Here is a 142,060-nt window from a genome sequence, read left to right as displayed (position 1 = left end):
CTGTGAGAAAAGAAGCCTTCACATTTTGATTAAGGGTGGCACATTTTGCTCTCACTGAACTTCATGTTTGGACAAACATGATATAACCCGTAGGCCCTATCATGTGACTGGCTGCTGTATTCAGAGAAGATGAGCATCATTACAGGAAAATCACACCATGTTTTTGAAGAGGTGTTAAACTTGTCATTGCGTAATGGCTGCCCTAAAGGGAAGTCAAAATCAAACGCAATTATATCAAATGTGTTCACTCAGTCCTTTGAATAACAGACCGAATGAGTTCTGAGAGTCTGAACAGTTAAATTAATTATGTTTCAATGTTACATGTTTTCTTTTCTAGAGTTTCCTGCCCAATGAGGATCATAAATTGTCTGAAGGGAATGTGAAAGTTTTGATGGATTTTGGAGACTCCATCATATGTACATGCAAGACTCTGGCATAAAGGCCTCCTGCATAAGGTATAATAACATGTTACAACGTTGCACTTTAATTATGTAACCATGCTACATTACAATGAAATATACTATGTTACAAGTCTAAAGAATTAAAAATAATTATGTAAAGTTGTGTTTTTAATATAAAGCATTGGTTAGAGGACGGCAAGTTGGTGCAACAGGTAGTGTTGCTGTCACACAGCTCTAGGGACCTCTGTAAATATGCAGAGAGTGTAAATATAATTATAAAGAGGTTTTGGCAAGGCCTTTTTTTTTTTATAGTGCACCTTTTATGCGCAATAGCAATAAAAATGCTTAACAAAAGAGTACAAAAATATTACTGTAGAATAATTAAAATTTGATAAGATAGTTAAAATATTTTTAAAACTATTCATTTATTCATTCATTATCTGTAAGCCTTATCCAGTTCAGGGTTGCGGTGGGTCCAGAGCCTACCTGGAATCATTGGGTGCAAGGTGGGAATATACCCTGGAGGGTGCGCCAGTCCTTCACAGGGTCACACACACACACACACATACACACATATTCACATCTACGGACACTTTTGAGTCGCCAATCCACCTACCAACGTGTGTTTTTGGACTGTGGGAGGAAAACGGAGCACCATGCTGCCTTTATATAAGTTTTGTTTTGTTTTTTAAGCCCACCTAGCTCAGTGTGCCCTCTGGATATTTCTTTTTTTATTATTATAGATTGTATAGGGCTTTTTCAAAACAATTTCCATGGTTTTCTCAAAAGACAATTTCTTTCAGCTTAACATCAACATTCAGAAAACAGGATGTGCAGTGCCAGGACACTTTATTCAGATTCTCAGATAAAAATCACTTTCATACAATTTGTTAATATGTAAGGAATGAATAAATGGAAAATAATTGTTTATAGTTGTTAACATAGGGTTTCTCATCCACTGGGTCATATACTACAAGAAGGCCATGAAGTACATGAACACGAATAAATGGTCAATAGTTGGCCACTACTTGCATTTTGTATTAAAAATTGATGAAATAATAGTAATAATAATAATGAGAGCAGCACAGTTGCTCAGCAGGTAGTGTCACTGCCACAATGTTCTAGGGTTCAAACCTTGCTTCTGGATTTTGACTGTGAGGACTTGGTGTGTTCATCCTGTGTCTGTATGGGTGTCCTCCTTGTGTTTTGGTTTCCTCCCACCATATCGGAGATACTGAATTTGGGGTTTTCATTAATTGTCAGTTATAAACATCAAATTAAAAGAAATAAAAACACTTGAAATATATCAGTCTGTGTGTAATGAATGAGTATAATACAAGTTTCACTTTTTGAATGGAATTACTAAAATAAATCAACCTTTTTATGATATTATAATTTTATGACCAGCACCTGTAGTGTCCATAGATATGAATGTATGAGTGTTTTGTGCCCTGCTATAGACTAGTGTTTGTTCCAGGGTGTGTTCCTGCTTCACACACAGTGATTTTTGGATAGGTTCCAGACCCACCCCAACCCAGAATGGGGAAAAGTTGTTGCATAAATTGAATGAATATATAGATTGAACTGATTATTTATATCAAACTTTATTAATACAAACCCTGCTGCAAAGGCACACATGTAAGGTTAATACATTCCCAAAAATGCAAAAAAATCAAAAAAGTTTGATATCTAAACACTTGTTCTCTGGTAAGCTTTAATGTGCTATACTGTAATGATGCAGAGATTGGACTTGAGTTGGAAATACAGAACATCTCTAAAATAGAGAGAAATTTAGATATTTAAAACTACACACTTCTATGTTTTGCTCTTACATTTTACATCTTAAAACTCTACATTATGTTCCTGTTCATTTTTCCTCTTTGTCATGGTAATCATATCTGTCTAGTACTCTGAATTCTGTATGCAGTGCAGTATGTTTTAAGTGTTAGTGCTAGTTATGTGTTTGAGTACAACATGCTTGTTATGTATTTATTAATGTGTGTATATATTTAAACAACATTTAATAAACACTGATACATTTATTTGTTCAAGAATTGATCCCAAGAATTGTAAATGTACAAAAAACAAAAACAAAATTCCCAATTTTCAGTGACAGTTAATCTAAGAAGATAATAACTGCTTTATGCTAAAAACAGTATACTCAAAGCCCAGGCCATGATGAAGCACAGTACAGGATTAAGACACTATTACAGAAGCTTATCAAATGTTATGAATGTGCCATACTCTCCGCTTGTATGTATTATAACTTTTAGATTGAATTTACAATAGTGCACTCTCTACAAACTCTGCACTGAGGGAAATAAACAGCTAAATAGTTGTGTCCCTGTTAGAGAAGGCTATAAGAAGTATAGACTAATGGCATTTTAAGCAGCTCTGTGGAGCACTGTGGAAGATGTTTTGCAATATAAATTACTGTGCAGAAGGGACCCAAGATAATTATATATATTTAAACTAATGTGTTCTCAGTAACTGTGGTGCTTGTATAAAGTTATATATAATCACAGTAAATACAAAAAATAATAATATAAAACAAATACAAAATATACATTTTTTCTATAAAGTAGTAGGTGAGAATGAGTTTGAAGAACAATGTTTTGTTCATATTCTCCTTGATTGCATGAATTTGTTAAATCAACAGCACACATTATTTAAAATCATTATTTATTAACTGGTAAATCTAGGCATTGGATGATAACCTCAAATAATACGGAGTGCCACGAGGAGAGATTTGGAGAAAGTAAAACCAACACATTCACACACACAATATCACACTTACTAGAATTCATTCATTATCGGTAACCGCTTATCCAATTCAGGGTCGCGGTGGGTCCAGAGCCTACCTGGAATCATTGGGCGCAAGGCAGGGAATACACCCTGGAGGGGCCGCCAGTCCTTCACAGGGCAACACAGACACACAATCACACCTACGGACAATTTGGAGTCACCAATCCACCTACCAAGTGTGTTTTTGGACCGTGGGAGGAAACCGGAGCACCCGGAGGAAACCCACGCGGAAACGGGGAGAACACACCAACTCCTCACAGACAGTCACCCGGAGCGGGAATCGAACCCACAACCTCCAGGTCACTGGAGCTGTGTGACTGCGACACTACCTGCTGTGCCACCGTGCCGCCCACTTACTAGAATAATGTTATTTATTTATTTATTTATTTTTCTAATATTGGGCGTTATTTGTTGTTTGTTTGTTTTTTTTAGCAAATAAACATTTACTGCTCAAATTATTAGCTTTTCATCATCATTATCATCATCATCATTATCTTTTCTGCTTGTCCATTTTAGGGTCACGGCAGCAACAGGGCGAGCAAGGAAGGTTTTAGGTTGATTTGAGTTGTACAGACCAACAACATTCACCTTTTTATTTCCAGCTCCTCTGCCTCCCTCTTCAGTTCAGAGTTTAGCAGCTGGGTTCCAACCCCTCCCTTGCTTATGCCCACCCCTCTGCAACCTGTCCCTGATAAAAGCTGCTGCAGGAGATTATGCTTCCCACTTCAGCTTTCTCCACAAGGTCAACTAACTCTGAGAGCATGGCTAATATTTCCAAAAGGGGCACAAGGGCCCAGATCACCTTGACACCCCAAGAACGAGGGACTTGGGGCAACAAACTGGAGTTCATTCTTACTGTAGCAGGGGCCATTGTAGGACTGGGAAATGTTTGGAGATTCCCATATCTCTGCTACAAAAATGGAGGCGGTAAGAGATGCCACTTATTCAAGTTGATATGTTAATCTGTGTTGTATGGAGGATTAGAGTACTACAATAACACAATACCAAGGAGATTAGAACAAAAATGGTTGAAGGTAGGTTTAGACATGAACTGAGTAATTGAAGAATAAGTTGAACTTATTGAGCTCTCAATGTAACTCAACAAATACACACAGTAATGTGTTTTCAAACATGCAATAATGTTCATATAACCCTACAATATACATCCACTTGCTAACTTTATTTATTCTGTTCTTATTTTAATTATTTCCTTAGTTGAATGGTTTATTTTGATGCATGTACCAAGACAATTTCCCTCCTTAAAGAAATTCTAGTTTTGATTATTAAGCTTGATTTACTCTTCTGTACAAAAAAGAATCAAAGCTAAGAACCATGGAGATATTATAGCCAGTAACATTATTTCTTCCTGAAAAACAGAGGAACAAACTTCTATCACTGGTAAGTTTTCAGTTTCCTAGAGGTGCTTCTTAATATTTGATAATTACATGGTTTGCTGAAGACTTCCAAAGTCCTGTAGATGAACAGGAACATTTTCCAAAGACGATGCCAACTATGCCATTACAATAGAGAAAAATAATGGTTTCACATGCATTTACACTAGATATGTTTACTTTTCTTGCTCACATGGACGTAGTTAGTCATGTATAGTAATACATAGCAAAACGAAGACTCCTTAGTAATATCATAAGAAAGCATTCAGGATTGACTCAGCTTAATAAAAAAAAAAATCACCATACCTTTAGAGTAACGTTATTATTAAACATTCCAGATATTGTTGATCAGTGATCAGTAAAAATGATGGTTCCTCTGTTTCTGGTGGGTAAAAAGTTATAGCTTATAATATCTTCAAGGTTCTTAATTTCGATTCATTTTGGAAAACTTAAAGTTAAATAAGTGTATTTTTTAATATTTCTCTATTAAGTAAATTCACTTACTAAACTTATCTCGATTCTCCTGCATGTGAGAATTGGTGAGGATCAGCAAATCACACACTGAAACCTGCCCCACTGTCACTGATTAATACAAAAGCCCAGTCCCAAATGGAGCCCTTAGGCTTACAACCCTCCTCACAGTCTATACTTCATGTTAAAAAAAATAGAGCAAATAACCTCAAATGTGCCTAAAATACACAGGGGCATTTGAGACAGACCAGTGAATTTGGCAGATTCTACCAGGGCCTAGTTGAATTTGTGTTGGTAAATGAGTAAATCTGAATCTACAGCAGTTTAGTTCAGATTAAAAACATTATGCATCTCAGTGACAAAATCAGTTAATTAAAAATGCATTCATTGTCACAAATTAATGCATATTTTTCTGCCATGTTGGTCAGACATCCATAAACCAAGCTGTCCATTTTTATTGTTCCTTACCTGTACCTCAAATAATGTTTGGTAATAGGGCTCTGTTAATCCTGCATCCCTGCAGACATGAGCAATGGCACACACAGAGGGTGGTTCATTGTGTTTAATGTTAACTCTCTCCCTGATGTTAACTTTCACGCTACTCCATTATATATATATATATATATATATATATATATATATATTTAAAAAATCATGTTAAGGACAATGTACATGTGCTAATGTTCTCTTTTAGTTTTATCTATCTATCTATCTATCTATCTATCTATCTATCTATGTCTGTCTGTCTGTCTATATTTATTTATTTATTATTTTCACCGTGGATATATCTGTTCAGCTTAGACAAGAGACACAGTAGAACACTTTTGGTGCTAACCATCGCAAAGAAGACAATTCTGTTAAACTGGAAATCAAGAAGGAATATTACTGTCAAGCAATGGTAAAGTTTACTAATAGAACATCTATCAATGGAAAGAATTTCAGCATTTAACAAAAACAATGTTCAGCACTTAACAAACTGTTAGATCAGTCATCAGTTTGATAAGATCAGTCTTTCCAAGTAACAGTACCAACAGGAAATATTATCCATATTACTATTTTATTCATCTTATTTGTCTACCTGAACATTCCAGATTAATACATTACCACATGCACCCCCCCCCACGCACACACAATTATTTCACATTTTGTTGATTTTGTGATTGTTACCCCACTATTATCTGAATATCCGATAAATATATTTGTGTCCTCCCCTTCCATGAGGAATACAGTTTAAAAAAATTATATTACCACTAATAAAGACTGGTCCTCTAAATACTGAAGTGTTCGTGGAAAAAAAAAAGAAACACATTTCATAACTGTCAGGAAAAAACATTCTAACTCCCATTTTTCATTTATTTATTTATTTATTTATTTATTTATTGGTATAATTAGAAAATATAATTTGTCCTTGTGTGAATATTTTAAGATGTGAACCAATAAAAATAAATTTTATCTTTGCATATATTAAAATCTCTATCCTTTAATGTTTTTTATTTTAATTATAATGACATTTTTTTTACATTTCTATTTATGCACTCTAAACAGGAGCATTTTTCATCCCCTACATTCTTTATCTCATGACATGTGGGATTCCTTTGTTTATTCTGGAGATTTCACTGGGGCAGTACACAAGTCAAGGAGGAATCACCTGCTGGACAAAGATCTGTCCTCTGTTTGAAGTTGAGTTAAACTACAGATTGTCTTATGATTGCATTCTATGTGCATGAATAAATAATTTACTAATAGACCTGTCACACTGAATCAACAAAGACTAGCAATCTGAAACTCTACTGCTCAAGTATGTATGCCTTACATTGAAGTCGAGGCTTATATTTGGATTTTAGAGAGAGACATACATTGCAGTCAGCTTGACACCTTTCTCCAGGAAGTCCTTGGTTTTCAGTAAAACCAAGACAGGCATCTATCTGCACATGCGACAACCATGTGGCCTTGTAGACACAAAGCACATGTGGTCTCCTATTGAAAATCAGACAATGGGTAGAATGGATCCATGCAAGAATGGATAAAAGTTCCACACAATAAAACTTAAACAATTAATATTCTCAGTTCCCAAAGAATATAAAAGTGTAATCAAAATAACAGGTAATTTGTATGTGTTGCAGATACCAGATTACCCAGTAATACCGGCCTTATGTTTTTACAGGCTTGTGTGTAGGATTGATTAGTTCTTACTCACCACTGTATATTAAAGCGCATAAATAAATGTACACACATGCATGCAAACACAGACCTAAATAAATATTCCATTATTGCATTATAGACAAATACACCTAACTGTTAGCTTTCATTTTCCTTTTTTTTTTTTTTTTTTGGACAGGATTGGGATATGCCAGTCAGATCATCATTGTCTATGGAAGCATCACCTACATTGTGATCATGGTCTGGGCCTTTCTTTACCTCTTGTCAGCCTTCAGTCTGGAACTACCCTGGGCAAGTTGTACCAATGAGTGGAATACAGGTACTGCATGATTATTAATAACAGTAAGAAAATGAAACAAAGAAACAGCTTAATAGTTGCTACCCTTAGCTGGAAGGAGGGGCAGATACGCCACAGCTCCTAAATAGAAAATGTGGACATAACAGCAAATGTTTTTTAACATAATGAACTATATTTTTACTGAAGATAGAAATATGGTAATATAATGAAGAGGAGACTGTGTTTTAGACCTCTCAGACCGATAATTTTCTTTCACTTCGGATCTCATTCAATCTAATTTATGAAGAATTAAAAACAGTACAACATTTATACTGTAAAAAAGTATTTTACAAATACAAAGATAAATTCTGCTTTGCTGCTGTTCAGCAAAGCATGAACTTGTATTGCATAATTCAATTTCAGAAATTTGGCAATACTAGATGTAATGCATATGAGCAGGAAATGCTGCGTAAAGTGCACAACTGCACCCAACTCTCCCCGAAATAAATTCCTCTGCACCCCTAAGGTTTGCATATGTTTATTATTCTAGAAAGAATAATTGTACCCACACACTTTTGCCCAGGCACACACAAAGGTCAGTTACTGGCTACACAACTACTCCAGACCCATCTCGATCCTGAACAGGATGAAGCAGTTTCAGAAAATTAATGAAAGAATTACAATCGCTTTCGTTTCAATCTCTAAAAAGTACATGCTGTTGCCAGCAAATACTCATATAAACATGCTTATATCTTAAATATAAGATATCTTATATATAGTGTGTATCTTACCCTCCAGGAATTCTCCTGATTATATCCATGCTATATTCATATATTATAAAACCATAAATTGCTGTTGTCATTACAGTCAGATTAAATGCAATTCACTTTTAAACATGATCCTCAATTTTCTCTCCAATTTTAAGTTATTGCCAGTTCCCATCCATTTGTTAGGCCTCCTCTAGTCTTGCATTGCCAGACTTTCTAGAGAGAATCTGGTACCTTTTACAAATAAATGTGGCCAAGAATTGCCTACTACAGGCAGGAAATGCAAAAGGACCAATCACAAGTCTGCTATTTTGGCATGTCATGTAGGAGGCTGAGAGCCAATCAGAATACAACTGGCAGATTCCTGACAGTGAGGAAAACACACTGTAAGTATCAGACACTCTGTCAACTTGTGGGCAGAGCATCTTTGGCTGAGACTAGATTCCCCCAGGTACATTATGCTAGCAAATGGGACAGCAAAAGTAATCACATGCATTTCTAAATACATGTATATTGTTCATCTACCAGCACAACAACAATGCTTAGCATGCTTGGAGGAGAATGCAATCTTGCTCAATTCTGATATGTTAGCTTACAAATGCCTGCATTGGCCAGGGCTGGTTGGCAGGGCCATCCTATCTACTGAGACAAGAGGATGTCTGTGTACATAAAATATCCTGAAATAAGGTCAGAACCATGCTTGTTCTATGTCATTTTGTCTGCCTATTGGTCTGTACTTTAGATGCTTGCATAGTGTATGGTGGAAATAACTCTACTGTGAACTGGACATCTCTCAATGCCTCTTCATCTGTGATGGAGTTCTGGCGGTGAGACAAAGTTTTTATAAAATCAGATGTTATGATCTTTCCTAAACTATTTAAAAATTGTAAATATACACATATATAACAATATTATGTTTTATTCTTATTTGTGTGTGTGTGTTTTTAGTCGCAGAGTATTGCATTTATCCTCTGGGATGGAAAACCTGGGTAGAGTCAGGTGGGATTTGGCATTGATTCTGCTTCTGGTTTGGATTATTATCTACTTCTGCATCTGGAAAGGAGTGAAGTCCACTGGCAAGGTACAAATAGAAGGTATATAACATAATATTAACCAAAATCCAGAAGTAATCTGTGGCATGGTTTTTGTAATTGCAGGCTGCCTACTTCACAGCAACCTTCCCCTATGTGACTCTGCTGGTTCTGCTGCTGCGAGGAGTGACTCTGCCTGGTGCAACTGATGGAATTTATTACTATATGTACCCTAATATTTCACGACTAGCTGATCCTCAGGTACAGAGAACAATGTATTTACACCTGGGCTTTGTTTATTTCAAAACACAAAGCAATAACCATATACATTTAAATTGTATTCAGATTATTATACTGCTCACAGTACATCCAAACACAAGGAAATTAATATGAACAGACATTGCTTATGAAAGTAACTTAAAAGTCAGTGTTGCATATAAGGGATTTGGCTGTTTATAATATATGTTTATAAATTAGCTATGTTCTTCTGTTGTAAGGTTTGGATGGATGCTGGCACTCAGATCTTCTACTCTTATGCTATATGTCTGGGCTATCTCTCTTCTCTCGGCAGCTACAACAGTTATAACAATAACTGCTATAGGTGAGTATGCCTTAACATTCAAGCAAGATTCATAATTCACTGTATATGTTCAGAAAAGAACAACAAACTTTTATATTCACTGTATAATTATATTATTGTCTATGCAAAGATATGTTTGTACTAAGCCTTGGATTTTAAGGAGTTATTTATGTAATGTTATAGTTATGTTTTAGCTCACAATCCAGGCTTTACAGGGTCATTATTCTCCTCCACTGTCGTGTGGCATTTCATTTCTCATATATATGTGTGTGTGTGAGTGTGTGTTTTTGTTATCTTCCTCAAAATCATGAGGAGGCTCCCAGCCAATCCTCATCCAAGGCAGGAGTGATATAGACATTTCCTAATTGGTTCATCATCTCTACAGGGTTATGTAAAGTGTGTGTGTGTGTGTGCGTGCGTGCGTGCGTGCGTGTGTGCGTTTGTTTTAACCTAGCCACACATTCTTAAAACGTGTTTTAGCCTAGCCAAACATTATTAATGCTACTTTCTCATGGAACAGTTGGACACTCAGAATGTTAGGAATATTAAAACAAAGTAATGTAAGGGATGCTGGTTAATATATTAAAATGATCATAATCTTATTTTTTATTTTAAACATAAAATTAATTTGATCAGCAGTGTTCTATTAGAATAGTTTTGAAATGCACATGAACTTAATGTTTTATAAAAGAAGTTGGTAATGCATTCAGGTTTCTGATTGTGTATATTTTTAAATATGAATGTGTTCAAAACATGTTTTAAAAGAAGTGTGTGTGTATTTTTCTTGCAGAGATTCCTTCTTACTGTGCATGTTGAACAGTGGGACGAGTTTTGTGTCTGGGTTCGCCATCTTCTCTGTACTGGGTCACATGGCGAAGGAGCAGGGGGTGGATATCTCTCTAGTGGCAGAGTCTGGTAAGAAAGCCATCCAAAAATACTACTCTCTATAGTCCCCTTTATTTCTCTTCTAAACTATTTATACAATTTCCTTGACATGGTTTTCAATTAATGTATGCAGAGTCACAATCTGTTTTAAAAATAAACTTCCACTAAAGAGATGGTGGCACAGCAGGTAGTGTCGCAGTCACACAGCTCCAGGGGCCTGGAGGTTGTGGGTTTGATTCCCACTCCGGGTGACTGTCTGTGAGGAGTTGGTGTGTTCTCCCCGTGTTCGCATGGGTTTCCTCCTACAGTCCAAAAACACACGTTGGTAGGTGGATTGGAGACTCAAAAGTGTCCGTAGGTGTGAGTGTGTGAGTGAATGTGTGTGTGTCTGTGTTGCCCTGTGAAGGACTTGCGCCCCCTCCAGGGTGTGTTCCTGCCTTGCGCCCAATGATTCCAGGTAGGCTCTGGACCCACCGTGACCATGAACTGGATAAGCGGTTACAGATAATGAATGAATGAATAAAGAGATGGCAGGATGTTAAGTAAGTGCTCTTTAATTCAGATAAATATGGCCTGGTTTACATGTAAAAAAATAAGATAATATTTTTTATAATAATTTTATTAAGATAACTATTATCAACTTGATTAAATATTTGCATAAAGTGCATAATTCTTTGCATTTTGGGTTAAATCAGACCAAGTTATCAATCATTCAAAATATTTAAAAATGCAATTTATAAGTCATAGGGTCAGCCCCTGAAAGTGTAAAGTGTAATTCCCATAATGCACATTATAGTCATGTTTAATTTAAAAAAGGGATCACTTCATGGGGACAGTCAGTGAAGTTGGATATATATGTAGGTACAGGTGTTGTTGGTTACTTCTCCATTGTGTGTAGGTCCAGGGCTGGTGTTTATAGTGTACCCACAGGCGGTTACCCTACTGCCATGGTCTCAGTTCTGGGCTGTGTGCTTCTTCACCATGATCATCCTCCTCGGCTTGGACAGCCAGGTTAGAATAAGCAGTCTAATGCCGCTCTGCTTTTCTTCCTCTTCCTGGTTTCCATGTCGACTGCCCTCTTTCTTGTGTCTTATCAGTTTGTGGGCCTGGAGAGCATCATGACATCAGTGACAGATGTGTTCCCCCATGTCCTGAGGCGTGATTACCACAGAGAACTGCTGCTTTTGGCCCTCTGTTTCTTCTGCTATTTCATGGGCCTGTTTATGGTCACAGAGGTGAATTTATCAGCTTTATTTTTTATTTAGTTCACATTCAGCATGAGGACATGATTCCTTCTAATTATAGTGTTTGAAAAGCACTATATTGTTATCAGTGGTTGCCTCTGTTCAAACTGTGTTTAGAAAGTCTCTGCAGTGAGAGGTGTTCTGTATTTTTCGACTTAATTCAAATTCGTCATCATGATTAAAATGAAATATCTTCATAGACATGAAATGTGGAATGTTCAGAGAACAGCCGGCGATGATATCACAATAGACCACTCAGTCTCACAGACACAGTACACACACACAGCCCTTCCTCTCTCTCCCTCTCACTCCTCACACTTCTCTCTCCCTCTCAGTTCCCACCCTCATCTCACCCTCACCGAACTCTCACCCTTTAACTCCCCATCCCTTTAACTTCTCTACATCCCTCTCAATCCTCACTCTTCCCTCTCTCATACTCCTCTCTCCCTCTCACATTCCTCACTCTTCTTTCTCTCTAACTACTCTCTTTTCTCTCTCACTCACTCCACCTCTTTGCATGCACTATGTTTTTCTTTCATGAAATGCAAATCTAGTTGTTATTTTTGCCTCCTTACATTATATTCACATTTACTAAGTTTACTTTACTAGTTTTCACATATAATACTTCCAGATGATACCAGCATCTAAAACAAATATATTAAATATACGATATCTCTTTAAAATTCTTATTTGGTTCACATTAACTATGTAGAAATAATTCTTTTTGAGATTTTTTTTTGAGTCTCTACAGAGTTGAGTCGGTTTCAGTTGAGTCAGTTCAGCTGACTGGTGCAGCAAACTGCTTGGTTGGAGCTTGGGCCCTGTGATTTCAAATGGGAATTAATTAAAACTCAAAGTCAACCATACTATTTCCTTGTCACTACAAACAATAACACAGAAGAACAGTGGACAATAATGTAAACAGACAATAAATACATAAAAAAAGTCTCTATAAACATTAGAACAAAAAGCACATGGTTGTATACTTGACTCTAGAAGCATACAATATAAAAGTTTACAGCAGCAATAAGTAAACATGTAATTGCTAATTGTTCTTCTCAGCATAAAAGTGAATAAATTGTCATCCATATAAAGTGAGTGCTGCATGTTTCACATGAATAGTATATAAAGTACATTAATTAGTGCTAAAGAAAATATAAATCCAAATTTATTATAATAATATATTTATAATTTATTATAGGTATAGCCTAATTATATATCATGTTATTTCAGGGTGGTCTGTACATCATCCAGCTGTTTGATCACTATGTGTGCAGTGGTGCCACTTTGCTTTTCCTTGCAATCTGCCAGTCTGTGGCTATGGGATGGGTATATGGTGAGCACACAACATCAGATCCATTCTACATTGCAGAAGGACATCAGAGATTATTAAAATTAATAAACACTATACTGGCATACTGGGACACACTACATCTACAGGAGATTTGATGACATCCCATTCTCAATCCATAGTAGAGTTGGTTCCCCTTTGTAGCTGTAACAGCTTCCGCTCTTCTGGGAAGGCTTTCTACAAGATTTTGGAGTGTGTCTGTGGGAATTTTTGCCCACTAATCTAGGAAAGCATTTGTGAGGTTTGACACTGATGATGAATGAGAGGGTGTTGCTCAAATCTCTGTTCTAGTTCATCCCGAAGGTGTCCGGTGGGGTTGAGATCAGTGCTTTGTGTGAGGCCAAATTCTTCCGCACAGAATTCACCCAACCATGCCTTTATGGACTTTGCTTTGTGCCCTGGGCAGTCATGCTGAAAGAGAAAAAGGCCTGCATCAAACTGTTCCAGCAAAACTGGAGGCAAACAATTGTCCAAAATGTCTTGGTATGCTGATGCATTAAGATTTACATTCACTGAAACCAAGGGGCCAAACCAACCCCAGAAAATAACAACTCCATAGCATTATCCCTCCACCAAACTTTACAGTTGGCACAATGCATTCAAGCTATGCATTCCTGGCATTTACTAAATTCAAACTCATCCATCAGAATACCAGATAGAGAAGTGGGATTCGTCACTCCATAGAACATATTGCCACTGCTCCAGAGTCCAACGGCAGCATACTTTACACCACTTCAACTGATGGTTCGCATTATGCTTGGTGATGTATGGCAGTGGTTCCATACATCAACAAAGTTTTCTGCAGTGCCATTCTGCATTGGCAAATTTTATGCACCATGTGCCTTAGCACTCAGTGACCCAGCTCTGTAATTTTATGTGGCCTGCAACGTTGTGGCTGAATTGCTGTGGTTCCTGTATGTTTCTACTTTTCAGTAATACCATTCACAGTTGATCATAGAATATCTAGGAGGGAAGAAATGTCACAAACTGACTTCTTGCAAAAGTGGCTTCCTGTAACAGTACCACTCAGGAATTTATTGAGCTCTTTAGAACAAGCCATTCTTTCACAACTGCTAAGGTAGACTGCATGACTAGATTTTGATTTTATTCAGTGGTAACAATGGGACTGATTGAAACACCTCAGTGAGTAGGAAGTTCATCCAAATTTTGTCTGTAACACATCTTTGTTTGTTCATTTAGATTTACATACATTTTTAATGTTTTCTTCTTTAGTTTTGCATGGGAACTATAATTATAGTAGAGCTATAACTAGTAGTATAACTTCTACTTAACTACAGTAGTTAATAGCAATCTCTGACTGTTCTTTATCTACTGTACAAAAGCACTAGGTGCAAATTCATTTAGCAGATTCCCTGCTGAGGGACCACAAAAATATGGACTACCAAATTCAATAATCTACCCCCAAACTCACCATTTTGCCATTGCCAAGATAGATGTCTTTAACCACTGAAGTCCAGGATTTCCATAAATATTACACATGGGGAAAACATACACTTATCACATATCATCACTGTCCAAAGTAAAACGAACAATGTTGTGTACTACATCATTTGAACACAGCCGCTGTCCTTCATATTGTATGAAAATTTCATGATGAATGGACCAGTAGAAATGCTCAGAAACTACTTGGAATAAAATCTTTTTTATGTTGACTTCCATTAAAATTGAGGGGTTTTTTTTTCTCCTATAAAGCTACTATTTTGGAAATACAAGTATTCTTTGGATAGTGACAATATATAACTGGAAAGACTAGTCACCTCAGAAAATAATAAAATGACAACTTTCAGTACCTTTGCTTTTATCAAAAGCAGCCTACAATCATCTTAAACTAACCAGAAATCAATTGGTCTTAAAATACATAACAAAAAAAAGGAAGCTGACATATGTTTTTTTGCCAAGGTGCTGAACGCTTCTATAAGAACATAGAGGATATGATTGGCTATCGACCTTGGCCTGTGGTCAAATATTGCTGGCTCTATGTCACTCCTTCCGTCTGTCTGGTAAGCATGTTTCACCATCATTCTAAATTACTTTAGAAACTAAAGATTTACCATATGCATTGTTTATTGCTTATACTATGATTGTACCCGTATAATAATGGTGTTTCTTGCAGGGAACATTTATCTTTTCCTTGATTAGATATAGTCCTCTGAAGTTCAACAAGACGTATTTTTATCCATGGTGGGCATACGTGCTTGGCTGGTTCCTGGCTTTGTCCTCTCTCTCCCTAATCCCAATCACAATGATCTACAAGCTTTATAAGGGTAAAGGGACAATTTGGGAGGTAAGGGAAAGTTCTCTTCCAATGGCAACACTTTCATGTCAGCACATGGCTCTTCAGTAAATTATATGCAATTGGTCTAACAACAATCATGTATAATGTTTAAGAGAAAGATGTTATAAAAGCCTGCAAAGTACAAGGTGATGTGTTAATGTATGTGTGGGTATATCCTAGCGTCTCCAGGTTACTTGCAAACCAGCAAATGATCTGCCTCAGCCACTGAGAAATCCAGCAAGACACTGCGCTTTACCACTTTTCGGAGATGGAGAATAGACTTCCAACATCCTCTAGAACTCCATCAGCATTCAGATACTACATTTTTGTTTAAACATTTTTGTTATACACCTGTTATCTCTATTTTTAAAGTCTAGGCACATTTTTCAAAAGTCTCCGGAAATTTAATTTCTTAAAACAAACACAAAAAAGCTTTAAATCTTGTTAAAAAAGGAAGGTTTACAATTATAAACTTTATAGATCTTTAAATTAAAATATTATATATTTGCAGAATTTTAAGTTTTACAATGTGCCTTTTTCTGTAAGTGCCATGGTTTTAGTTCATTTAAATTTTTATATGTTATGTTTCGTATATTTGTGATGTCTAATTACATTTATATGCACCAATCAGCCAAAATATTAAAATGACCTAGTTTCTACACTCACAAACATTGTTTATCGGCTCCACTTAATAAAAAGGTATTATAGGTTCTATGATTATCCTAGTCGGTCTGTTGCTCTACATACTTTGTTAGAGCCATTTCACCCTGTTCCTCGGTGGTCAGGACCCCTACAAGACCACCACAGAGCAGGTATGATTTAGGAAGTGGGTGGTTGTTGCACTGGTTTGAGTGGACAGCAGGGTTTTTTTAAATGCCTCAGTGTCACTGCTGGACAGAGAATAATTTACAGGACAAATATATCCAGCCAATTGTGCCCTAACACAATCGACTAACAAACTTTGCAGCATCTCTTTCTGATTTACATCTAGAAGATGTAAAGATGCTAACAAATATTTATTAGATATGTGCATGTGTGCTTGTGTGTGCTCATGTATCAATATTAAACCTGAGCAGCTGCCAGAAGTTTTAACAAATCATCACAATCCTAAATCTATGCTCAAGTAAGAGTACACTGTATGCCCAAAGGTCTATAGACACTCTATAATTTGTGAATTCAGACACTTTTAGGTGCACACATTGAGGACATATGTTCACTGTTCACACACACTTTCAAGTATAATCTCCTGAAAATAAATCTGATTCTCTGGAGCAGCTGCACAACCTTCAGATCAGCATGCCCAATGTCATAGAGCTATCTAAAGGGGTATATAGCCCTACAGCACTGGGTGTAGAGGCCTATGCTTTGAATATCTGTGTCTGCAAGATACCACCAGAGTGTATATTGCTATGGGTTGATTTTTTTCTCCATTCTTCTTACAGTCTTTTCCAGTTTGGTAACTTTAGTGGATTTCTTAATTATAACTTTGTCACCAATGTGCTTCATCATGAAGATCAAACAATGCTTATTGTGACTGCTGCCAAAACCTGTGGCTCAGGAGTGACTGTTTTTTTTTTTTTTTGGTCCTCATTGGCTACATTTCAGAGGGAAATGCTAGTGGTTAACAAAATAGGTACCGGGCACCAAAAAGTAGGTAGAGCCAAGAGTTGAGTAGAGTATTTACCATGCAATGGAAAAGCACCACAAGTTTCCCCTCAGACCCAAAATAAACTCCACTTGCTCATCACTAAAGAGAACTCTGAACTAGGTCTCTGTCAATACATGCTAGTCAGCAAAATTTAATTAAGCCTTTTGATCTCCTCTGATTATTATAGGCATCTTACTGCGGATTAGGCCTCCAGTCCAAATTCTATCAAAACAAAATATTTGTCGAGACAGAACTTTGCTGCAGTGTTGAACCATTTCCCAACTGAGAAATTAAGCTCTTGGAATTACTAAATACTCTTGTAATAGAAGAATCATCTGTTTGGCCTTCATCTGAATAACATTCTGTCACAAGGTTAAAGTCACCTTGGAGCAGATAATCATCTTGCAAAAAGATTATGAATGTTGCCAGATAAAATGAGTTCATCAGACAAGAATAGAAAAGCTTGAATTTGGGATGTGCTTGGACTTTGAAATTTAGGAAAATGTAAGTTTTTTTTTTTTTTTTGACTCCTACGTTATTTAAATATTTCATACTGTAAAGTGATTGTGTGACTTAGATGTATGTTGGACAGTGTTTAATATCCAGCTCCAAACTCAATCAACAGTGTCTCTCCCTTCAGAAGGTGAGACATCCAGGATAAAACTGAAAGCTAGGAGAGGGAATCAAACACAAGTAGCACTTAATTACTCAGTACTTTCTGCTGGAACTTCCAACAACAGTTAAAATAAAAGTGACAGAATTTGTTATTGACCACATTACTTATAAATATGTCATTTCTATCAGTCATTTTAGAAAATATCAAAACATCATCATCGTTGCTGCTTAATTCATTTCAGGGTCGTGTCAATTTCAAAATATGTTTCATATTTCCCAGTTGGACATTTATATTATGTGTTCTGATTGTTCGATGGCACCGGCGTCTAGCAAGGGTCTGCACTCTAAATCATTCTTGAACATACTTAAAAGTTCAAGTACTGTACATCATTAAAGGAGCAATCTGTAATACTGACACCAAGCGTTTAAAATCGGAACTATAATACAGTTTCAAAACAGTGGAGAGAGCTGTCTGCCTCCTCCCCAGAAGTGAAGCTCGAACAGGTCGCCAGTTTGAGGAAAAACTGAAGGAACAAGCAAGAGACGAGTTTAAGAATTTGGACGGTAATAGCTAAGAATAATGTGTATAAGCAACACATTTACACAGAAAATTGTTCAACGTTTCACTAAAAAATCTGTCTACGCAAAAAAGTGAACATACGGCTGTCATTTCCCTGCGTTTACACGTCTTTTCTGTCCAAATCTACCTGAACTATTTCGACTACACAAGGCTGGTGTTACTTATCTATTTTCCCTTCCACCATAAATGTCGTTAAGGAGGCAGATATTCTCCAGTTTTCGTAGTCAAACATTTTGTTCCACCTTAGATATCCTACATGTGTCGGATTTCGAGACCTAATCAACTCGCCAGGTTGTTGAATTCTCTGTTTCACCTTAAGAGCCGAAGCTAGCACTAGATTTATAAACAAAACTCGTTTTCCAATTTTATCCATTTAAAACCCACGACCGAGTGTACACCATGTCTCTAAAACAGGTCGGTAACGTATTCGCATATTCAGATTTCTTATTTCAATAATTCTCAAACGGTGCATGCAAATTACTTAATACTTGCAAAGTATTGTTTTGGGGATCCAAGACAAGCAACTACAACTCAGTTTATGTCAGACATGTTTGCCATTTAAAAAACACGAAATATATTGTTTTCTATGGGCTGCCGCCATCTCCGCGAGAGCTAAGGGACCGTTTACAAACTACACTGCGCAGTAAAAACGAAGATGACGAACCTCACACATGATGTATACTACATCTCTTACCTTGATAAATTTAACCTCTTATTTTGGCAAATTTAACCCTTACTGGCCCGTGGTGATACATTGTTCATTATAAATTTCAATAGCTTTTGAACCTTTGATGATATTGTTTCAGAACAAGTTGTATTTGATAAAGTGCAACCCACATGACATACTACACCTCTTATTTTGGTCAATTTAACCATTGCTGGCCCGTGGGGATGTGTTTGTGAAAATAAATTTCAATAGCTTTTTAACCTTTTATGATATTGTTTAATGAAATTGCTCAGAAAGAACATGTAGCTGTTTGAATGAAGTAATGGTGGGGAAGGCAATAATTTGAGCAGCTTTTTTAACAGGTTTTAAAATATTTTTATTGACCAACTGTCAATATTTTGCAGAATGTAAGTATCAGTCTACAGTAGACACATCTGACCAACATACTACAGTCTTTAGTTTTTTAAAATATGTCTTTGTTAAATTTTGATGAATTTTTTAAAGTTACAAATCGCTACTGTGAGGTAACCTTATGATATAGGGATCTTAAATCAGTTGTAGTCTACAGAGACATGCCTGACCAATATACTATAACCTTTAGTTTCTTTAAATATATCTTTGTTAAATTATGATTAATTTTTTAAAGTAACAAATAGCTACTGTGAGACATCCGGGTAACATACAGATCTAAAACCAGTTGTAGTCTACAGAGACACGTGGCCAACATACTACAACCTTTGGTTTCTTAAAATATGTCATCATTAAATTTTTAGAGCATTTTTAAAGTTACAAACTGCTACTGTGAGATATCCTTATGATATATGGATCTAATATCGGTTGTAGTCTACAGAGACACATCTGACCAACATACTACAACCTTTAGTGTTTAAAAATATGTCTTAGTTAAATTTTGATAATTTTTTTTAGAGTTACTAATTGCTACTGTGAGACATCCGTATGATATATGGATCTAAAACTGGTTGTAGTCTACAGAGACATGTCTGTCTGACATACTACAACCTTTAGTTTTTAAAATATGTTTTCGTTAAATTTTGATAAGTTTTTTAAAGTTACAAATTGCTACTGTGTGACATCCGTATGATATATTGATCTAAAATCAGTTATACTCTACAGAGACACATCTGACCAACATACTACGTTTAGTTTTTTAAAATATGTCTTTGTTAAAATTTCATTTATTTTTTAAAGGTACAAATAGCTTCTGTGAGACATCCGAAAGATATATGGATCTAAAACTGGTTGTAGTCTACAGAGACATGTCTGGCCAACATACTACAACCTTTAGTTTGGTTAAATATTTTTTGGTTACCTTATTTATAATGTGTCTCTGTAGACTACAACTGATATTACATCTGTATGTTACACGGATGTCTCACTACATCGCACTACATGTATATGTTTACAATGTGTACATTGCTTAAAACGAAATATTCATATGTATAAATAAATAAAATTGAGAAGGTTGTTACGGTTGGCTATTGGTGTGTACCTCCCGTTTGTTGTACGTTATGTTTTGAGTCTTTATATGTATCACTTGCTCGCTGCTCATCTACGTGGATGGTTTACGTTTTTAAAAAGGTTCCGCTCTTTACTGACGATTCCTTAGAGTCTTGGGCGCCCGCTGCAGCCATTCGGGCTATTTTCAGTAAATGTACTCCGCGAAGTGGAAAAATGTTGTATTTTGGTATTTTTTATATAATTTCTGTAGTTTGTCCTCTGATCCTCGACGATTAATAAAATGAAATTTCTGAGATTTTAGGACGTTGCTTGTGAGCAGGGGGAGGGGCGAAACTCGAATATCCAATACCTAACTTTACCGACCTCACTAAAACATCTAAACTACTAGTGAAATTCTTATATTTGCTGTGTAATACCAAACTTGATTTCTCCATTCCATCTTAAATAGGTAAATACGCAAGGCTTTTCAAACACAATTTTACTCCTTAATTTGTTTAAAACACACACACCTTAACTGGATAAGCAGTTACAGATGATGAATCAATGAATGTTCACTTGGTCATTTTAATGGCTAAGAGACAATGTAGACCTGGCCACAAGGTGGACTGTAAAATGACTGGACAGAGGGAGGGATGACAGCTAGGACCTCGAAGGGCGGGATCTAAGAGCTCTGGTCTGGACTGTCCACATCTTTAGCAATGCTGTGAGAGGCAGCAGTGTTTTAGCTATGACTGTTTCCTTAAACTGTGATCACACACCCTGGACATGTTATGACTAAGTACAGTAAATGTCTCACAGAGTGTTCCTCAAAGTTATGAAACTGAACTCCAGACATTGACAATTTGCTGGTCTTTCCATGAAAAAGGACCCACCAAAAACTGACAAAAGGAATTTGCATTCATCATTGTTTCTTCTACAGTTATAAAAATCTAATTTAGTTTTTAATTTTTCATTCTTATTTTTAATTCTGAAGCTAAGCGTCATTTAAGGTGGCATGGTGTGTTTGATGGCAGCAAATCAACTGTTGTTTGTAAGTTGTATCCACTATTTCAATTACCACAGAAACTCGTTTATAACTCGAGATGTTTAGTTTTGTAGCTAGCACTTTCAGTAATAGTTAGACATCTACAGATTTTGGAGATATTTCTACCTCAAGTGATCCGAAACAACAAATGTAAGTTAATGTTACCCATCTATGGAGCAGCCATAAGCAATATCCTCATTTTTATTCTTCTCTCCGTTGTCTAAAAATACTCCAGATTCCTCTGCCATTGGCAGAGAGAGAGAGAGAGAGAGAGAGATATTAGCACACCGGACCGAAACAGTCTGCCTTTTCACTCATTTGCAGACACTGGGGCTTCTACAAAGAATATCTTTGTTGAATTAGAAATCTCTTTTTACAGACACCTGCATTGACTAGCATTGTGCTGAGTGAAGTTGGATCTTGCAGGCTCCTGATTAAATGCCAATATTTAGAAAATTGAACCATGTGATTCAATTGTATACCTGTAATTTAATAGAAAAAAAGGTACTTATAATAAAATTCTAAGTGCCATACCAAAAACATTTTAAACCAAATAAGCTCTGATGCAATGACAAATTACAAACCACATGTTGTTTATTGATAGAAAAGACTGTACAAAACAATAAGAAATCTTGAGGTCAGATATATTTCAATTAGGTACAGTGACCCTGAGTATCTTTATGTCATCAATAGGGCGATCTTGACTGTTAGTCTCCACCATACCAATTCGATTGAGAACACCAATGCCCTGACAAACCCGGCCAAATATACTGTGTTTGCCATCAAGCCACTGTGTGGGCGCCAACGTCAGGAAGAATTGACTCCCATTTGTGTCCGGACCTGCATTAGCCATCGCAAGGATTCCAGCACCTACAGAATAAAATCAAACAAACCCTCAAAAAACTTGAGAAGCTTTTTAAATATTATCGGGCTATTGTAGGCATTTTAAAACTCAGCATACACAGACACCGTCAATGTAGGTAGATAATCTAAAATATTTCTCACCTGTGAATTTAAGTTCTGGGTGAAGCTCATCTTCAAATTGTTTCCCAAAAATTGATGCACCACCACGGCCTGAGAGGGCAGAAAGAAACTGGTTTTCAGTCCACTGAACTGCAAAAACATTAACCCCGAATCTCTAATTGTCCAGAAAAGCAGTCCCTTCTTTTAGTTTACACTGATTGTATGCAAGTAAAATAGGGTTTACAGAATATAAATGCTGAACACACTTGACTGACAGCTTATTGCATGTGCTAGTGTGGTTCTTACTCAAGCCTTACACAACCCTTTATCCAAGAAGTCTACAGAATTGTTACACATGGGAAGATCATTTTCATGTGCATAAATTATTTGTATATTTGTTTTTAAGACCTGCTCTATACTGTGGGGATAACACTACAGGATATAGTAACAAATTACAACACTATTAAACTGTTAAAGTCTTGGCAAGTAAAGACAATAATACAAGATTAATCTTAACCAGCCAGATGCTTTTAAAAGCCTAGACTTTTACCAATGTTCTTACATTCTCTCTCTCTCTCTCTCTCTCTTTAAAACTCAGCACTAAATGAGGAGACTCACCTGTTCCTGTTGGGTCACCCCCTTGGACCATGAAGTCTTTAATGATGCGATGGAACTTGGTGTTGTTGTAATATCCTCGTTTGCCCAACTCTGCAAAGTTCTTGCAGGTTTTAGGCGCATGATTCCAGTACAGCTCCAGCACCAATGTTCCCATACTGAAGACGATAAAAACAGGCAGTTATTTAATGATACAGCCACACATGTTTATGTGAAATATTTTCTGCCATAGTTTTATACAGGCAATGCCTTGTGAAATACATGCAAATGTGGTTCTACAAAAATGTAGATAAATTCATTATATGGGACTGTATTTAGAAGACAGTAAGGGGTTATACATCATTAGATAGTACTAAGGAATGATATATGGAGGCAAATGTATTGCGGTTTATTATGTAAGCATTATACAGCAATATAAAAAAAAAACCCATAATGCCTTGAATTACACTATGGATATTTTCTCTGCAGGATTTAAAACTGGACTACGGAAACCAGATAAACTGGTTAAATAATTTGCTGATTTGCTAATTTGCATGAGCCCTAGACATCTGTGTTGCATATATGAATAACCCATGTACCTGCAAGTTTTATCAGGTTAAATGTTGGCCCCATGTATGGATGTCTTAAATGGTTAGCGATAGGACCAGTAGGGATTTAACAAAAGGCCAATATTGGCAGCCCACATAAGAAATACAGTATGTCTCTAAATTGTGAAAACCCACTATGGGTCCCTAGGAGCTTCATATATAAGGTTAAGTAGTAGCCCACAATTATCCTTTACAGGCAGCGCACCCTGGTCCTACCAAAAGCCCATGTACCAACCCACCTAGACCTTATGTGCACCTTGAGCGCAGCTAGTCCATGTTGAGCACATGGCAGACCAAAACATTGTGCTGGCTGGGGCTAGATTTAATTGGATATTGAAGTGAATGTAATTTTTCAACATTTTTAAATAAAACATACTGTACATTAAGCTCCCTTCATTTTAATTTAATTCTCCTAACAATTTATAAGTTTCATAATTTATTTTAATGATATATTGCTGTAGCTATATCAGCCTCAGTTCTAGTATGCTTTAGTATCCTTATTTCCTTTTAAAGTTGAGAGGATGTTTTAGTTTGTATCTCTACTAATGGGCAAAATTTGAATATATATAGTGTCTCATAAATGGTTTGAGGGCCTCAAATTGTCATGCGAGTGGCAGGGTTTTGTTAGTGTCCAAAATATTTGTTCAATTATAAAGCCAATATATGTGTGATATTTAAGTAGATATGTTTTAAATATCTTATGGCATTTATTGTACATTTTATAGGGTTACAATCTAAGAAGAAAAATAGTTAAATTCTTTCACTTGTTAAGTCATCAAGAGTGAGATGAGAAAATTGTCTATTCTAGAATGTGTTATGAACAACAGAATAACAGGCATAATCATCATGGTGAATGATAAATTTGGAGACAAGATTTCTGTGGATCCAAAAAAAAAAAAAAAAAAAACCCACACTATAACACACACTATACAGTAAGTTGTTTAATTTCTTTACAAATATTTGTCTATTTACATGTTATCCTAGCTCCAAAGCACTATCCTAGCACTGTAGACAGCAAAATTCCAGCATTTTTAATCTCTCATAAGGACATGTCCCATGAAAACGTCGGTGTGTCGTTTTGTACTGACTCTGCAACTGATCCGACGTGAAAGACTTCCTTAACACGTCATGCCAAAAAAAAAAACGGAGGGAAAGAATGAGTACCTGAGAAACTATTATATACTTATGTAAGGTATGTAATGCCCCCAAACTCTGTTAAACACATTGGATGTTGTCATTGCATTCATTTTTGTTGCCCACCCATCCCATCCAAATGCTCCACCAAAGAGGACAGCCTCTGATTAAAAGATTGCGGTGTGAAGTAGACAATTAGCTCCTCTACAATTATTTCACTTCAGCTCTTCTTGAATTTATATATCAACGACTGAAATGGCATAAGAACTCTGGAAAAAAAACAGTGGATTGTCCCTTAAACTGAGAGCAAAGCGCGTTTATGGACGACGTATTGTAGCTAATGTTATCTCAGACAAAACACAGCAGAGTTAAACTCTGGACTTACGTGGTTTCAAGGGAAACCGTTGACGGCTGCCATGAATCTGGCGGTATTCCGGACATAGCTGGTTGTAAATAGCTAAAGAGAGGGTGTATGCGGCTTAATAACCTTTAAAACTACTGCAAAAATGTGATTAGGAACGTGTGCTGCTTCTTCATTGTATGGTTTCGAGGTGAGAAGCTAATAATGATATAGAGTACCATCTAGTGGAGCGGAAGAGCTCAAACATGCAATGCTTCTGTTGTCTTGTTAGAAAAGCCTAAAGAGAAACTACATTAAACAGACACTAACAAGATGACAATCCGTAGATTATTGACATACTGAGATATGACATCCCTACTGTACAGTCCTCTATATTAGGCATAAATTATCCTTCTAAGTCAGGGTACAAATTATACAATGACAAACTTGCATGTTTACTGTAATGTCTGTGATATGTTAATGATAAATCTATTATACCATCTAATGTGTCCACACAACAACCTTTGTAATCAGGGGTCACCAACAATATATTATAGAGCAAAATCACCCAATGTTATTGGTTACTACCATACAAACCTTAGGCCTGTAGCTACCTTTTTTTACATTAAAGGCACAGGCCAATCAAAATCTGTCAGCAGTTTTCTTGCCCTAAAAATTAAATTCATACTATCCATGGGAACCATGTGTTAACTAATTCTGAATAAATGGGAATAATGTCACTGAAAGTCACTGTAGCTTTTGTTCTATATCTCATCCATCATGCTGGGACCAATACACAATCTACAATTTGAAAAAAAAAAAAAAAAAAAAAAAAGTTAGCACCTTAACCAGTGCCTCAGCCTCATACTTCAGGTTTATACATCAATGTACTCACTGCAGTATTATGTATTTACTGTATAACTACCCACAGCAGCACATACCTCTACTGCAGCCACCAGATTATGAATTTGTTTTAGGAATTTGTTCAAATTTTCCCTTCCACCTTAAAATGGCACATACATTGAGTTTGTAGTAGATGTGAAGTTCTGGGTTTTATACATTTCTGCTTATATTGAGCAGAAAACACAGTCCACATAAAATAAATCTAGCTTCTTATTTTAATGTTTTGTTCCTTAAAAGCCGGCGAAGTTCAAAGCGATTAAAAACATCTTTAGCCTGAAACCTGTGTCGCCACTTCAGCATTTAAGATGGAACGGTAAAACGGATGCAACATCTTCATGTGAGTGATTTACTAAATAATGTTACTAACATTACTAAGTAATGTTTTTAAAAAGCTAGCTAGCGACTTACACGTGATGCCTTCGTTTTGGGAAGGGTGGGGGTGGGGGTTGGTCTAAGTGAGAACTCCTGCTGCGTCATATAATACCGCCTTGGAAAGATGCCTAATTAATATGCAATTCAGGCTGTACAATAACGTCGTACAGTCCAAAACAGATCTCAAATATTACCTAATATGTATTTATGGTATTATAGTATACTAAATAAAATGGTATTACAATACTTAGTATTTTATTTTGTATACATTTTATTATAGTGAAATAGCACTAATATTTATTACAAGTGTTATTTTAATAGACCATCTTACTGCATTTACAGGCACATTATATAAAATTATACAATACTGTTGAATTTTATCTCTCTCATTTATATGAGAGAGAGAATTTCACAGCTTAAATGACAAAGCAGAGTGGCTGCAAAGGTCTATTAGACACATTTGCTCATTTTCTTACATTTTTTCTCAATGGTAATCAAATATTAAAATTTAAAGATGCATTAAATCATTCATGGGCAACATGGGTTCGAACCCTCTGTTGGTGTGCTCTCTGGAATGTGGGCTTCAGACCTGCCGAGGCCCTGAATTGGATGGACTATTGCAGACATTAATTCGTTCATTGTCTGTAAGCTTATCTAATTCAGGGTCACGGTGGGTCAAAATCCTACCTGCAATAACTGGGCACACACCCTAGATCGGGCACCAATCCTTCCCAGGAGATTCTATTATATATTAATTATACACACACCCAACTATGGACACTTGAGTAGCCAATTCACCTATTAATGTGTGTTTTTGGACCATGGGAGGAAACCCACGCAGACACAGGGAGAACACAAACTCCTTACAGACAGTCACCCTGAGTAAGGCTCGAACCCTCAACCCCATAGAAGTGTGAATGTGACACTGCATGCCAAAATGATGGGAATGTAGTTAGAAGCCATTTCCACAGTTTAAGAACCTATATATTCCAATTACATACCAGCCTTTTCTGACATATTTCAGCAAATGTCAGACAATGTTAACTATTATTCATTCTAGTATGCTAAAATTTGCATGACCTGTAATTTCTACTTCATTTACATAGATTACAGTAAATAAAGTAAATGACAAATGTGTTTTTTTAAGCATTCAACCCATAGAAATAAATTAAAACATGACATATGAGAAAAGCTCAAAGACACTTTATTGGAAAAACAGGCTGTTACATTCAAGTAAATCAATATGTCATCACGATGACCATTATATTATGACATAAAAAGTCATACAAACATATATGGCTAAAGTCTCAAGGCAAAGAGGAATAGGTCAAAGATGGATTCATGTGTGTAAAAAAAAAATTACAATATTTACTAAGATTAGCAAGGAGGTCAGAATGATGTGCAACTTCCTTGTGATTGGCGGCATTACCAGGCAGTATTAGAGAGTGTAGCAACATCTAAACATGCCTGGTAAGACGCAAATCAGAGGATATTATAAAAAGGTAGAGTGAATAACTCAGAGGGATTTTACTTTGTGGTGAGACTGCAGAAAGGAAAGAAAATAAGAGAATAATTAGATGAAGAAACAAAGTTATTTTAATAGTCAGAGTGTACAATGGCTATAAACAACAAACAAATAGCATGAACATAACGAGTGGATTGCTGGTAGTGGTGAGTGGGGGGGTTGGGGTAAAGTAAAGAAAGGTTTGGTTACACTGGAGTTTAAGAGCAGGCCCTTGGCAAACATTACCTTGAACATGACATGGTCGTTAAATGCTGGTTTGTGTAACACCCAGCTCACAAGGCTTTAAAATGTTCATGTGCTGAATTATTTAGGCTTTGGAACATTTCCATATATAGATATATGTGCAAAAACATTCAAATTTTATTAATATGAATACTGCTTACAGCCTGCCATTTTAAGCACTTTAAATAATGATTAAAAGATGTAACCTTTAACAAATATAAATGTCATCTCTCTACACTGACAGTGATGACTTCCTCTTCCGTCATCGTACACTGAAAAAGAGCGTTAACCCCCCCCACCCCCAAACACACACATCTCCAGTGTCACCAACACAATAAAAGCTACACAGGTAGGGCTGTGGGAACCAATCACAGGTTGACAGAGCACACTGTTAGGGGTGTGTGCATTTGTGTATCTTGGGGAGGGGGTTACACTGACACCACTCAGCATGGCAGTCATTCTACAAGCATCTTAATGTAACTGGGTGTGGTGGGAAAAACTAATGGTTCAATTTGAAACCACTGACAATAGCAGGATGAATGCAGGGGTCAAGAGCAAACCCAGTGTCGTCTCCATTTAACGTATTGTTTTCCTCCTACAAGTTGATACTCAGTTCAGTGCGGCATCTATAAGAGACTTTTTTCTAAATTAGACTTCAGTCTTTAAAATTATTTAAACTGTTTAACATAAGATATCTTTCAAAAAAGATAAATGACTGTTAAAGACTGTCTATATCTACTTCTGGACCATTGCTCTTGGTAAGTTTTTCACCCTTTCCCCAATGTCAAGTGTGACTTTTTAAACTGTTAAATTAATAATATGCTAAAACGTTGGCAATTACTATGTATTGACAGATCACTGACATTCTTATGACGGTTTCCTGCTGAAATAAGAAATTTGTTTCAGAATATAAATGCTGAATGCATCTTTCCATTTGCTGGATTGTTTTGTTGTCCACAGTGCTCCCAGTGTGCATCATTACCAGACAGTGTTAGAACACCAATGATCAGCCCAGCACTGCCGGGTAAGATGTGCCCTGAGAGCAGAAAGTTAACATCACTGCTTAATCATTTAACACCTCTTATCTTACCATGCTTTGCTTAACACTGAGAAAGCTGTTGTATCCAGATGATGCATGATTTAAGACAATGTTTATGTGAACAAACATTTGTATACAGATAGTATTTTTAATGATGCCTGTAGAGGACCATCTGCATCATTACCAGGCAGTATTAGAGAAAGCTATGACATCCAAAACTACCTTGTAAGATGGAGATGACCATCTTAAGTCATTTTTTTGGTGCCATACCACACAAGTTATGATGAGTGTTTAGGAGTTTACTATATGGTAAATCTGCCTAAATCATTTGATGTAAAGAGAACGTAATAGGGAATCAACATGTGTAGGCACCATTTTCTTGCAGAATCCTTCTTGTAGATTACAACCCATAAAAAAATTGAAGGTTACAAACCTGTAACACTTGAAAGATCCTCCAACTGTTATTTATCGTTGCCAAGTTACCCCAGCCTAATTAACACTGAACTGTCTCTGAGGCATTCTTCACTTCAGAAAGATCTCCAGTGATGTGTAAACTCATGAGAGCTAATGTAGTTAGTTGCATTTTCATCAAAACACGCATCACAGCTTTTTCAGTAGACTGTTAAGTGGCAATGAATTTGCTTAGTCATGCTTATCAAAATGGCACCATTGTCACCTACACCTGAGCCCGCATCTGACTGACCTCTAACCTGTATTGCATACTTATCAGACTGGTTACAACTGAAACCAATCTTGTGGAATTTAATTAATGGTCTTAGGAAAAATGCAAATAGACAAAGTCATGTTTCATGACTTTTTTCAAGTAATTTTTACAATACATATTTCTCTCCCTCTCTCATTCCGTCAACATCAAAAGGTATGGTGACAGTTGCTTACATAGTCCCCTTACTAATTATAAAAGTGAAATATGATACAAGTCTGTGCAGTGTTTCTGAAACAAGTTAAACTAATAAGCCCCCCCCCCCAAAAAAAAAAAAAATTTAGAAAAGGGGTTTTGAAATAATTATAAAAGTATTCTTTCATAATAAATATGCATTAAAATGCAGTTTATGTTCACTCTGTTTTCCCTGTTTAATATCTAAACAAATAAGTTCTCATTTTCTTTCTGTTTGTTTTGAACCAACCCAACAGGTTTGTCAGGTCATGTACGTTAATCTGTTAACAGCTAGATTTCCATATCTTAATATATAAAACAAATAATTATAATTATTTCACATAGTACAATTGGATATATCTTCACACTAATTCACAATATGATTTATATAATCTTAATTTTTAGATGATTCTCACTTACAAAAATGTCTTATAAACAATTGTTTAGTTTACAATAATCAAAATATAAAGTAATTAGAAATTGTTATAATTAAGTTACCCCATTGATACTTCTTGTGGTCATTCAGTATTCAGTCGTTAACAAGAGATGCCATTGTGTCGCCGCACAGCTCTGCTTTAGCCAAAGACGCTCACTTCCTGCTCCTTCCATTTGCTGAAGGACAGACTTCTTCTTCCATGTTGGCCAAATGTTCACAAACCAGTTTTAGCAGAATTGCTGATGTTGTGTGGTGAAAGAAAATAATAGAACAATAGAGGTGGAATCTCAGGCACTACAAGAAACACAATCTCCTTAAGCTCCTAAAGCGAAGAAACTGCCTCTACAAAGAAGTCTGGGTTTTCAGGTAAACCTTGTAGCCCTGCCCAGGTATCATTTTCATGATGTGGCCAATCCTTAGGCTCCATGCACACACAGGTGTGTCTCAAGCTCTGTGATTGGTCATGTGACCAGAAAAGGCCAAGGTATATGACATAAGCGTTTAAGAAACCACGCCCACACCAACCCATTCCAGCTCAGGGTCTGTAACCACCTGTATACGAGATGTTCCCATAGGACAAATGAAAAAGAGCTGCTAGCGTAAAAAAAACATTTGCTCTCACAATTCCAAAAATGTGTTTTAATGGGCCAAAAATATAAATAGCATGAACTAAATGATAAGAATATACATTTAATAAATAACACCAAGCACTCACTTATTGAATTTGATTCAGTAAAATCATGGATTTACAATCATCAGTTATCTAAAAACCCACCTTTTAAGCTCATTAGTATGTCTAAATAATATGGCTTATTATTTTGTGACAAGATGGAATACAATGCAAAGAGGACAATTCATGGACTTATGGACCTGCTGATAGGTCTGTGAAGTTCAAAATCATTAATAAAACATTTTGATTTTGATGACACTTCTGAAAGGTTTATGGAATACTGAAATTACAACATTGTGAAATAATACACTATGAGCAGTTGAACCGGTAACATGAGGGTATTGTGATTGAACATAAAAGGAGCATCCACCAAATGCTCAAATCTTTCAAGCAAAAAAATGGGTCATGCCTTTGGGGCAAACTTTTTTGAATTTTGTGAATTGCAGTAGAATACAGAATATTTCTTAGAGAAAAGACTGCAAATAAATTTATCATAAACATAACATATCAGTGGAAAGATATGTGTTTCAGCTTTTTTTTTTAAATGGATGCCGAGTTTTTTGTGCTCAATTCGAAAGGGATTATTCAGACATTTATCAGCTGTAGGCGCACCCCCCCCCCCACAACCACACACACTTTTTTTTGTAGATGAGTCAGACATATGGTATTTAGAGAGACATTATTCTGCCATCAAGACATCTTTTTCTGGGATGTTTAGTTCCCAAATGATTTAACAGTGTAGTTAATAGAAAATAGATATAACACAGTGATAAACATACCATTGCCCCAACTTTTTTAGAGTGTGTGGCAGTAGTGTGATTATATGCAAAAACATGCAAAAACGTTGTTCAGTGAAATTACTATAAATATTTTCTTTGTGTTTTTATCCATTAAATAAAGGTTCAACAGAATTAAAATAACATATTCTTGTTATTTCATTCATTCATTATCTGTAACCGGTTCAGGGTGGCGGTGGATCCAGAGCCTACCTGAAATCACAGGGCACAAGGCAGGAATACACCCAGGAGGGGGAGCCAGTCCTTCAAAGGGCAACACACACACACTTTTGAGTCGCCAATCCACCTACCAACGTGTGTTTTTGGACTCTGGGAAGAAACTGAGAACCCGGAGGAAACCTACACGGACACGGGGAGAACACAATAAAATCTCCTCAAAGACAGTCACCCAGAGCGGGACTTGAACCCACAACTTCCAGGTCCCTGGAGCTGTGTGACTGCAACACTACCTGCTGCACCACCACGCAGCCCATTCTTGTTATTTCCTTTCAAAATATATTTTGCAACAGAAAGGCTGATCTTTCTCGTAGACAAAATACAGTGCCCTGAAAAATGCCAGTCAGAATACACTGTATACATACTAGAAGCTCACTGAATGTACACGCTGCATTCATACAAGTTTAAAGGTGTGCAATGTTATTATATGTTAGAATACATTTATTTACAATGCACATACTTAGCACATCACAGCAGTCTTCAATAATTCTAAATCACTGACCAATTGCATACTTCATTATAAAGATATAGACCAAATATACAGAGCATAATAGATTTTAGCCATTTGCCTTTACCTTAACTATTTATGTTTTTTTTTGTCCATTGTGCATCTCATCAAATGGATGGTATATCATAAAGATATACTTCAAGAAAGCTAATACTGCTTTTAACTCCCAATGGCTAGTTTTGCTCACATGTTTAATTGAGATGTATTGGCTAGAACAATTTATGTTTTATAAATTGAATTGAACATATGAGTTTACTCTGGAACACAATACAGAACTGTAACCCTGGTGACAGTTTGCTTCTTACCCATCCTCAGCTCATGTGGGCTGCTAATGAGCTCCCTGGTGTAATTTTCAGTGGCAAGAGAGAGGTGGGACACTGGGATCAGCTGGCTATCAAAGCATCCTCCAGAGATTTTTTGCAATACAGCAACAACAAAACAAGCTACCACTACCTTTGCCACCACTCAAACCACTTGGTCAGAGAGAGAGAGAGAGAGAGAGAGAGAGAGAGAGAGAGACAGAGAGAGAGAGAGAGAGAGCCAGCCAGCCTATGGTGAGCAATGACCTGAGGGAATACTTTTCTGATGGTGTTGTTGTCAGGGTTCTCTTGTTCACAAACACTCTTTGTCTGTGAGTTTGTTTCATCACTTTCTCCCCTGGGTAGGAGTATGGAAAAATTTATGTGAGATCGGTAGTGAAAATAAGCACCAGCACTGAGAACTAACAGGAAAAATTGTTAGTAACCCTGGCTACAGTAAGGCTGTATTGTACAGCATTGTTAAATTGTTGCTGCTTTATTACTCTCTCTCTCTCTCTTTCTGTGTATGAGTGTATGCGCTGGAGAGATATGGTTTTCAATGTCTAGAGATATTAACTTTTATAAGATTTTTTTCTGAGTCTACATTTCTAAATTGATAGCGGTATATTAGGAACCCCCATTGAGCAGAAACCAGATTTGACACACCCAAGTCAGGCTGAGATTCAATACTGTAGTACACAACAATTGTAAATAATTGTATTCCACAGGTCATTATCGGTTATTTATTCTATTTTTTTATTGCTCCATTTAGCAACATATCACTGAAATTGCAAACAGCTGGCAAGGGAAAAAACTAAGCTCCTCAGTATCCTCACTTAATGACATCCATGTATTTAAAGAAAAATTTAGGAATCCCTCGGATCTGAGGATTAGAGAATAACACTTCTTTCAGTATGTGGTGCTCTAATGATTTATTTGGTGTTTGTCTGTGTACAGTGTACTGTGTGCATGTGTCAGTTTTTAACATTTCACATAAATGATTAGCACATCACTTTCATACAGTCATATGCCTCTAATATATTCAATAAACAAATCCTACAGAGGAAGACATGGAGTTCTTTCAACTTAAACTTATTCAAATATTTATATAAATATTAACGAAACCATTGAGTAAACAATACTGGAATCACCATGGATGCCGTTAGACCTGTTTTAGGGGGGCTACAGTAACCCCCCACCCCTCCCTTTTCATTAGCCTCCAGAGAAGTGTATCTCTGCAGGCCGGAGGCAGCTCCAAGTGGGTGGTACAGCTCCAAGTGATATGGAGCTGTTTTTGAAAGCTTGTGTTGATGAGCAGGGTCTCAGGGTCAATGCGATGTTTGTGGTTAAGCCATGCCCCTCACCCCTGAATTTTTAAGGCATGGAAACTGGACTGTAGCTGGCCCCTCACCTCAATTCTCAAGGCACAGATACTAGACTGCAGGGCACCTTATACACAGTTCAGACAGTGTGTATATTTTCATACTTTTAGAAAGCTAGGCTGTCTGGTTAACTGTGATGTCCTGCTTTTCGTAAAATGCCCTTACCAAAAAAACAAAAAAAACAAAACTAGGATACCTACCAAAATAGATATCCTAGTTATTTTCTGTTTGAGCATTGTTTGGAAATTTAAGAGAATGTCAGTGAGTTCTTTGGGATATTGTGTTAGATTATTGTGTATTTTGTAGTACAGCTATATTCCTGGTGACCATGTAGTAACTGTTTTGTTTTCAGTATTAATATTGTACCTTCTAAACATTAAGTACATTATATAGAGTACATTTTCAGCATTATGTGATTTACAAACTTGTTTGTGGTTGGCTTAATATGTGAAATTCATGCAGCAATTAAAGAGAATAACCATTTAACTGAGACCACATGTACTGAGAATGATAATGTTTGCTTACATATAGGCTACTACTCACTTCCAAACAAGAGACATGACAGTAAATATGGATTCATCAGCACAGCTCAGTGCTGGGGTGCTATATATTCTTCGCCTGGCATTAGGTTCATGTTTCTCTACTCCAGAGAATCCAATTCTATTGTCAGTATTTCTCTACAGGGATTAGAGAGGCAGTGAGTGCACGTCTGCACATCTGTGTTAGTAATGGGTGCAACTTAATGTATAATACATTCATTACAACATTGTCCTCAAATATTTGTACATTTGTATGTATTTCTGAAATAAATGAAACTGAATAAATGAACTATATAAAAATAAATTGATAGCCCTTCGGCGGCATGGTGGTGAGGCAGGTAGTGTTTGCAGTCACACAGCTCCAGGGACCTGGAAGTTGTGGGTTTGAGCCAAATTCCATGTGAATGTCTGTGAGGAGTTGGTAGGTGGATTGGCAACTCAGTGTGAGTAAATGTGTATGTGTGTGTGTCACCCTGTGAGGGACTGGTGTGTTCCTGCATTGCGTCCAGTGATTCCGGTTAGGCTCCGGACTGGACCCACCACGACCCTGAATTGGATAAGCAGTTTCAGACAATGAATGAATGAATGATAGTCTACAAATTCACGTGCACAATCCAGGTAATAATAAAGGGAGGCTTTCTGACAGTCTAAGCCAGTGTTGTCCAATGCAGATCCTAGTCTACCTGTTCAAACAAAATTGATTCAACTAATTTTGTGGGTAGGGTGTTCCAGGACCTGGGTCTGATGCCAAATCAAAGCATGTGTGATTATCTGAACGCAAAGAGTAATACATAATACTCTACAACAAGGACATACTTCTTTAAAGAATCATTTAAAACCATGCAAAGGAACTAGATGAAGTCCAGTGAACTTCTTTGAATGTCTGTTTATACTCTTAGTTTTAAGTTGAGCCAAATTTCCTGAAAGGTTGCACCACTATCTTGGAATTCATTATACCATAACTACATTACAGTGAATTTCCATCTTATTAAGTTCACCTAACTTGTAGCTACAGGCACTGACTATACTGTCATATACACCCACTATGACTGAGTGGTCATGGTAGGTTTGCTGAATATTAGGATTATTTGCAAATTGTTAGCACCATTTCTCCCATGTCCATTAATGGAAAGGAGCTGCTTTAAATGTTTATTTGAATAGTGGGCCATAAGTGTTACTTAAGGGTTTACACATTTAAACTGATTATAATCCAATACTGGGCTGAGTACGAAACAAATAATACAGTCCTATAATTTTGTAATCAAATTACAATAATGATTGCAGACATGAGAGACCTAATGGATTTCATAAGTTTGCAGTTCACCCCATAATCAAATTAGCAATATATATATATATAATTAAAATATCAGGAGTGCTATGTATTTCGTTTTCACTGAACCCTCATATTTTAAACTATATAACTAGTAGAGGGTACCTAGTTCTGTTGGAGATTAACTATGCCCTTTTTTCAAATCACAAAGGCTGCTTTTCCTACATTCGCCTTCCCACAAAACATAGATCGCCCACCTGCTGGTTTCTGCCCACCTGCTGCGTACGCCCGTCCCACTTGCTGGCCTCCAGCCTGCAGAGATATGTAGTTGTGTGAGCCTCCACAAAATTCTTTAATTTTCAACTACGGTTTTTTTCATACTAACAATGTAATAAAACTTGTGCGCACTAGGACCCGGGGGAGCTGCTGCTGTTTGACACCGTTGGCTATTGGTCTGTATTGCTTTATTGACAGCCAACCATCCCGTAACATACGGAATCGTCCCGTATTTGGACACTAAAAGATGCGTTCTATTTAGAACCAAAACCTTCCTTATTTTTGAGGTCACACTGTTATGGTGATGGAAACAGGCAGCTCTTTCTCAACCGGAACGAGAGGCAGATCCTCCATGGCTCCTATACCTTTTCATTCGTCGTTACCTTTATTTAGCCAATCAGCGAGGAAGGTCTAATTGCAGCACCAACTGAGGGCGTTTCTGTGATGCAAAAACGCCCCTTCGGGAACGCCCCTTGCGTGACATCAGGTGTGGGTGGACTTGGGTGTAAAAGGACAGTAATATTGCTGAATGAACAAAGAAAGGTCAGGGGTTTTCATATGGAGAGAGATTAGTCTCAAAATACTTTACAAATGTGTAAATGTTAATCCACAAATTAAACACAAGTCACAAATATGTTCCACTATTCACAAATGAATACATCTCAATCTGTCTCATAGACTGAAATTTGTACAAATAGTTACATTCATAAATACATGTTCTTGTTTTCATAGATATATCATACTTTTATGCGAAAATAAATACATTTGTTTAAATTTACATTGCAAATATTTGTAAAGTCGAAGTCTCGAATTTAAAATTTATTTGTAATTTGTTGAATCTGCATTTGTCGATCAAGTCACTCACAAGTTTTCCGTGACGTGCATTTGTTCATTTCCTCTTGCGGGTTTTTGGATTTTGAGATTTTCCTTTCGCATTTCACCCGCTCCAAATACAAATGCAGCTTGATCCACAAATGTGGCCAGCAGGCGAACAACCCACACACATTGTGGGCGTTCTTGATTTACAGAAACGCTTTTACTTGCAGTTGGGCTCTATTGTGCAATCAGCAGGCAGTGTTACCTGTCCATCATTTAGTGCTGAAGCCAATGGAGTCGCAGTCCCTCCTACGGGGGGGCGCTTAGAGCGAGAAGGCCAGCACGGCAGAACCAGAAATCCTCATTGTGTTTTCATTGGATTAGAATAAAATTGGCTCCTCCTAGTCCAGGGGTCGGCAACCTTTACCACTCAAAGAGCCATTTGGACCCGTTTCACACAGGAAAAAAACACTGGGAGCCACACAACCCTTTTGAAATTCTAAATGAAATAACACTGCATATAACAGGTTTTTTTTTTTTTGCTTTTGTGCTATGTATAAACAAACTACACTGTGTTACACTTATGAAATCAATGAACGACTGCAGAGAAAATGAAATAACTATTCTGCATGCAACAAAACATTTTTAACTCCAAACAAAAGACGTTGTGTTGACGGTTAAATCAATGTCTATTCGAGTTCTTGTAGTAATGGAAAAAAAACGCCGAACTTAAATTATCCACTAGCAGCAAACAAATGCTGTCCTCTCTCTGCGTGCAGTCAGCTGTCAAAAAGTTCAAGAAACCGCACACTGGCGGGTGTCGCACATTGGAAGTTGTGACGTGTATTAAGAGCGACAAAAATATTTTAAATATTAAATATTAAAATATCTTAGATGTTACAAGATCGCCATAACCTTCATAGAATTACATTTTGAAAATGAACGAACTAAGATAAAACTTTTAATTAAATACTCATTAATTTTTTTAAGAGCTGAGCCGCATCAGAGGGATCAAAGAGCCGCGGGTTGCCGACCCCTGTCCTAGTCGAACCCTAACCCTGCTAACCTCCTAGGAACAAAGTGTCTGTGGGCGGAGCTGGGTGTGATCCGACTCCACTCAGTGGTCAGAGCTGAAAACCTGTGAGATACAGCTCTGCTTTTAGTAGAACTAATGTTAGCACCGTGTCCTGGAGAAACTACATTTCATTTTCCATCAACACATCACAGACCAATTACACAAAGCCACATTCGACAATTAAATTTCATATAGATTAACAATAACATCAACAAACAGTTAGAGTGTCAGACAAATATGATATGCAGTTCATGAACATTTTAATTAAGTACATGTAGACTACTTCTGTATTACTTCCCTCCTCTTAGCATGTCTAGTAGGTGCAGGTAAGGGGGTATTCACAGTATCACACCGGCTTCATTGCATTCTATGCATTAAGACACCTGTAGTAATTAAATGAGCTGCTGTAGTTACTTAATGTTGAGCTGCTTCATGCTTCTGACTGGAGCTGCTGCTTTAATGCTCATTTTATGTTGTTGTTTGTTTGTTTTTGAAGGCATGTTTACTTGAGTCATTATTTTTACTCATGTTCAATCGTATTTTCAAAGATCTCTCTGGCCATTTCCCATCCAAGATATTTGGGTCCAGTGTTAGAAGGGATTAAGGCACTGAGGCATGGTTTCTGGAATTCTGGAACAGGATTCTAAACTTTACTACACATAGCTTGCCCAGTGTCTGCTTAAAATAGCAAGGTATGACATTAATCTAACTTAAAATCCAATTTAACTGTGCTCACTGAATCATACTATTGCTTTTCATATTGTTGTTTTACCAAGCAATCATATACATTCAGATTAATCTACTACTACTACTGATAATAAAGCTAAGCCATTCACGTTCCATGCCATAGAGATTCGTCTAATATTTTCAGTATATTTAGGCTTTAAAAGTTAAATTTGCTTGTTTAGGTTTGTACCGGAGTTAATGCTAATGATGTAAAGGACAAGTTATATAATTCGTTAGCCATTGCTAATGCTAGTCATGACAAATGCTAGGATAAGGACGCGCGCAGTTCCCATATCGGACAGCAGGGGGCATCAGGCTGAAGAATCTCTCCAGCGTAGGAAGCAGCTCAGCATCAGACAAGTGTCCTTCAGCTTCGAATAACTGACTCTGATTTTCCGAGGTAGGGACTGGTTTATAGTAAATTTCATCATAGTATTATAATTGGACGAGCGATTATATAAACCCTCTGTTCATCTTTGTCTGTGCTGAAAGGAGCGGGTATGTTCTCATCATTCTTTATAGCAGAACAGACTGTCTCTCGGTGTCCCCCACAAATTTATTAAGCTCATGTTATGTATTTCTCGTTTAGCTGGTTACTAATTTAGCAGTGTTAAACTACTGGATTATTTTATGGCCTGTTTCTGTGTCATAAAATGCCTTGTCACGCGAAACGTATCCCTCAGTCCTCTGCGGATTATAGCGATTTATTACCACGCTGAGACTCAATGGATCAGGCTGTTTCCAGACTAGGGCTGTATGGGCCTCAGTTCTCTCATTCCGTACTTCAGTGCTCATCTTTTTCATTACAATCACGCCTGACAGAAATTCGTTCGCATGTCCGGAGGATTGAATCCTACCATCCATGGGAGAAGAGGTTTTTTCATAGAGCACAACTGGACCAGGAGTACTACAAACAAATCCACTCACTGATGAGACTACGTGGATTAAAACTAGCTACTTGCATGATTCATATGTTCCTAAATGACATAGTGAACATGATACAAACCCCTTCACATAGTGAGAGAGAGAATTTCTGAATCCTCTGAGAGAACTCTCAAGTATAATTTCAGTAAGAGAGAACGGCTCAGAATGCTTTTAAAGAGAAAGAGAAATTACCTTTATGAAAAATTTCAGCGAGAGAACCCTTCAGAATCAATTAACCAAACAGACATATTCAGAATCATTTCAGGAAAGGAAAACCCTTCGGAATCAATTTAGTAAAAGAGAACCCTTCAGAATCATTTCAGGGAGAAAGATCCATTGGGGATTATTTTTTCAAAACGAGAACCATTCAGAAATATTTTGGCAGAACAGAATCATTTTGGGGAGAGAGAACCTTTCAGAATCATTTCAGGAAAAGAAAACCCTTCAGAACAATTTCAGTGAGAGAGGACCCTTAAGATTCCTCTCAGAGAAAGAGAGAAAAATCTTACAGACCTCTTTTAGAGAGAGTGAAATACAGACTGACTCTTTAAAGACCTAAGAGTGACAGTGCTTAATTGAATTAGTGTCCAGACTTAAGCATTGGCTGCAGGTACCAAAATAGCAAACAGCCTGCTCTATGTTTACGAAATGAAATGGTAAATAGTAGAGCTTGACAAACTGATTAAGTTCAATATCTCAGTATTTTCAAAGTATTCCCTGGTTTATACCATTGATACAGTGAAACCATTCTTTATGGGTGCTAATAGTCAATGGTAAAATATATTTTGTCCTACAAATTAGCCATATTTTGTTTTGATTGGATTGGTTTGTACTACTTTCTACTAACCATTGCACGGTAGTGTTAATGTTAAAGGGTGAAAACACATAACTATACTTACTGAATGTTCATGCATTGTAAATGTTTCTTTCAAAATAAATGAATTTGAAAATTGTTGATGACATGAAATTTTTCACATAGGCTGAATATTCTTGGTGATTTTAAAGGTATTGTAAAGAACATGCCTTCAGTTTTCAATCAAAGTATTGACTAAGGCCCTACATGGCTGTGGCTGTACTTAAGTGTTGTCCCACTCAGGGCCTAAAATCCCCAGGAGTGGTGCAGGCACAATTTGGTGTTTTTGCAAATAGTGTATGGTAAATCAGAGAGTATTTATATTGTTTGTTTGTTTTGTAATTGATTTATACTATACAACATTTACACTGTTAGAATGCATTTTACAATGGTGTGTGTGTGTATATATATATATATATATATATATATATATATATATATATATATATACTGTATGTAGGACACTGTAACATTTTAATAAGTGCTTCTGTATAATTTCCCTTTTACCCCTCCTTTCTGTTCCCCTTTTATTCTCTCAGCAATATGTCCATTCTGAAGATCCATGCCCGTGAGATTTTTGACTCCAGAGGGAACCCCACTGTAGAAGTGGACCTTTACACAGAGAAAGGTGTGCAAGTGTTCACGTTAATTCAGAGCTGAAGCAGCATTTTTGTTTTAATTGTATTGTATTTTGGCCAAAGGTGTATGATTTCTTCATTCATATTAATCTCATTTCCTTGGACTAATTGCTTGTATTTTGTAGGCCTGTTTCGGGCTGCAGTTCCTAGTGGAGCATCCACTGGCATCTATGAAGCTTTAGAGCTGAGGGACAATGATAAGTCCCGCTACCTTGGCAAAGGTTTGTAAGAGTACACAGCCACATTTGCTGTAACGAATCAATAACAAAATGCTCAGACAAATTTTTAATAGTGCTGATAATTAAATCAGATACTGGCCGAGTTTGATAATTTGGTATGTTTAGGAATCTGGATTAATATGTTTAATTTATATTCACATCACATTTAGTAACCTTTTTATGCAATGTTTTTTGCATAAACCTGCATTTATAACAATACTTTTTTTGTTTTGGCATTGATATTCAAATTTCTAAAAGAAGCAAGAGAGATCTAACTCATTTAACCAACCATTTTACAGGAACTTCTAACAACTCACATTTACAGAGACTTCCACACAAGCTGAGTGGATGTATTAAAACTTAAATTAAGAACTGTTGATGCAATTACAGCATTTTCTTTTTTTTTTTTTGAAGCCCAGGTGCTGCATCTCTGGTGTAATTTACAGAAAGTCTGATGATTTGATTCTCTGAATCTCAGCGAAACATTTTAAATTTGAAATGTTTTACAATTTGAAAACGGATCATTTTGAAATTTAATTTTAACACTAGAATATTAACAAAACATTGTTTTGTTAATGTACATGTAACATTAAAAGAAAAAATAATTTATTAAAATGCAAATGTACGAATTACACTTATGTTAAGCTTTCTATAAGGTAGGTTAGTTTTAGGAATTAGATAATTCTTTATCATGCTACATATTTGAATATAACATATATATTATTTAGTCCTGTCTTAGAAGTCAGATTCCACCCAATTTCAAAATAAAGTATGAATACCTTGAATCATATGAGTGAAATAAACCAACATACTGCAAGTCATTTTAGCACTTCTTCAGAGTTGGTATTTGGTAGACCTCCTAAATCAGATTTATTAAAGCAGCTATATATTTGTGTATATCTGTGTGCATATCTCTATTTACAGGCACATTTCTTTACAGTGTATTGCAAATTATATTGTTACCGGTCTTTGATTATTATTCCTTGATCCATTTCATGCAGCTCTGGTTGTAATGTATTAACACAGATTTTTATTATTAGATTATTTGGCAATTTAGATATACTGATTATATATTGGGATCAACTTTGTATAACAAAGTAAATTCAATGGGGAGTAATGGAATTTTAACATGGTGAATGAAAAGCAAAATCTGTGGTCTATTTAGAGATGATTAAGTGTACTGGGCATGTTTTAACAATCACAAAGAATTTCCTGCAAGATTTATAGTTTAATATATGGGTACTCATGGTCCAGTATTTAAGTAATCCTTACAGGAGGAATGGGCTTGAATGAGATTGATCCTCCATGAGGAACTAACTAAGCAATTTCAGAAATTCTCTGTTTTATCAGTGTGCAATCACTAACAGAATCATTTGCATTTAAGAGAAAAGGCTCATGTTTGGATGTGCTTGTGACTGCATTTGATCAGTTCACACCTAGACACATGCTTCGCAAAAAAAAAAAAAAAATTACGACAGACCTTCTCTCTTTGTATCTACAAGAAACATTAATCTCTCCCTTAACATGATTATCCCATGCTGTATAATGCTTTTTGTCTATGCATTGTAGGTGTCTCCAAAGCTGTTGAGCATGTCAACCAGACTATTGCACCTGCACTGATTAGCCAGGTATGTACAGTGTTTAGATTTCTTGGGAAAGAAAAGTGCAAAATTAAGTTCATTTTTCACTGTCATGGGAAAAAGCACAATACAAATAAATGTACAGTATTTAATAGCTATATTAACTTCGTCTAGCTTCCTTGATTTTTGGAAAATTTGCCTCCAGTTTTTCTAAACATATTTACGAGGATATTGTTTTCCTCCAAAGTTCAGTTTTGATTGAATTTCCTGCTTCTCATAACCCAAGTAATCACAAACACTTTCACTGATGTTGAGGTTGCCTACAACTCATTTGTTAGATTAGTTTTCTTCTTGGTCTATTTAATAACAGTTAATTATGGCCTGTAATGCTTGGTTGTCTTCTCACAGTAGAAGACGGATAACAAGACACCTGAATAATTTTTCAGATCTGAAGCATGAATTAAACAGTTTTTTAGAGAGATTTAAGCACTGCATATATAACTGTCATTGGTGCACTTTCAAAGCAGAGATGCTCAGACATGGCATTGATTTCTTACATGCTCATGATATGTATTCTAGCATATGTAAAATTCCACATGATGTTTTAGCGAAAAAAAATAAAAGTCTCAATTTTCACTGACCCACCGCAACCCTGAACTGGATAAGCGGTTGCAGATGAATGAATGAATGAATGAATGAATGAATGAATGAATTTTCACTGAAGAGCGTTTCTTTTTTTCCTTTTTTTCTCCTCTAGGAACTCTCTGTAGTTGAACAAGAACTAATTGACCAATTCATGTTGGAACTGGATGGAACAGATAACAAATGTGAGTGAGGTTATAGAGTATGCTCTTGAAACACTTAAACTGTTTGCTCTAAAGATGTTGTATTATCTAATAATTAGTAATTATGTGAAACTGAGTTCTCCTTGCAGTGATCTTAATGAGCATCTAAACAAATCAAACAAAATATGGCCATTTCCGGTGGTATTATAATTATATAGAAAACTATTGCCAGTTGTGTAGGAGTTAAATATAATGCTTACATTTTGTTTATCCTTCCCTTTCACATCTCAGCTAAATTTGGTGCTAATGCCATCCTGGGTGTGTCCCTGGCTGTGTGTAAGGCAGGAGCTGCAGAGAAAGGTGTTCCACTGTATCGCCATATTGCTGACCTTGCAGGAAACCCAGAGGTCATTCTGCCAGTCCCGGTGAGGAGGAGAGAAATCTGATACACTCCTGACTCATATTTTTCCCTGCTTTTTAAAAATAATTGTATGTATTTGTGTGTTCTCCTGCGATGGACTTGTGTTCCCTAAATAGTCCCTAAATATTTGTTTTGCCTGCTTTGTACCTTTAGGCATTTAATGTGATAAATGGTGGCTCCCATGCGGGTAATAAACTAGCTATGCAGGAGTTCATGATCCTGCCTGTGGGAGCCAGCAGTTTTAAGGAGGCCATGCGCATCGGTGCTGAGGTCTACCATAATCTTAAGAATGTCATTAAACAAAAGTATGGCCAAGACGCCACCAATGTTGGGGATGAAGGTGGATTTGCTCCAAACATCCTGGAGAATAAAGAAGGTAATAAGCTGAAAATATAAAATTTGTTGTTGTATTATTGTACATAATGATACATTTTACAGACAATAACTAACATTGTCACTGTCTACCTAAGCCCTTGAGCTACTGAAAACTGCCATCAGCAAAGCAGGATACACAGATGAGATTGTGATTGGCATGGATGTGGCTGCGTCAGAATTCTACCGTGATGGAAAGTATGATCTGGACTTCAAGTCACCTGATGATCCCAGCCGTTACATCAGCTCTGATGAACTTGCTGACCTTTACAAAAGCTTTGTGCAGGAATATCCAGGTATGTCAGCCTTAATGAGGCTTGAACTTTTTTTTTTTTTATCCAAATTCACATGATGTGAAAACAATTTTTTTTTTTTTTTTTGGAATAATTTAACTTTTTTTTGGAAAACAATAACAGCAGTCATCAAATCATTAATAAATAAATAGACATTTAATAATGAGCAATCAAATAATCATAAATCTGTGTCTTTGTACACTAGCTCTAAAATGTTTTATTTGGATTAACATTAGTTAACATGTTGTTTTTAGGGTCTCATGAATCTTGGTGGACTGCTTTTTGAGTAATAGATTTCACCCAAGCTTTCCAGATTAAAAATGGTTCATGGTAAACTTAAGTAGGGTCAGAAAACTAAAGCAAGGATATATGCAGGCCAACATTTTGTAAAAGAGGAATTTTGGGCTGTCTTAATCACAAATTTAAAATTAGAGGTTGACCCATGCATACATTTATGAAAATTAGCCTTGCCAGTTTTTAAATTTTCATCATTGCTAAATTCTGATAAGTAATCATTTGAGCTTTAGTTTTGAATAGGTTTATCTATTAATCAGCCCAGTGTTTAAATGTATTAATTTAAACTTTGTCCCTTGTTTTTTCTTCATCCATTTTTTAAGTGGTGTCAATTGAGGACCCATTTGACCAGGATGACTGGCAGGCTTGGACTAATTTTACTGGCAGTACAGAAATCCAGGTCGTGGGAGATGACCTGACTGTGACCAACCCCAAACGTATTTCCAAAGCTGTGGAGGAGAAGGCCTGCAACTGTCTGCTGCTCAAAGTGAATCAGATTGGTTCTGTGACTGAGTCTTTACAGGCGTGAGTCCAAATATTTGACTACTACTAAGTAGTTTCTAGAAAAATAAATAGCAGCTTTCTGCATTAAATGAATACTATCTCTAGAGACTGCATCACTATTTAGTAGGTGTTGGATATCCTAATAAGCAAATCATATGGATGTCCTTGGCATTCTTGCATAACAGATAGTATTTTGTCATAGTCTGCTATGACATTATTATTACTATTGTTTGGCTAAATACAGAGGCAGCTCTAGTCATTATGAGATAAAAGATATTGATTGTTCATTAAGAAAATTGGTAACACACTGAGAAAGACAGATTATATAAGCTGCCATCTGTAACTGGGTAAAGAATATGAACAAATTCAATGAATATATTGCAAACGTTTGGTATTATGTAAAGGTTGTTGCACCGATACTGGCACTTAAACACAGTATCGGTATCGACTACAGAGCACGCCGATACCATAGGTGTGTTTGAAATGGCCTACTACTCACTATTCCCTACATGTAGTACATGGCACTTTTTGGGACACACACCATGAAACAGATACTGATGCGCATGCATGCTGCTAGATGCAGCTCGAATTTAAGTCAAGCATGTTATAGGTACCATTACAAGCAGGAAGGTATTGAAAGACAGAGTTTATTAAATATGATATAAACACCCTTATTGTTTTTAAGAATTTGCTTACCTTTTTTCAGAATTTACTCTTTTTTACAGATTGTGTTTGGCTTGCTGTTAAAGAAGAATACATATAGGCTAATGCTCATGACTCAGTAGTGCTGCAGTGAAAACATCAGGCAATGTCTGAGACATGAACTGCATGCAGTTAGGTTTAGTATTCAGAGCATGGACAGTGAGTCTGACTATGGCTTAGTGTTCTCCCTGCCGAAAAAGCCAGTCCAGTGTTGATTGTTGTCTTGTCTTGTTCTGTTAGAAGCTGTTTTTGCTGTGTGGATTGTCTCTTTCTCCTGAAATTTTTCCATTTCGCATTCAAAATGTTTGTGGGTGGTATATGACTGGCAAAACAAATGTGGAGAGGGCCAGAGTTTCCACAGGGTGGGACTATCGCCCGTCCCAAGGGTGAAAACGGGATGAGAATAGCACAACACAGTGGGTGTGTGACTTCTGTCTCTGCTCAGGATGCTTTTACTTCTCTTTATGTGTACATAGAAATTTTCATTTTCTGCTGTATTAATGTTTAAAATGTGGAACCTTTCACACAAGGCTTGTTTCAAGAATATAGGTGTCTAGGTGCACACTGAACTTTAGGGTTTCACCACCATTTGTTTTAACCATTACAACACTGGTTACAAGATAAAAATTCTTAACTATGTAAATTTTAACTGTATTTACCTCTAGTTGTAAGATGGCTCAGTCCAATGGCTGGGGTGTGATGGTGAGCCATCGCTCAGGAGAAACAGAAGACACCTTCATTGCTGACCTGGTTGTAGGACTTTGCACCGGACAGGTACAAACTGAGTCCTGTTTTCCCGTTGTCCTGTTTGAGTCTCTAGATTAATTAAATCTAACTTGATTAAAGTTGTAACAATACAACAGCCATTTTACAATACTTTGACAGGTTTTAAATTCTTAGTGACAAGATCACTTGAAAGGAGTCTTATAAATCTAATCATGTTTACTTAACTAATATGGACTGTTTGCCCATTTTAATTAAAGACACAGTTATATTGACAATTGGATGTAAATTAACTTTAAAATTATATTTTATAAACATTTTTTTTCTGTAGAATGCAGTGTACACTTACGTTACACGCTGAAAATATCCTTTGCATAAAATATCCTTATAAACTGAAAAAACCTTTGCATACGACGAATATTTAATATGTCTGTGTTTATTTTTGTTCAATAGATCAAAACTGGAGCACCCTGTCGTTCTGAGCGCCTGGCCAAATACAACCAGATCCTGAGGTGTCTGCATATCACATTACCACAAAAGCTTTGTGAACTTTATGCTTGTAGATAAAATCTGTTGAATTATATCCAAAGTTATACTAAGTATGTTTGTTTATCAAACATTTAGATGAGTGATATCTGTGTATGCATCTAGGTTTTTACACCTAGTTCACAGATGTGCATATCTGAGACACTTGAGCTTCTTTAGTATTATCTCCAAAAAACTTAGACCTTCAAGCCCATTTTTTATGTTGGACCTTAACCTGAATGCCACCATTGAAGTCCAATACAAAATCTTGCTTGATGCTTAAATAAATCCTCCCCATTATCAATAAGATGATTTAAAAATGAAAGAAAAAACTTTGATGGCGTTTAAATGACTCTTAGTCATTTTACTTGGTGTCAAAGGGTACACTCTCATTTCAAACTTTTCTATAAGGTTCAACATGAAGAATGACACTGGACTGAGAAAATGATATTAAACTAACTAATACATTCATTCTTTCTTATATTCTATGCACAGAATTGAAGAGGAGCTTGGCGATAAGGCTCACTTTGCAGGGAAAAACTTCAGAAACCCATTGAACTGAGACTGAGACACTGAATATTCTTGAAGTCCCTGTTACAGCTGTATAATTGATTACATATAGTCAGTAGATTATGTACCTATAGGAAACTATATTCTATGTTCGACAAGTTTGTAAGTTGTCAAAGAAGCAAATGAAACTAGAAAAATAAATAGTATTTATGATTATGGTAAAAGATTTAGTTGTGTAAACTTAATAATTACTGGACATTGTATGTACAGGTGCTGGTAATAAAATTAGAATATCATAAAAAAGTTGATTTCAGTAATTCCATTCAAAATGTGAAACTTATATTAATTCATTACACACAGACTGATATATTTCAAGTGTTTATTTCTTTTAATTTGATGATTATAACTGACAACTAATGAAAACCCCAAATTAAGTATCTCAGAAAATTAGAATATTATGAAAAGGTTCAATATTGAAGACACCTGGTGCCACTCTAATCAGCTAATTAACTCAAAACATCTGCAAAAGCCTTTAAATGGTCTCTCAGTCTAGTTCTGTAGTCTACACAATCATGGGGAAGACTGCTGACTTGACAGTTGTCCAAAAGATGACCACTGACATCTTACACAAGCAGGGCAAGACACAAAAGGTTATTGCTTTATTGCTAAAAAGGCTGGCTGTTCACAGAGCTCTGTGTCCAAGCACATTAATAGAAATGAAGGGAAGGAAAAGATGTGGTAGAAAAAGTGTACAAGCAATAGGGATAACCGCACCCTGGGGAGGATTGTGAAACAAAACCCATTCAAAATGTGGGGAAGATTCACAAAGACTGGACTGCAGCTGGAGTCAGTGCTTCAAAAACCATCACACACAGACATATGCAAGACTTGGGTTTCAGCTGTCGCATTCCTTGTGTCGAGCCACTCTTGAACAAGAGACAGCGTCAGAAGCGTCTTGCTTCCAAAAAGGACTGGACTGCTGCTGAGTGGTCCAAAGTTATGTTCTCTGATTAAAGTAAATTTTGCATTTTCTTTGGAAATCAAGGTCCCAGAGTCTGGAGGAAGACAGGAGAGGCACAGAATCCATGTTGCTTGAGGTTCAGTGTAAAGTTTCCACAGTCAATGATTGCTTGGGGTGCCATGTCATCTGCTGCTGTTGGTCCACTGTGTTTTCTGAGGTCCAAGGTCAACGCAGCCATCTACCAGGAAATTTTAGAGCACTTCATGCTTCCTGCTGCTGATCAACTTTATGGAGATGCAGATTTCATTTTCCAACAGGACTTGGCACCTGCTCACATTGTCAAAGCCACCAGTACCTGATTTAAGGACCATGGTATCCCTGTTCTTAATTGGCCAGCAAACTCGCCTGACCTTAACCCCATAGAAAATCTACAGGGTATTGTGAAGAGGAAGATGCAATATGCCAGACCCAACAATGCAGAAGAGCTGAAGGCCACTATCAGAGCAACCTGGGCTCTCATAACACCTGAGCAGTGCCACAGACTGATTAACTGCATGCCATGCCACATTGCTGCAGTAATTCAGGCAAAAAGAGCCCCAACTAAGTATTGAGTGCTGTACACTCTCATACTTTTCATGTTCATACTCTTCAGTTGGCCAGTATTTCTAAAAATCCTTTTTTTTTTTTTTTTTTTGTATTGGTCTTAAGTAATATTCTAATTTTCTTAGATACTGAATTTAGGATTTTCATTAGTTGTCAGTTATAATCATTAAATTAAAAGAAATAAGCACTTGAACTATATCAGTCTATGTGTAATGATTGAGAATAATATACAAGTTTCACCTTTTGAATGGAATTACTGAAATAAATCAACTTTTTCATGATATTCTTATTTTATGACCACCACTTCTATATAGAGCTAATTCTGTGATATTGAGAATCCTGTGGCTTTGGCAGTGGGTAGTGCTGAATAAAGATTTACCTCAAACTTAGAACAAATGTTTTTTGTTTCCGCTTGTGATTATTGCAACTGGATGTTTCTTACAGGTTTGGTAAGATATATGGGGCATTATTTATTCATTTGAAATATTAATCAATAGAATTTTTTTCAAACTTACTATACAAAATCATTAAAAATAAGCAGCTTAAACTGGATATAATGTAAATATAATTGTAAATAAAGGAAGAAAATTATCAGAAATTTGAATTTCAATTGATCTAGATTATTGACTAAGAGCCTGAAACCAGACACGTTCTGATTTACTGGCCGAATCTTAAAATGGTTTGTTTTTAAACAAGATCTGTTTTACCTACTAATAGAAAAAACATCTGGAAGCAAAAATTAAACAAGAAATTACCTGAAACTAAATCATTGGTGCACTGAAAATTAGAGTCCTGTTGATCTTATCTTTGGCACCTTGACAGAACTGTACGGTAATCTATTACATAATGAGTGTAGGGGCTGTGGAATGGACTCTGGGTTAAACTGTGGGGGAGGGGAGTCCGTGTTTAGTATGGCTGTGATGTACAAGTGAGCTGTAGTGTACATTTGAAGTGCTCTAAATAAGTGCGCTGGGATAAGACGGTTAACGTTGCGGTATTTACAGAGCAGTGGGAAAGCTCGTGTCTGCAAATGTGTGGCTGTAATATAGACCGTCGCTTTAACAGTTAAACACACCTCGCCCCCTCAGTAATCTGTCTGTCCTGATTCTCTGTGGCTGTAAGGACGGACAGACGTACTCGGGATGATTGCATTAGCGACGGCAGTGGCGGACATGCTCAGTGTTGCTTATGGAAGAGGATCTCGGTCTCTGTGGGCTGTGCGTGAAGACTGAGGTCATCGGCTGAGCTCGGAAAAAATACTCCGCGTAGCCTCCATTTTGAGGAGTATGAAATAGGAGGAATAGCATAGTTTTGAGCCTCTGCAGAACCAAACAAACTGTAAACACAACCAGAGCCACCGCTATGGACGACTTGTTTAGTCCTCGAAGGTTTGTTCGCTTTCTTTCTCTTCACCCCGGTTTGATATTTTGAAATTTGCTTTACTGTTTTGTCGCCAGACGCCGTCGGTACTTGTTCGCCCGTGAATATAGAGACGGTTATGAACTTGACAGCTTTCCTCGCTCGGCTACCCACAGAGACGAAGGCTAACGTCCGTAGCTCACTGACAACAGCGAAAAATGGGCTGATATAAATGATCATTTAATTATGTGCTGCTTATTTTAGCGAACATTAAGCCTACAAGTTAAGTTAGTTGGTGTGTTAACAGACTAATTATTCCCGAGGGAGGAAATCTCTCCGCACCGGTTATTATTAATCCGTGGCGTTAGCAAACACCGGTTACATTTAGCACCGCGAATTCGTGCATGTCCATTTAGTATGTTAAAGTACGAAAATTGTTGTTGTGTTGCACTGTGCTCACATCTGCAGAAGCGAGTGGTTTGTAAGTTGAAGAGATCCATGTTTAAGCCCTGTTTATATAACCTTTGGAGGGAACGGGGCCGAGGCCTCATTGGCCGCTGGTGCTGATAGGGTGGGACTAGCATTGATCCTGAAGACCGCTGATAGGCAAACAACATGTTGTGATTAACGCTAAAAAATGAGGCGATTTAAAAGGGTGGAAACGTCAACGAGGCGTCCGCCATAACAGGGCTCAAACTTTTCTCAGTGTTCCCAAACACACACACACACACACACACACACACTCTCTCTCTCTCTCTGGGACTCGTCTCTCAGTCAGTTTTATGCATGTATCATTTGTGTATTTTATGCATGTATCGCGTGTGTATTCGTTGAAGTCCACAGGATGGACAAAGATATACTGTTATATGTGTGTAGTAATTTCTTTTTTGTGTGTATGTGTGTTCTTCATATCCGTAATTGTTATAAATGAAACTTTGGAATGAACTCTTGCTCACTTTCTGCAGATTTACTAAAGCTCAACTTCTCCTAGAAGCACAATAGCACCACAATAGCAAAAGTTGACATTAGACATACGCAATTGAATATGTTAAATTGGTCTTATATTCAATGTTGTGAATTTCATTTTGAATTTGTCCCTTTTCGACCATTTCTTACTTACTGTGTCTCATACGCTTCTTTGAATTGCTGGCAGAATATCACTGGCATTAAATCTGCTATCTTTTCTATGAAGGCTTTGTTTTCTGGACAATAACATCCATACACAGCTCTGAGCTGCATGTTTTCAAACCTAGCTCAGAGACTGAAAAACTCTTCTGTTTCAGGCAGCTGAACAGCACACAGGGAGAGATTCGAGTGGGTCCAAGCCATCAGGTTGGTGAAAAATACTAAATAGTATATTTCAAGCCTGTTAAAGTGGAGAAAAGAATTTATCATGTCAAAATATTAGCAGTTGAACAGTATATATATTTTTGTTCAATTACTACTGGGGACAAGAGTAACATTCATGTGCCTTAGTTTCTCTATACTCTTCCTCTATGTTTTTATTGGAATCTTGATTTTAGTTTCGCTGTATATTTTAATATTCTCTGTAGTGTGTTCACAAATGAGGAGCACATTTGATATGGCTTTCTCAAGCAAAAAAAAAAAAAAAAAAACCCAGTGATTTCCAAATCTACTTTGACTGGTATTTCATTGCAGACAGTATGCATACAAAATTTTATGTTTTGTCTTGTCAGTTTTATTTGTCTAAAAATGATTATCATAATGATTTGCTTTAAAAGTAGCATGTAGGAAAAGATTAGTTTATTTTACTCTCTATGTTCATAACATATTTAAAAGATGGAATGTAAGTGATTAAAGCCAAGGCCTTTAAGGGATTATTGTGATGTCTGGTCCCTCAGAGAGCATAGCATCAAAAATTGGCATTCATTTCCTGTTGATATGGGCTGAAGATAACTTTGGCAAACCTTTGTCAAGCATTGGGGGTGGCATGGTGGCGCAGCAGGTAGTGTTGCAGTCACACAGCTCCAGGACCCTGGAGGTTGGGGTTCAAGTCCCGCTCAGGGTGACTGTCTGTGAAGAGTTTGGTTTGTTCTCCCCATGTCCACGTGGTTTTCCTCCGGGTGCTCCGGTTTGCTCCCGCGGTCCAAAAGCACATGTTGGTAGGTGGATTGGCGACTCAAAACGTATCATTATGTGAGAGTGTGTGACGCTCTGTGATGGACTGTTGCCCCCTCTAGGCTCCGGACCCACTGCGACCCTGAATTGGAAAAGCAGTTACAGATAATGAATGAATGAATGTCAAGCACTGCAATACACCATTGCATGTACAGATGCCAGTTAAAATTGATCAGACATGCTGTTGGGTTTTCTGAATTCAGAGGCATCTGAGAGAAACCATCTAGACAGTTAATATCAGCAAGCCAGGATCTGTTATAGCCTGGGATTGGTAATTCACAGGTAATTCTCAACTGCAACATTTATGCTAAAACGGTCATACAACAACCTATGCTGCCTTCAATATAACATCTTTTCAAGGTACATTCAGACATATTTAAAAAAAAACATGCAAAACCTACATTCTACATGCATGACAAATTTTAGGAAAAGTGCACACATGAATTGCATTGTGTTTGTTTGTATATGTAGGCCAAGCTTCCCGAGCTTCATCCACTTCCTGCTCCTGGGTCAGAATCAGTCACAGAGAAAGAGGAGCTGGTTTGGACTCCAGGAGTCAATGACTGTGATCTGCTCATGTACCTGCGTGCTGCCAGGTGAATAAACACTGTCTTGAATGCTAAATATGTCTTCTTAACTTTGAACAGCTGACATCTAGGCAAAAGCCATGGGCATGTATTGGCTGCAACTTGAAAGACAGCTCATTCCTGACTGTTTTGTTAATGTATTGTCATCTGTATTGTCTAATCAGGAGCATGGCAGCATTTGCAGGGATGTGTGATGGAGGCTCTACCGAGGATGGATGTCTGGCAGCCTCCCGTGATGATACCACGCTGAACGCTTTAAATACGGTCAGTTATGTGAAAATATTTCCAGTGTCTTGTACATTTAAAGAACGCTATAATTTTTTTTTTATATATATATATTTGATTTGTGATAATTTAACCTCAACAGTCTGGAAAAAAGAAAACACATTCTGTTTTGTAGGCAAAAAATAAAAATAAAAGATTTAATTATTGTGGTTAACTCTGTGTAATAATCATATTACTCCTAAAGTTTGGGGACAAAGTATTGCTTAGTGGTAGTGTTAAATATGTCGTTAAATAACAATGATCTATATTTAGTCTGTTAAACAGTGTTATGGTTATTTTATTTACATTGAGTTAATATGTTGAAAGCTAATTAGGTTTCAGAAGTTTCAGAGAAGGGTTTCAAAGTTTTCATAATAAATGTTTTTATCTTTTTCAGCTCCACGAAAGCCAGTATGATGCAGCCAAAGCTCTGCAGTGCTTGGTCAAGAAACCAGTTCCTAAGCTTATTGAGAAATGTTGGTCAGAGGATGAAGTGGTGAGAAAACATTTTTCATAATAAAGTATCCTTTTTTACATTACATTTTGTATGTCATAAAGATGCTTAGTTGAAATACCAGGCATTATACACACATGCTGTATTAAAATATATGTACATGGTAATGTTGTTCATTCTAATATTTTTTTGATAATTACAGAAAAGGTTCATCAAAGGCCTCAGGCAGTATGGCAAAAACTTTTTCAGGATCCGCAAAGATCTTCTACCCAGTAAGAAAACGGTAAGAAGAAATTTTAAAATATACTTTCTAGATAGATCTCCCTTAAAAGGACTAAAGGTCATCTTTTACTGTTTGCTTCCGCCTGCAGGGTGAGTTGATTACATTCTACTACTACTGGAAGAAAACTCCTGAAGCTGTGGGGTCACGACCTCCACGGCAGCACCACAGGCAACCAACATCACGCAAGGTCAAAACCCGCAATGCTGCAGCTGCTGCCAACACTACCTCTCGCACATCCTCCAGTGAGTTGTTCACTATATATTATGTGACCTTTTGTGTCTAGTTAGTAGCATACATTTCATGCCTGCATTCTCACTTTCTCTCTGTCTCGTACTGTAGTGGAGCTCAGTTCCGCCAGTGAGGACGATCTGGATAGTGAGGACAGTGAGCAGGGGGGCAAAGGTCAAGCTTGCAGCCACTGTCTAACTACAAGTAAGTACATCTCCCCTGTCACCACTGGTCGCTGCCGAATTTTCTTCCATACTGCTGTAATTAATGGACTAAAGAGCTGTTCTTAATTGAATTTGGGACTCTGATGTAATGTATCATTAACATTATTATACTTCACCAAGCTTAATCCAGGTGTACATTTAACATGCAGTGCGCCTCAGTGGCATATAGGGTAGTGCACTTCCATGTAATTAAATGTCATTAAATTTTAAATCTTCTGTTTTTTCCTAATATTGGTTTACTTTTTCATGTGCATGCAATGTACATGTGCAGGGGGTGTCATTTGAATAACCTTCCTGAAACATTTTTCTCTAGTGTTGTCTTCTGCTTAAGTCACCAAAAGCTAAAAAAACAAGCAAAAGCTAATAGATCATGCATGACTAAACTGTCAAGCAAACTTGTCTTTTTTCAGAATATTTCTGTCATTCCCCTTGGAAAGAAGAACAATTTTCATGCTCCCCATGCCCTAACACCAACTAAATGGTCACAAAGTTTAACTTTGCTGAAATAATATCAAGCCCTTGACTGTTTCTTGTAACTTAATTTCAGTAATTACTGTTACGTTGATCAACTTTATCAAACCACTGTTAGTGACATCTCTGGATAGTTCCATCAGTCTGTGTGCTATTTCTGAAACAGAGAAAAGTGCAATCAAATTTATTCTATCTATGCAAAAAAATGTTTAAATGCTCATGTTTTGTGAGAAAGATGAACAAATACATTTTTGAGAAGTCATATCTTTGTTTCGTGTTCCGCCATGAAAAATATTCCATTATCAGAACATTAGCTCCGTGCTACATTTTCCCTGTTCATGCTCACCCCTGTGGAGTGCTTCTGTGCCCCTCAGGGGAGGTGCGCCACACATTTTGAGAAACGCTCTCCTTGATAGTGCACTTGCACCATAATTAACAAGCCAATTTATTATTTATAAGGAGAGTATACCTTATGCTGCTTTGTGTTCTTTTAAATGTAGGGCAAGTCCAAAGTTTTAGACATTGGTTTTTATGGCTGTTATTCCATTCTGCCTTCCACCCCCACCTGGGTGACAGCTTATGGTTTCATTGTGAACTATGAATAATTAAAGATAATATTTCATTCATTCATTATCTGTAACTGCTTATCCAGTTCAGGGTCATGGTGGGTGCAGAGCCTACCTGGAATCATTGGGCGCAAGGCGGAAATACACCCTGGAGGGGGCGCCAGTCCTTCACATGGCAACACATTCACTCACACATTCACACCTACGGACCATTTTGAGTCACCAATCCACCTACCAACGTGTGTTTTTGGACTGTGGGAGAAAACCGGAGCACCCGGAGGAAACCCATGCGGACACATGGAGAACACACCAACTCCTCACCCGACAGTCACCTGGAGCGGGAATCAAACCCACAACCTCCAGGCCCCGGAGCTGTGTGACTGCTGCGCCACTGTGCCGCCCTAAGAAAATATTTAAAGTAAAAAAAAAAAAAAAAACAGGCAGAGAGCAGGAGTGTTTAGTTACTTTCTAAAAATGTTTGCATATGTTTTTTCATACTCTTTTCAACATTGTTAGCCACCAGGCTGTGTTTTTGTACTTTTGTGTTAATTTTCTGCTACTGATTGACTGCAATATTCTCCCAGACTCAAAGGACTGGCATCACGGAGGCCGTGACAACTTCCTGCTATGCTCCAGCTGCCATTCCCACTTTAGCAAGCACAGACGCCTGCCTCCTGCAGCCAAACCATCCGACCCGCCCTACTTGTTCAAGCCTGTCCGAGAAGAGGAGGAGGGGCTGAGCGGCCGGCATGGGATGAAAACACGGCGCAGCAGAGCACCAGTGAGTTAATGTTTCCATTCCTTCTGTTTTTTGTTATTCAGTTTTACTATTTTATGCTCTCTTTTCATTCTGTATTTATAAGTTTGAATCTATACCTATCACTCTCATTGGTTTTAATGACAGGAATTGACAAAATCACATTAATATTTTTTTTCTCCAAAATAATAATTAATTAATAGTTACTTATCATATACAAACCCCATTTCCATGAACATAGTTGTATGAAAAATGCTGTAAATGCAATAAAAACAACAACCTGTGATTTTTTTAATATAATATTTTTGAACATTTATTTAACTGGCAAAATTATAAAGAAGGAATATTTCCAATGATTTCAATTACCAACTTGATTATGTTTTGTAAATATAAACAAGATTTGAAATTGATGCCTGCAACAAACATCAAAGGTACAGGTTTTACAGTAAAAGGTGTATAAAAATTTGTCACACCTTTTTGAAGCATTGTACTATAAGCTATTTAAAATTAAGGATAAAAGTAGCATTCACCAAAGCCTTAGTCTTAGCAAGCAAAAAAAAAAAAAAATAGGTAGTTGGTCATCACTTTGTCATGAGAGAATTTTCCAATAATTCAAACAAAATATTATTTTTCCGTGCAAGATTGCAAACAATTTGGGTCTTTTTTCATCTACTTTTTTAAATATTGTGCGACTTAAATAAATCTGGATAGATATCAGTATGTGTAGGGCAAGGCAGACATTTGGATTTTAGACAGATATGATCTGTCCATGGATAAGTCCATGGTTATTTCAGCAATATTTTGCCCCTTTTTGTTTATGCTACATCATAAACAAAAAGGGGCATAGTATTGTGTGTGTGTGTGTGTGTCTGTTTGTGTGCTTGTGCTTGACTGTCCAGATCAAGCAATGTCAACCACAGACTGTTTAGCAGCTGAAGTCTTGTACCAAGTTACACTTGCAAAACTTTAGCATCCTCAGTTCCCAAATAATGTAATTAAATACTATAAGGGTAAAACAACACACTTTTTTCACCCTGTTCTGAATGACTGGTTTCAACACCTGTTTTTAATGAGAATGAGCTACAGCTTAGTTCTAAGTTAGAGCTGAGGAGTGAAGAGAAGCAAGTCTGGTTTTCTCTTGATTTTCTTTATTATTGTTTTTGCTATTTTTACACAGTAATCTTATTTCTCCACACTGTTCTGCTCTTTCTATCATTGTCATTGTGCTCTCACATAAGTGTGGTTCAGCACTATGATTGGAGAGATTCAGACCAGGATGAGGGACTATCCTACATTTTCAACATTAGACATCAAAATCAAAATAGCTCATATCCTACATTGTCTGACATAAGTAGCCTACACAAAAACTGAGTAGGTGCTCTTATTTCATTGTTTATGGGTTGGTAGATGCTCCATTTTTTTCATAATATGTTTCCTTTTAAATAATTGCACTTAATCTGTTGCTAGATGTCATCTCTCAGAAGTGGACGGAACAGGCTGACAGGAAGTCCAGATAGGGGACTGTCTCCCTCACATGATGATGTTCGAAATAGTGGGCACACCCCCAAAACAAGTTCATCTGCTATGACAACCAGGGCATCCAGTGCTGACGCCAAAACTAGTGTTGCTGGAAAGGCCAACAAGGTAATAATTTTAATTTTACTGCTGATTTTATAGAAGAGTAATGAGTTACTTACCTGTTTATTGACTGCTGAAGTTAATTAACTTTTAGTTTTGTTTCTTTTCTACTTTCAGAAAATAAAAGTGGAAACTTCCCTAGTAAAAGGAGTTAAGAGGCAGAGGGAGACTGGTGCCCCAGATACAGATGAACCAGAAAGAAAAACCATAAAGAGATCCAAGAATCAGGTGCAGACAGCATTAGTCTTATGTGATGTTACATTAAGCTGTACACTTGCACATTCAGAGTGGTTTATGAAATAAAGGTGTTATGCACCATTAGAGTCTTAGGCTAGTTGAAAAAAATTATCTGGCAATAAGAGTTGCCTTTAGAATTAATACAAACACACATTAATAAATTGTGATTTCATTTGTGTCTTAACCATTTTGAATCATTCAAATCATTTAGAATTTTTTTTCTTCTTTTGAAAACATACCTTAACAGGCAAGTGTCCACTGTTTTTGTGCTGCATTCACACAGATACTACATCACAAAGATATTACAAAACACATGTATTAACATCATTTGATGAATAGGCATGTTCAATGACCCAAGAGTGTTAATAAAAGTATACAAAGAAGAAGAAAAAAAGAATAAATAAGAACAACACTGTTTTTGTAACTATCTGAAGTTTTGTTGCTTTTTATTCTATAAATTTTCTATATATTCTTTCTCTCTCACATATATTCTAATGTTGGATGGGTTTTTTGAATCTGATACATACTGCCATACCAATTTATTTTTCTAGAGTGAACAAAGACTATGGCACACCACACACTGCACTACAAAGAGATGTAACATGCTGGTTGTGGCTTCTCTTTTTCAGGAGGGTCTGGACTCGCAGTCAGAAGGAGAGGGTGAAGGTGAAAGCTCAGATAGTCGTAGTGCTAATGATGATGGCAGCAGTGATACTAAAGACATAGACCAGGACAATCGTAGCTCCTCACCCAGCTTGGCCAGCCCAATGCAGGCCAATGAGAGTGATTCTGACTCCCCTGTCCCTCCACCTCCATCTGGTCCACAGGCCGCAGTCCAGCAGCCTGCAGTTGCACCTGTTACGCCTGCCTTGCCTCAAACACCATCCCCTATACCATCTCAGCTGTCACCTTCAAGTGTACATTCCCCTGGAGTTTCCTCCATCACCTCTACCATCACCACCACCACCACTTCAAGGGTTGTCATACCTGTAGATGTGTCCCAAGATGATCCATCTGTAGTAGCTCAGAGAAGGGCTCCAAGAGTCCCAGAGGGGCCAGCCAACTCCCAGCCTCACTCTGGGACCTCCTCTTTCCCAGGACCAGGTCCTGGTCCTCTCCTAGGACAGGGACAACCCTTACCTCCAAACTCACAATATCATCCCCATCCCAGCCAGCACCAGAACCATCCACCAGGATCCAATTCCACTCATGGCTTCCCTCCAAAGCCTCTACACCATCAGCGGGAAAGCCTCCATCCTGCTCAGCCTGCAGTATCTGCGTCTCAAGTCAAACCCCCACCAACCACCCCAATCCCGTCTTCTCACAAGCATCCTCCTCCTCACCTCCCTGCTTCTCCTCCATTCCTCCAGATCCATCATAATTTGCCTCCACCACCAGCACTAAAGCCTCTAGCCTCCCTACCTGCCCAACACCCACCCTGCTCTCAGCTCCCTCCACTCCATATCATGCCCCAGCCTCATCCACCTCAGCCTCCTGTGCTGACTCAATCTCAAAATCATCCAGTCAAAAGCCATCTTGTTGGCCCACCTCCAACTGCCACATGTTCTCATCCTCCCCTCTCTCAGAACTCTCGTCCTGTGCCTGAACCCACTGCTCCATTCCCTGTGGCCTCATCCTTAGCTCCTTGTCCTGGCCCTGGACCTGTCCCGGTACATGTACCTGTCTCTGTACCTTGCCCTGGCTCACAGCCTTCCACTTCCTCCACATCAAGCATTCCCACTGGCCCCCCACAAATGACCATCAAAGAGGAGCCAGTAGATGAAGAAGAAGAGTGTGAAAGCCCACCACCTCCTCGCAGGAGCCCCTCCCCAGAACCCACAGTGGTCAATATACCTAGCCATGCGAGCCAGTCAGCAAGGTATATGTAAATCAAGATTCTACTTTCAAAGCGTTTTGCCTTTGGAAATTGAAGTTTAATTTGCCATCTGTTTTCTATCATTTACAGGTTCATCAAACATCTGAACAGAGGCCACAACTCATGCTCTCGGACAGATCTTTACTTCACCCCGCTTGCTTCCTCCAAACTGGCTAAGAAACGGGAGGAGGCTGCAGAAAGGATTCGAAGAGAGGCAGAACAGAGTGCTCGTCAGGGTAGAGAAAGAGAGAGGGAGAGAGAGAGAGAGAGGGAGCGTGAGAGAGAGCGAGAGAGAGACTCGGACCGAGCTTCTGTAAGTTCACATAACATTGGATTTTTATATATGGTAGCGATTAACTTGTTTGAATCAAATTAATTATTTGTAATTATAGATATTCATACAGGGCGGCACGGTGGCGCAGCAGGTAGTGTCGCAGTCACACAGCTCCAGGGGCCTGGAGGTTGTGGGTTCGATTCCTGCTCCGGGTGACTGTCTGTGAGGAGTTGGTGTGTTCTCCCCGTGTCCGCGTGGGTTTCCTCCGGGTGCTCCGGTTTCCTCCCACAGTCCAAAAACACACGTTGCAGGTGGATTGGCGACTCGAAAGTGTCCGTAGGTGTGAGTGAATGTGTGTGTGTCTGTGTTGCCCTGTGAAGGACTGGCGTCCCCTCCAGGGTGTATTCCCGCCTTGCGCCCGATGATTCCAGGTAGGCTCTGGACCCCCCGCAACCCTAAATTGGATAAGCGGTTACAGATAATGGATGGATGGATATTCATACATACAGGTCCAATCTTTTTTGTAGACCTACAACATAATATAATTTCCTAATTTACTCAAAAATTGCAGCAGGTTTTTATGATGTCTATGACAAAATTGTGTAGGAATTTTTTTTTTCTCTTGGTCCTTTATTTAAAACAGTGTTACAGTGCCATTAGGTCCCACCGTCATGGTATTGGTAATTACAATTTGAACTTTGAACAGCTCTTAGGTACACTAGATGGCAATGTTCTCATTTTACTGGCTAGACATAGAACGAGAAGTTCAGCATTTCATTCAAAAACATCAGAAATCAGCAGAATGATAGGTGTTATTTTAAAAATTAAAAACTTTTTATTTACAGTGCTAAAATTCATGTAGAGTAAAAAATGGCTCAGATTTTTGATGATTATGGAAAGAAATGCAGTATATGAGCCCTTTTAATGGAAAAATATATTTTAATGAGTTTTGTTTATATTGCCTGATTTTTTTTTTACTACTGTTAATTCACAGCGAGCATCCAGTTCCTCCCATGATGGTCGTCTGAGTGAACATACACTAAGCAGTCATGCGCCGACAGGCCGTACCTCGTTTGAGCCTGCCCCTCCAACCACTGTGGCTGCAGTACCACCGTATTTGGGCCCAGACACCCCAGCCTTGCGCACACTCAGCGAGTATGCACGGCCACATGTCATGTCACCCAGCAACCGCAATCACCCCTTCTTTGTGCCCCTGGGGCCAGGCGATCACCTTTTGGCCTATCACATGCAGAGCCTGTATGCAGCTGACCCTGCTCTCCGTGAGCGAGAGCTGAGGGAGCTCAGAGAGAGAGAGATCCGAGAGAGAATGAAGCCAGGTTTTGAGGTAAAGCCACCAGAGCTTGAGGCACCACTCCACCCTTCAGCCAATCCCATGGAGCATTTCGCCCGCCACGGAGCCCTGGCACTTCCTCATGTGCCCGGACCCCATCCTTTTGCCCCATTCCATCCAGCAATGGAACGAGGCATGGCAGCACCGCCGCGGCCAGAAATAACATATGCCGAGCGACTTACAGCGGAGCGGCTCCACGCGGAAAGGATGGCGGCCTCTGTTGTTGCCGGGGATCCAGTCGCACGGCTACAGATGCTTAATGTAACACCACATCATCACCAGCACTCACACATTCACTCCCACCTCCATCTGCACCAGCAGGACCCACTGAACCAGGGTGAGACTCTTAACTCAAACTTACTGTACTATATTCCAAAGCATCTGATGGAAGAATAGCTAAATGAACATGTTACAGAGGACTTGTCAGCTTAACATATCTTCTTCTAACCCTTAATAAAGTTACTGATGTTTTTGCTATGTGATTTAAATGTCATTCTGTAGACTATCACTGTTTTTATATATATATATATTTCAACGTGTATGTCAGGGCAAGGAAACATCTTTTATTTTTACATGTTAATTTCTACTTCTGAGCAAATTAATTGTTATTGAAAGTTTGGAATTTGCGTTTAGACATATGTCTGAAAATTAATATCAGACCTCTGTGACCGCCCTGTGTCAGGTTCAGGTCCTCACCCTCTGGTGGACCCTCTGGCTGCGGGTCCACCTTTGGCCCGATTCCCCTATCCACCAGGCACAATTCCTAACCCTTTGCTGAGTGAGCTGCCCCATGAACATGAAATGCTGCGGCACCCTCTCTTTGGTAAGTCCATACAGGTTGCAGTAAATAGTCAGCTATTTGGCTAAACTGTCTGCTAGTCTGACTTTTTTGGCAGTTTTTTGCTGTTCAGGGAGTGTGGCAGATTTCAGTGTAAAAACCAACCTGCAAGAAGAAAAACATGGAACTAGAGACAATAGAGAGTAAATTAAGTTTTTGTTTTTAACAATGTTAATGGACAACTTTTTTACTAATCGGATATCAACTTCTTAGCTAGTAACAATTCATTTTTAGGTAAATAAAAAAAAAATGATGAATGTACAACGTGATTAATGCTTATGCCATTTGGCATTGTGCTGTTAGCGGCAGGATTTCCCAGAGATATACCTGGACCCCTGGGGCCTATGTCAGCTGCACATCAACTGCAGGCAATGCAGGCACAGTCAGCAGAGCTGCAGAGACTGGCTCTGGAGCAGCAGTGGCTGCATGGACATGCACATCTTCACAGTGCCCCACTTCCAAGCCAAGAAGACTATTACAGGTGAGCTCCAACTTCTTAAACATACTTAAAGTTTAATGCAGACACAATTTTTATTAATGTGTAATTACGTATCAGATTTATACCGACTTATTTTTGTAAAATGTGTAGTTACCATTGAAAGCACTACCTGAGTGTTCCATCGGTACTTCTAATAATATTATGCTCACTTAGTAATGTATTTTAACAAATATTGTTCTAAAATTCATTGCATTGAATATTTTTGCAAGCTTTTATGCACTCTTATACTCATGCTGTGGTATTATCTGTTCAACAGCCGTCTGAAGAAAGAGGGAGATAAGCAGTCTTGAAATGATTGATGTACACTGTGGACTATGGAGTAAATTCTGTATTCAGGGTATTAGCTCTGTTTTTTTCCCCTTAGATAACCTGTATGCCATCAGTTTTACCTTTTTTCTGCACTTAAGTGTTTGACCTACTTTGTTGTATTGTACGAATAGCCTTTTCCAAGCACATTGGCTTTGTTTTCCATGCATGAATATTACTTAGCAGTTTTTACTGTTAAAAAAGCAAATCTAATATAACTTTGTTACAGTGCTAAAGCACTAGATTAATTTAGTATTTGCGAGGTGCTGTCCAATATCCTGAATATCCACAATATAGCAAAGAGTTTCAAAATTTATTGAAACCTACTCTCTATAAGATTGTAAATATTATATGTATTAAATAATATATTACATGTGTAAATTAAAATGTTGCAATGTTAGATTTGGGCTTGAAAAGTTAAGATAACCTGTGTGCAGAAAGTGCATGCTTTACATACTGTATCATACCTTTCTTTAACTTCCTCTTTTCAGGTATATATCTTAGAGAGGACACTCTTATCATTATATAACACAGTAGTGATAAATCCTTAACTGGCATATATGTCACCTGTATTCCACTGTCTTATCCCTTTTAACATTTGTTTATATAACATAGACAAAGGAAGAGAGAGAATAGTTTTGGACTGTTTATTGCAATACAAGTGAAACTGTATTAATAGCAAATAACTAATTCACTGACATCATGTCATATATCCCTGGATATAGTATTATGTCTAAGTAACAATATAAAGCTAGCTGTGACAACAATGTGGAGTGTCATTTTTATTTGTTTATTCAAGTTGACATCAGTTAGACCTATTAACACACACACTCAAAAAAGCTGATGTTAAAAAGGTGTCTATACACACCAGAGAATATATAGTTCCTATGATATAAACAATAATGAGGATATTGGTTACCAGCCTATCCAATCTTGCTATATATAATTTATTAAAGAATTAGCTTATTATAATGGTATGTTTACATGAATACTGAACTGCTTTTTAAATAATACAACTGTAAATGAGTATTCCATTGTTCATTTCCAAAAAGATTTCTTATTATAAAGTTGATACAGACATGTGCTTGTGCTTTACATTGATGTGAAATGATTGAAAATTAAGTTGCAGGTATTTTACATTTTATGCATTTATATGTAAGTAATGTAATGGCTTCTAAGTACTCCCTTGAAATTTATGTTTTAAATATTTGTTTTATTTGGTGTATATATAGGTCAAATAGAAACTTTACCAAACAGACTCAGTCTGATCCCATACAGTGTTACAAGGCTAGACCTCACAGAAGGTGACACGATTAGCTAAGAATGAATGAGTATGTCTTAGAAACAAAATCTGCTTTTCCTGATATTTTCAGATGAAATAAAAGCTATCTAGTAATTCTGTATGATAACATTAACAGACAGTTTGTCCTTATATAGTTCGCTAGACAAAAAGTCATCTTCTCAACACTAAATTAATTCTTTTTAAGTTTAAATTAAAATGTTGGGGCGGAAAAACTAGCTTCTCTCAAAACTTTTGAAAGATTTAACATGTAATGACATGCTTTCTGTTTAGTACACAACTTAGCTATGTTTAGCTCATCCTAAGTCCCAATATCACATAAACCCTACCAGTGCCTTTTCTGGTCCATGTCAACCTAATATCTAAAGCAATATCTCTCTTTTACATATAATTAGAATGTCAACAAAAGTTAATTTATTTCAGTAATTCAGTTCAAAAACGGAAACTCATACATTATATAGATAAATTACAAACAGAATGATCTATTTCAAGCATTTGTTTCTTTTAATTACCAGATTAAGGGACCATTTTAAAGGTTTAGGAAACCTTTGCAAGTGTTTTGTGTTACTTATTCTAATTTTCTGAGATACTGATTTTAGGGTTTTCATTGGCTGTAAGCCATAATCATCAACATTAAAAGAAATAAATGCTTGCAATAGATCACTCTGTTTGTAATTAATCTACATAATGAGTTTCACATTTTGAATTTGATTACTGAAATATATTAACTTTTTGCTGATGTTCTAATTTATTGAGATGCACCTATATGTTTGCATAATTTATTCCAAAGTTATCGGTTTTTCCTACCCTATTTTTTTTTATACCCTATTTCTCAAAATGCCAAGCTATTGTTTAGCTGTACTAGAATTCAAATGTTTGAAATTGCTGTTTTCATTTGTGTAAAACCAGTTAGCTGAAGGTACATATAAAATGATAGACGTGTATAATATGGAGGATTAAATTAAACTAATGATAATCATTTAGAAAGTCTTGTCTGAACAGCAGACCATGTGGCAAAAATTATATTACTTACATAATAAGGTAGGTACTGTTCCATAAAATATTTTAATACGAAATGTCTTAAAATACTGTCTAGGTCAAAGTTTTTCAAAAATTAAAAATAAAACCATGGCAATTATTAACATGATTCAGAACTTTTGAAAGGTTATGTTGATACTAAGCAGCTGAAGAGATGTGTTGGGATTGTGTGGGAATAATGTGTATCTACCAAGTTGAATTTGTGCAAAATTAACCCTTTGTTGCACTTTGGCCCCTTCTGAGAATTTGTGCAAAGTTGTAAGAGTGGACATCATGCATCATCTTCTGTTATTTCCTTTTTCACATATTGCCGCAGGTACTGGATAGCAGATATGGCACTCACATTTGCCAGCAGGGCTGAGGATAATGCAAAAGGAGAAATATGTGTTATGTCTATCAGTATATCATCATGACTAAATAATACTGTAGATGCTTTTACGTACCTGCTTTCCACATGTCTGTAGATTGTGGATTTGACGATTTAAGGACCCATGAAGCAAAGGCGATGCAAACAAGGCAAATATCTGCTTGCTTTATAGAAAACAATATACTTTCTCTTTCTGTAAAAGAAAGTTTTACATATTGACATATTGGAATTTCTCATGATTCCTCTTTTTTAATCTACAATACAATGACAGTGAAAACATCATTACAAAAAGAACTGCCTGAAAACATACCAAGTCAGGAAGATGAAAGCTGAATTTGAAAATTGAAACCTGTGATTATGAATGTGATTACTTACCTGAAGCAGTATGTTGAACATGTTCCTGCTGCTCTATACACGGCATCAGGGCCTTGTATCCAGTATTGAACAGATGGGGCATTGGCTGGGCTCTCGAGAACCATGATGTTATTTCATTTGGGAAAATCCATGAGCTCACTTTCTGACACCATATACTTCCCTTCCCTATAAATCTGATACTTCTCAGGGAGAGAAAGTTTCTCCAGTTTCTTCTCTGGCTGGCAAAAAAGTATAGGTTTGGCTCTTCCAAACAATTTGTAGATCTTTCTGTCTGAGTGTCAAAGTGAGCCATGACTCTTATTGGGGAATTACCATCTTCAATATCCAAGTCAATCAGCTCCTCCACCTCAGGGAAAACCAGATCTGTCACTACTGAGCGTGAGGATGAGAAGATGGGAACAGGAACTGTCTGGTCTTCTACAGAAGGAAAGAGAAGATTTCCGACTGCAAAGTCTGAGAAGAATTCATCGTAAGTCTCAGGCACAGACAACTTTTTTGAGGAATAAAATGAAACAACAGAGTTGCATCTGTCTGGGCTTCTTGTCTGATCATGCAAGCGTTGATCATCTAGGACATTGTCAACTGATAAAACAGGAGAAGGTGCTTTCCTTATTCCTTCAAACAGATTTCTGTTATTGTCTGGCTCATGTGTAAGAAATAGGCCTTGTGCTTCTGTAGCTGGATACAAGTAAAGTGGTATGCCGCCCTGTGGACACATCATCATGAGATCTCCTGCTTCACATTCATTTTTCACTGATGTTGGCTTAAATTCTTCCTTTGGTAAAAAGTCAGTTTTGTAGATGGACTCTAAAGAAACTTCACTCTGCTCTTTGCTGTTTTGAGGCTCAGAATTAGGGTTTGTACTTGTGTTTATTATTTGAAGGAACTCCTCATCAAAATCAGAAAGAGTTGAGAATTCACAGCTTGAGCGGTCTGGTTTAGAGTCGTCCGAAAGTGTAAAATAATCTGAATCTGCAGTGTCATCCACTAAGCTACTTTCTTGTAGTTTGCTGTCTTTCCAATCCAGTAGTAGATATTTATCTCGAAGATTGACTTTGTTGTCTTCAGAACCAAAACTTCCACTCAGTGGAGAGTTACTATTAGTTATTCTAAGATGTAAGATGTCATTTATCGTCAAGCTTTCCATTTTGTCCCAAAAGGATGAAAGGGCATATATCGGATGAGATGGATTTACAGCTGTTTCCAGACTTCCATTGGGTGCTTCATGATTCTGTGTCTCCTGGAGAGACACTTCTTCATTGTTAAATTGGGTTGAATATTCTTGCTGTTGTTGTAGCTTATTTGAAGGTGTAGTGTTTGAAGAGTTCTTCAAAATGGTGTGGTGTTCTTTGTTTTCTTTTGGATCATTTGGAAAAGGACTAAACCTTTTGGTCATTTGTTGATTTTGAGTGGTGATATCTGTGATACATTCAGGTTCTTTGGACAAACGTCTAATTGTGCTTTGGTCATTTACAAGTTGTGTCATGAAACTGTCTGAATTGTTAGCTTGTAACTGAGAATTTTGCTTGGGAATTGATGAGGACTTGGTATATAGAGAAGGTGAGGGATTGTGTTCTAAGTTCTGTGTAGCAACATCATTGATTTCAAAATGTGTTGGAGTAAAACACTGCACAGCAAAAGTACAGTTAGCATCTAATACACAACCATTTTCATAAGCTTCTTTACTAGGTTCTTTAACCTGCTGAATATTAGAAGAGCCTGAAAATATTTCTTTATCAACACCATCAGGACGTTTATTAAAATATAAAGGTTCTGTACATTTTTGGAGAGTACATTCTGTACCTTTAAGTTTAAAACATTTTTGTTCTTTTTGTGCCTTTTTCATGTTTCCTCCTTCTGCTTCTTTCTTCTTATTTGAGTGAGGACATTCCCCTTCCATTGCTCTGCTTTGATGGCCCAGCTTCTTGAAGTTTTTTTTTTTTATTCTATTTTTTTGGCCCAGTGTGCCAGAGTACACACTATGCTGGACAGAACTATCATTTACTGTCACAAACCAGCGTTCCTTCTCTTTTTTGGGGGTTGCTGAACTCTCCAACACCGTTGTGAATGCTTTTTCTTCACAGCTGGAAGTGACTGACTCATTCAGCTCTTGAGCCTTATCTGCTTTTTGACTTTGATCAGACTCTCTAACGTACTCTGGGCCTGAGGAATTGTTTTGCTTGTCGCCAGGGCTGATGTCATAAATTCTGTTTTCTATAGTCAAGTGTGCATATGTTGTAGGATTCAAGCTGAATGGTGCAGTCTGTCCTAAGTCAGTTTTATTGCAAACACACTCAGCATCCTCTGATGGATTTCCTGTTTCACAGTTATCCTCTGTAGTCAGCCTTGGGGCTGCAGCATCACATTTCTCAGGTTTTCCAGGGTTAGTCTGAAGAGGAAGAGCAGGCGCTTGGGTGGAGGTTTTCTCATCATCCGTGTCACTGAGGCCTGAGTCATCCTGGCCTGCGAGCCTAGCCTGCTGAATATTGCATTCCTCACTCTCCTCATAGAAAATGTCCCAGTCTCGCTCAGCTATCAGAACACTGTGCTCCAAGTCATCCATTATAACTGAGTTTTCACAGGGTGAACCAGCATCTGGAGGGAGGAGGGGGGAAAAAAACAGTCCAATGTTGATTTTTCATTTCTTTTTTTTTTTTATCTGGCATGTGCAGTCAAAATATTTCGACTATGGAATTATTATGATAATTATATCCCAAGCTAAAAAAAATTTAAATAAAACTTATGTCTTCACATTTTTTTAAATTCTAGAATTTGCATAAGTATAATACGTAAAAGGCGTATTTGTTATTAGAGGTATAAATCCCAGCAGCATTGTGCAATAGAGCTCACTTCAACTTTGACAAGATCCAGGAGGGGAGATTTTGATGCAGAACTAATGGCATTCTTCAGTAATATCATTAATTTTTGAAAAAATATTGAACAAAGGGATGTCCACTTGGCACGTTAGCCTTGAACAAATATATTTTAATATTAGTCATAATAATATTTGGACTGTTAGCTCTGTGTTTAGCATTTTCAATATGATTTAAAATTTATAAAAGCTTCTCAAAGTCTATTACTTCATATTAATGGCCAATTTTCTCTGAGTGTTTGGTACTGCTGGGACTGTAAGCTGACTCCAGAGCTTGTGGCACCAAGGACAAATATGTACAAGACACTGCCAAGAGGTCAGTATGGGTCATCAGACAAACACCAATAACAAATTCTCAAAATACACCAGCTGCCTCACTGCTCCAGAAAAACATGTCATGTAAACAAAGTGCTCCTTCCTGTGAGCTCATATTGGTTTGAATTGAGATTAGATGGCTATAAATTAGACCCCAATAAGAGACATGCATATAGGATGTTATGTACTGTTTTAGGTTACACATTGTTATAGCTATTTATGGCATTTTTTTAAAAGACAAAAGTGAGCAAATGACAGCATCCCCATTCAAATGCATGCTTAAACAGAGAGATCAGCCAGTGAGCACACTAATATTTATCCAATTAGAAGAATCAACCAATAAGAGGCTGTCACAAGTTAAGAACTCCTGTATTTAAATGGTGGACACCAAACGTGTTGATATATCAAAAAGCTACATAATTTAGTCATGTGCTGCTGGTTTTCTTTTCACTTGTGTCTTTTGCTTTTTGACCAAGTAACTTGTTGAATAGTGAGATTGCATCAGATTTTTTAGTCATTTATTTTAAACAGCTTATTGGCAAATCAGTCATGTTATTTTTGGATAAGTAGTATTTCTGGCGTGTTCAAATTATCGTCTGTGAGTGTTTTCACTGGGTTTGTGAATTAGCTGTCAGTTTAATGTGGATATAAAATATATTTTTTTCTTGCTAACAAAATGGTTAACAGTTCTTAAAGTGGCCAAAAACTTGTGTATGTCAATTTTTTACATCATTTGAACAAATCAGCTGTTTTTCACATTGTGCAAAAACTCATAATGAATGTACTAGTAAAATTACTTTATTTACATATACTCATTCATTACACACAGACTGATATAGTTCAAGTGTTTTTCTTTTAATTTGATGATTATAACTGACAACTAATGAAAACCCCAAATTTGGTATTTCAGAAAATTAGAATATTACTTAAGAGCAATGCAAAAAAAAAAAGGATTTTTAGAAATGCTTGCCAACTGAAAAGTATGAACATGACATTCAACATTCAATACTTAGTTGGGGCTCCTTTTGCCTGAATTACTGCAGCAATGCGATGTGGCATGAACTCGATCAGTCTGTGGCACTGCTCAGGTGTTATGAGAGCCCAGGTAGTGTCCGATATGAGTCTGATAGTGTCCTTCAGCTCTTCTGCATTGTTGGGTCTGGCGTACTGCATCTTCCTCTTCACAATACCCCGTAGATTTTCTATGGGGTTAAGGTCAGGCGAGTTTGCCGGCCAATCAAGAACAGGGATACCCTGGTCCTTAAACCAGGTACTGGTGGCTTTGACAATGTGTGCAGGTGCCATGTCATGTTGGAAAATGAAATCTGCATCTCCATAAAGTTGATCAGCAGCAGGAAGCATGAAGTGTTCTAAAACTTCCTGGTAGATGGCTGTGTTGACCTTGGACCTCAGAAAACACAGTGGACCAACACCAGCAGATGACATGACACCCCAAACCATCACTGACTGTGGAAACTTTACACTGACACAACATGGATTCTGTGCCCTCCTGTCTTCCTCCAGACTCCGGGACCTTGATTTCCAAAGGAAATGCAAAATTTACTTTAATCAGAGAACATAACTTTGGACCACTCAGCAGCAGTCCAGTCCTTTTTGAAAGTGAGATGCTTCTGACACTGTCTCTTGTTCAAGAGTGGCTTGACACAAGGAATGCGACAGCTGAAACCTGTGTCTTGCATACGTCTGTGTGTGGTGGTTCTTGAAGTACTGACTCCAGCTACAGTCCAGTCTTTGTGAATCTTCCACACATTTTTGAATGAGTTTTATTTCACAATCCTCTTCAGGGTGCGGTTATCCCTATTGCTTGTACACTTTTTTTTCTACCACATCTTTTCCTTCTCTTCGTCTCTCTATTAATGTGCTTGGAAACGGAGCCCTGTGAACAGCCAGCCTTTTAGCAATGACCTTTTGTGTCTTGCCCTATTTGTGTAAGGTGTCAAAGGTCATCTTTTGGACAACTGTCAAGTCAGCAGTCTTCCCCATGATTGTGTAGCCTACAGAACTAGACTGAGAGACCATTTAAAGGCATTTGCAGGTGTTTTGAGTTAATTAGCTGATTAGACTGTGGCACCAGGTGTCTTCAATATTGAACATTTTCACAACATTCTAATTTTCTGAGATACTGAATTTGGGGTTTTCATTAGTTGTCAGTTATAATCATCAAATTTAAAGAAATAAACACTTGAAATATATCATTCTGTGTGTAATGAATTAGTATAATAAACAAGTTTCACTTTTTGAATGGAATTACTGAAATAAATAAACTTTTTCTTTATATTCTAACTTTATGACCTGTGTGTGTCATCGCATATATATATATATATATTCTCTTTGATTTTATTGATAGATAAAATTATTCCTACTCACAAAATGTTTATTTTGGAGATGCATGTCTTTTTAGATGATAAGCAATATATGATTATTGTTAGCATTTAATTAATGATATTGTTTTTATAGCAGCATTGGAACCCCATCTGCTTATGTAACTTTAACATTTAGACCCGGTCTGCAAATATAGTTGTGTAACTGTGCCATGCCCACTTCAGATCAACAGAAGCCATGTTAGATACTATGTAGTACAGGAAATTCAGCCCAAATTCAGCACATCAGTTAACTCAGTTAACTGGCTTTATGGACCCTATGGTTATGTAATTGGGGATTGAGGGCAAGCCAAAAGATTTATATAAGGAAAAACTTGCTTATAAAGTATCCAGCAGCACAGTTATGACCTTTACTCTTACTGTAATAACAACAAAAGATTTCATGAGAACATTTTCACAGAACAGGTGCAGTGTTTACATTGAGTCAGTTTAATCTTAACGCAAAGAATATTACAGGAGTGTTTGGCAGACAGTGTGCATTGTGTTAGGCTTAATTCTCATTTAGTGATAACTGGGTTTGATAATTGCTCAGGTTGGGCATACAACTAATGTCCCTGCAGTTGTTCAAACATTAGGCAACTAACACATTTGGATCACCGTATGGCTCTCTGTAATCAATCCAGTGGATTAACATGAGTAGACAGCACTACAATACATTCAGAGAACAAGTCCAATCTAAACATCCATATCTGGGCAATCCACTTGGATATCTGGCTTTAGAGAGAGTTCGAAATCAGGTTTTTCTTGGTGTTTCTTACCTTTTAGTTGTAAATTATGCTTCCTAAATACTTGAACGCTGGCCTAGGGTTGGCATGGCGTGTCCCCAGCGGTTCGACTGTCCTTCTGGTGTGGTGGGAGTGGGGGGCCTCTCTCCTGCCCTGTTATAAATAGAGCCATGTTTCTGGTCACATGAAGGCCTGTGTATGTGCTGTCATACCAAGAGAAGCATTCAGTTATGCCACCTTAAATAGCACTTCTCAGGGGAAAGAGGACATATCTGTCTTTGAAAACTACCGTTTACTAGTGTTCGTTCTTCTAAATTCAATTCACCATATATATGGAATTAATATCAAATTCCTCTATAATATCCATCAGACAAATGTTTCAGGGTGCAGACCTACTCTATAAATTATTACTAAAAAGCTCAGCAGACCTTGAGTGATGGTAGTATTTCTTGTTCCTCTGTATTCCCAATTTTGTAAACTCTTAATTCAGCTGGCTACTTTGATAGTGATTAATCATACTTACTGGACAATACAATTTTCATGTTGTGAGAGATATTTATATTAGCTTAATGTCATATTCACTGTCAGAAAATCTGTCACTGTGATGGTACCCTCAAGGGTACATTTCCTGTACCTTTAATTAGGGAACATAGTTGTACCTTATTCTGTTATAACAGTTAATTTTAAAATGGTGTTGATTTTGAATTTCACCATTTTTGTATTGTGTTTTTTTTTTTGTTTTGTTTTGTTTTTTTATTATTATTTTACATGGATCTATACTGAAAGATAATATATATTCACCTCTCCTTCTGGAAAAGAGAACGTACCTTTATGGAACACAGCTGGACCATAACACCACTGCTGTACCTTTTTAAAGGTGCATTTACACTGTACCTTTATTGACTATAATTGACCTCTACCATGCCTTTTTATCTGAGAGTGTATAGCCCCAAAACAACTGATAAAGATCCAGTTTCTAAAGGAAGAGAAAGGACGTTTGTATATTGCATTGTTTTCACTTCAACTAATTTTGTTACGAGGATTAAAGCAGATAAGAACAGATGATATAAATAATGTTATGATAAGCATTTTCCATGTAACAGGACACCATTTTACTACACCGTTGTCTCTTCAGTGCTTTTGTAACACATCTATCACTGTATTTTGCCACTAGGTGGTAGGTTTATCCCAGCTGTAGACACTGACATGGGTTTGCTAATAATGCATGTGACATCGTTATTTCATGATTTGAAAGTCTTCAGAAAGGCATCACAAAAGGAGACAAAAATCAGATAAAACAACCTAATGAACACAGATAATATAACAATTATTTTCAACCGCGACCCTGAAATTCACAAGTGGAAAAAATGATGTATGTAATTATTTTGATCTCATTAGCACAAACTGCAAATAGGTTATGTGTACAACTACAAATTCTCATCTGGTTATTCAAATCAGTATGGAGTTCACTTTATAATACAGATGTTCCAAAGGTTTCTTGGTCTTATTTCCATTGACTTAAATTTAAAAAAAATCTGAAATACTTATAGATCTTTAAGGAGTTAATTATTAAACATCTTGCTCTACAGGAAACCTATTGGTTTCCATGTCAATGAGTGTACAGTCAAGCTAGTGTTAACCGTATTTCCAAGCACTAAACCACCTGACCAGGGTGGTTATCAGTGTTCCAGGAAGGCATTACAGTGGCTCCAAAGTTCATTTCCTTTTACTAGTAATACTGAATTTAGTATATATTGTAGGAAATACTAACTGCCAAGATTTATTATATGCCTAAATACCCCTTATAATGGATGAATTTTGTTACTTTAAGGTGCACCCATTGCTGAAATTCAGTGGCACATATGGAGTTTGTTTAATCTATTTAGATTAGCATTACTAAGACATTGCACATGAGCTAAAGATCGCCATGGGGTGTATGTGTTTATGTAGCCTCTCCTGCTTGTATGCCTGCTCCCATCACATCTAGATTTGCCAACTTTCTGAAATTGAATTAAAGAATGCAAGGCCATGGGGGAGCCTTTCTGATCAGCAGCAAAGCAGAGTCTGGCCATGTAAACTCTTTATTACTGTAGGAGTGGCACGATGGTGTAATAGGTAGTGTTGCTTTTACACAGATCCAGGGTCCTGGGGTTGTGGATTTGAGCCCTGCTCCGGGTGACTGCCTGTAAGGAGTCCTTCATGTGTCCGAGTGGGTTTCTTCCAGGTGCTTCAGTTTCCTCCAACGGTCCAAAAACACACGTTAGTAAGTGGATTGGTTACTCAAAAGTGTCCATAGGTAAGAGTGTTAATGTCGTCCTGTGATGGGCTGGCACCCCCTCAATTGTGTGTTCTCACATTGCGCACCGTGATTCTGGGTAGGCTCTGGACCCACTTTGATCCTGAATTAAGTGGATACAGACAATGAATGAATGACACCTTTTCTTCAGTTTCAGTTATTTATTAAAAATATTAACATTTACTTCTACAGGTGCTACCAGTAACATGGTTGGCATCATTTCAGATATTGGAATCACCAATACGTTTTTGGTATAGGTTAGGGTTTATATGTGATTTTTCATTGAAAAATGCTTTACTGTTCATAATATGTACACATATTCCAGCCCAAATACATAATCTCAATTTTAAAAAAATTGATTTCCAAAACAAGGAAACAATTTATAGCAAAAAAAAGAGAAAAGATTTTTGTGACCAAAAAGTTCTTGCAAGAAATGTAATGTTGCAAATCATCCATTTTTGCTTTTTACACTGGCTCTTTGTTGGCTTAGTTGATTTTAGCAGCAATGTTGAGTGGCACTTTATTTAGATTTTACAAAAAATTAGGGTTTTTTTCAGTCAGTGTATCCACACAGAAATGTTCATAGCAGACCCAGTAGTCTGTTGAAGATCAAAGTGATCCTGCTGCTCTGCAAACTCTTGGAACATGGAAGAACTTGACTGAAATCCTTATAGCTAGGCATAGGTGTACAGTTACATCACACAAGCAAAGACAAGCTTACTGCAGACTTAGGGAACATTTTCACTTGTATGGCTCAGGAAACCTGAAAGGAGAGATTGGATACATCTGGTCCAGATAATAATAATTATGTATATATAAAGCCCATGCCCCTGAAATCGATTATGCGGCAAAGAAAATGATGGTAATGATCATGATGATATATATAAAGCAACAAAACCTAAACGTGGATCAAAAATCATTGATGTTGTGATTTTTGTCTTTAGTTCAGCTGCACAGTGTTAATAAATTGGCAATCTGAGCACAGTGTAAGGCAGGGGTGTCAAACCAAATCCACGGAGGACCATGTGGGTGCAGGTGTACTTTTCAACCACGCAAAAGCCCCACACTACTGAAAGTCAAGATCTATTGATTAGATCCAATGATTAAAAACAGGTTGAATGAGGTGTGGCTTCTGCATGGTTGGAAAGAAAACCTGCACCCACACGGCCCTCTGTGGATCTGGTTTGACACCCCTGGTGTAAGGCATCAATGAGATCTAATATTTAGGAGAAGATACATGACATTCCTGTGCTCTTTGTCTCAGGACGAAAGTCTGGGCAGGCAGAAACCCTAACCAGTCTCCTTTTGTTCTCATTGCTGTAAAGGAGAAACGACAGAGATGTTGAAGAGACCTCATTTTGTCTTTTTCCTTTATGTGGTGGACCACCAGAAGAAATCTTTCACCGAGTAGTGGGCAAAGATGTAGGCAAAATATTTAAGGTGTCCTTTCCAACCTGCATCCTGAAGCAGCCCGGCCTGAAACCCATGGGAAAACTGCACTGAACAGGCCAGAGAACTATGGCAAAGAGTATGAGGAGCACTACAATGAAAACAGTCAGACGCTTCCAGTCTCCATAAAAGCCTAGAAAACGTAGAACCCTGCTCCCACAACTCTCTCTTTCTTCCTGTCTGTCCTCAGTCTCTTGTTTGCTCCCTCCAATATCAATGCAGACACAGTTGGGTGTCATGGGATTGGAGTAACAAAGCTTCTTTCCCTCCAGCCACATGTTTTTCTCCTGCTGTTGATCGCTGGGCAGTTGGCCCAGGACTTCCTGGCTGGTGGTCAGAGCTGGTGGACCATTCTTAGGCACAGAGGTCGGTTGTCGGCACAGAGGACAGGTGATCTGTGTGCCCTCTTTCTCCGGAGAAACAGTGATGAAGCGAGACAAACACTCCAGACAGAAAGTGTGGTTACACTCCAGAATCTTGGGTGTCTTGAAGGCATTGTCATATGAAGTGAAGCAGATAGAACACTCTGGACCTGAGTCCCAGATGCTGTCTTCACTTTTGCGTGTAAGTCTGTGACTGTGTGATGACACACGGGAAGGACTTCTGGTTACTACCTCTGGCATCTTTCTTCCTCTTCAAGGATTCAAAAATAAGGACTTTCTGTTTAAAACAAAATCATATTATTGGTAACATGACATAAATTGAGCCTGTTATTCAGATGTTAGCACCACAGGGCCACCACAATGCAGGTATTATTTGCTAACAAAGCTAACAAAGTAGGCAAAAGAACAGACTGACTTCAGTAGATGAATAAAGCAGTAAGCATGGTTCACTGTGAATTAAACTTAAATATATCTTGTAATAGCAATTATTCAGTATATCAATTATTTATTGCTTAATTCAAGGAAAGATTCTTACCAGGAAGTGAAAGGTATTGCTGTGTAAAAATCTCTGGAATGAATCAGCACAGGAATACTCTTGTATTTAATTACTCATTAAACCTATTTTTTATATATATCCTAAAAACTTCAGACACAGTCTTGCTCAGGAGACTTGTTTGCTGAACTCAGTTCCTCCACCACTTAGTCCACTATACAGTCCACTGTACCCGTAGCTCAGCTACTCTTTGCACACCTGAAGTGAAATGTCTGAAGACTGAAGCAGTTGTTCTGTCCTCTTCACTGTTAATTCAGTTGTTTCCCTCCCACCTGTCTCTCTGTGAGGCGGTAACCTTATGCAGCCAAACAGGCGGTAACAATGAGAAAAGGAAGAAGGAAGGCCTTTCAGAAAATGATAACATTCATGATACATGTGCATGCGCTCGCGCGCACACACACACACACACACACACACACACACAAGTATTCATATTCTGTGCAATAAGAGTGACAAAGCACTTACTAGTGTTTTTCAATGAGTTAGATATTCCATGATTTTGAAACATGACTAAAATGGCATTCTTTCACATTTCATGGCCTTGTTTTAGTACTGTGTGCAATAAGAAAAGAAAAGTTGCATCTGTCTATAAATTAAGTAAAAGAATATGAAAAATCCTATAAAACAATCAAACTCAAACTTGGTTCTCAGTTTAAAATGTCCAGGATGAACTTATCAGCGGGAATATTTACATCCAATGAATTAATTTTCAAATATTGTTCTTCAAAGAATTGTTACTTGAAAGTATTTTTTTTGGGAAAATATTTTTGGTTTCATTGTGCCATTACACCATAGAACCCTTTTGGCCATCTTTATGTTTAGGAGTCCATGTGTAGCTTGTTTTGATATTTACCCTGTTTGACACTAATCCTTTGCGCAATCATCAGACTCTACAGTATTACAGCCCATAAATTGCACTTTACCGTTAAAGGGGGTTTACTGGAATTTGATGTCATACAATATATTTTTATTGTACATAGCTGATAGTTTTACAGCTTATTTTGCTCTGTGAGGCCTATGATAAATAACTCTCACACACACCACACCTTGCTCCAACCTCTCTTGGTTCCACACCATGAATAGCTTTTCCTACTGCTCTATAATACTAATAACCCTTCATGATAGCATAATAAAACATGTAAATTGAGGAAACAAGTGCAGATTTCAAACCTGTGCCAAAGATGTATAAGACCAACAGCAGCTGTTTTGCTAAATGCTGATTTGCTAAAAGGTGTATTCTCATACTGATAAACGGTCAAATATAAGGAAGGAATCCAGGAATGTTTCTGGTGATCTGAATGCTTTCCAACAACTATTTGTGATTGTTTTGTATAATAAACACCAAACAAACAGGCAGTATGTCTATAAATATTGAAATGTATAATAAATATTGTTATCATTAAACAAAATAAACCTTGCAAATCCAAATAGGTATATTTGTTTAATACAACATTTTTATTATAAAATCAATGATATATGATATAATCACCATATTTGTAAATGTAATTTTAAGTTGTATTATTGCAATTTATTTTTAAATAAAATTAACCGTGTATTTGTAAATACATTAGCCTACACGTTTAGATTACATTTGGTCATTTGGTGATCAAAAATGTGAATGATTTTAATCTAGTAATTTCATAGTTAAAATACTATTTTTTTAATCTATGAAAACAGTAATAAATCCAATTCTGATGCTGAGTAAACTATGTAAAACACAAAGAAAGTTCACTCTTAGAGAAGTGTACTTTACAAGTTCAGTAACGTTCACAAGTTCAAAACTATACAACTATACAATTTTAGAACAAAAACAAATTCTGGAAAAAAGTTCTTCCATTTTCCTAAATTTAAAATATTAAATTAACATTATTAATATTAAATATAACAATTTAGTTTCTGGGCCTGTAGCTGTTTGTGAGAAGATTTATTACTACATGTAATTCATTAGTTGCATGTGATCATATTTCTTCTCTGTATATCTCACTTTCAGCAACATTTTACTTCAGGATGAAAATCTTACAAACTGCACTTGCATAAAAATGACAAAAGTTTTATTTTTTAATGGTTAACTGGTAGAAAAGAGGGCGGCACGGTGGCGCAGCAGGTAGTGTCGCAGTCACACAGCTCCAGGAACCTGGAGGTTGTGGATTCGGTTCCCGCTCCGGATGACTGTCTGTGAGGAGTTGGTGTGTTCTCCCCGTGTCCGCGTGGGTTTCCTCCGGGTGCTCCGGCTTCTTCCCACAGTCCAAAAACACACGTTGCAGGTGGATTGGCGACTCGAAAGTGTCCGTAGGTGTGAGTGTGTGAGTGAATGTGTGTGTGTCTGTGTTGCCCTGTGAAGGACTGGCGTCCCCTCCAGGGTGTATTCCCGCCTTGCGCCCGATGATTCCAGGTAGGCTCTGGAACCCCCGCGACCCTAAATTGGATAAGCGGTTACAGATAATGGATGGATGGATGGTAGAAAAGACATTCTGATTGAGGTGATGTAAATTACTGTGATTAAACACATCACAATGTGCCAATATTTTTGATGACATCTTTTACATTGACTGAGTTAAGGTACTTTAACATGCACCTGTTTGTGATACAATAAATATTTAGCTGCACACATATATGCAAAACCCCCCATAGATAACAATGCAGTTAAATGGGACCCTCATGAGCAGCTGTTTATGAGCCTAAGCTCACAGTGTCTTGAGTTGGTCGTGGGCTATAAGGGTATAAACCCCCAGAATTTTGGGCTGTGATGTGAAACTATTCAAGTATGTTTTGGATGAGCTGGAGTTTAAAATGTGATCCCAAACTACCCATTCAATATCAGTTTTTGACCTCAGGAATGTTCTCATGGCTGAACAACATATATAGACTAAATCCTTTCCACATGAGTAGACATGGTTACTGAGGTAATGGGGAACAAATATATATATATATATATATATATATATATATATATAATGCATGATGAAATTTACAGTGAACATCATTAAATGCTTTCATTGTTTATTATTTTATTAATGTGATAGATCTAAATGAAAATAAAATAAATTCCAGGTTTGTTTTTTAACAAGCTAATTTGAGTGGATTTGATGCATTTTGTTATTATATGCATAGAACACATTGCACAAAAACATTTATTCATTCATTCATTCATTCATTATCTGTAACTGCTCATCAAGTTCAGGATCGAGGTGGGTTCAGAGCCTACCTTGAATCATTGGGCAGGAATACACCCTGGAGGAGGCACCAGTCCTTCACAGGGCAACACACACTCACATCTACGGACACTTTTAAGTTGCCCATCCACCTACCGTCATGTATTTTTGGACTGTGGGAGGAAACCAGGTCCCTGGAGCTGTGACTTTGGGACATACATGCTGCGCCCCATGCTGCCTCACAAAAAAAAAAAAAAAAAAAAAAAAATCATGAATTAAGGAGCATTTATTTAGAAGGATATAAATGATACAAAGGTTTGATGTCACGTGTGTGTGTGTGTGTTTTTTGTTCTTTTTTTTTTTTTCTTTTTTGAGTAAATACAACATTGTTTTTTTAGTGTTATGGGTAACACCCTTGCCCACACAGCAGCAGACTTTTTGTTCAATCACATTTCCTAAACCATCAAGCCTGCTTCGCCAAGACTACTAATCTACTTATGTCTGCTTCCGTGATGATTCAATCATAAGTCATTGGGGAGAGACCCTGCTAAATGTAAAATATTTTAAATGTTTCATTTGCTTGATTATTAGTCAGGAGTAGGATTATTTATTGGCCATAGACTGGAATATTAAAATATTAATAAAATATTATTAATAAAATATAAAATATGTTACCTAGTAATGTTGTTAGATTACTGAGCTGAAGCTCAAGGTGACTTCAACTTGAAAAAAAGTTACCCTTGAGTGTGGTTCTAAGTTCACGTGAAATGACAGACACGGTGCTGGCATGAACTGAAGTTTTACAGACCTACAGCGGTAAACAAGCACTAAGCTATTGAGACGATGGCTCTGCTGAAAATTATTTTATGGACTGTAATGAAGCCTTTTCGGGAAGTTGTGATGCTCTGAGCAGAACGTGAGCTCAAAGTCTACCAACTCATTTCTGGTTCTAACTTTGTTTACTGTTGGCAGATACACACAATCATAATGAATGCTTTAAATCAGTTTTGGTTTACTCAGCACTCTGGTAATATAAAGAGTGTATAAAAGGAGAACCTATTCAGAATTAGAATTAGAATCAGAATCAATGTGTTTTCACACAGAGGAATTTGATCTCCGCGTTTAACCCAATCTGTGCAGTGAAACACACATTTACACACACACACACACACACACACACACACACACACACACAAGTGAACACTAGGGGGCAGTGAGCACACATGCACGGAGAAGCCAGAACCAAAGTATTTGGTTACTATACCAGTAACTTGCAGCCTGGTATACACAGATCACCCATAACATTATTACCACTTCTATGTTTCTATGTTTACTGTCCATTTTTCAGTTCCACTGTCCACAGGAGCACTTTGTTGTTCATCTGTTCCTCTGTATACATCGTCGGTTAAGCTATTATCTCTGACTTTACATTTACAAGGTGGACCAACATTGGTGTGTCTAACAGAGTGGACAGTGAGTGGATACAATGTTTAAAAGCTCTAGCATCATAGTTGTGTCTGATCCACTCATCCCAGCACAACACACACTAACACCACATTAGTGTCACTGCTGCGCTGAGAATGATCCACTTGCTCTGTGGTCGTCTTGACCATTGAAGGTCAGGGTTAAAGTGAGAAAATAATGTATACAGAGTAACAGATGGACTATAGTCTATAATTATAAACTATAAAGTGCACATGTATGGCCAGTGGAACTACAAGAATGGACAGAGAGTGTAGAAACAAGAAGGTTGTCCTGTTTAATTTAATTGTATTGCATCTCAAACATCAACCACGGAGACAGCAGTTATGCTGTTGGAAAGGTGGTGCAAACATATTTACGTACATCTTAATACTGCGTAACTTACTTCTATCTAAAAATGAAAGGACGACAGGTTTTACACTGCTAAAACTGGCATTCTAAACCCAGATTGTTATGGAATCTTTTAATAAAAACATAGCACAAAAAATAAGGAAATTTGTGTTTGGTAGATTAATTCTTTACTGTAACAATGCTTCTTGACAATACATCTAATATCATTGGAAAGCCTGTTAATTTCCCTTTTAAATGGTACCATATTTGTAAGGGACATGCATTAGTGTGATGAGCAGTTGAGCTGAGTATGTGGTTTGCGCCCATGGAAAAATTATGCTTATTTTGTGTGGTGTGGTGTGGCATCGCCTTCACTGGAAAAATGAGGCTTGTCATCATTGGAGGCAATCTCAATGCAGAGAGATATCGAGATGAAATTCTGTAACCAGTAGCAATCCCATATCTCCACAGTCTGGGACTGAACTCTATCCTCCAGGATGACAACGCTCACCCCACAGAGAGGGGTTTATCAGAGACTGGTATCAGCTTTGGCGTGCTGCTCATACCAGAGTGACCAACACATCTACATTGGCTGACTTGTGACAAATGCTGGTTGAAGAATGGGATGCCATCAGTGACCAGGTTGGTGACCAGCATGAGGAGGAGCTGCCAGGCTGTTGTGGCTGTATATGGATCTTCCATATGCTGCTGAGGCTCCTGTTTGATAAATGAATAAATTGTTAAATTGCCAATATATCCTATAGTCAATGGCAGAATAAGTTGTTTGGCATTGGCATAGAGTATATGGCAAATTTTTCATGGGCCCAACCCACATTCCCAGCTCTACTGCTCATCCCACAAATGCATATTCCTTATAAATGTTGCACCATTTAAAAGAGAAATTAATAAGCTTCCAATGGTATAAGATTTATTGCCAAGAAGCATTGTTACAACAAAGAAATATTCTAAAAAAACAAACACAAATTTTCTTACTTATTTTTAGCTTTAGATGATAATGACAAAGACTAAATAAGCCCTGTGTTGTGGGGTGATTTAGGCATACAACATCTGAATTACATTATGCTTAATTTGTTGGTTCAATTTGTTTTTTCACTGAATGCGTGTTGCCTTGTGAAGGACTGACGCCCCCTCCAGGATGTGTTCCTGCCATGCGCCCAGTGATTACAGGTAGGCTCTGGACCCTCTGCGACCCTGAATTGGATAAGCGGTTACAGACAATGAGTTAAAATCAATAATCCAGTGACAGGGATTAAGGCTAATCCCTAATGTTGTATTGAAATTTTACTCTGAAAGGAAACTAGTCAAAGTCTAGACTTAAATCCAGTCTTTGAAACTGGTAGCAATTTATATATATTTATATATATAAAAGGTGTGCTCAGTAACCCCACATCACATATAGCCAACAACAAATACAGTCTTGACTACTCGTCTATTCCTGTAAACTCGTATTACCTGCGCAGCAGGTAGTGTCGCAGTCACACAGCTCCAGGGACCTGGAGGTTGTGGGTTCGATTCCCGCTCCGGGTGACTGTCTGTGAGGAGTTGGTGTGTTCTCCCCATGTCTGGATGGGTTTCCCCCCGGGTACTCCAGTTTCCTCCCACAGTCCAAAAAAACATGTTGGTAGGTGGATTGGCGACTCAAAAGTGTGTGTGTGTTGCCCTGTGAAGGACTGGCGCCCTTGTGCCCAATGATTCCAGGTAGGCTCTGGACCCACCGTGACCCTGAACTGGATAAGTGGTTACAGATAATGAATAAATTAACTATTATTAGTACCAGTAATTGTTAGTACCAAGAAGAAATGTTGATAGGACTTTATCTTATAACCCTAAACATTTTTAATGAAGCATCAAAACATTGACTCCAAACAGAAGATTCACAGGCGCACTTTTTTTTTTAATATTGAAGAATACATTCATTCATTATCTGTAACCGCTTATCCAGTTCAGGGTTGCAGTGGGTCCAGAGCCTACCTGGAATCATTGGGCGCAAGGTGGAAATACAACCTGGAGGGGGCGCCAGTCCTTCACAGGGCAACACAGACACACACACACACACTTTTTGAGTCGCCAATCCACCTACCAACGTGTTTTTGGACTGTGGGAGGAAACCGGAGCACCCGGAGGAAACCCATGCGGACACGGGGAGACCACACCAAACTGACAGTCACCCGGAGCGGGAATCAAATCCACAAACTCCAGGTCCCTGGAGCTGTGTGACTGCGACACTACCTGCTGCGCCACTGTGCCGCCCATTGAAGAATACAGCTGTAAATAATATAAATAACCCAAATGTAACCAATTTGTTCTGAGTAAATCAAAGCTTTATTCCTGTAAACACTGAAATTATATTTAGATTTTTTTAACTTGATGAATATTTCAATTTGAATATCAACATACAAAGAGTACATGACCATAAATCTATACATTAACATATAAAAACAATTTGTACAAGATTTCCAGTGGCTGCACAACAGCTAATAAAAACAACATTGGGAACATAAACTCAAGGCATTGTCACGATCAGTGGGTTATATTTTCAACATCTATTACATGTTGTCACAAATCCATAGTTTGGGTTTTGCTTTTTATGTAAATAATTTTATACTACTGTTCAACTCATACAGAAAATGTAATCGTTCTATTGCATAATGTAATAAAATAAAAACAAACACACCAAAATCTGCTTAAGACAACCTCAAATCCAACATGATCACACATAGAAAATAGAAAACATGATATTTATATGTATTTTAATTTTTTTTAAATTAAATCAACAAACTCAAATGTGACGTTTAATGAATAGACCACTTCTTCAGACACAATAATTCACCAATTTTTACTATTCCAGCAGTTGCTTAAGAAGACCACACAATGTTTACTATCAATCTTTTTGGCACTTCAGTGGTGTTGGCTGTGCAGTCAATCTATACAGCAGAACTGCAGATCACATTCAAACATGTTCACATTCTGTCATTGTGTTTTTTTACTATATATGGCAAATGTAAAAACCAGGAAAGAATTACTACACTTAAATTAAAAGAGGGCAGAACAAGTGCAAATTAAAGCAAGATTTTTTTATATTTGGTTGAAATCTATAGTGCCATAACAGAGTAATGATAAGATATAGAGCAGGTAATATATTGGAGCTATTTCCCAAATGTACAAAACTAGACGTGTCTATTATCTTTAAAAGTGCACTAAGTATTCTACATGACATTTAAACAGCTCTTATAATGACTTTAGGGTTCATCAAGTATTCCTAAAACCACTGTTCCTGAAAACACAGTGATAATTATTCAGCATCTTGAATAAGGGCTGATATTAATCTGCAGAAATTTGCTCAGCATAATGTAGTTTATACACTTTTTATGGGGGATTTAAGAAAAACAAAATGGGACAAACACAAATGTGCAAAAAATTCTTATAAAAGTTTCTTTTAGACCCACAATCAAAAACATACAATATGAAAATAACAAAATAAATATATAATTTAAAAAGTTTGAAAATACCAAAATCCCATAATAAAACAAATACACTCCTGTAGTGTTTCAAAACCAAATGACATTCTTTCATTCTGCATACAAAAACAAATAAGGAATATACATCAAACTATTAGCCCATTTAAATAACCAAAGAAAATACCCATAACTTTGAGAGACGTAAACAATTATTCATTTAAATGCTCCAACACATTGCTGGCCTTCACGTTTTCTCTCAGCACACAGAGCCTACTGGATGGTCACGTTGTACACCTTTGTTACTGGCCCCGTTGCCATGGTAGTGCTGTTGGCGGCTAAGGATGCTGAAGGCCTCTCTCTCCGGACATATCTTGGTTTGCGACCTGAAGATTAGATCAATAAGATAAACATTAATAATGCTTACCAGATATTAATTATACCATACCTTACTATATTTTAATTAAAGATTAAATGAGTACATATAGAATCCAGTTCAACACAGTGAATATAAGAACATAGCAATAGTGGTAGCAATATGGCCAAAAGGGTGGCGCAGAATGTAGTGTCACAGTCACACAGCTCCAAGGCTTCAAGTCCCGCTCCAGGTGACTGTCTGTGAGTTTGGTTAGTTCTCCCTGTGTCCAAGTGGGTTTCCTCGGGGTGCTCCAGTTTCCTTCCACGGTCCAAAAAACACATGTTGGTAGGTGGATTGGTGACTCAACAGTGTCCATAGGTGTGAGTTTGTGAGTGAATGTATGAGTGTGTGTCACCCTGTGAAGGACCGGTGCCCCCCCCAGTGCCCAGTGATTCCGGGTAGGCTCCAGACTCTGGACTGGATAAGCGATTACAGACAATGAATAAATGAATACGACCAAAACCTGAAGCTTTCATCTTCTTACCTGAAGCAGTTTCAGCAGGTAACATGACAGCCTAAAAAAATACAATCAAAGCACACAGGGTTATAGAGCTTCAACTGTGTAAATGACCTAAATGATGACAAATAAATACAAAATGTTATAAAAGTACTTACCGTCTCACTGGGTTGAAATATGAAAGCTGATGAAGAGATAACACATACATTTACATATTTTAATCTGTTCAGTTAACATGAACTTAAAAATTATGTAAATTAATTAATCATTCTATATAATGTATCTACTCTTCTATTCTATATTCAGACATAGATTTGTAAAAGTTAATACATTTTTATTGTATGTCACTACCTTTGTTGCGCTTGTAGAAAACACCGGGGAGACGGTTGGAGCGTTTGAGGTAGAAGAATGAAGCAACAGATAGAATAAGGAATAAACTGATCAGCAGAGTCCCCAAAAGCACAGAGGCTGCCACTCCTGGACCACCTGCACACAAACCACAAATCAAGTTTACAAGTGAAAATATTGAAAACCATCACTGTAATATCAAAACCTATTTTAAACTTAAGAACATGACAGCTGCCTTTCACATTGTGTAAACAATGTATGATATACAGACCAACAGAAAGAAAAACAAAACAAAATACATTTGTTGAACAAAGGGTCAACTTAAATGTACATTAAAGCTAACATTATCCCTTTATCTGTAAACTGTATACAAGGTGGTATGGAGACCTTATCATTCATATATGTTAAGATACTGCTTTAACTTTGCAAAAAATAAAAATAATAATAATCATACAATCAGCACCAATACAAAATCACAAAGATAAAAATTTTGTCTTTTAATTAATGTATTGTGAATTTTGCTTGTTAAGGTTAAAACCATCTACTTTCTGACGTATTTACTGACTAAAAGGTAGTATAGAAAATCCTTGCATTGAAGTCACTCTCCGATAATTGATTAAAGCCGTAAAAATAGGATGCCTCACACAGCTGAGGGTGGGCAGTCTGTGAGGCGTTTTTGGACTCCACAATCCACTTAAAATCCATGAGGTCTGCTCTGCCCCGCTGCTGTAACTTACATGAAGGCTCACTACATCTTTAGCAACTTTGCAAACAATAAACATTCATTCACTCATTGTCTGTAACTGCTTATTCAATTCAAGGTCGTGGTGTGTCTGATGACTACAAGAAATCACTGAGCGCAAGGCAGGAACACGCCTCAAACTGAAAGTGGCATCACAAACTCAAATATTCACTCACACACTCACACCTAATGACACATTTGAGTTGCCAATCCACCTAGCCTTTGTGAGTGTTTTGAGTGTACTGTGTAGGGAAATTCGAGCAAATAAACCATGTACCTTCCATTGTTTTAACAAGGTCACAATGTCATTGATCCAAAGCACAATAGCACCCCCTTGTGAAGCAAGAAAAAGCGTCAGGTCCAAATCCCAACAGTGAGAGTATGTGAAAATATATTTGATGTTAAAATGCAGTTCCAAGAGAAGTACTTCTTCAGAATGTACTTATATTTGGTCTGGTTGTCATATGAATATTATGTTGATGGAAGAGGTTCCTTAGGTTTATAATGTAAGAAAACTTGGCTGTATGAATTTGTCTGTTAGAACCCAGCTTCAAAGCAGAAACGCTTATCTAAAATGCTGACTACTTATTTCATTCATTATACATGCTCTAGGATCTGATAGACAGAACACGGAAAGGTTAAAAACATTCAAATTAAAGTATTTCACTTACGACATTTACTTGTGTACAAACTGCAGATAAAATATTGTGTATAGAATGATGATAATTACTGAATCTGAAGCCACTGGCATGAGATATTTCTCTATTTAAAAATAAATTGTTTATTGTAATCTTACCAATATTAATCAGTGTAAAAATTGATGTGAGGTCCTTGCTCCCTGCTGAGAAAGGTAAAACAGAAAGAGAGCAATAAATATATAAATAAAATTATTACTGTTTCAGACTAAAATTGCATAACAAACCAACTGTTTTATCTGACAATAATTTTGTATAAACTTTAAAAAGGCAAAAGAGGAATTACAAAGTTCATTCTACTTTATTCTATTTATCAAGTTTCCCCACACATCACACTTACTGTAGTTGCAGAGTGTCAGGTTCAAAGAGTCACATGGCACGCATAACTCAGTGTTGTTCACCTGAACATACAGGCACCCTTAGTGGAGAATAAAAGTCTCCATTAAGTCAAAACTGCTCACTTGTTCATTCACATAACACTTCAACAAACTTTGAATTGTGTTTACTAAACAGGAAATGTGGGCAAAACCATTTGCATTTCAATACTGATTAGATCCAAATATATTTTGACAGTTACTCTAAAACAGTAAATCAGTTTTCCAATGTAACTACATGAAAACATCTACTGATTAAAGCAGATTTTCAAATTTGATCATAACTCTTTATTCGTGACAATTCCTGTATGTGTTGCAGATAAGAAGAACTTTGTGAGTGAATGAAGTTGAACATTTGATATAGTTGCTATACCAGGATCACAATATGTGCTGTTTGCACAGGTTTCATTCATCTTCTGTGTTCTTCCACAGCAAGCTTTTGTGTCTCCTAACAGAGCCTAGAGGTAAACACACATACATACCATACTTGAATTTGTGGAACCAGAGCTATCACTTAATTGTAAAAGAATATATGTACATGATATCTAAAACACAATCTATGTCCTATATGTAAAAGCTAACAACTTGTTTGTGTTCACTTCTTTTTTTACAATTTTTTTTTTGCTATTTTATTAATGTAAATTAGAGCTTTTTTGTACAGCCTAACTGCCACAGAATCTACAAAGGCTCCGAGCAGAGATAAACAGAAATAAGTACCTGTACTACTTGAATTTCTAACAAAAGAAGTGCCACCCCCATAATGTAGTAGACTCTGATCATATTGAAAGCCATCCTGTGGGTTATACTGGATCTAAAATGAACAAATGATCAGTATTAAGAGGTAGTCATTATGATCATGTATAATTGTCAACATATATTCTTCCCTGATCATAATGTGCATGTCATCAATAATGTTACTTAAAGCATTGTTTCTCAATCCTACTTCTGTTAGCATTCTTCCCTGCACAGTGGGCGTTAATGAGCTGAAACTTTAGGTCAGAGGTACTGAGAGTAGGGAAATGGTAGGTATAACTTAATAAGTAATACTGCTGCCATTCAAATGGCAGAGTGAATGTTGGTTGCCAGCTTGGGCAGGACCACCACAGTTTAACAATTAAGAGTCCTTGGACGAGTCTCCTAAAGCTACATTAGACTATAACAGTAATGTGAAATAGGCGTCTGCCAAATGCCAGCGATCTACATGTAAATGCGCATTCCAATCGCTTTACGTTCAAGAAAAAGGAGCACCTATGTGAATGTTTAAACTGACGATTCAGACACGGGCGCTACAATACGAACAGAAGTATTACCAAACAGCAAATGATCTGCTCGGCAAACGTTTAAACCAGAAACATCGGATGAATTAAATCAAAACCCCGCAACAGGAGCAGCATCTGTCTCCAGCCACACGGCGACTATGATATGTTCTGCGTTATTTCTCAACGACACTGGGAGACAGGTCAGTTTTATTTAAACATGTTGAGAACTGAGAAAAACACTCACCTGTCAGCTTCTGAAAGTCCTGCCCGCAACACTGTGCTTCCTGTTTATGAAATCGCCTTCCAAAATAAAAGTTTTTTGTTATTCAAGGAAATCCACATTAAATGTTGTAAGTAAATAAAGAAAATCCAGATTAATCAAGTGAGCGAAACCCTACAGTAAATTTTGGCGTTACCCAACTTAACTGAACTCACAAGAGGAGTGATATAGCTAGCTAGCTGGTAAAATGAAATAGGTATAATTCAGCAGCCAACATAACTACATAAATACATTGCCTTTAAAATTAGAATATTATATACAACGCTTATTGATAAATTATATTGCAATTAGTTTTTATTGACGTGATCGATAGATACAAATATAGATCAATTCATTGACTGCTTCTTGTTTATGATCTGTAAAAATATAATTAGATGAGTAAAAACTAATAAACATATATATAATCATCAAGATTAAAACCATATGGTTTAGGCTTAATTGTTAATACATTAAGTCAATGACATGTCACAGTCTCAAACTGTTACATTCAGACAGACAGGGTTTCTTACATCACAAACCTATGGAACCAATCCTGTCAAGTTGTAGGGTGGAGATTTTGAGCTGCAGAAGATCAGTAGATGGGTGGATGGAAATAGAAAAATAGAATAATCTCAAAAGAACAACAAACATGTATAAATAAAGAAGAAATAATACAGCTGGAAAAACAAAAGAAAAGCAACAACAACAACAACAACAACAACCCAGGTACACACGCCACTGTAAAATGTTACAGATAAATCCGTGAGCAGATTTTTGTGGGTAAACTTAATCCCGAACCTAGAGCCTGCCAATTTATGAAATCCATGTTTATATGATTTTTTTACAGCGAGAACTTACCATTTTCCCCTACTGCGCAGTAACTTCAGAGCAGACTGCAGAAGGCTGTTCGGTTCATTATACTGTCCGCGGTATGACCGTTAATCACCGTCACGTGCCCTGAGGAATGTAGTGCTCGCGAGGCGATATTTATCCGCTGTGGTACCTCAGGCGTCGAATATTTTCACAGTTTTCGTCCTATTTAATCCTGAAAGTCTTGTTTGTTTTGACCTACTTGTTTTATAGTAAGTTTTGGGAGCAATGTTCCACTCTTATAGATAATATGATGATTTAATCCCGGCTGCGAAGTGTTTGCGAGCTCCAGCTAATTCTACACACAGAACAGCGAATATTGTGTAGATAAATCTCAGAATATCAGAGTATAATATAATATGTCTCGAATGTCTGTAAGAGCCAAAACTGAACGGAACAATTAATAATAAATTATACCCATATCATTAAATAAAATGAATAATTTTGCTGTGACAATGTAAATAGACATATTGTTCCCTTTTTATTTATTTTATTTGTTTATTTTACACGCTTCTGGTTTATTTATTAATATATGTTTTGTGGGTTTCAGTGAGTACAGCTGAGTAGGTAGGTTGGAGAGCCAAGTTAAAGTGAATGTTATTTTTTTATGTTTTATTTCGGTGGCAGTGCAGAGCGGTACTGGAAATGAAGCCCAACGTTTGGAACGTTAAAGATATTTTGCAAATCCCATCTACCTCTATGTGAGTCTGCAACTTTTGTCTCACTTACTGACACTTATTTAATTAGCCCGGTTCACAGAAACCTTAGTTTGGTGAAATGTAACATTTACATATTTAAATCTCTTGCACCTGTATGACAACCAAGGGCCCTTTCATCATATTAATTAGACCTTTTATTTCTTAGGACTGCAAAAGCTGGCAAGGGTGTTGCAACAAGTGACTACTCCAGTCTGACAGACTCCCAGTTTCTGTTTGGATCTCAGTTTTTACTTGAGAACTCTCAAGGGTTTTCACAGGAGATGAGTGGACCATCCAGAGGTTCTCAGCCAGCCTCACAAGAGGTAGGATTTAAATTCTTTGTAATGTATTGTAAGTTAGTTGTTTCCAAATACATGTATCTGTCAAGTTCAATCTTTTTGACAATTGCGTTATTTCTCATTTAACAGTTTTTGCAAAAAAATCTAAATCTGTATTGCTATATTTCTAATTGGGTTTACTTACATGTCTAGACTAGATTTCACAAAAGCATCTTGGAACAAAGAAGATTCTTAAGTGATAGAGCATCACACTGAACGCTCTCTCACTCTGATAAGATGATCTCTTAACACCAAGGTGTTTTTGGTAAACTGGGCCCTGGTCAGTTAGCGAGTTAAGTGTTTGTTTGGTTTTTTTTCTTCAAAATGGTACAAAGGCTATACTGTTGCAAATATATGTTGCACTCAAATGTTTATTTGCCCAAAGTGGCACTTTCTGATTTATTGGTTTTATTATTTATTTATTTATTTATTTATTTATTTATTGCTTTCAGTACATTTTGTGGCACATTTCTACTATGTGTTAAATATTTGTTTAATAATTGGAATTTGGATAAGCGCACCTGCCAAGTATGTGTCTTGAGCTTTGTTCATTAATATAATTTTTGTTATATCATACCTAAACCTTGACAGAAAAATGAGCTGAAAGTATCAACCAGTTATCATTCTAAGCCTTTGCTTTTTGGAGATGGCAAAGCGAACCTCAGTGGTGGTAAAACGCTGGGCATTTTAGACAGATTTGAAGAAGAGAAAAAAAAGGCCAAAGAGAAGTAAGTTACGATATATTAAGTTGCAGTACACACAATAGTCTCCCCATCTGTTACTCTGTTTGAAGAGCTTATGCTTATGCTTGTCTTTAATATACAAGCATTGACTTTGAAATCTTGAGACCATGTCAGCAAGAAACATGACCTAAGGTACTGGGATGTAATTTTTTGAAAATAATCTTTTTTAGTATGCATGTTAATTCTTACATCATCCGATGCGAGTGGCAGCCTTCCCAGTAGTTCTGTCCTTCAGTGCTGTACTGTACTGGTTTAAACTGTTTACGCTGCTTACATTGGTTAATTGCTCTACATTTTTCTATTTAAATTTTGTACATTTTATATTCAATTTTATTTTATATTTAAATTTGCACTTACTATTTTAGATTTTATATTTAATTAAACATTCATTTCTATACTCTATACTCAATTCTATATTTCTACTATTTCTGCCATTATATTATATTTATATGTTAATTTCTATATTTCTATTTTTGTTGTTTTATCTTATTTTTATATTATAATCTTGTATGTGGAATAGCTACTGGATGCCTTACATTTCTATCTATCTATCTATCTATCTATCTATCTATCTATCTATCTATAAGATAATGATAATGATGAAAAGTCAATAAAAATGATTATATTCATGAGGTTTGTTTTCTTATGTTTCCCACTGCTGTTATTTAGTGAAATTCTTATCCAAGGACTCAGACAGCTGCATGATGGTTTGGAAAATGTAAGTATTGAAGGGACAAAGGTTTTAGTGGTGATATTTGTGAAACTATTGTTGTATTCATGTTGTTATTATCATCTCAAAATATTTTTATATTTTGTTTTAGATCAAAAATACTTTTTTGAACATTGTTGAAGAGAGCTGTGATTTCACTAAAAAGACTGTAGCTGAAAGTTTGGATGAGCTTAGAAAAGCAAGTAAATATCACTGTGCCATTTATAATGATCTTTTATTTACTTTCCTAAAGTAGTGATTCAGTTAATTTTGTCCATATGTGCAGTTTGTCTAGCAGACAGTGCTATTGCTTTCAAATATGGGTAATTGTGTGAACACAAGTGTGTGACTAATACAGGTTTTGCAGTAGTTTGTGCCAAAATTTAGAATGCAGCATGGCCAATATGGAATACAGATGATTAAAATAATAATAATAATATACACAGAATATCACCCAAGAGCATCATGTTTTAGTTGCAGTGAACATTTATTTAGCACTAATGTATTATTTACTTTTTCACAGATCACAGACACATTGTGTCCTCAGCATAGGACTGAGTATCGTGTCAGCAAGGCAGCATAGGATTCTCAGTTTAGCAATGCAAAAGACAAGCAGGATAGTTTCTTCAGAATAGTAGCATAGCATCTAAATAGCATAATGTTGATTTTCTATGTAACGAGTTGTGTCTTTCCTACAGTTTGCCTGTTCGTCATCATCTCAATTAGCTGCAAGTTGTAAAGCAGAAAAACAAAGTTGACACATGGGGGAGCACTAACTTTCCAAAGCAGCCATGCTGACAAGGCTGCCAGTAGATGTCTGCAGACATTTTGTTTATTGGTCTTGTGCACAAGGCTGATTACCTCAAATTGGCAGTAATTGGTTCAGTTAGTCAACTTCTAAACACTTCCTTATTTATGTTAAATTATTTCATGTAAATGTTGTGCTTTACAGTTCAGGTTGATTTAACCAACATTAGGGAGACAATCACAGCTCAGGCTGAAATACTGATGAATCTGCAGAAAGAGAGAGACAGAGAGATAAAGGACAGTGAAAGTAAGGTGGGTGCTCAACATCCTGGAATCAGATGTCAAGTGACTTAATGATTGCTCAAGTTTGCATTTAAATATTTGGAAAATTTTTAAATGAAAACATTTTCTTGATTATTTGAACAAAGGAGTTTTCTTGTTGATATCCTTGCGTTTCATGTGACATGTGCCACTAGTTTGACAGTGGCACTGGAAGAATTATAGCTCAACGTAAATTGTTTTATATTCTGACATACAATGCACTATGTGAGTGCAGAAAACCTTAATTTATAATTTAGACTTTTTAATACATAGTTTGTAAGGTGACATTTGATATTTAGCCTCAGCCTCAGGTGTGGATACACAACCACTCATCTCACATTTTCACACAAGGAGAACTAATATGACTAACAGAAGATAACTGCTTGTTTTCCTCTTCATTACAAAACACAGTGGGATCCTTTCCCCACTTGATGCATAGAGGTGGTGGACCTCTGTGTTTTTAAACACTGTGAGACCCTCTAATAGGGATAGGAGCTATGTATGAGATGTCCAGCTTTCACAACTCTTTACATTAGTGCTGTACTGCAAAAGACACTCAAACCCTAAAATGACAACCACAACAATTAAAATGTGATGAAACGCAAGGATTGTGTATTTTTATATTTGAACATTATATAGCAGAGAAACAGCTGTATACATGATAAATTGGAACGATTTATTTTAAAATCAAGGCTCTAAGTGTAATTTCTTTTCTTTTTTTTAATGGCTTAGACCACTTTGGCTGTAAAAGATATTAGCACACACATGCTTAGGCTTCAGCAAGATTTGGAATTTCTGAAAGTAGAACAGAGCAAGGAGCAGAGTGTACTGGGGGAGATCCAGTCGATGCTCAGCACAATAATATCTTCTTACTACACTGGAGCTTATTATAGGCCTGTTAGAATGACTGACAACACTGCTCAGACATCACCTGGTCTTGTAGAGAATTTCTGTGTCAGTACAGAGGAAAAGCAAAGTTGTGAAGACTTTGGGCTGTGCTATAGGGCCATTATACATTCGAAGGAACAAGTAGACTGGACTACCTGTCCTGTTATAACAAAATCTCCACAAATGCTCAATACAGGTGCATATTTCAGGGTTTTAGGCCCTGTGTCTGTTGATAAGCCGAAGCAAATATTTAAACAAGCACCTGAGAAGTCTTGCTCCAAGCTCTCTGTTAAGACTACACCTTTAAGCTCACTGGATGCTACTAGACAGAGGAGTTTTACAGTAGGAGCATCTGCACAAATGAAACCAGGGAAACCTTTGGTAGATAGGGAGGAAAATGGATGTACAACATGGACGGACGTATCCAAACAAAATAAAATGCCCAAGAGGGGACAAAAAACTCAGCATTTCAAAAGAAAGAAACGAGCTTTGATTTTACCACAGAGGAGACCAAATAAAAGCATGGCTTTGGTTAATATATTTGAGGATGGGCAGCATGATGAAGAAAAAGAAAATAGGATGCCTCTATCAACAATCCAAACTGTTTCAAAAAATAATCCACCACATACTCAACAGCGAGACATAACCAAACTGACCAAGAGGAGTGAATGCGGACAGCACCTGAATCCTTGGTCATGGAGCCAGAGCAGCAGTAGCTCCCAGATAATGGTGGAATATGAAAAAGCTGAACAGGAGATGATGCCTAAGCCCAAAGTCAATACCATAATGGGACAGAAAGGCATCTGGCAGCTCTTTGACTTTATTAGTGACTCTGATTAACTCACTTATTAATACTCTTAATGTTCTGATGGAGCTTAATCTAGTCAGTTTATGTGTTGTTTTATGTAACATAGACAAATAGTGTTAGAATGTTGTACCTAATGTTTTATTTATTTATTTATTTATTGGCACTTGTTGACTTGAAGTATTTTTTTTTGTTTGATTCCACAGTAACAGTTTATGCTATTCATGATAGTTAAATAGTTAAAACACACAAATGCTTTACTGTATAAAAGCAAAATAATCATTAGTCTTGTTTTAAGAAGCAGATTTGATATGTTGGTGACTAGAAAAAAAGCATTGTCTTGTAAAAAACAACATTTTTATTATTGTGTAAATAATATTTGCACACAGGTTATTATTAGGTTTACTTACATACATTTCCAGTGATTTTGTTTTCTGTTTGTGTGTAAGCTGCATTTTGAGTACCTTCCGTACAAACCAATCTCAAAACAAAGTAAAATAAATAAAATTTTCCTTACCTGTATTATTGGAACTGAACACTAGTCCACACTAGTATTAGATAAACCAAAGTCTCAAAATCACGAGTTTCCTTTGAAAAAAGTTCAAGGAGAATTCCACCATTTTACATTTTATTCTCTATTTATATATATAAATTTAGTCATTTAGAGTGGTTCAGTTTGAAACTGTACAGTTTTAGAGATTTGCAAACATCGATTTCTTCACATTAAAGCAGACATAAAACAGAGAATTAGAAATTTTCAATGCAAAAATAGCCTATTGGCTTCAAAACTACAAGTGAACTTTCGTGTATATTATAATGTATGATGTAATTATGATCATTGTAACAGTGGTCATTCTACACATTTTTTTTATTGTTTTTTCTTTGTGCCTTAGAACGGCATCCATGCGCCATTTCTTATATACAATTAATTTTTATACAATTTAAAATACAATTATCAGGCAACATATTTGTAATCATTTAATTTCTACTTTCTGTGAAGTAGAGATTGTAGAGATGTTATATATTTCAGTCATCTTTAGCCTATCACTGCTGTGAAAAACCTGACTCAGTAAGTATCTGTAGCAATCACTGTGAATGACTTTTGCAGTTGTTTATCTACATTATTGAATTATGTAGGATTTCTATTTAAGGTGCAGTTACTGAAGAATAATTTCATGTAATAATTAGAGAGTATGTCCTTTTTCCATTAGGAATTAAATTAATAAGATTCAATGCAATTTATTACATTAGCAATATGAAAAATCACTGATTTAAATGAAAGAATCACAGTAAAAATAAGTGAACATTCGACATAACCTATATATACAGCAGAGATGATCTGTTTAATATCCTGCTAAAAAGTGCATCATATTTAGGTTCTAACAGAAGCTTCTTTTGTGAGACATGAATCATTTTTGTTATTCATCCACTAAGTCAGCAGGAGGGGGCATGAGTCCACGAGGGTTAAGATTTGCCACAAGACAAACATCATAACTGTCATGCATTATGGCTTGTTTGACCACCACAGTCCACTCATTCTCAAATGGATCCAGCTGCAGGATGTCCTTGGTGATAATGTCATGTCGATCTGGAGAGAAATACCATAATATATAAATATGCACAAAGTGATCTTTCATTTAATTTAATTTCTTAAGAGTCAAATCAAATTTATTTATACAGCGCCTTTTACAACTGACGTTGTCACAAAGCAGCTTCACATAGTTAGTATCAGAACAGAACATTTAAATCAAAGCCCAATGCGAGCAAGCCGAAGGCGACAGTGGCAAGGAAAAACTCCCTCGAGGCTGGAGGAAGAAACCTTGGGAGGAACCAAGACTCACAGAGGGGATCCACCATTCTCTGATTAAACTATAGATTGAATTTTAAATGATCACCAATTAAGTGTCACAAGAGTACATTACGTTTCTGAGCACTACAACATGAATGGCTTTGTGGAAGCTGTTTAGAAATAACAATTGTTTCTACATAATTACCTGCTCCTTTATAGTATCCGCATACATAAATTTTTCCATCCACTACACCAGCATTTGGTGCGTTGGTTCGCAGTGTTAGAAGGGGCCAGGGTAAAGGAGGACCATCTCTCCAGAAATCTCCATCAGGGTTGTATATCTCTACTGCGTCAAGGCAGCGACGTGACTGCCCACGATCCACACCCTCACACCCAATGCCACCTATAGAGACAAGTCAATACATAAACTGATTGCAAAAATGTATTCACTAATGATGTGATCAAAGAGCTTTTATCTACGTTTAAAACTTATGATGTGACCTGAAACAAAAATCTTTTGTATGGCAGAAATACACAGTCATATCAGGATATTATGAACACTTCCTGGTTTAATGCTCATTATCCATTCTCTTAGCGCCACTGACCAGGAGCATATTGTAGGTATAGACTGTACTATATCTGTTGTTCTGCATACCTCAGAACCACCACAGACAGGCATGATTTTGTTGGTGGTATGTACTCTGTGTTGTGCTGGTGCAAGTTGATCAAACACCATAGTGCTGCTGGATTTTTTTAAACCCTCAGTGTCACTGTTGGACTAAGGATAGTCCATCAATCAAGAATACCCAGCCAACAGTAGCATGTGTCCACTAATGAAGGACTAGAAGACGACCAACACAAACTGTGCAGCAACAGATGAGGTACTGAGGTACTGTCTGACTTTACATCTACAAGTTAGATCAATGAGGTAAAAGTGTCTGAAAGAGTGGATAGTGAGTGGACACTGTTAAAAAAAACAGCCTCTTTGCTATGTCTTACACACTCATACCAATGCAAAACTATATTGTAAGTGCTCTCTTGAATATTGAGGATCACGTAGAAGTACAAAGTGCTCCTGAATAGAGCCAAGAGAAAGGACAATGAGTGTAAAAATGGGGATAGTCATTATATTCTGATATGAATGTATTTTGTTTGTTTCTAGTAAGATATAAAGTTCTTGTTTGGAAGTAGTTGTTAGCCTTTAATACCAGGCTAAAATAAGCATGATATTTATCAGTATTAGCATGTTGCATAACACATAACCCTATGACCTTGTTTTAATAAGGGCTAGCAGCATTCTATTTAGAATGAGATTAATAAAGGCTAATTTCACTTTGTTTTAATTACTTATGCAGTCTTTACTGTAGTTCTTCAGTTAAAATAGCATTAATTGCAATATCTGTGGGATTTTCTTTAGTATTTTCCATTGAAAGTTTTGAAATACCAAATTTAATACCTATAACATAGATTTCACCATTGAGTGCAACTGCACTGCAGCGATATTTGGAATATTTCATTGGACAGAGCTCATTCCACTTATTAGTCTCGGGGTCATACTCCAGCAGGCGGTTACTCATACGATCAGGCTCCTCATCTGTGCGGTATGTCTGTCATTTGTTAGATGAGTCGCAACAGGTGCCGTTGGGTTGAGCAAAGAAAGAAAGATAGAAACAGAGTTGGATTACATACTGGCACAATTACTGTGTTCATCTCTCAGTGTGATTTTTTCCCTCTCATCTATTATAATACTTTATAATGCCTTATAATACAGCAGTGTTGTAAATCCCTTACTCATACACTACGTTTAAGCTCTCTCTGCTTTAGAACACCTGCCTTTAAACAAAGTAAGGGCTGTTTTTTATGTAGCTTGGTCAGGTAAAAAAGTCTTTACCTGTGGGGTCCGGCCCCCAATCACATAGAGACAATTTTTCATTCTGATTACACTGTGATAAGCCAAGGGCATGGGCAAAGGGGCAACACTGCGCCAAGGGCCGCCCTGTAAGCACCAGCGGTCTACACTGTTGGTGATGAGGTATTGGTTCTTCAGCTTCATCTGACCACCAATTAGATAAAGGTTATCCCCCAAAGAACTTAGTCCATATGAATCACGATATTCCGCTGAAGTCAAGTGCTTCCAACTTCCCTGGGCCTCTGTATTATACCTAAGATATGAAGTAAGATGCATAGTAGTTGTTATTTTACAAGGTATATGCAACATTGGATTTATGCTTACTACATTACTGAAGTTGAAATACCATGCAATACTGGATAAATGTTTAATTGCAAGAAATTGTGATTTTCCATAAAAAAGAGGAAATAGTCAAGGACTAGGCCTAATCACTGTCTGGGAAACCAACCCTACATGTGTTAAGTAATTATTATTATTTTTTTTTAATACTTAATGAAGACACATGTGAGTCTTACTTGAAAATCTCCACATTCCTCTCCTTCTGTCTAGCCATTCTTCGTGCTCCCAATTCTCCTGCCACAATGATATTGTTTCCTTCAGTGACAACCCCAGCGCAGACATATCCAAGTGCATCACCATAACGAGGAGAAGTGATGTAAAACGTGCGACCAGTGATGGGGGCATAGCAAAAGCTGCGATCTAAATAACTACCATACCGTGACCGTATTCCCCCGCTCTCATTGCCGATACAGAGCAGTAGATCAGTAGTCTCCATTCCATAGCGTAGCTTCAGTCGTCGTGGTGGAGCATCTGGATGCATGCCTGCTGCCTCCATTGCATCTTCTAACATCTGTAGACATTCTGCATTGGCCAGCAGGGTTGTGTTGCGCTTCAGGGTGTCCTTCAGGTAACTTACACTCACCATTGGAAGACGCACCTTCCTCAAAAGCTCAGGGAGGTGCTGGGCACGATTTTCTTCTTCTAGCCCTGGACCTATTGAGCGATGTTTTACCCATCGCATCACCACATCAAGAATGGTCTCCTCTCGGGTCACGTTCAGGTCATCTGAAGCCAATAATGCTCCTAGCTGGTGGGCCTCGAGATCCAACACTTCTTCACTCATACAGACTTCTGTGAAGTGCTGTCGAAGGTAACGCTGAGCTTGATCAGACAACTCCTCAGCTCCTAAGTCCCTGGCATAATAATAGATGCCCAAGCAGTTGGAGGCATCCATTTTGTCTGTCATGTAGGTTTGGCAGCGGCCAAAAACATCATCCATCTGTAGCAGAAAGGCAGCAACAGAAATGCCCTGGACATTGTCAGGGGTCAAAGGGAGTTTGGAGCTGTACATGTATTCCAACAAAAGGGCTAAGCTTTGAGCTGGCATGTCCCTCAGAAAAACCTGTCGATTGGCACTCTCACGCAGGCCACACGTGAACATAACACGGAAGTAGGGGCTGAATGCAGCAAGGACAGAACGGTGACATGGAAAACTGATACCTTCAGCAACTAGCACCACATCTGTCAACTGTTCAGCCTCTCGCATGCGATTCAGCTGGTCCAAAAGCACTAGTCCATGCTTAGCCCTCAGATCCATTGTGGTTATGCTGTTGTTTGGAAACTTCTTCCACCTTAAAAATGTTCTGAAAGCTTGACCAAGTGTCCTTTTAGCCCAAGAACATTCTATGGGTAATCTTTTAAAAAAATATAGGGAAGAAAATTATCTAGCAAAAACAAACACAGACTCAGTGTCAGCTATATGGCAATTCCAAGACACCAACGTGACTTTCAGTGCATGCTGTGTACATTTCATAGCATATGAAGTGAACATGAACATTGTTGTAGTTTCTAGTTTATAGTCATATACTGTATTTGTAAGGCACCTTCTGTTATGTCTACAAAAGTAAAACCAACCAAATGCTAGCAGTGTCAATATATACCAACAAACAACAAACCTATCAGTTAAATATGGATCACAGTCACTGCTGTTTCAAATTAAGTATTGACTACATACAGAAGCACCAGAGCTACAGGGTTAGATTAGCACATGCATTGATGAGTCGTACCAGATCACTGGCCTATTGTGGTCTTAGCCTTCTGGAGACAAGCTGTCCATTACCCACACTCCACACACAGACACATACACTCTGGCTCTGGCAAAGTGAGGAGAGAGAGTGCAAGAGAAATCTGTTTACACAACCCCCTCATGCCCCGTGCTGAGCAACATAGCTAATAATAGACCATGATGTGTCAAATAGCCAGTGGGTGAAACCGGGGAATGGAGAAAATAATGATTTCTAAAAAAGACTTGAAAGTATGCTTCTGGACCTGTTGTGGTCTGTAAAGATTTGTGATTACTTTAAATCTTCTGTTAGATGGTAAACGGACCTGCCTTAATGCTTGTATTCAGCTTTTTCATATGTCACATGTGTGCATGTGTGGAATGGCCTACAGGCTGTGGGGTATTTCGGTTCATATTTCACCCAATCATGTTTTTAAAGTGACAACAGCCTCTTTAGCATGAGCATTTGAGCATCTTTGTTATGTAAGCATTTTTGCATTTGATGAAAAATCAATAGTGTAATACACGTGATATATTCCTAACTATAAAAAAAGTAATCGTATATTTCTGACACAACAGTTAGGAGAAACAGGCAAGTTGTGAATTTGCAGATTGCTAGCTTTTGTGGATTGAGTAAAGCGTTTATGCTGACAAATCAAATTTTATCAAATTAAATTACATCCCGATTACACAGCAGCTCATTCAGTGTCATATATCACAGGGTTGATCTAGGCCTCATTCTTCTTAGCTATATTCTAATTAGTATGTTGTGTAGCAACATGAAAACAAGTCACAAGTATTCTTTATTTATTTTGGTTTAAAATAATTATAATATTACATTTGGAGGCCATCTTTATTTTTTTTATCCAAACAAACATTACAGTCTTGGAAAATTAATATCTCCTTTACAGATAAAGAGGCCATTAAAGCTGTAACTCTGTAAAGCATATGAATAAACATACAAGTATTGCAGTTAGATGTGAAAAACAGTTATGTGCAAAAGAACTCTTAGGTTAAGACTTTCAGAAATAAAGATGGGGAGAGGTTCACCATTCTGTGATGGACACAATGGACAAACAGTGTGAAACACTAGTGAAACAGTGAAAAAACAATATAATATTTTCAATATAATATACCAAAAAACAAAAGCCTGGGGATTCCTTCATGTAAAAAAATAATATCATTCAATGATTCAGATTGTCCAGAGAAATCTGTGTATGGGGGGAACAAGACCCAAAACCAATATTGGCTATCTGTGATCATCAGGCCCTAAGGCACTGAATTAAACATTTAATTTTTGTAGTGAAAATCACTGCATGGGCTCAGAAAAATTAACCAAAAACATTGCGTGTCATTCTTAAATGCAAGTTAAATCTCACAAATGCAAATACATACATACACACATTCTTCAATGCTCAGGACTACCACAGTGCAGGTATGATTTGGGTGGTAGATCATTCTCAGTGCAGCAGTGATACTGATGTGGTGGTGTTTGTTAGTGTATGTTGTGGTGGTACAAGTGGATCAGACACAGCAATGGCTGACAGTGGTCACATTATAAGAATAATATGTTAGTCCCTCATATTCTGAAAAGGAAACTGTTATATATAAGTGTTATGTGTAGGAAGAACTGTATATTCTGTTGAGCATATTTTAGAGAATTGCTTTTCTTTCTATTGTTTTTTTTTCTTTCAGAAATGCATATCAGATTTGACCTGTTTGTGCTGGTTAGAAAATACCTTGCTGCTCTTGATCAATACATATAGGAAGACAAATGAAGCCCTGAGTTAATGAAATGAACGGCCAAACCCTGCTCTCAAGAATAATAAGTAAGGAAATTTTAAGGATTAAGTAATCAGCAGTTTGCAGACAATAGTTCGCTCACTATGGAGGCTAACCTTTAAACAGACAGTCCAATTATTAATGAAAATATTAACCAGGGACCGCTTTGCCCTTGGAAAAAAATGTTTATGGAATAACCTAACAATTAAACATCCTGTGCTTAATGAACAATCCATTCAATCCATAGGTGTAAATGTTCCAAAAAAATGTGGGAATATGTGTTTATATATAAAAAATAAAAAAATCCCACAGAGTGTTTGCAGTGCTCCATGCTAATGACACTGAAAGTTGTCTATAGTAGTGAATAACCAGATTCCAGAATAAGGTTTTAAAGCCTCTCAGAGGTACCTCACAGAAAGTTATTACACTAAATGCTTATGAGAAAATGTATGCCTCAGGCATAATTTTGCAAACCATCTTTTAGGACTGGCTTATAACACACACTTACACAAACACACTCATGCATGTATAGTAGCTGGTATATATGGGGTTATTTAAAATTCACTCATAGCATAGAGTTATATAAATAGTGTTTAGTTTATCTAATTGTGTTCCATTTTACCATTATCAGCAATAAATACAAAATCTCAGATGACACCTTTTTACTTGTCATTTGGCTAGTAACTTCAGTGTCTAAATTCGTAGATATTACAACTCTTGATTCCTGTCTTTTAATCTAAAAAGAAAAATGAGTCAGTAAATCTCTACAATGCAGTGTGATATAATGAAACATCCTGAATGACTTTGTCTGCATTTTAATAATTGAATTTTGCCAAATAAATTCTCTTTTAATATACACAGGCTGTTTTATACTTACTTTTTTGGGAAGTATGGACATTTATAGATTAATAGATAAATACTTGTTTGTTTCCTGTAATGAGATTATGAATTACCCATGTCCTTTGTCCAAATCATGTATTACTCAACACAGTTTGTTACCGGAGTGGAAAATGCTCTCAGTGCAGCTGACAAGGGGCAGACAAACCAGTGGAAACTAATAAGAGAAAAGGCTGATTCAGCATAAGAAATGAATTAGGAATATATTGTACCTCAATCATTTAATAATTAATTGCTTTAATATCTGCATGTCAGGTTTATAATAAGAGACATTCATTCACTAAATATTGTTGTTAAATTGTCTTATTCATAGTTTATTAATTTGCATATTAGATATTGTCTTTAATTAATGGTTAGCTAAAAGTACATCCCCTTTCACTATGAACCACCTCCTTTTTATTTAAAGTGTCTGTGAGTGTGACTCACATTTAGACTACACCTTTTTACACTATACCTCTTAAGAACAAATAGCATTAACATAGGCAGTCTACAAGGGAAAGAAGACTGCGGTCTGTGTTAGCTCTGTATTAGGCTTTTGCAAGTATGGTCACTGGAAGAAATGGCGGTAGTTACCGTGTGGAAAGAGAGATCCTGGATGAAGAGAGACTGGAGGAGCTGTCTCAGAGACTCAACATCTCACAAAGACGCACTCCACTCTCCTATCGTCTGAAGAATGCAATCAGGTTAGTTTGGTGAACTTTTGTGCGCTAAGAAATGTAACCTGTGTTATTCAGAATCATCTGTGTTATCATATCCATGTAAATATATTTAAGGAGGCACAAAGCCAACAGGACCCTGATATTCTGGGTTCAGTCTTTGCTTCTTTTTTGGGTGTCTGTGAGGTGTTCCTTGGGTTCTCACAGTGTTCAGATGTGTTCAGATTAAACCACCAGTCCGAAAACACATGTCGGTAGGTTGACTGGCTATATTAAATTGTTCACAGGTGTGAGTGAATGAATGAGTGTGTGATAACCTTTGTGTTACATTTAATTACACTGTGTGTGTATCTGAGCAACATTTATCAGGGTTATCACATGGTGGTGTGTCCATCTTGTCATTAATGTTATGTTTCTCATAGCACTGATTTATTCTTTCACCTGTCTCTCCTTCTGTCAGGTGTTCTATTCCTTCACTGAAGCGCAGGGTGGTGGGATGTTTGCCGGTGCTGTACTGGTTGCCTCGTTATTCCATTTGGGATTATGGCATGCCTGACCTTGTCTCTGGGATCAGTGTGGGCATCATGCACCTGCCACAGGGTACAAGCACACTGAAATTAAAGGCTGTTCTTGGATTATTTCACTGACCCAGTTCTTATGCTGGCACAGAAATCCATAAAACTAAAAGTCGCTTCTTCTCTGTCAGTGCTGTTCTGTATTAATGGATATGACTGAGCTATACACTGATCAGCCAAAATATTAAAAAAGACCTCCTTGTTTCTATACTCATTAATTTTATCTGCTTCCTTTACTATTGAGGTGCATTTGACAACGATAAAGTCCATTTGTTCCTCTGCATATTTTGTTAGTCCCTAACTCTCCCGAACCCCAAATAATATCTGCTTTGTCTTGGTCTTTTGGGGGTCTTTACCACTGAAGAACAGAACCAAAATGGACTGACAAAGTATGCAGCAAAATGATGCACCACAGCTACCAGTATGGCCACTAGAAACCAGAGTGTAGAGTATAGGAGGTTATTATAATGCTATGGCTGAACAGTGAATAATTTAACTTCACCATCATGTTTAATGTTAATGTTGATGTTGTGTATGTATGTGTGTGTTTTTTTTTTGTAGGAATGGCCTATGCTTTGTTGGCTTCTCTGCCTCCTGTGTTTGGACTCTACACCTCTTTTTATCCAGCTCTTGTATATTTCTTCTTTGGATCTTCCAGGCACATTTCTATAGGTAAGGATACATTTAAAAATCATATATAAAAAAATCAAGTAAATTTCAATGTGCAATAATGTCTTTCCTTGAATTTGAGCGAAATGAATTTACATATGCTATCTAGCATTTGGAATTTCCCCTTTTGTCCCAATTTGAATAGTTTAATATGCAGATACCACAAAGACCATTATGGCAAACATTTTTGTAGGTTGTAACTGTAACTGTAAACATTTAGGATATGTTTGTGTACCCTGGCCTTACCCACCTCTTTGTACATGTGTTTGTGTGTGTGTGTGTGTGTGTGTATTTGTGTGTGTAGGCACATTTACAGTTCTGAGTATTATGGTGGGGGGTGTTACTGAGAGATTGGCTCCAGATGCACAATTCCTAATCATTAATGGCATGAATTTAACAGTGGGGTTGGACACCACAGCTAGAGATCTGTACAGAGTGCAGGTCGCTGCTGCTACTACGGTACTGGCAGGATTAATACAGGTCTGTCCATGACTCTTACTTCTATATGCAAAATGTTTTACACATGCATCACACTTTTAGACCTCTAAAGTTGGCATCATGTCCATATTAGAAAATCCAGGTCTAAGCTCTAGTGTGAATTGTAAAATATAATTACAATATGTATAATTTAAGTTTACAATGTGTAATTATAATTTGTATAATAAAATATGACGGCACGGTGGCGCAGCAGGTAGTGTCGCAGTCACACAGCTCCAGGGGCCTGGAGGTTGTGGGTTCGATTCCCGCTCCGGGTGACTGTCTGTGAGGAGTTGGTGTGTTCTCCCCGTGTCCGCGTGGGTTTCCTCCGGGTGCTCCGGTTTCCTCCCACAGTCCAAAAACACACGTTGCAGGTGGATTGGCGACTTGAAAGTGTCCGTAGGTGTGAGTGAATGTGTGTGTGTCTGTGTTGCCCTGTGAAGGACTGGCGTCCCCTCCAGGGTGTATTCCCGCCTTGCGCCCAATGATTCCAGGTAGGCTCTGGACCCCCCGCGACCCTAGAATTGGATAAGCGGTTACAGATAATGGATAATGGATAATAAAATATTTTATAGAACAAATCAAGATGTTAAAATCTTCAATACACTTCAAAACCAAGCAGTGTAATAATGTAATATGGATGTCTAAATTAGATATTGTCCAGAAATAACTTTTCTAAATCTATATCTATATCTACATACAAAATATAAGGGAATTAACATATAAATTTGTTTCTTCGTCAGGTGATTCTAGGCTTGGTGCAGTTTGGCTTTGTGGGTACATATCTGTCAGAGCCTTTAGTGAGAGGGTACACCTCAGCAGCTGCAGCACATGCTGTAGTGGCACAGATAAAATACATCTTTGGACTGTCTCCTACCCGTTACAGTGGACCGCTCTCACTGCTGTATGTAAGTACTAAAGCATGGCATAACAAACCAACAACAACACCGTTTTGAGAATGCTTATACTCCTTTTTCTATGTGCAGACACTGGTGGACGTATGTTCGCTTCTGCCCAATACACATTTGCCCACTGTGCTGGTCAGTGGGGTGTCCATCATAGTCCTCATCACAGCTAAAGAATTGAACAACAAATTCAGGAAAAAACTGCCTGTGCCCATACCAGTGGAGCTTATTGTTGTATGTTGTATTTCTAATTAAAATTGTCTTTATTTCTTGTTGAATACACACATATATATATATATATATATATATATATCATGATTTTCCTTTAAAAATCATTGGTTGTTCGGGCCAGCAATTTCAGTTAAATATATCATGAAGCAGACGGACACAGTAATATTTGATAAGTGAAATGAAGTTTATAGGATTTACAGAAAGTGTGCAATAATAATTTAAACAAAATTAGGCAGGTGCATAAATGTGGGCACTCTTGTTGTTTTATTGATTTGAAAACCTTTAGCACTAATTATTGGAACACAAAATTTTGTTTCGTAAGCTCATTGACTCTTGACCCACATACACAGGTGAATCAAATTATGAGAAAGGGTTAATGTGGTCAATTGAAAGTTTGTCTTCTCTTTGCACCTTCCCTGAAGAGTGGTAACATGGGAGTCTCAAAACAACTCTCAAATGACCTGAAAACAAAGACAGTTCAACATCATGGTTTAGGGGAATGTTACAAAAAGATATCTCAGAGATTTCAGCTGTCAGTTTCCCCTGTGAGGAACATAGTGAGGAAATGGAAGAACACAGGCAGTTCTAGTTAAGGCCTGAAGTGGCAGGCCAAGAAAAATCTCATATAAGCAGAGGCGAAGGATGGTGAGAACAGTCATAGTCAACCCACAGACCAGTCCCAAAGACCTACAACATCATCTTGCTGCAGATAGTGTCACTGTGCATCGTTCAACTATTCAGCGCACTTTGCACCAGGAGAGGCTGTATGGGAGAGTAATGCAGACGCCACAAACAGAGTCCCTTGAGGTATGCTAAAGCACATGTGGACAAGCCAGCTTCATTTTGGAATAAGGTGCTGTGGACTGATGAAAATAAAATTGAGTTATTTGGACATAATAAGGGGAGGTATGCATGGTGGAAAAAGAACACAGCATTCCAAGAAAAACACTTGCTACCCACAGTAAGATTTGGTGGTGGTTCCATCATGCTGTGGGGCTGTGACCAGTGCAGGTACTGGGACTCTTGTTAAAGTTGAGGGTTGCATGGTTTCCAGTCAATATCAGCAGATTCTTGAGAACAATGTTCAAGAATGAGTGACAAGTTGAAGTTGCGCCAAGGCTGGATACTCCAATAAGACAAAGACCCTAAACACTGCTCAAAATCTACAAAGGCATTCATGCAGAGGAACAATACAACATTCTTGAATGGCCATCTCAGTCCCCAGACATGAATATTTTTGAAAATCTGTAGTGTGATTTAAAGCGAGCTGTCCGTGTTCAGAAACCATCAAACCTGACTGAACTGGAGATGTTTTATGAAGAAGAACGGTCCAAAATACCTTCCACCAGCATCCTTCAACCAAAACTAATTTTGTTTAAATAATTATTGCACAATTTCTAAATCCTATAAACTTAATTTAGCTGCTCAAATATCACTTCGTCTGCTATATGATATATTTGACTGAAATTGCTAATCTGAACAACCAATGCTTTAAAAAAGAAAATTCTGAAAATGATCAGGTTTGCCCAAACTTTGTGTGTGTGTTTGGAAGAAAATAAAATCATCTGTATATATAACAGATCAATAGTACGACTCAGATCACGCAACAGTGTATATTTTTTTACTTTAGATTGTGGTGGGAACTGTAATATCATACTACACTCATCTAAATGAGACCTATAATATTTCAATAGTAGGGGAGATCCCCAGTGGGTGAGTTTTTTGATTGTTTGTTTTGAAAAATATATATGTCATCTTTATTTTTCATAATGCTTTAATTCATATCAACGTAATCACAATTTCTTTTTTTTTTTTTAATCACTCAGTCTTCAACCCCCCACCCTGCCAAACACTAACATCTTTGGTGAGGTGGTTGTCGATGCTTTTGCCTTGGCTATTGTGGGCTATGCCATCTCTATCTCGTTGGGCAAAACATTTGCTCTCAAACATGGTTATAAGGTGGACAGCAATCAGGTGAGACACAGATCAGACACAGGATATGGGGAGTAATATCTTATTAGTTAAATATACATTTTTGTAACATAATATATCTGAAATAAAAATCATTAAAATAATAATTTAAAAAATCCTTTTAATAAAAAACAGACTTGTATATTTTACATTGTGTTGAAAAATGTTTTAACCATTAAAATTCAAACAGACAAAATATACAGTGAATTGTAACTGGTTTCTTTCTGACAATTTTCCAGGAGCTAGTGGCTCTGGGGCTCAGTAATACAGTTGGAGGGTTCTTCCATTGTTACTCTGTCTGTGCCTCAATGTCTCGCAGCCTCGTTCAGGAGACCACTGGAGGCAAAACACAGGCAAGACATACCATAGAGAGAGAGAGAGAGAGAGAGAGAGAGAGAGAGAGAGAGAGAGAGAGAGAGAGAAAGAGAGATTGATTCATAGATTCATCAAATATAAAAGCTTACATTTTGCTGTACCATGTTGCTATAGATGGCAGGTGTCGCATCAGCAGTGATTGTGTTGGTGACTGTGTTGAAGTTGGGCCCACTGTTTCAGGAACTGCCCAAGGTAGGACTTAATGATCTATCATAAATCTAAGACTTGGATTGCTGGGATGTAAAAAGAAAAGTTAGTTTTTAGACCAGAAACGTTATGAGTATTGTCAAATATTACCCATATAAAGGTGGCAAGATGAAGTCAAAATTATACTTAAAAATGGAAAAGAGACTGAGCAAAAACCTGCTACCACATTTTAACCACAATCAAATAAAGTACACATTCTGTGTCTGATTACTGAATATACAGCATCTGATTTCACAGCTGTGTGTGTGTGTTTGTAGGCAGTGCTTTCTGCCATTGTCTTTGTGAACTTGAAGGGGATGTTCAAACAGTACGCTGACATTGTCTCACTGTGGAAAAGCAGCAAAATTGATCTGGTAGGATGCAAGCATTTATTTTATCTTTGATTTACCTCCTTCCTATATAGGGAATATATAGCATTGTTTTATTTTTTTACCCAATCATTCATTCATTTTCTGTAACCGCTTGTCCAGTTCAGTGTCGCGGTGGGTCCAGTTCCTACTTGGAATCACTGGGCGCAAGGCAGGAACACACCCTGTATTAATGTATTAAAATGTATTAAGTTTCATGTATTATTAATTTGGTGGCACGGTGGTGCAGCAGGTAGTGTCACATAGCTCCAGGGACCTGGAGGTTGTGGGTTTGATTCCCGCTCCGGGTGACTGTCTGTGAGGAGTTGGTGTGTTCTCCCCGTGTCTGCGTGGGTTTCCTCTGGGTGCTCCGGTTTCCTCCCACAGTCCAAAAACACACGTTGGTAGGTGGATTGGCGACTCAAAAGTGTCCGTAAGTGTGAGTGTGTGAGTGAATGTGTGTGTGTGTGTCTGCGTTGCCCTGTGAATGACTGACACCCCCTCCAGGGTTTATTCCCGCCTTGCGCCCGATGATTCCAGGTAGGCTCTGGACCCCCCGCGACCCTAAAATTGGATAAGCGGTTACAGATAATGGATGGATGGATGAATGAATATTATTATTTTGCTATAAATATTTGATGTAAGACACTAGGTTATGAAACTGGGAAATGTTACATAATAAAATGGGTTGGGTAAATTATGTACCCTGAATGTATTTAACATGTTGAGTAATTAATCTGTATGTCAGTTTCTATTATTTTTGCATCTGCTGCATTGTGTATTTCTTCCATGTAGTTGGTGTGGATAGTGACATGGGTGTCCACTGTCCTCTTTAATCTGGACATGGGTCTGGGAGCCTCCATTAGCTTTGCCCTTCTCACTGTTATCCTTAGGACACAAAGGTTTGACTCATACTTCCTTTTCTTTTTCATACTTTTTAAGACTCTTTATCCATGTCCAGATCTTAAGATTTAATACAAAATTGTTATACTTCACCACTCTACACAATGTGTTGTCCTTTAGTTTCCTTATCTAATTATTTTTACATGACTGGTTCCCCCTCTTAAGGCCCAGGTATTCTGTGTTGGGGCATCTTCCTGGCACTGAGCTTTATTTGGACATGGAAACACACACCGAGGTGATACTCGTTTAAATCTGTGTGATATGTGATAAAAAAAATTAAAAACAAGATGCACTGCATCTTTGTTTGAATTTATTTATCTGTCTGACAGGTCAGGGAGGTACCAGGCATAACCATATTTCGCTCTTCAGCCACTGTGTACTTTGCTAATGCTGAACTCTACCTGGAAGCGCTCAAACAAAAGGTGTGAGCTTTTTCTAATAGTAAGATAATGCACTGGTGTCCACCCCTGCCCCCAAAACACACATACTTGTATCTGTAATATTTATGTCACAATATTTTTCATATACCAGTAACATGAGTATGGATGTTTTACTCTTTTACATTTGTGGTGGTTGTGATTACAGAGTGGCTTGGACATCACTAAAATGATCACTTATAAGCGTAGACAAGAAGCCAAGCAGAGAAAAAGAGAGAGGAGAGCTGCAAGAAGAGCAAGAAGAGAAGCAAAACGACAGGTCAGGATATTACAAAATACTCATTTAAAGGAGTCTAACTTCCTGAAGATCGCTCCACAAACAACAAATATAGTCAATCATATAAATGTAAATTACATCAATATTATTTGAATAAGATTTTACTTTTCCAAAAATATTTAAAACTTACTGATCTTCATGTATGATTCAGAATTTGCTTTTGACTACTCAGTCTTACTAACTTGAATGTTAAAAATGTCTACATTGTACCGATTCACTATCTCTTATTTTCTGTATGAAGAAACAAGCTCTTAGAGCAGCATCTCAGAGAGCCAAAGGGAGCGTGTTCTCAGTTGAAGAAAAGATGGGACAGTTGAAAGAAATGAGCGGGGACATTGTTCAAGAAGAGAATTTAAGCTGGAAGGTGCGTGAAAACAGTACAGTGTTTGTTATGCCCGAGACACCACGAAACAGCTGGGTATACCTGAAAGGCACGGACCCCGAGACCACTACACTTGGGTCAATGTCAGATTTACAGGATGGGGATATCACTACATTAGAATCCAGCAGTGAGGATACATTCAGCAGGGATCTGGAGAGAGTTTCACTGGGATCACTGGGTAAATGGACATGGGATATTCACTCTATCATTCTGGACCTTTCTCCAGCCAACTTCATTGATATAGTGGCCATAAAAACGCTGAGAAATGTGAGTCATGACTTGAAATGGAACTTTAATATATTAATGAATAATTAAGGTTTATGTGCAATTTTTAAATGTAATATTCTAATTATTTTTTGTTTAGATTTCTATTAATATAGTATACACATTTTTAGATTGTAGTTTTTGTTTCTGCTTTTTTATTGATATGTGCCTTGCTCTACCTCTGCTGCTGTAACATTGTAAATTTCCCCACTGTGGGATTATTAAAGGATTATTTTATCTAATCTACATTTACATTTACATTTATGCATTTGGCAGACGCTTTTATCCAAAGCGACTTACAAAAGATCTAATACATGTACATAAATATATATGATTATTATTTTATATATGATATATAAAATAAAGAATGTAGAACATAAAACTGACAGCAATTCAAATGTCTCTCCATTGTTGAAACAGATATACCATGATTTTGGGGAAATTGATGTTGATATATACATGGCAGGCTGTCAAGGTGAGCATGACTTGATTTGTATTTTGGGTTTTTATAGGCAATATGACAAAGTATTGAGTTTTTCTTGCTATTCATTTCCTGTTTAAACATTGTTTCAAAATTCTTTCAAAGTTTTCATGATTATGATAGTATGTAATCTGCCAGCAAACCTACAGAGGTTTAACCTACTAATTTGCTAGTATAGTACCCTATAGCTTGGAACGGGGGAGGCAAACTCAGAGGAATTTGGGATGGAGTTGGGAGCGACTTGATTGTCACACAGATTACGTGAGGTTGAAGGGTATAAATAGGCCTGGGGGGAGGAGCATGGGCATGGCCCAACTCCCAAAATACTCTTGTAGTATAACTCCAATTATAGACAAACTGATAACATGTCCCTCAATACAACAAAAATTCATGGGCTCTAATTAGTGTTAAATAAGGGAAAAAATGTGTTAATTAGGGTTCAAGCACTCTAAATAAGTGCATAGGACCCTATTGCTTTTGTTCAGATTTTTCTTATTATTATTATTGTTGTTTTTGTTGTTTTTACTCTAGCCCCAGTGGTGGAACAGCTGGAGCAAGGTGGGTTCTTTTCAGACATCAGCAAAGACAGTCTCTTCGCTACAGTGCATGATGCAGTGCTGTACTGCCTCAACAATCGTGGAGCAGGAACTCTGCCAAGCATTGAAATAACAAGCTATGAAAAAAGAGTGGTGAGCTCTACAGACCTACAAACACAGACTTACCCACATACAGCCTGTGTTGTACAGCAACTAAATTGCCTAAGCAACTAATTGTTTAATATTAATTGCCTAAGGCCATAGACCTGCAATAAAATTCTAATAGGTAAACACCAACAAAACAATAAAAAAAACCCTCATGGCCAGGCAGTGTTAAGTTGTATTAATGAAAACTATAATGAAATATTGGTTAATGATCTAATTTTCATAATAAAAACTAGAATAGAAGTAAATAAGAAGAACATCTGATGACGAGAACTATGATGAAATAGTTTGTACTTTTCATCAGTGAAAAAAAAAAAGTCTGTTTGTTATTTTTATGGCAACAACACTCGAAGGACGGTTGTGAGTTTACTCCACTTCACTATCTAGTTCGACTTTATACTAGCGTTCTCCAAGTGAACAGAGATACAGCTCAGCGGGACGGTTCCACAACCAGACTGTGAAATTAACAGTAGATGTTTCAGAGTAATATCTGCCCCATGTTGTTGGACTATGGTGAAAGAAGAGGGGTTTTTTAAGATAAAAATAATTGACTCATATCATTAACAAAATGTATTCACACTTTTAAAATAAACCCTCTGTCTTCCCCATGCTCATGCCACATAGCGGCAGACACTGCAATGTTTTCCTTGTGCCATGTGTAAAATGATTTCTCTAAACAGGAAACATTGGAAAATATGAACACACATATTAAAGTACTTAGTAGGAGTAGACTTCCAAAGAATAATTTCCATGAGCATCTAGCATCTGATCAGCTGTTGGCCAATGATTCATGGAGTTGAAATTCTTGGAGTTGACTCAGTCTTGGTTTGCAAGCATCTTCTGCAGTTCAATTTGAGCTTACAATGTTAATGCTACATAAATGCAAAGTGTGAAAAAGCAGCCAAATTCCTTTCGTCATCTTGGATGTTAATATGGCTTTAAATGTAACATGACTTTTTAAGTTATTGTTTATGAAATTGTTTGAAACTGTTGTTTGTAAAGACAAAGAAGGTTTAGAAGGGTTTTAGCAACTCATTACTGAAGGAAGTCATAGCTTTACACCACAAACCATGTTAAACAATACTATCAAATTCTAAAAAAAAGTGTGTTTCAGATAACTCCCTAACATTGCTCCCTAAAAACATAATGGGTAAAAGGTTAAGCTTAAGATGATTGCAAAATGACAAATAAACAAATAAAGTGGCTTCAAGCATGTTATATATACTTGGCTATAGTGTGAAATTCAATTAGTTAAATTAAGAAAAACTAATGTCTGATACAGAAGAACAAATATTCTTGACTGTAATATAGGTACATTACAATGTAGGATTTTAATCATGTCATTTTGGGCATAATCATCTTGGGTCATCTTTATATGTAAAAATAAGTGTTAATATAAATGAAATGTTTATAATAGAGAATGTGCATAATGTTTAAATGTGTTTATGTCTACAATTTGTCATTGCAGGATATGAGCACCACCAAACTATGAGAGTTTGTCCTATCTACATTTCCTGCCGTCTATTCCAGTCACACACTTTTGCAACTCGGGCAGATTTCAGCATTAATATATGACTGGGATGACTATGTAATATCTTAATACTAATAGAATCTTTCAATGCTACTGTTCATAATATAAATGTATTTATATTTAGCAGTTCACTGCTCATTAACAGATACTTGTATGTTATATTTACATAAACAATGAGGAAGCTCATATTTGGGGCTGGTCCCTGACATTTGTGAATTATATATTACATTTAAGCCCTTGCAGTGAAGAATCATATATCAACCATTTTCGTCTTTAATAGCACTTCATGCGTTTCCAGTCTTAGCAGTGGTGATAAACAGCATTTCATTTTGAAAATGTGTTTAAATTGAAAACTACAGCCTAATAATCAGGAGAAGCTGTAGTAACAACTTTATTTTAAGTAGATGGAATCAAATAATGCCTTTTAAGGCTTAAGAGGTGTTCAAAATGTTTCACATATATGGTTAATTTGTTGCAAGGGCTAATTTATTAGAGAAGTGAATATTCATATGTATATGGATTTGCAATATATGTTAGGTTCCATAAATGTATTTGGGAGTATATATAATAAGATATATATTTAATTATTGTAGCACACACACAAATTATATTTAACTGTTTCTTAATAAACACTGACAAATATGCACTGTATTTCCAATTTATTTTTTAAAAATGTAACATCTTTCAAACAGGTTCAAAGATAAATGCCAGTTATTTTATTTGTCACTTGGTACTCTGGGAACACTTCAATTCTGTACAATAATTAATATTATAAATAAAATAAATCTGTACAAGCATCAAACAGATTTCTTTGGATGCAAGTAAAAAAACAGGACATTTTACTGACTGAATAAATAATTAAGATAAATAATAAATAAGTAATCATCATGAACACCACTATAGAATATGTGCAAGGATCAGTTTAGAAATGCTTTTTTTTTCACTGAGGGAATGATTATGAGACATCTGATCAGGAGACAGTGGTTTGATTTAACATACAAACCTCAGGTACATTTAAAAGGATTAACTATTTATGACTAAACTAAACCAAACTATTACCAGTTGTTGCTGACCACATCTGTTTCCCTCAGAAATGTTGCAACATATATAGACCTACTTACTTTTATCAAAACTCAAGTGAACATTCTTTCACACTCCTTAGGAGGTGCTGTAGTGCATAAGTATGTAAACAAAAGGTTATAAAATATGGCTGCATTCCCATGAACAAATAAAGGTACCTTCCGCATTCTACAGAGTGTGACAGAGAAACAAAAACATTGTCTTTCACAATTGCATAAATCTCAATACTCTTATCCCTGAATCCATCCTAAAACATTTTACCTCTAGGGAAGGTTTAGTTAAAGCTTCATTCAGTGTTGAATGTCTAGGTCGTATAAGAGAACACAGGCTGTATATATCATGCAGGCCAGGCAGTGTTTGTGTTATCTATGTGTGTCTACGTTTCTTTTGTTTGTTTGTTTAATTCCATGTTTTTCTCTCTCTACTGGCATAGCCATGCTACTCTTGTTATGCTAAGATGACATGACCAAGGAGATGGGTAACTAATAAATGTGACCATAGCTAATAGGTTGGTTTTGCCTTTGATTCATTCATTCAACACAGCAATAAACACAACTATATGATTAGGGATGGTTCACACTGTATGCATGACTCAGGCAAGTTCTATTGTTAAAAACAGGGGAGATTAATTTTGTGTGGCCATATGTGACTTTATTTTGTGCGTCATGCTCCCTGCTCAGATTTAAAAGAAGGCAGGTCTTAAGTGTCAGCTACAATCTTAGATATGATTTCAGGAACCAAATTACCAAAACATTTTTAGTTTGCATGTTTTACTACTAGTAGCACACTATCAATTGAGTTCTAGATCGCCTGCTAACATTTTGTGATTGTACATATCAAAATGGCCGTCACAGTCTATTGACAGTTACCATGTTATTGCTGAAACAGCTGCAACAGGTAAATGCAGTGTGCGCAGCCAAAAAAAGACATGTTTTTGACACATTTAGAAAAACAGTGTGAACACTTTCCCCACCAAGGTGTCTCTAACATAAGACCATTGCACACTGAAATATTCCTAACACACACCAACACACCTCCTTTATCTATTGAAGAAGTGGAACTGATAATTGTGAGTGAGTTGTTTGGTGAGTGCGCATTGTCAGTGGAAAACATTCCAGAGATTCTCAACCAACAACAATTCAACATTTGGGTTGTTGGTGTTTGTTAAAGTAAATTCAGTCTGTGTGCTCTGGGCATTTTGTTATGTGATCATGTTTTAAGACCATTTTAACATGTCTTCATCAACATGAAGTCACTCACTGGAATAGTGTCACACTTATGGTTAAACAAAAGGCCAGTTGGAGCAGATAAGGGACAGTGTGAAGCAAATTTTTCAACCAGAAAGCACTTGCCATCAGCTATATTAGCCTCACTGGGCTAATTAGTTAGCCATGCAAACAATATAATTCAAAATCGTGAATATGCTAACTGTAAACCTTTTTCAAAAATTACTTTGCGTGGATAGAGACATTGTATTACACCATGGAGTTTTGCTTTTTTTTTTTTTTTGTTCTTACTGTGGTTTTAACAAAATTGGATAATTGAGTATGCTGCTGCAGTATTGTTGTAGCAAAATGAATATTATAGTTTTAAAATATTTGTTTTTTTAAAAATGTCATTTTGACTTATAAACAGCATTGAATAGGACGCTGCATAAAACTGCAATGATTTGCATTAGCATTGCATTTGGAATTCCCCAAATAGGAAATGTCAAGGCCAAGTCAATGAGGGCATGTTAAAATGAGTATTGTTTGAGCTTCACTGTATTGGACAAGTTCAGAATGTGGCCTGTTTGGTGTTAACGGAGCTCTAACACACCAGCTAATCCTGGCAATTAAGCTGCATATGGTGTGTTTGAGAAGGAGATTCACCACAATGCTGAAGTTAGATTCTTACTTGCCAACTTCAAATTAGAATTTTCCAAAATGTTACTGCTGCAGTATTTGAAATGGAATGGAAAGTATTAATAAGAAGCTGGCAAAACTGAATCCATCTTATGGAATCAGCAAACTCTGGACACTAGCTCTCTAGAACTAGAATTGAATGCCCATTGTGTGTGTGTTTAAAAGTGCTTACCATGTGCTTATGTGCTAATTAACATGCCCGTGTTTGCAGGTTTGTGCCTGAGTGCATATATGTATGTGTTTGTATAATTTTGGTGTTTCAATCGGTCTATGTATAAACATTGTGATTTAATGTGCGTGTGTATGAGTGTGTTTACAGGTCTTGGTGTGTATCTGTGTGCTGTTTTGGGTTCATGTTGGGTTGCTGGTCCTGAGACTCCTGCTGCAGAGAGACGAGCTGCTGGTAGCGGACCTGCCGATGGTAGTCAGGGTCTACATTGATCCAGTTGTTGGCCACCCATTTAGTCCCTCGTGTGACCACGCAGCCTCCATGTAGTGAATACTCATCCTGTTCACCCACCCAGCCTTCAGGAGGCAATAAAACAAAAACATGAAAAAAAGGCATATCATTAATTTATTTTCTGTAACTGCTTACCTGGAGTCACAAGGTGCCAGTCCATCACAGGGCATGACACCCTCACACAGTCACTCATATTCACAAACTTATGGACAGTAGGGTGGCTACCTCCATGACCCCAAAAATAAAAACACTACACACCAAAAAGGACATTAATTGGATATGGGTGGGGAGGGTATACTGGCACAGTGGGTGTTTTCTTCTATTTTGTCTTCACATGTACCAACATCTTTCTTTGTTTCTCTTTATTTTTGCCTTTGCACTTTGCCCTTTTCGGCTCTGGAGTATTTTGCGGTTTGTTCTTGTGCTTGGCCTCGGCTTATTTTTCTCATTTTCAGTGTCAGCTTTGCCCTTTTTAAAAATAATATCTGCTTTATTGTAAGCATCTCTGACTTGACTCTATCTTCTCTGAGACAGGGAGCTGAAAAACAGAACTGTCCATCCTAAAACTGGACATCTGGCCATATTTGAAAATGTATCAAAACATGAGTTAAATTAACCTTTAACAAAATAATAGAGAAAAGATAATGTTTACAAAAAAGGAGAGGAAAAAACATAGTAGATAACAGCTGTTTGTATTTCAAAACTAAAGATATAACTGACACTACTCCTGGGTATTTCAGGCAGATTGAGCTCAGGATTAGGGATGATAAAGTGCTGTTGGGCCAACACTATACATGCATTTGATTAATCAGGGACAGAACTTGAAAAGAGGCAGTTTTTAGATCAGCCTAACCTGAAAAGTATTGTTTTTCAAAGAAATAAATTAATACCACAGAAATATATAAAATATAAAGCAATTATATCAGCACGGAGCACCAATGCTGACAGGATTTGTTTGTTATGATATGCTTATTTATTTAGAATTTATATATATTTTCTTTTCTTTAAACCTCCCTTTCATATATTTATAAATGAAACATTAATCTTGGCCTGCATTGGGTGAACACAGTAAGGTAATTAAAAAGTAAAATTAACCAAATGTGTCTGCATAGCTATGTAATGCACAATAACCTAAAAGCTGTAAATTGCACACAACATAAACAACTTGTCATTATCCATACCTCTGCCATCAGAGAGGTAGTTGTACCAAAACACTGCTGTCCCTTTGGTGGGCTTTACTCTCAAGTTGCCTTTATCACAGTGCTTCCGAGTGTCCAACAGATCCACATCGTTTTGTATAAGTGACTGGAGATTACACAAACATGTTATTTTCAGATAAGTGCAGTTCAGCAAATCATTCAACAGAGTTTTAAACAAAAAACAAAACAAAAACAAAAACAGCAACAAAAGGGCCAATTGTTGGCATAAAAATATACAAAGCCTGATATATAAAATTGTTTTCAGGTGTATAGATCACACTCTCTAAACTTAGTCTTAAAAGGTTTATTTTAGTGCAAAGTTCCAAACAGACCTACCACTTCTTCATATGTCCTGTTGTCTGCCACAGGAAAAGTAGTTTCCCCTCCTTCCTCTACATTGTTCAGGTAAAACAGTACAGTAATGTACCTGGAAACACAACAGAAACATAGGAGGAAGAAGAGAAGAAGATAACGGAATCTTTTCAGTCAAAAAAAGACTTTTTAATCGATAGACAGCCTTTCAGTGTTGTTGGGCCCACCTGCAGGATGTTTGAAAGGGTGAAGTAGTGTTGGCAGCAAGCAGAGTGTGTGTGCAGGTCGTCTCAGGATAGACTGGTCCACTGTCATGATGAGCGTGATAATGACCACCTTGCTCATAGCGTACCACCTGAAGAGGTTCACTCAACTCCACCAAAGTAGGTGGGAGCCTTGTTAAACTTATGACTCTACAAGAAAAAAAATGTAGGTTGAAATATATAATATTTATAGAAATAGTCAAAAGAATGGTCATAATTCAGGCTATTGTGTTTTCTACACATCAGCAGTCTAAAGCAGTCTTTGAAAAATTCACAAAAGTTGAGGCATAAAGACTTTCAAAGTGATCTGAGGTGAAATGAACCATTGTAGAAAACCTCATTACTCAGACTTCTTTACAATTATTGTGATAATTGTGATATCAGGGATCAAAACATCTGCAACCATAAATACATAATTAGTTTGAGTTTCTGTTTTATTAACTTATGTAAAATGATCATATGAATCAAAACCTGAAATCTGAAAATACAAGGTTAGAATTAGAATTAGAGTTCCCCTTTACTGACATAGTTTGATGGAAGGGTTGGCACAATGTTAACTGGTCAGCATACTCCTTCATTAGACTACTTTTGCTTCATAAACAACATTGATTCGTAGCTCCAGTGAAAATATAAGAAGCACAATACATATCTTGGTCAATTTTGGAATAAAAATATGGGGAGATTAGATTTTTCAGCAACGGTGAGACAAGAGGTGGTTGATAAAAGTACAGGGTGGCAAGGGGATACCTGTTGCGGAGCTCTCTGAGAACCTGATGTGCTCCCTGTCCCTGATACAGCCATGTGTGTCTGCTGTTCCTCACCAACTGACTCCTCTTCACGCCTCGCTGAAGAAGGAAACGTTGGAATGCATCACTGCTCAGCTGCTCAAACTCCTGCAAACTTAGTAGGCCTAAAGTAAACACAAACATGGCAGCATAAATTACTTTATATTAAAATTGCAAACCCATTACACTCTTAATAATAACATAAATAATACTACTACATTTTATTTGTAAAGTGCTTTGTATAAGAAGACATACAAACATGACTGGCCATGACAAATTAAGTATATATTGCTTACCATTGCCATCATGGTCAGCTTTGAGGCCAGCATAGATTTCCCTAAGATTCTCGGGAGTCAACCAGATGCCATCTCTCACTCGAGAATGTGTCAAAATCTGCAGCAAGAAGGAATGGTTTGAATATTACATATCATATCAAAGATAAATAGTAAAGTATGGAATAACACACAAAGACAAGCACAAAGCTGGCCAATGACACAAACATGTGAGCACAAATACAGCGAGAGGAAACTGGTACAGTGAGGAGATCATTGTAACACGAAGACAATAGACAGTATTGACATTGTCAATGTATGGCGAGAGGAATGGGAAAAAGTTAAACCATAATACTGCAAATAGGTTATTTATTTTAGGACACCCCAAAGCTAGAACGGACATCAGCAGCTTTGCAAAAAAACAAACAAAAATAACCAACTAATATTAGTATTTTTTGTTGTGTGGACAATTTCTTCACAGACATTTTTATTTACATCTTTGAATACATAGATTCAATTCATACTGAATAGTACAAAGTGAAAGGTTATGCAAATTGTGATATTAAAATTAGATTATATGCACTTTGAGCATATTAAATAACAAGAAAAACAAAAGTGTCTGAATACTTGTTTACCACTACTGTATACGCATGTACACAGACCTCATGTGGCTGCAGCTGGCCATCCTGGTTGAGGTCAAGCAAATGGAAGATTTCTTCAGGGCTGAGGTTGAGCTGCTGGTTTAGCTCCTCCTGTCCCTCAGGCACCATTACCTGACTCTCCATCAGGCCTTTCAGCTGAGCCAGACGTACCACCACTGCACACTCCTCCTCTGAGAGGAAATGAGGGATTTCTGCAGCAGTACACGCACATGCACACACACAAAACACGAACACCACCATGACATTCAGATCAATGATATGTCTGTGCTAAACACAAATACAATGTACACCAGGACTCAACACACAGACGTAAAACAAGTACATATACCAAAGAGCAAGGGCTTTAGACTCAGGGTCTTCATCTCATGTATTTTTCCAGGGATCAGAGACACTTTCTGGACATGGCCCACCTGAGAAGAAAAATATTTCTATAAATGCTATTGTGAATAAGGATTGAGAATTATATTGATTTGGGTCATTAATTGCAACGGCTTATCCAGTTCAGAATCACAGAGCACAACCGCTTATTCAGTACCCAGAATCACTGGGGCACCATGTCCTTTCCACTGTGACACCCTCAATGGCGTGATTATACAAAATATTTACACTTTAACTACAATGTATCCAGTTTGCTGAGAACCAGGCTATGCATAAAACTAAATAGCAGGTTTATTTTCTAGATACCATTTACAATATTAAAAAAGTGTGCTTTTGGGTGTCGTTTTGAGAAAAGAAAACTAAAACATTTTTCCATATCTGTAAATATATTTAGTGTAGAGGAGGAGGAAGCATATACTAATCCATGGATAAACTTTATTGGTAATCTAATCTAAAGTGCATACGAAAACAATAACCTGTACAGTCACTGATGTGAATCACTGAATAAGACCTCTTCTGGTGGTCCTTTAAATGTTAGAGAGTGAAAGTTTGACTATGTGTGTGAGTAAATGTATGTATATGCATAAGTGAGGGAGTTAAGGAATGACTATATGACAAGCCAGTGAGGTACACCACTTCTAAATAACATACCTTAATACTAAATTGAATCAGTGCACTGTGTGAATTATATAGTGTAAATGTGATCATTTGCTAACCCGTATTCCCTCAATCCGTGGAAGCTGCACTTTTCTGGAGAATCCAGGCTCGGCAGGTGTTGTATGCGGTGGCTGTGGTGTCGTGTGCGCGCTGCTCCTGCTGCTGTAGTCCCTGCCAGAGCCGCTCTCCGCGGATCCGCTGCTGTAGTGCACGTACAGCAACAGGGCAATAACATTGAGCACGTAAACGTGGAAGAACACCATCACCACCATGAAGTAGGACCGGGAGCACACGCTGCTCTTCTGCACCGGGATCCGCTCCCGAGGCAATGACCGGGCAGAGGGACACGGAGCAGGGTCCTCGTTCGGGTCGTCCTGGGAGTCCATCATGATTTATTTCTACTCATAGACACCTTTAAGGATTGGTCAGCTCAGTAACAGGGAATATATGTGATATAATTTGACGAGGGTCTCAATCAGAGCTGGTGTCTGCTACAGCAGCAGAAAGTTCACGCATCAACACACGCATCGTCACACCGCCGACCCGCTGCCAGCTAACTATTGCTCACTACAGACTGCCTCTTTAAGGGCTGCGTTGTATAAAAAACATTAACTATGAACACTGCATCAACTCTTGCTATAATGCTAGATGCTAGAAAAGCTTTTGTAAGAAAAATGTTCCGTAATAATGTCAGTTACAATAAAATATTTGGCAATGAAACATTTTACCCGTTCGCTGAAAATGAAAGACGAATAAAATAAAATAGAACACGCAGCAACTAAGGAACAGAACTAGCTAGCTAACCTAAGCACAAACAAAAATCTGTAACATTACTCACAGTGGATTCACATACGTTATCGCTAGTGTTCATAGTAAACCCAACGTTACTTTCCCACTAACACTGCGGCGTTATTCTCACTCAGGTATCATAGCTAAATCGTTACAGCCCGCGTCAAGCTGCTTCGCCCGAGGACGTTACTGAAACTCGTCCGTTTTGAAGCCTCGTCGCGTCGCAGGTTTATGAACCTGCTGAACTCTTCAGCTCTGTTTACTCGTAACAGCAGCTGTTCCATCCCTCTGCGCCGCACACAGCGCTCTGGAGGTGATAAGGCGCCATTGCCCTGACAACTGCGGTATCTTTACCGCAGACCGCGCACTGGGCCAGGGTCAGAGACGTGCTGACAGCGCCCCCATTGGAGACCCAGAGCATCTACACCCAAACACACTGCACCTCTGTCTCATCAGACTTTGAAATATTACCACCTTTGAATTTGTAGCACTGAATTTTTTTTTTGCACTGAAATTATGCATCTGAATATATTTGCTCTTGAACAGAACTCGTGCATTTTCAAGAACACGTTTTCACTGTTATTATTCAAGGTTAATAAATTCAGATAAAAAAAAATTCAAGCTCAAAAAATTCAAACAATATATTTCGAAGTTGCTCAAATACGGTAGACCAAATTCAGATGCCAAAATACGAGTTACAAAAAAATTCAAAGTACACATCTAGGATACCAAGGATGAGCAATCGATTCATTAGGATTTTCTCTTTCACCTTAAATGCTGCATTAGTTGCATTCTGTCGCCGCTAGATGGCGAAATACCAAGACAACTTCCAAACTTTGGAAAAACTACACGTTTAGCTTCCTTCCGCGGTTATTATCTCTGTATTTTCAAAGTGTCTCAGAATTCTGAACAGCTCACTGAAGACACAATATAACAGACTATTGATATCCTGAAGATGACGAAATTTTTACTGTGGAAATGTTTTGTAATGGCCCTGTGAACAGAGCATGTGATATGAATATGTGGAAACATGAACTTTGGGTATACAGTTAAAAATATATTGTTTGAATTTTTTAAATCTGAATTTATTAACCTTGAATAATAACAGTGAAAACGTGTTCTTGAAAATTTACGAGTTCTATTCAAGAATTTCAGTTCTACAAATTCAAAGGTGGTAATATTTCAAATTCTGATTAGACCGCAGCAGGTAGTGTCGCAGTCACACAGCTCCAGGGATCTGGAGGTTGTGGGTTCGATTCCCGCTCCGGGTGACTGTCTGTGAGGAGTTGGTGTGGTGTCCGCGTGGGTTTCCTCCGGGTGCTCCGGTTTCCTCCCACAGTCCAAAAACACATGTTGCAGGTGGATTGGCGACGTGAATGTGTGTGTGTCTGTGTTGCCCTGTGAAGGACTGGCGCCCCCTCCAGGGTGTATTCCCGCCTTGCGCCCGATGATTCCAGGTAGGTTCTGGACCCCCCGCGACCCTAAATTGGATAAGCGGTTACAGATAATGGATGGATGATACAAGTTCTGTCAACTTTTATTTTATTAAGTTTTAATTGCTTAATTATTTTGTTGTTTATTTTTTTAAACTGCTTTAATATTTCTGCACGTTTTTCTGTATTTCTCTTTTAAAATATCTGTCTCACTCCACTTTTAAGAAATTAACAATTCAGAGGATTTCAATATTAAGTGGTTCAATAGAGTAAAGAGGTCACCTCAGATTTTGTTTTTACAGTGGTGATGATGGCAACCAGGGGGCACAAAGCAAAACAACCACTGAATGTACACACATCTCCTGATTGTGTATGTGCAAAATTATTATTAGTAATAAAATCTCACAAGAAAGTTGTTCTTGGCCACCTGTTTCGCCTAACACTAAATCATATCGTAAACTAACATACAAGGGTGTTTTATTCAGTATATTCATAACCCATTTATTGAATGTTCTTATATATTTATACATACATATCTAATAACCAAACATCTGAGACTACTATGCCATATTGGTTTTATATTTTGCACCTGCTTTTAAATGGTTAGTGCAAATTGATCAAATTGATTACACTTATTAAAATTAAGCTTTTTAAAAGAAACAAATTAGCATAAATTTTTTAACTGACAAGTCTAAGACAACTAAAGCACTACCATTAATTCCAAACAATGTACTTGATTATGATTATGTTAAATTAGACATTAAGATGCATCAATAAAAATTAAAAATTGAAAAGGTATGTGTAAATAGTGAAATAAACTGTTTGTACCAGTCAACAAATTATAAAATAGGTCCTGATTTAAGAATAGTTTCAGATTTTTGCAATATATCTAAATTAAATATCTGACTTTCTGTGTAAGAATGTGATGAAGTGCAGAGAGACAAAACAGAGACAGAAAAATTGTGTCACAAGTTGTTTTATTAGTTGCAGACCTAGTTCAGAGTAACAGCTTCAATGCATATTTGCACTGCACTCATATTTTATGAGTTCTTGGTAGTCTGTACAATCATTGCAATGCCTTTACTCAGCTTCTTTCCCCTAGAAAAAAACATAATTTATGCATATATGCACATATGTGTATATTTTTTTATATATATCCTTAAACCTTTAAATTTGAATGGCTACTACCTTTCCAAGTTCACGGCTCTTGGCTCTGAGCTTGTTGACCTGAGACTCAGCGATGTCAGCCCTCTCCTGAGCTTCCTCCATCTCATGCTGCACCTTCCTGAATCTGGAGAGGTGAGTGTTGGCCTGCTCCTCCTGTGAAACATTGTTCAAATTAAGGTTTTATCTGTAAGTGTCAAAATACATAATGGTTTTTCTTGGAATAATTTAGACTTGAATCACTAGTTAAACATATGTAGTGACTATAATTTTATAAATTCTATTATATTAAATATGTCATGTTTTTAAATATAAACACTATCCTACCCTGGTCCCAGTTGTGTGAATAAAGGTTGATGTTTGTGGAGATTAAAGAAAATGAGTCTAATAAGCTGGCATAAAATAAGTCTCAAAATTCTGAAGACTAGGCCAACTTACAGATTCCTCAGCTTGTCTCTTGTAAGACTTCACTTTCAGCTGCAGTTTGTCCACCAGGTCCTGCAGTCTGGTTACATTCTTCTTATCTTCCTCAGTCTGAAATATTAGTGAGACTTAGATGTACATATGTATTACACCAAGTGCATAAAAACTTACTGAAAATAACAGCACTCCATAGTTTTTATTTTTTTTTAAGGTTGCATTTCACCTTTTATAATTTTCACTTATAGTCTAGTGCTGAAATAGTGTCTAGTGTGTAACTAGAATGGACCCTTTTATCCATAATAGCCATATTTGAATAATCCAGTAAGACAGGTCAAACAGGTCATAAACTGACAAAATAAGAAGCAGATAACTAAGTGTTGAAGGCAAAAACCTTTTTTATTTTTTTTTACTACAAATCTAAAATTTCTGTGTACATCACTGCCTTCACTTGGTTAAACCTCAATAAAACAGCAAAGAACATTTCCCCAAACATTTATAACTGTTGTGTGGTTTAAAATACAATAATTTAAATAAAATAGTAGAAAATAAGTTGCTTGCTGTTGTAGTACCTGGTAGGTGAGCTCCTTCACTCTCCTCTCATATTTGCGAACACCTTTAACAGCCTCAGCAGCACGTCTCTGTTCAGATTCCACTTCAGCCTCCAACTCACGGACCTGAAAAATGTATCCATAAAGTGGAAATGTCGTAACGGATGTACTGAGTACAGAGTATGTTATATTAACTCTTGTCTGTATGGTAGCATGAACAGTTTTAGAATGCATATTCGCATACTCTAGACTCCAGCTTCTGTAGCTGTTTTTTGCCACCCTTCATGGCCAGACTCTCAGCCTCATCCAGACGGTGCTGCAGGTCCTTGACAGTAACTTCCAAGTTCTTCTTCATCCTCTCAAGGTGAGCACTTGTGTCTTGCTCCTTCTTCAGCTCCTCTGCCATCATGGCAGCCTGAATGCGGTATTTTTAAATACATGGTAAAGGGAGCATGATTGTAAATATTAAGTATATAAATACCATAAAAAACTTCATTTATCAAGTTGCCTTATTTTACTTACATCAGTGATTGCTTTCTTAGCTTTTTCCTCAGCATTGCGTGCTTCCTGAATAGTGTCATCCACCTCACCTTGAATCTGGACAAGATCAGTCTCCAGCTTCTTCTTGGTGTTAATAAGGCTGGTATTCTAAAAATGTTGTGAAACAATTAGAGCTATATGCCCCACAAGATACATAAAAAAGATAATTAGTCATTTTGGTTACCTGGGAATGAAGCAGAGCCACACGCTCACTAGCATCCACCAGCTCCTGTTCTGCCATTTTGCGGGCTCTATCGGTTTGCTCCAGAGCAACCCTGAGCTCCTCAATTTCAGCCAGCATTAGATTGTTTCTACGCTCTACCATGGCCACCTGTTCCCTCATGTCTTCTTGTCCTCTTATAGCCTCATCAAGGTGCAATTGTGCATCCTGGAAAATTCATCATGGTCATGTAATCTTATCAATATTTGTTTCCCTTAAAATTTCTTTGTTTATTTAATTTTGAACAAACCTTAAGCTGGCCTTGGACATTCCTGAGTTGTTTCTGGGCTTCAGCAGCCTGACGGTTTGCATGGCTCAGCTGAATTTCCATCTCATTGAGATCACCCTCCATCTTCTTCTTGATTCTTAGAGCATCGTTTCTGCTTCTGATTTCAGCATCCAGAGTGGTCTGCATTGAGTCAATCACTCTTTGGCTGTTGCGTTTGATTTGTTCAATCTCCTCATCCTTCTCAGCCATCCTCCTGTCAATCTCACCCTTCACCTGGCTGAGTTCAAGCTGGATACGTACAATTTTGGACTCCTCGTGTTCCAATGTGGCCTGAAGTATGAAGGTGAAGAAATACATGAATGGCATTCAAAATCTATACATTGTCTCAACATTTTATTGCAGATTTCCTTAGAATTAAAACACACCTCAGCTTCCTCAAGTGCTGTCTGTATTTCTGTTTTCTCAATTTCCACACTCTTCTTTCCCTTCTCCAACTCATGAATAGTCTTTCCAGTCTCACCAAGTTGTTCAGTTAAATCTGAGATCTCCTCTGTATAAATAAGAATACACATATTCTGGGAGGCTGAACATGTTCAGTGTTCTCTAAAGTACCAGTTCACTTCTTATACAATTATTTCAGTGGGAGGAATGTGTTTTGCCTTACGCTGGAGATTTTTATTCTCCCTCTTCAGGGTTTCTAGCTGGTCTAGAGATTCTTCATAGGAGTTCTTCATCTTAAAAATTTCAGTGCTGAGAGATCGAGCTTCTTTCAGGGCTCCTTCCAGTTCTGCTTGGCTCTCCTCATATTTCTGCTTCCATTCTGCCAAGACCTTAAAGTAAGTTTAAATAAGAGTGATGAATATTCTGCAGGAAACTTTAGCCTAAGTGCATTGATGACATTTAGTTTTGGTTCTTTTTCATGTTTTCCCATCTGTAAATTTTACAACATTAGTTCTACTCTGTATGAATAATTCTAAAACATTTCAACAAGTCACATAATCACATTTAAACAAGTCACATAAGTGAATAATTCCAAGCACAGGAATTCATAATTCAAGTTATTTTGCCTACTTATAGAAATCCATAGGTCTAGATTTTTTTTACCTTGTCAAAGTTTCTTTGCTTTTTGTCAAGGTTGGCGGCAAGTGCATTAGCCCTCTCCACATCAATCATGAGATCTTCCACTTCACCATGCAGTCTCTGTTTGGTTTTTTCCAAGGAGGCACACTTGGCATTCACAGCTTCAATAGACTCCTCAGCATCCTGCAAGCGCTGGGCAAGCTTTTTCCTAAGAAAGGTAAAAGAGTGTTACTGTGGTTAGTCTTTTATTACACTATCTGATTTTTAAATATTAATAAATAAATGAACAAATTAATGATATGAAATTAGTGTTTTACTTTGCTTCTTCCAGTTCCTCTGTACGCTGGATAGCATCAGTCTCATATTTGGTTCTCCACTGGGCTACCTCACTGTTTGCCTTAGACATTGAACGTTGGAGCTCAGATTTGGCCTCCTGCTCTTCTTCAAACTGCTCTCTGAGCAGCTCACAGTCATGACGTGCTGACTGCACAGCATGGGCCAGAGCATTCTTTGCCTGGAATTAAATAACAAATGAATTATTAGATATAGCAAAATATATGAATGAATATTAATTCATTCATTATCTGTAACCGCTTATCCAGTTCAGGGTCGCGGTGGGGCCAGAGCCTACCTGGAATCATTGGGCACAAGTCAGGAATACACCCTGGAGGGGGCGCCAGTCCTTCACAGGGCAACACAGACACACAGATACACATTCACTCACACACTCACACCTACGAACACTTTTGAGTCGCCAATCCACCTACCAACGTGTGGTTTTGGACTGTGGGAGGAAACCGGAGCACCCGGAGGAAACCCACGCGGACACGGGGAGAACACACCAACTCCTCACAGACAGTCACCCAGAGCGGGAATCGAACCCACAACCTCCAGGTCCCTGGAGCTGTGTGACTGCAACACTACCTGCTGCGCCACCGTGCCGCCCTGAATGAATATTGTTATGTCAAATTTTTAAAAGCAACAACTTACCTTGACCTCTTCTTCAATTTGTCTTTTCAGCTCCTCAATCTGCTGAGTATAAGCTTGCTTGCCACGAGTCAGCTGAGAAACAAGAGCCTCTTTCTCTTCCAGCTGACGTCCCATTTCACCTATTGTAGAATCGACCACAATGGTAACAATATATAAACTCATCAGCCATAACATTATGACCACCTATTTGTTTCAGCAAGGAGTAATTCATAGTTTTACAGTTATAGATTGTAGTTCATCTGTCACTGTGCATACTGTGTTTGCACCCTTTCCACCACGTTCTTCAGTGGTCAGGACCCCCACAGGACCACTAGAGAGCAGGTATGATTTGGGTGGTGGATCATTTTCAGTGCTGCAGTGATTATGACACAGCAGACACACTGCAGCACCAGGAATGATCCACCACTCAAATCATACCTGCCCTGTGGCCGTACTGTGGGGGACCTGACCATTGATGAAAAGGAAGCAAACAGCATGAAGAGCAACAAATGGACTACACACCATAATTGTAGAACTACAAAGTGCTCCTGTATGGTAAGTGGATCTGAGAGAATGGACACTGTGTGTAGAAACAAGAAGGATACGTTAGTCTGTCTCTCTCAGCATAATATAAGAGTGTGATATGGTATCTTCTACTTTATTTTTTACTAAAAAATGGGTTTGATAAAATACTTTACCATTTTCAGTCTGAAGTCGTGCCTTTTGTGCGCTAATATCATTCAGATGGCGAAGTTGTTCTTCAGTCTTTGTTTTCAGTTCACTCACTTGGTCCTCTAGTGTACGGCACATCTTTTCAAGATTAGCCTGTCAAAAACCACAGAGCAATGTCTTTTTAAAAACTATACCTGCTAGGACACACTGAATTAAAATATGGATTTCTTTAATTACCTTTGATTTTGCAACAACTTCCATGTTGCTAGTCAGGTCATCAATCTCCATTTTAAACTCACTCTTCTCTTTCTCCAGTTTCTGTTTGATCCTCTGGAGGTTGTCAATCTGCTCTCCAAGCTCGGCTACAGTGTCAGCATGCTTCTTACGGAGAGCTGCAGCGGTGGCTTCATGTTGCAAGGTAGATTCTTCAAGATCACGGCGCAGCTTCTGGAATTCAGTCTCCCGTTTTTTGTTCATCTCAATTTGGGCAGATGTAGCACCGCCGGCTTCCTCAAGTCTCTCTGTGATCTCTTCAAGTTCCCTGGAGAGATCAGACCTCTGCTTTTCCACCTTGGCCCGAGCAGCACGCTCAGCCTCAATCTCCTCTTCCAGCTCCTCAATACGAGCCTGCAGTGGAGAAATAATGCTGTGATGAGCTGCTCTACATTAGTTTTCAATAAAGTATAAAACTTTGAAACAAAATTTTTGGATTAACCTGGAGTTCTTTAATCTTTTTTTGAAGCCCTATACCAAGTGACTGCTCATCCTCAATCCTGCCAAGAAGCTGACTTGTCTCAAATTCCTTCCTGTTGGGAATAACAGTAATTAGCTCAGAGATTACATTGTCAATGAATGATTTTTTTTTTGATGAACAGGAGAAGCTATTTGGCTCTCACTTCTTGAGCTTTTCATCTGATTGCTGCTTGTCATTCTCCAAGTCCATTATGGTTTCCTGGGCCAGTTTGAGGTCTCCCTCAAGCTTTCTCTTTGCTCTTTCAAGATCCATGCGAAGCTTCTTTTCTTGTTCAAGAGAGCCTTCAAGCTGTTGTGGACACAGGACTTTGAATTAGGAAGAGCTTCTAAATTTTATCAAACAACAGCAGCTTTTTTTAACATTATACATCCAATTGCTTTTCTTACGACTTACATCATCTACTTGCTGCTCAAGTTTAGCTTTGGCTTTAGTCAGAGTGTTGACTTTATCTTCCTCTGCTTGGAGATCATCAAGCGTTTGCTGATGTGCCTCTTGGAGAGCTTTCTTTTCCTTGGACAGCTTGACAATGGTCTCATCTTGAGATGTCATTTCTTCCGTGAGGTTTTTGACCTGAGAATGATACTTGCATTAACATTGTAGAATTTTGATATTCACTAATTTTTACTAAGCCTTAATTATAGAATAAGTACCTTGTTCTCAGTGGCATGCTTCTCCTTTTCCACTTTAGCTAAAGTTAGTTCTAAATCATCAATGTCTTTCTTCAGCTCAGAACATTCATCCTCCAGTTTCCTTTTCTTAGCAGTTAACTCAGCATTGATTTCCTCTTCATCCTCCAGTCTCTCAGTCATCTCTTTGAGTTTGGCCTCGAGCTGGATCTTGCTTTTGATAAGCCCCTCACATCTCTCCTCAGAATCTGAGAGATTTTCAACTTCCTAAAATTGAAAATATTATTACATCACTTAATCAATACAGGATGAGAAGCAGTTATAGCTGTAAACTGCACTTAAAATATAGTAAAACTGAGGAAAATATAAAATAAAGAAATTTAGTAAAATTGAGAAAACATACAGATGCTACTTGTAACTGCAAGTCATTCTTTTCCTGCAGTAAGGACACCATCTTTTCCTCAAGCTCCTTTTTCTTGGCCAGAGCTTTTGCAAGATCCTCTTTCATTTTCTCAAAATTCTCTTTCATAGCAGCCATTTCCTTCTCAGTCTCTGCACTCTTCAGAAGAGGCTTGATCTTGAAGTATAGCTTCATCCATGGCCAGTGTTTCACATTCATGAATGAGCGAATGTTATACTGAATGGAGTAGATGGCTTCTCTATAGCAAAAACATATTACATTGGTCAGGACATTTTTGTTGAAGCCACCAATAAATTTGTGGGGGGTGGTTACCAGATAATATCAGATAATACCTTCTCTCCATCATCTTTACAAACTCTCTTCTCATAAGGAAACCTCTACACAATGCCTGAGTCATAGTCACAAGAATGGCAAGCTTCTCATCTCGCATCTCCTCAAGAAGACCCAGAAGACCAGCTTTGAAGAACACCTGTAAATGGATTTTTCACTAATAAGACACAGTGCTATTGTGAAAAATGCAACTTAATTAACTTTCCTACTATTTCTTACCTTGGTGTGTCCAAACTTGTATTGGGTATGATCCACATCAATAGATCCAAGAAGCTTCTCGGATGCTTTCTTGTTGTCAATGAACTGTCCCTCAGGGATAACACTGGCATTCAATACTTTGTATCTGAAAAAGAAGAAATTTACTTTATGACAACAAATTAATATAAAAGTGTTCACCTGGCTGAAATAGTTTAAAGTAAACTGGACAATCTACCTGGAGGTTCTTGGAGATTTACTGATATTACATATAAAATGTACTTATAGAATGTAAAAAAATACCTCTGCTTAAAGTCACCATAGATGATTCTGCTGGGGAAACCTTTCCTGCAGATTCTGATGCCCTCTAGTACACCATTACAGCGCAGCTGGTGAATAACCAGGTGGTTCTCCATAAGTCCTGAGATTAAGATAAATCAGTCAGTAGCAATATTTGTAATTTGAAAATATCTCAAAAAGGTTTGTCAAACTCTGCTTTGCTAATAATGAATTAAACTATTCCCAGAGGCTTTTTATTGATTTCAGTCAACAGAACAACCTTAGTTCACAACATACATAGTTCATGCATAGTTATGCTACATAAGTGTAACTAAAACTGACCTGGTGTCTTTGATTCATTTGGAATCAAACAACGCACAAAATGAGGATGAGTGCTTCTCAAGTTGGTCATAAGCTTGCCCAAGTTCTCCTGTTGGATTAAACAATAGCCAAGTTAGTAATAACAATCCTATAATTCCTACTTGTTTCAGCAAATACAAAATATGTATATCTCAGTTTTTACCCGGAACAGAGCAGATACAGTCTGGAAAGAGCCACCCTTCTTCTTTCCAGCTTTTTTGCCACCTCCCTCACCTGTTCACAGTGGGAGGAAAGTGGATTAAATTCTGCAATAATATAAAACTGATGTTATTTCACATTATGTGCTCCTCTTCCCAGAAAAGTAACACTGAAAAGGCACAAACCAGATTCAGGTGTAGGTGTAAACTGTAGTGATGAAGTCAAAATTGGTAGTTAATAGTTTGACAAGGTTTTCCACTATAAATATTAACAAACCTTCAGCAGAAGCATGGGTGGCATATAAGTTAGCCAGCAGTTTGACTGCAGACTTTTGGTAAAGCTGAACAACGGAGTCATTCAATGGGTCCTTATTCTTATCCAACCAGCCAACGATATTGTAGTCGACCGTGCCAGCATAGTGCACCAGGGAGAAGTGGGCCTCAGCCTTGCCTTTAGTAGGCTTTGGTTTCTGGAAGCATGCGGATTTACCCAGATGCTGGTCATAGAGTTTGTTCTTAAAGGTCGTATCTGTGGCCTTGGGGAACATGCACTCCTCTTCAAGGATGGAGAAAATGCCCATTGGCTGTGGGTAAGAAATTTATTTTTTTACTGTGTGCAGAGACAGACAAAAGAACATATTTGTGTGTCATATAAAGTGTAAAAGAAAATCTGTTCTACATATGTTTAACCTACCTTCTCAATAAGCTCAATGCATGCAGCCAAGTCCATACCAAAATCAATAAACTCCCACTCAATTCCCTCTTTTTTGTATTCCTCTTGCTCCAGCACAAACATATGATGGTTGAAAAACTGTTGCAGTTTCTCATTGGTGAAGTTGATGCACAGTTGTTCCAAGCTGTTGAACTACAATTACAAAACAGGTTTTTGAGACTATGAACAACATGGATTTTATTTCATACTCCATCTATTGTTTTTTACTTACATCAAAGATTTCAAACCCAGCAATATCCAGCACACCAATAAAGTATTGCCTTGGCTGCTTGGTATCCAACATCTCGTTGATACGGACCACCATCCACAAGAACATTTTCTCATAGACTGACTTGGACAGAGCCATGACTGAATTGTTGACCTTGTGAAAGGGCAAAACAATACTTTTCATTTTTGTAAAGTCTATATTTGTAAATCACTACTACCTCTAAAGACATCTTATTACCTGTGGAACAGTTTGCCCTTTGGTCACATACTCATTCCCGACTTTTACTCTGGGATAGCACAAAGCTTTCAGCATGTCAGCTGAGTTCAGCCCCATGAGGTAAGCGATTTTGTCAGCCACTGAGGATAAGAGGATAGAAATGGAAAATTTTGTTAGTAGAACAGGTCTGTGTCTAAAAAATGCTAGACTGCCAGTGAAACCAACCATATAGCCATAGATATTTCTGTCATTACAACATAGAAAATGTGTTCAATACAGCATCGAGAAAATTTCCTTTACTACTGTATGTCACATGAACCACATACCCTCAGTGCCATCTGGCTCAGCCTGTTCTTCCCTCTGCTTCTGCTTGAACTTCATGTTACCATGATGCATCACAGCTCCTGTTAGCTTGTAGATGCCCATCTTCTCTTCAGCAGTGAAGCCCAAAATGTCAATGGCAGTCTGAACATCAAATAAAAACAGCTCTTTAGAATCTTCCTACAATCAAACTTGACTTTTTTTTACTAGTTGGTTCATGTCTCTGTTAAAGTTAAGCAAAAATCACCAATTCTGCAGTTAAAAATGACTACATGTAAAGACCAATGTTAGGTGAATAGTAGTGAAGAATATAAAACAGTGATAGCAAAAATGAAAGCTGTTATTTAAATTAAATTCTTACATCTGTTGCAATGAACTCTTCCACATCATTGATACTCTTGACAGTGATCTCACCGTGACTGATCATTGGATAATCATAAGGGTTAGTGGTGATCAGGAGAGCCTCTGCAAAAAATAAAACAAATAACAATCATTTATTTGGTTGGTTGTTTGTTTGTTTTGTCATTTATTCATATTTACTTGTATAGATTGTTGTCTCTATGTACTTATAGCAGAATGTAATGGCTCAATCTGTTTATACCTTCCTGTCTTTTCTAATAACTGCACAGCACACAGGAAAAGAGATAGATTTGAATGAAATCCGTGCTTGCATGCATTACCTAGCAGTTCAGGCTTGTGGCCAGTCGTGAGCTGATAGAAAATGTGGTAGCTCCTCTCAGCTGAAAGCTGAAAAGTTACTCTTGACTTTTCAAGCAGATCTGCAGAAGCAAAATCACATAGGGCTTGAGAAAACATACAAATATTCAGTTATAATATCAGAACATTCATGGCTTAAAACATTAGGGCACACTTTCAGCAAAAAATATAACAAAAAATATTATAAATAGTGGCTTGAAATTTGCATTAATGCCATCAGTTCCTGGCTGTAGAGAATATCTTATATTCATATAGAAGATCCAGCCTGCTAAACTGGATTTTGACTAGGTATGTCCAAACTCTTGCACAAGTCTGTATACGTTTAAACACTATATCAACTCACAAGTTTCGATATCAGCTGAGGCCAGCTTTCCAGTGGACCCAAAATGGATTCTGATGAATTTACCCTAAAGATAAAATTGGAGGATAATCCTTTACAATTTTGAAAAATGCTTTGAAATTTAAGAGAGTGAGTATTTGAGGATAAACACTTACAAAGCGAGAGGAGTTGTCATTCCTCACAGTCTTGGCATTACCATAAGCCTCCAACAGAGGGTTGGCTGCAATGATCTGATCCTCAAGTGACCCCTGCAGAGCACACAATGTATCATATGAAACTGAATAATTATTAGATTTCCTACATGCTGTAACTAACAGCAGCATGGATAGATTTACTGACCTGCATTTTACCAGGAACCGGTTCATGTTTCTTCTGTCCAGACACTGCGATTGTCGCAAAGTACTGGATGACACGCTTGGTGTTTACAGTCTTTCCTGCACCAGATTCTCCACTGAAGTTAAAATCAGATATTACAATTTATGGCAGTCTATCCCCAGCAGGCCTTCTTTTGCAATAGAAGTGTTATTTTTCAGTTAACAATTTGTTAATATAACATTAATGTCCTTCTGAAGTGTGTGGATATAGGTAACATTTTAAGTTCAAAGTTCTAAGAGAGTGCATGGCCTTTGTGCACTTTAGAGAGAGCGTAAAGGGCCCAAAAAAGAAGAAAAAGTCGGCATTCAAGAGCAGAGTGAGCAAACACGTTCACCACGGAGGGCACCATTATGAATTGAATCATTATTCAATTACTGGATATGTATCAAATATATATAGTTTCTGCATTTAGCTTTGAGTTGGAAAAAAATGTTTAACACTGCTAAGATGAAACTATGGAACCATATTCCATTAATAGCTACCACAATTTACTGTTCATCAGTATAAAAATCAGTTTTAGCTGGACTTACGTGATCAGGATTGACTGATTCTCACGATCTGAAATTAAATGTGAAACAAAGTTTAAGGAACAAATTTACAGTAAACACATACTGTATGAGCTAAATTAATGAGCTAAATACTCATTAATTCATTCATTGTCTGTAAACGCTTATCCAGTTCAGGGTCGGGGTGGGACCAGAGCCTACCCGGAATCACTGGGCACAATCACCTGAGTAGCCAATCCACCTACCAACGTGTGTTTTTGGACTGTGGGAGGAAACCCATGTGGCCACAGAGAAAACAAACCAAACTCCTTAAAAACAGACACCCGGAGCAGGTCTCGAACCCACAACCCTGAGCTGTGTGTCAGCAACACTACCTGTTGCGCCTCCGTGCCCCCCTACATAAATATTAATTTTTTTCTAATCTCTTAAAATCTGTGTACCAGTTAGCATGAACTGATAGGCATTATCAGAGATGGAGAAGATGTGGGGTGGGGCCTCGATTCTCTTTTTGCCCCGGTAGCCTGCTACAACAACAGGATCATACACTGGGAGCCACTTATAGGGGTTCACAGTGACACAGAACAGTCCAGAGTAGGTCTGCAAACACAAAAAACACGGAATGATTTATTATAGAAAATATTTGGTGTTTCCTCTCTACATATATTTAATGTACCACCACAGTGTGTGTAACATATAAACTCACATAGATCATCCATGCTGCATAGCGCTCTTTGAGGTTATACAACACAGCTGGCTCATTGAGGTGGGTCATCATGGCCATGTCCTCAATCTTATCAAACTTTGGAGGATTCATAGGATGGATGTCATCCTCCTTTACTGTCAAAACCTGAAGTGGCATTTATAATTCAGTTCAATGATGAAAATTTGAATGATTTTCTGTACGCTATAAAGCTAAATGCACATTATATTTCTTCTGAAATGAAGGGTATTATAGACAGGTTGATCCAGTTTGTTGAACAGCTTCTAATCACCTGGGTAGGCTTTACTCCAGATGTAAGAACATTTTAATTGATTGCAGTTACCTGTCACTTACTTGTGATTTACAAGTGAGACTTTGGATAATTAGATGTTGATCACAGAAAACTTTCCAACTCATCTTAAAGGCACTGGATTGAGGGCCTTCACTATACCATAAACAGCATCAGTGCTTTATACTGCAGGGTTTTATACCCCTCAGGTTTGTGCATGGAATTGAACATAGTGATATTAGTCTCATGTGCTGCTACTTCAGAATGTGTGTTTTCATTTTATGCTGACCATATAAGCTCTGTGTGACCAACTGAACCACTGTGTCCATAATGGATGCAACTTACAGAAGCTAATTTCACAAATTTTCACTAATCCTAGATTAAAAATATTAAAGACTTAATGAAAATAGTTGTGGTGTGACAAAAAGAACAAAAAAGTGAAACCCTCTGCCAGGTATAACCTTTTGTACTCACTTTGCCACACAAAGTTTTGACGGTTGCTTTGCCTCCCTCTCTGTTCTGCAGGACCCCTTTGAGGTACATCTCACCTGGCTCAACCACATAGAAAGCAGTTTTTGCATCAAAGGGTAAGTTTTGAGCCTCAATTCTCTCTCGCTCTGGCTTCCGGAGGTAAACGGCTGCCGGGCCAAAGCACTCCATTTCTGGATCCACACTCATGGTGACACCTTATCGGAAAGATACATAATATTACTTTTATTACATATTGTTTTTTGACATTTCTCTCTCTCTCTCTCTATGTATATATATATATATATATATATATATATATATATAGATAGATAGATAGATAGATGCATATTCATTGTGGCCTTAGAACACTAACATATCCCATAGCCATGGGAAATAGAAGATATTGTTGTCTGAAAGGAATATCCAGCTACAGTCTGACATTTAATTATTCATCTGATAATCTGTTAATAGTTT

General features: G+C 37.4%; 11 protein-coding genes across 20 annotated transcripts; 5 read left to right on the top strand and 6 right to left on the bottom strand.

Annotated features, from left to right (window-relative positions):
- Positions 1-3,967: 3,967 nt before the first annotated feature.
- Positions 3,968-16,076, top strand: slc6a11a (solute carrier family 6 member 11a). Its single transcript, XM_066664043.1, has 14 exons — positions 3,968-4,133; positions 6,614-6,746; positions 7,405-7,547; positions 9,015-9,099; positions 9,221-9,353; positions 9,430-9,564; positions 9,801-9,904; positions 10,674-10,798; positions 11,667-11,779; positions 11,866-12,003; positions 13,246-13,348; positions 15,284-15,384; positions 15,498-15,668; positions 15,840-16,076. Exons 1-14 carry the CDS (start codon positions 3,968-3,970, stop codon positions 15,936-15,938), a joined length of 1,749 nt encoding a protein of 582 aa, XP_066520140.1. The 3' UTR covers positions 15,939-16,076.
- A 6,184-nt stretch (positions 16,077-22,260) lies between these two features.
- ppil1 (peptidylprolyl isomerase (cyclophilin)-like 1) lies at positions 22,261-31,056 on the bottom strand. 3 transcript variants are annotated; one of them, XM_066665265.1, is made up of 4 exons: positions 30,766-31,056; positions 23,254-23,408; positions 22,678-22,746; positions 22,261-22,542 (listed from the first exon to the last, which is right to left on the bottom strand). In XM_066665265.1, the coding sequence occupies exons 1-4, from the start codon at positions 30,768-30,770 to the stop codon at positions 22,322-22,324; spliced, it is 450 nt and encodes a 149-aa protein (XP_066521362.1). In that variant the 5' UTR covers positions 30,771-31,056; the 3' UTR covers positions 22,261-22,321. The 3 variants fall into 3 exon arrangements, with proteins under 3 accessions (XP_066521362.1, XP_066521363.1, XP_066521361.1); XM_066665266.1 differs by lacking the exon at positions 30,766-31,056 and adding an exon at positions 26,623-26,646; XM_066665264.1 differs by lacking the exon at positions 30,766-31,056 and adding an exon at positions 25,357-25,538.
- Positions 31,057-38,733: 7,677 nt separating this feature from the next.
- Positions 38,734-50,567, top strand: eno1b (enolase 1b, (alpha)). 2 transcript variants are annotated; one of them, XM_066662924.1, is made up of 14 exons: positions 38,735-38,877; positions 39,100-39,243; positions 39,547-39,677; positions 41,594-41,682; positions 41,818-41,913; positions 43,480-43,538; positions 44,248-44,317; positions 44,567-44,700; positions 44,850-45,072; positions 45,167-45,364; positions 45,979-46,180; positions 47,527-47,635; positions 48,038-48,096; positions 48,605-50,567. In XM_066662924.1, exons 4-14 carry the CDS (start codon positions 41,598-41,600, stop codon positions 48,669-48,671), a joined length of 1,302 nt encoding a protein of 433 aa, XP_066519021.1. In that variant the 5' UTR covers positions 38,735-38,877; positions 39,100-39,243; positions 39,547-39,677; positions 41,594-41,597; the 3' UTR covers positions 48,672-50,567. The 2 variants fall into 2 exon arrangements, with proteins under 2 accessions (XP_066519022.1, XP_066519021.1); XM_066662925.1 differs by lacking the exon at positions 39,547-39,677 and having other exon boundaries at positions 38,734-38,877.
- Positions 50,568-51,118: 551 nt separating this feature from the next.
- rereb (arginine-glutamic acid dipeptide (RE) repeats b) lies at positions 51,119-65,559 on the top strand. Of its 2 annotated transcripts, none has more exons than XM_066665272.1 (17): positions 51,119-51,571; positions 52,826-52,874; positions 54,153-54,277; positions 54,433-54,532; positions 54,930-55,028; positions 55,189-55,269; positions 55,358-55,511; positions 55,609-55,701; positions 57,343-57,539; positions 58,983-59,159; positions 59,271-59,381; positions 60,020-61,269; positions 61,357-61,579; positions 62,535-63,228; positions 63,574-63,714; positions 64,033-64,210; positions 64,485-65,559. In XM_066665272.1, exons 1-17 carry the CDS (start codon positions 51,546-51,548, stop codon positions 64,516-64,518), a joined length of 3,732 nt encoding a protein of 1,243 aa, XP_066521369.1. In that variant the 5' UTR covers positions 51,119-51,545; the 3' UTR covers positions 64,519-65,559. The 2 variants fall into 2 exon arrangements, with proteins under 2 accessions (XP_066521369.1, XP_066521370.1); XM_066665273.1 differs by lacking the exon at positions 51,119-51,571 and adding an exon at positions 51,945-52,023 and having other exon boundaries at positions 52,830-52,874.
- Positions 65,560-77,531: 11,972 nt separating this feature from the next.
- Positions 77,532-78,707, bottom strand: LOC136690813 (RING finger protein 223). The gene is made up of 2 exons (XM_066662842.1): positions 78,592-78,707; positions 77,532-78,333 (listed from the first exon to the last, which is right to left on the bottom strand). Exon 2 carries the CDS (start codon positions 78,294-78,296, stop codon positions 77,625-77,627), a length of 672 nt encoding a protein of 223 aa, XP_066518939.1. The 5' UTR covers positions 78,297-78,333; positions 78,592-78,707; the 3' UTR covers positions 77,532-77,624.
- Positions 78,708-85,919: 7,212 nt separating this feature from the next.
- c3h1orf159 (chromosome 3 C1orf159 homolog) lies at positions 85,920-92,566 on the bottom strand. 5 transcript variants are annotated; one of them, XM_066666323.1, is made up of 11 exons: positions 92,460-92,566; positions 92,132-92,183; positions 91,587-91,642; positions 90,801-90,894; positions 90,457-90,541; positions 90,050-90,127; positions 89,811-89,855; positions 88,276-88,410; positions 88,083-88,108; positions 87,952-87,982; positions 85,920-87,435 (listed from the first exon to the last, which is right to left on the bottom strand). In XM_066666323.1, the coding sequence occupies exons 4-11, from the start codon at positions 90,873-90,875 to the stop codon at positions 87,323-87,325; spliced, it is 588 nt and encodes a 195-aa protein (XP_066522420.1). In that variant the 5' UTR covers positions 90,876-90,894; positions 91,587-91,642; positions 92,132-92,183; positions 92,460-92,566; the 3' UTR covers positions 85,920-87,322. The 5 variants fall into 5 exon arrangements, with proteins under 5 accessions (XP_066522420.1, XP_066522424.1, XP_066522421.1 ...); XM_066666327.1 differs by lacking the exon at positions 90,801-90,894 and having other exon boundaries at positions 92,460-92,565; XM_066666324.1 differs by lacking the exon at positions 92,132-92,183 and having other exon boundaries at positions 92,460-92,562.
- LOC136692709 (interactor of HORMAD1 protein 1) lies at positions 92,559-98,431 on the top strand. 2 transcript variants are annotated; one of them, XM_066666321.1, is made up of 8 exons: positions 92,559-92,683; positions 93,099-93,172; positions 93,336-93,492; positions 94,099-94,235; positions 94,920-94,968; positions 95,072-95,162; positions 95,912-96,018; positions 96,760-98,431. In XM_066666321.1, exons 2-8 carry the CDS (start codon positions 93,117-93,119, stop codon positions 97,753-97,755), a joined length of 1,593 nt encoding a protein of 530 aa, XP_066522418.1. In that variant the 5' UTR covers positions 92,559-92,683; positions 93,099-93,116; the 3' UTR covers positions 97,756-98,431. The 2 variants fall into 2 exon arrangements, with proteins under 2 accessions (XP_066522418.1, XP_066522419.1); XM_066666322.1 differs by having other exon boundaries at positions 92,560-92,683; positions 93,104-93,172.
- A 707-nt stretch (positions 98,432-99,138) lies between these two features.
- Positions 99,139-103,015, bottom strand: kbtbd12 (kelch repeat and BTB (POZ) domain containing 12). Its single transcript, XM_066662737.1, has 5 exons — positions 101,934-103,015; positions 101,401-101,671; positions 100,966-101,116; positions 99,715-99,912; positions 99,139-99,308 (listed from the first exon to the last, which is right to left on the bottom strand). Exons 1-5 carry the CDS (start codon positions 103,013-103,015, stop codon positions 99,139-99,141), a joined length of 1,872 nt encoding a protein of 623 aa, XP_066518834.1.
- Positions 103,016-106,702: 3,687 nt separating this feature from the next.
- Positions 106,703-117,946, top strand: slc26a6l1 (solute carrier family 26 member 6, like 1). The gene is made up of 19 exons (XM_066664821.1): positions 106,703-106,842; positions 107,276-107,415; positions 107,952-108,062; positions 108,364-108,539; positions 109,280-109,444; positions 109,523-109,675; positions 111,303-111,385; positions 111,499-111,646; positions 111,883-111,996; positions 112,133-112,210; positions 112,483-112,578; positions 113,368-113,474; positions 113,641-113,710; positions 113,805-113,897; positions 114,061-114,171; positions 114,431-114,838; positions 115,256-115,310; positions 115,848-116,005; positions 117,486-117,946. Exons 1-19 carry the CDS (start codon positions 106,703-106,705, stop codon positions 117,507-117,509), a joined length of 2,430 nt encoding a protein of 809 aa, XP_066520918.1. The 3' UTR covers positions 117,510-117,946.
- A 255-nt stretch (positions 117,947-118,201) lies between these two features.
- p4htmb (prolyl 4-hydroxylase, transmembrane b) lies at positions 118,202-126,561 on the bottom strand. The gene is made up of 9 exons (XM_066664145.1): positions 125,580-126,561; positions 124,814-124,895; positions 124,486-124,676; positions 123,848-123,944; positions 123,514-123,676; positions 122,731-122,916; positions 122,528-122,618; positions 122,174-122,297; positions 118,202-121,057 (listed from the first exon to the last, which is right to left on the bottom strand). The coding sequence occupies exons 1-9, from the start codon at positions 125,907-125,909 to the stop codon at positions 120,846-120,848; spliced, it is 1,476 nt and encodes a 491-aa protein (XP_066520242.1). The 5' UTR covers positions 125,910-126,561; the 3' UTR covers positions 118,202-120,845.
- A 2,145-nt stretch (positions 126,562-128,706) lies between these two features.
- On the bottom strand, positions 128,707-141,793 carry myhb (myosin, heavy chain b). Its single transcript, XM_066664144.1, has 39 exons — positions 141,590-141,793; positions 140,830-140,973; positions 140,567-140,723; positions 140,151-140,178; positions 139,585-139,696; positions 139,401-139,493; positions 139,249-139,312; positions 138,869-138,967; positions 138,550-138,653; positions 138,194-138,332; positions 137,889-138,007; positions 137,655-137,804; positions 137,405-137,575; positions 136,988-137,294; positions 136,716-136,777; positions 136,535-136,622; positions 136,217-136,334; positions 135,938-136,061; positions 135,721-135,857; positions 135,371-135,626; positions 134,992-135,234; positions 134,735-134,911; positions 134,484-134,629; positions 134,303-134,393; positions 133,825-134,214; positions 133,614-133,740; positions 132,937-133,055; positions 132,264-132,460; positions 131,971-132,154; positions 131,531-131,696; positions 131,292-131,416; positions 130,888-131,196; positions 130,602-130,805; positions 130,400-130,525; positions 130,122-130,292; positions 129,899-130,003; positions 129,345-129,440; positions 128,931-129,062; positions 128,707-128,840 (listed from the first exon to the last, which is right to left on the bottom strand). Exons 1-39 carry the CDS (start codon positions 141,791-141,793, stop codon positions 128,823-128,825), a joined length of 5,802 nt encoding a protein of 1,933 aa, XP_066520241.1. The 3' UTR covers positions 128,707-128,822.
- Positions 141,794-142,060: the final 267 nt, after the last annotated feature.

Source organism: Hoplias malabaricus, chromosome 3 (genome assembly GCF_029633855.1).
Source record: "Hoplias malabaricus isolate fHopMal1 chromosome 3, fHopMal1.hap1, whole genome shotgun sequence".
Classification (NCBI taxonomy): Eukaryota; Metazoa; Chordata; class Actinopteri; order Characiformes; family Erythrinidae; genus Hoplias; species Hoplias malabaricus.
This window is presented reverse-complemented; position numbering and strand designations above follow the sequence as displayed.

Coding starts and splice junctions, on each gene's coding strand:
- slc6a11a (XM_066664043.1), top strand. CDS start 3,968: ATGGCTAATATTTCCAAAAGGGGCACAAGGGCCCAGATCACCTTGACA. Junction 15,385..15,497: donor TCACTCCTTCCGTCTGTCTG/GTAAGCATGTTT, acceptor TGTTTCTTGCAG/GGAACATTTATCTTTTCCTT. Junction 15,669..15,839: donor GTAAAGGGACAATTTGGGAG/GTAAGGGAAAGT, acceptor GGTATATCCTAG/CGTCTCCAGGTTACTTGCAA.
- kbtbd12 (XM_066662737.1), bottom strand. CDS start 103,015: ATGGATCTGAGGGCTAAGCATGGACTAGTGCTTTTGGACCAGCTGAAT. Junction 101,117..101,400: donor TTGGGGGCCGGACCCCACAG/GTAAAGACTTTT, acceptor AACAAATGACAG/ACATACCGCACAGATGAGGA. Junction 99,913..100,965: donor TGGTGAAATCTATGTTATAG/GTATTAAATTTG, acceptor TTGTCTCTATAG/GTGGCATTGGGTGTGAGGGT.
- c3h1orf159 (XM_066666323.1), bottom strand. CDS start 90,875: ATGGCTTTCAATATGATCAGAGTCTACTACATTATGGGGGTGGCACTT. Junction 88,411..89,810: donor TTTTACACTGATTAATATTG/GTAAGATTACAA, acceptor GTTTGTGTGCAG/GTGGTCCAGGAGTGGCAGCC. Junction 87,983..88,082: donor TATTTCAACCCAGTGAGACG/GTAAGTACTTTT, acceptor GTATTTTTTTAG/GCTGTCATGTTACCTGCTGA.
- ppil1 (XM_066665264.1), bottom strand. CDS start 25,412: ATGTCCGGAATACCGCCAGATTCATGGCAGCCGTCAACGGTTTCCCTT. Junction 23,409..25,356: donor ACGGTTTCCCTTGAAACCAC/GTAAGTCCAGAG, acceptor TATCGTCTTCAG/TATGGGAACATTGGTGCTGG. Junction 22,543..22,677: donor CCCAGAACTTAAATTCACAG/GTGAGAAATATT, acceptor TTTATTCTGTAG/GTGCTGGAATCCTTGCGATG.
- LOC136692709 (XM_066666321.1), top strand. CDS start 93,117: ATGAAGCCCAACGTTTGGAACGTTAAAGATATTTTGCAAATCCCATCT. Junction 93,493..94,098: donor CTCAGCCAGCCTCACAAGAG/GTAGGATTTAAA, acceptor AAACCTTGACAG/AAAAATGAGCTGAAAGTATC. Junction 94,969..95,071: donor TGCATGATGGTTTGGAAAAT/GTAAGTATTGAA, acceptor ATTTTGTTTTAG/ATCAAAAATACTTTTTTGAA.
- p4htmb (XM_066664145.1), bottom strand. CDS start 125,909: ATGATGGACTCCCAGGACGACCCGAACGAGGACCCTGCTCCGTGTCCC. Junction 124,677..124,813: donor TCTAAAGCCCTTGCTCTTTG/GTATATGTACTT, acceptor GTACTGCTGCAG/AAATCCCTCATTTCCTCTCA. Junction 123,677..123,847: donor AGCTGACCATGATGGCAATG/GTAAGCAATATA, acceptor TGTTTACTTTAG/GCCTACTAAGTTTGCAGGAG.
- eno1b (XM_066662925.1), top strand. CDS start 41,598: ATGTCCATTCTGAAGATCCATGCCCGTGAGATTTTTGACTCCAGAGGG. Junction 44,701..44,849: donor AGGTCATTCTGCCAGTCCCG/GTGAGGAGGAGA, acceptor TTGTACCTTTAG/GCATTTAATGTGATAAATGG. Junction 45,365..45,978: donor CTTTGTGCAGGAATATCCAG/GTATGTCAGCCT, acceptor CCATTTTTTAAG/TGGTGTCAATTGAGGACCCA.
- myhb (XM_066664144.1), bottom strand. CDS start 141,793: ATGAGTGTGGATCCAGAAATGGAGTGCTTTGGCCCGGCAGCCGTTTAC. Junction 139,494..139,584: donor CGGTTCCTGGTAAAATGCAG/GTCAGTAAATCT, acceptor TGTGCTCTGCAG/GGGTCACTTGAGGATCAGAT. Junction 137,295..137,404: donor GCATTGAGCTTATTGAGAAG/GTAGGTTAAACA, acceptor TCTTACCCACAG/CCAATGGGCATTTTCTCCAT.
- LOC136690813 (XM_066662842.1), bottom strand. CDS start 78,296: ATGCCAGAGGTAGTAACCAGAAGTCCTTCCCGTGTGTCATCACACAGT.
- rereb (XM_066665272.1), top strand. CDS start 51,546: ATGGACGACTTGTTTAGTCCTCGAAG. Junction 54,533..54,929: donor CGCTGAACGCTTTAAATACG/GTCAGTTATGTG, acceptor TATCTTTTTCAG/CTCCACGAAAGCCAGTATGA. Junction 63,715..64,032: donor GCTGCGGCACCCTCTCTTTG/GTAAGTCCATAC, acceptor TTGTGCTGTTAG/CGGCAGGATTTCCCAGAGAT.
- slc26a6l1 (XM_066664821.1), top strand. CDS start 106,703: ATGGTCACTGGAAGAAATGGCGGTAGTTACCGTGTGGAAAGAGAGATC. Junction 107,416..107,951: donor CATCATGCACCTGCCACAGG/GTACAAGCACAC, acceptor TTTTTTTTGTAG/GAATGGCCTATGCTTTGTTG. Junction 114,839..115,255: donor CCATAAAAACGCTGAGAAAT/GTGAGTCATGAC, acceptor TTGTTGAAACAG/ATATACCATGATTTTGGGGA.